Source organism: Sesamum indicum, linkage group LG8, assembly GCF_000512975.1.
Source record: "Sesamum indicum cultivar Zhongzhi No. 13 linkage group LG8, S_indicum_v1.0, whole genome shotgun sequence".
In the NCBI taxonomy this organism is placed as follows: Eukaryota; Viridiplantae; Streptophyta; class Magnoliopsida; order Lamiales; family Pedaliaceae; genus Sesamum; species Sesamum indicum.
The window spans coordinates 13,627,897-13,758,491 of NC_026152.1; the positions used below are offsets into that span (position 1 = coordinate 13,627,897).

Here is a 130,595-nt window from a genome sequence, read left to right on the forward strand (position 1 = left end):
ATAATTATTTACCACTGCTTCAATCCATAGTCAATAAAATTTTAGTCCGTAGTATTTTTCTTTTGTACTAGTGAACCTAATTAAGAAATTAAACTGTATAATTATTACAATTAACAATTATTATGCACTGATTGTCAACTGAAATTCTGAGTTAATTGACAAGTAAAAATGGAAGCAAGGGACGAAAGAGACAATTAAGTTGAAATTTAGGAACCCTAAACAGCACACCAATAATACATAATAAAAAAAATTTGTCAACTAAGGAACAAGAAACCGAAGCACGTCAATCCAACAGACTTAGGAATCGACAAGTACGATAATTACTTCACATATAAAATAATGACCCCAGGTTTGACTCTCAAGCTGCTTGAAACCCTATAAAAACCCCCCACCACCTTCTGCACTAGTACACAACTCGTGCAAACAAACATGGCAGAAACACACCCCGGAAGTCAAGCAGAAATGGCGGAACAAGGCCACCAGCCAACGACCGCCGCCGCCGCTGAGGGTGCTGAAAAAGAAAGCAATATCAAGGAAAGAAAAGTGTCGTGGGCAAGGCTCCGCCGCGTCGACTCCCTCAACATGGAGGCCGGAAATCTCTCTTTCAAGCCCACCCACCACACCTCCCGTCAGGTCTTTTCTTCATTCATTTTATTTTGGTTAATATGCTATATGGCTAAATTCTAACTCAAACTAGGCTTGCCCCGATCTCAACCTGGTTCGGGTAAATATTTTTCATAATTGATTTGATTCGGATAAGGATTTTCCACACACCATACTCCTAACACTAATTCCGAACTTAAACGAGAAAAAAATGTAAAATTTTATATAATTATACATAAACTCCTATAATTTAAAAAATTGCATGTCCATCCAAGAAATGCACTTGCTATAATTAATATTTATTAAATTTGCCGATATTTAATAATAACTTTAATTAGCTTATTGCAGGTTAAAGTTTTTAATTTAACTAAATTATAATTCTTTGAATTTAAAAGTATCAAAATAAATTAGGAGTTTAAAATTTATATTTTTAAATTTATGGGTCCAAATGTAACGTGAAATAGAAAAGATGCAGGCAAGTTGGGGCAGGACGATGAGTCTGGCGTTTCAAAGCATAGGAGTGATATACGGAGACATTGGGACATCGCCGCTGTATGTATACGCCAGCACTTTCACTGACGGGATACAGAACAAGAATGACATATTGGGAGTGCTATCTCTCATCATCTACACTCTAATATTGGTTCCTATGATCAAATACGTCTTCCTTGTCTTGTGGGCTAATGACAATGGTGATGGTACGTACTCTATGATCAATATATATTCTTCTTCTAAATTCATTATTTTATTGTTAATTTTGGGTATATATATAGTGATCCCTTATCTAAACCAATAGTTATTATTATATGCATCAATTTCAAATATAAAAGGTAATACATGTATTATTGTTTAAAAAATTACAAATATGAGAAATAATTATGCAGTCATTGATGATTTTTTTAAAAATATATATATATATATTTAAAAAAATGTTATGGTGGGTAAAGCAAATAACCCATTGAAAAATATTAGTTCATAAAAATATTTGATAAAATTCTAAAAAGTATATAAAAATATAATTCATAATTTAAAATGGTATTTTGGACAGTTCAACATAAAAATTGGATGAAAATTTAAAGACGGGCCCGTTGTTAAATGGACATCAAATTCAGAGGTATTTATAATTTTTCAAATAATGAGGAGATATTTTTAAATACGTCAAATCTCAAGATTGATAGTTGCAATTTACCCATCAATAAATTTTGAAAACATATTCAATATTTTTACATTTTTAACTTTCATTGTTTTAAACCAATTGACTGAAAATAGTTGCTTGCGATTTGATGATGCAATAATTTGTCAGGGTAACTTAGTTCCGATTCATTTAATCTGATACAATTACAAATATTTTTATTTGAAAAATTAGTGATATTCTATATATGTGACATAATTATGGACTATAAAATGGAAATGTTATTTTTAGCCTTGTTGATATTTCAAAAGAAAATAATAGAAATTGATAAAATATATGAAAATGAATGTAAAAAGTCTAATTTTGGAGGGATATTATTATAGGGATTGGGGAATTTTGTAAGTTTGTAGAAAGGCATTTGAAGGAATGAAAGTATTACACAATTATTCTTCCCAACAGTTTCCTTCTCAAAGTGGTCACATTTGTTTCACGTGCCTATTTTCTGTCACTTTTAACACTCAAACCAATGGCGGGACCAGAAATTTTAGAAGAACATAAAAGTTGGGGAATAAAATCGAGGATACGAAATTTCAGAGATTAAAAATGAATTAGTGGTTAAGAGAGTGTTCTATTTGAAATATTTTATAAGATCCTCCGTCTTATGGCATCAATAAGTTTTTAAATTTTTTTGAGTAGACAAAGTATCTTATTAGATTGAGCTTATGAGATGTTATAAATTTTTAGTATAGCAAACTCCTGATATTTTAATCAAAACCAAAATACCCATCAAACTATTAGGTAGTATAGATTTTAAGATTTAAAATAAAATGTTTAAGATGTTACGGACTCTTTGGAAAAAAAAAATAAGATCGAAAAGTTTTAGAGTTTATAAGGTCACAAATATTTTATATTGCCGAAACTTTTATCAATAAAAATCGAGATAGAACCAAATGATACGAAGAAGATTTCTGAATTGGTCAGGAGGAACGTTTGCGCTATACTCGTTGATCTGTCGGTACGCAAATGTGAGCCTGATACCAAATGATCAGCCTGAGGACAGACAACTGTCGAATTATAGACTGGACACACCATCAAACCAGTTGCGACGGGCTCAGAAGATCAAAGAGAAACTGGAGAAGAGTATAACTGCTAAGATAATTCTCTTCCTTGCAACAATCCTTGGAACTTCAATGGTCATTGGTGATGGTGTTTTAACTCCATGCATCTCAGGTCAGTTGATTTGTACCACCACTCTTCATTATTCTACACGCATACGTCGAAAGAAATATGACTTTTTTGTTATGATTAATTATCACGGTGGAAAAGACAATACTAATCCTAGACTTGTATTGATTTGCAGTTCTTTCTGCTGTGGGAGGAATCAAGCCTCTGGGCCAGGGTATCATTTAACTTCTTCTTTTTGTATCTTTTTTTAGTTACAAAGAGTTTGGGTGGTTTCCGCTCTGGTTGCATAGGTAGCTTACAAATTACCCACCGATGCAGCTCTTGCAACAGCAAAAGAAATCGAACCTATAACTATGTGACTAGAAGTGGCCTTTCTTTTGTCATTTCTATCTGTGGAGATATTATATAGGTGTTCTTATTGGTTTTGCAGATGCTGTTGTCTACATCTCTATTGCAATATTGATCATTCTTTTCTGCGTGCAACGGTTTGGCACTGATAAAGTCGGCTACTCGTTTGCTCCAGCCATCTGCTTATGGTTTCTATTCATAAGTGGGATTGGCCTATATAACTTATTCAAACATGATGTGACCGTCTTACGTGCCTTCAACCCGAAATACATAGTTGATTACTTTAGAAGAAATGGCAAGAAAGGATGGGTATCGCTAGGTGGGATCGTTCTCTGCATCACAGGTGACTGTTCCAGTTACTATACAGTTGCAATTCCAGAAATTTACTTAACTAATTTGTGATTATTACTCTTCTTGCTAACTTATGCTGGTGTTGCTTGATCAGGGACTGAAGCCATGTTTGCTGATTTAGGCCATTTCAATGTACCGGCTGTCCAAGTAAGTTTAGTCGTAGTGACTTGATTCAGCAACAAGTCTACACTGCTTTAGAGCAAGTATAATTCACCTACTAGCTACTGGCAAATCTGCAGCAAAATTTTACGACAAACAGTCTCAAGAATTCACTTCAAACTGACTGCATAAGAACATGCCACAAAAGCTTTTCTTTAGTTAATTATGCACAGTCAATTACGTGTTAGTCAAAAGTGAATGAACTCTTACCATATTCAAATCCAGGACTAGTTTGAAAGCACAGGCAAGTGTGTGACGGCTGCCTATCTTTTATGAATTCAAACGAAGAAACAAACAAGACGTTAGAACTCAAGAAGCCTCATTCTGCAAGGAAAACAGAATGCTTTTACTTTACTGATAAGTGTTTTGTCATATATATGTTGACAGATTAGTTTCTCCGGGATCGTGTTTCCTTCTCTACTTGTGGCATACATTGGACAAGCTGCGTATCTTTCCAAGTTCCCAGATCATGTAGCCGACACATTCTATGACTCCATACCAGGCAAGTATCTGAACTGGTCCTGGAAAATTACTATTTCATGACAAGTAGTGCTGTTCTAAAAATAGTCTAAATACTTGCCTTTTCGGGTGTGTAGGTCCACTTTATTGGCCGACATTCGTTGTGGCTAATGCTGCTGCAATTATTGCCAGTCAAGCCATGATATCGGGAGCGTTCGCTATCATTTCTCAGTCCCTTAGTCTTGGCTGTTTCCCAAGAGTGAAGGTTGTTCACACTTCTGCCAAGTATGAGGGCCAAGTTTATATCCCTGAGATCAACTACCTCCTTATGGTTGCTTGTGTGATAGTAACTTTTGGATTCAAAACGACGGAAAAGATAGGCCATGCTTATGGTATGATCAAAGTATTTACGTATTTCGGTTCCATTATGTCAAGTGAAACTGATCACCACTACCTTGTATTGCAGGTATCGCTGTTGTTGCTGTTATGTTGATAACCACATGTCTGGTCACCCTAATTATGCTAGTCATATGGAAGACTAGAATTTGGTGGATTTCCTTGTTCTTTGTGGTCTTTATGTCGGTTGAGCTCATATATTTCTCGTCGGTTCTCTACAAGTTCACTCAAGGTGGTTACCTTCCACTAGCTTTCTCATTTGCACTTATGATAATGATGGGCATCTGGCATTACGCACACCAACAACGGTACATATTTGAGCTTAAAAACAAGGTTTCCACTGCTTATGTATCGGATTTGGTCAAGAACCGGGATGTAAACAGACTACCTGGAATCGGGCTTCTGTATTCCGAACTTGTTCAAGGCATCCCACCAATCTTTCCTCACTTCATTTCCAACATTCCCTCAATACATTCAGTAGTAGTCTTTGTCTCCATAAAGTCCATCCCTATCAGCAAAGTCGCTCTGGAGGAGCGGTTTCTGTTCCGTCAGGTTGAGCCAAGGGACTACAGAATATTTCGCTGTGTCGTCAGATACGGATACAAGGATCTAATAGAGGAACCAAAGGAATTCGAACGCCAGCTTGTGGAGAACTTGAAGGAGTTCATCAGGCACGAGCAGTTCATACTGGACGATGGCCCTGTCGAACAAATGCCTGATCGGACCACGAACATTCCCCATTCTGGTTCACTAGTTGATGGGAAGGCCAGAAGATCGAGCTCTTCTGCAGTTCACATCGAGGAATCGTTGGAGCAGCCAGTCCCACCACGCGTTTCGTCGAGCTCGATACAGTCGTTTAACGCATCTAAATCGGCAAATTCTTCTAATAGGATTGCAGCCGCATCATCGGTCCATGATGTGGGGGAGGAGGTGCAGAGAGCGCGGGAGCAAGGAGTGTTTTATCTGATGGGAGAAGCTGAAGTGGTGGCACGGCAAGAGTCATCATTGCTCAAGAAGTTTGTGATCAACTATGCCTATCCTTTCCTAAGGAGGAACTTCAGACAAGGGGAGACAACATTGGCAATACCTCATACCAGGCTTCTTAAGGTTGGAATGATATATGAGATATGAGTTGCTTCACACAAACGAATTTATATATGCACCCCGCCCACACCCACACCCACACACACACACAATCACATGCTTGTTTCAGTGTGTAATAATTTTCTGTATAATCCATGATGTGCTAAACTCTTTTGTTCAATGTATTGATTTTTCAATGTGACCAAGATCTGGAGTGTACAATCTACTTCTTTTTTCAAAAAAAAATAAAATGATGTGATTACGAGGAATGAATTGAAAATTTGTGATCGAAACACACTTCATACATAACAAGCGCGGGAAATTCCCTTTTCTTTCGATCGGCCAAAATCCCTTTTTCTTACGATGTTACCAAGTGTACTTATTTTATACCACTTGGGACGATTAATGTGGGGGATATGTTGTAAAAAATATTAGAAAAGGCAGAGAGAATGGCAGAGGCACACGAAAAATTATTACAGAAACAGAAACAGAAACAGAATATTGGTTTATAAAGACTCTGCATTCCAACTAGAGAAAGAAAACAAGAAGCAAAGGCAGGAGGGAAAAAGTGTCATGAGCGAGAGACTACGGTGCATCAACATGGAGACCGGAAATGTCCCTCTCAAGCCAACTGCCCATCATGTCCCTCGCCAGGACTCTTAATTCTTCATATTCAAATTTTCGTATATCGTCCTATAGTTATATATATATATATATATATATATGGATAAGCATCTTTGGTCCTGCACAGATCTACTTTTGTAATTTGATCTCATAATTTTTGAAATTGTCAAATTAAGGACAATTTTGAAAAATCTAGCTACAAAATTGCATGTGTTGTACACGTGACATGTTAATTTGGGAAGTTGCAGCAAAATTATGATTTTTTGGCCAATCTTTTTAATTGTAGGATCAAATTACCAAAATTAATTCCAATAGGACTAAAATTGCAAAATTTTTCAAAAAATTTTAACGTCCACGTAGGGCTATAAAATTTTAACAAAAAAATAAAAAAGGAAAAAACTTTTGGTTCTTTAGTTTTGTCCTCGATTCATTTTGGTCTACTTACCAATATTAATTTTTTACCATTAATTTAACCTAAGTTTTATTTTAATCCAACTTAATATATATATACCAATGAGTAGTAATTTATGATTAATTGCATTTAATATTGTAACATCCTACAATGCAGTCTTTTGGTATTGCCCAATAATCTTGATCATACACTGCCTACCAATATTATCACAAACTATGTATAGTGCAGACTGCAGCAGGTGCATGATTGAATTACAGCAGATGGTTGTAAGTTTGTCGTGGGATCAGATTTAAATGAGCGATAGACGAGTTGGATTGACTTAGCCTCAAAAATTGGACTCGGTGATCATCCTTCCCTGACAAAAACGCAAATTAACAAACAGGAACGTATGCATAACCCAAGTTACAATAGAATAAAACACAAACGGACAACCCAAGAAATCCAATAATGATAAGATACTGCAGACTGTCTGGATAATGGTGAGCGCGAAGAGGAAAACTGCTGCAATGACAGAGAGAGAGGCCCATGGATTAGTGAAGTAGGTGTGCTTGAGATTAGCTCTCCACTGATGCCATGTCTTCTGGCAATAATCACTGACAAGCTGATGAACCTCGTTGAGTCCGCTTTCAGGATCCAGGGCGATGTCCCTGGACAGGGAGTTGAATAAGTTGGCTACCATTTTGTCGCTGCCCAGTGCGTTCTGTATGATGCGGCATGAATGCAGCAGGCTCACGTCCCGGGCACTGTCGATTATGTTGTCCATAAAGAAGATGTAGGAGGTGATGTCGTTCCCTGCCCCGACATGGAACCGTTCGAATGCAATCAGGTTAAGGTATAACGATTCGAGTAAATCATCTACTATTATGAGAGGAAGCTTGAGCACTCCACCATGGAACGAGATGTCTCTTAGGCTTCTTGTTTTGCTCTTCTCAAAACGGATGCCGGCTTCTGTGAGCTCCGTGGCTGAGCGGATGATCTCATCTCCACCACGGTTGATGTGGTACCGTTTCTTCTTTTTTTCGGGCTGTGGTTCTATCCCAAGCAAGCTCCTCCGATATACATCTAGCATGTGCAAGCACTTGTCGAACTGCTCTGTATACCGTACTGGTTGATTAAAAAACTCAAGAATCCGGTTTGTCAACTTGCCTTCCTGTTTTAATTAGACCTCATGATGAGCATGCTTCCTTGGTAACACGATTCATTATTTACCTGTAAGTGCAGCATGTCTAGCTGATATCGTATTAAAAAAAATTATAATATTAGTACTGTAATTTTGGGATGGCAAGTTTAGTTCTATGATACCATGTACTCGAAAAGATGTCATGACAAGTGTATCACACTTGCTCTGTGATTGAATTGGTCCAGTAGAATTAGGCTTGGCAAGAATTTTCGGTGATGATATATACTATCTAGAAATTTTATGGACTATCTCTCTGTTGAATGAATACATAAACGAATCAAAAGGGAGACATCTTTACCTTGAAGAAATCGTCGTTTTGAATGGAAACAAGTAGTTCAAGAACTCTCAAAGGAAGCTGATTCTCGAGCATCAACATGTCACGCCTTGGATAAGGCACAATGTAGAGCCTGCCGTGGTTGCTGAAGATGGGATCATTGGCAGCCTAATCTTGAGGCTTATGATCAGTTTGAGTGGTGGTGCGCAATATTTCCAAGACGAAACATCCATCGACGATCATAACCGTCAGGAACTTGTCGTCGTCTTGCCACTTGGGGTCCAAATTGTCGTAGGCGTCTCTGAGATCCTGCACTACCGGAGTCAAGGCGTGGATAAAGCTACACAAAGGTTTATCCAATCTCTTGAGGAAGTGAGAGAGAGCTCGACTCTTGTGCTCCTCCATTGCACTCAAATGCGGGGTGCCATTATGATATGGTCCCAACGACACCATCTGCGGCAGGTAAACTGTCTTCTTCAAATCAGCAACGCAGGGCGGGATTCTGTAGATGCATCTTTTACTCCAGCGCGCAGACTCTGCTGAAGTATCGACGACTGTGTTGCTCGTCTCAATGTTTATGTCAACAAAATGTGCTTTTTCATCCATGTTCTTGGCTCACTGATTAATCAATCTAGACTCGCAAAGTTTGTTTCTATGTAGGGGTACAATATACAAATGATACGTTTGTGATTCGACAGGATTGGTGCGTATTTATACGTGTATAAAAGTCGTGTGATGCTCATCATCATCATCGTCATCATCTCCTGTGTGCCTTGCCCACTATTGAAGCATGAATGCGCCTTGCTCTGTCTGGTGGTCCAAAAGTGTTGCATTTCTGACAGGGTTTTGGGAGCAAACAATAAAGTTGACATAACCCCGGGTTCCCTGTTTCTGATTTTGGTGATACACGTTTTGCTTTTGTACACCCTACATAACTCTTTTTTGGGCATCAAATTAAGGTTTCCAAGAAAAATAAAAATGTAAAGGTTTCCAAATGCTCCTCATCTTTTTCAAATTCTCGTTTTGAGGAAAAAAGAAATTAATTCGATTGAACTTGATTTGGGTAAAAAATTGCTATTAAAAAGTAACATATGTCAATTAATTTGATTGATTTTTGCTAACGTGGCAAGTTTGTATGAATGGCATGGCAACTTATGATTTGTTGTCTATTTTTTTTTCTTTTTTTTTTACACCAATCAACATCATAATTTGACTGATAAGGTGTATTTCCTCAATGTGCATGCTATTTTCTTATCAAATTTATTCTAAAATTGTAAATTAAAAAAAATAAATAATCAATTTACAATTCTAACAAATTACATATATGACTAATATACGAATAATTACATAACAAGAAATACAATTAAGCATGACTTACACTACAAGATCAATCCTTATCCAATGCAAAGGCAAAAAGTTGGGGTTGTACGTACTTTTTCTGCATTCTTGTTTCTTTTGCATTATTTAAGTAAAGCACCAAGTGTAGAGAATATGTACGCTTCTTAACCTAGGACTATGCTTGAATGAGCATCTCCGATTATAATGAACATGAGGGTTGGAAATTAGATGTATGGCTTCTTTTCTCTAACACGATAGACATTTTGCTCTGAAAATTTTGTGATACGTGTTTATAATTATATTCTCAAAATAATGCTTAAATGCATAAAATCTCTTTGTTTTTTAATAAATTTGTTACAAACCTTTCTTAATCTTAAAAATAGGCAAACAAAATTCCTCTATATTTTCTTAAACGTAGCTCAATCACCCATCTCCGTAAAATTTAACTAACGGCTTGAACTGTTTATAAAATGATCATTGTACCCTTACTTAATATATATTATTTTTTATTTTAATGGCCGATGGATCTTTTCTTATTAAATAATGATCGTCAGATTTAATCAATTAATATCAACCGTTAGATTTTTTAAAAAAAATGAAATATCTGGATTTAACAAATTATTTAACTTATATTATATATAAATAATTCACCGCTTTCACTTACATTAGTCCGAGGAAAAAGAATTATTATTATTATATACAAAAAAAAAAAAAGCATGAGTTTACATAGGAGAAGCAGCTAGCAAACAGAGCATGCTAATAATAGCGTAATTCAATTAGGAACATGTATAAGTTTAATAAAAGATAAATCTATCTTAGGCATAAACTTTTCATAAGTTATGAGCATTTCAAGATCTAGCAATGTTTGTTCGTCCGTATACTCCATTGCATAAACTCCCAAGTTCTTTACACGTGTGATCATCAAAACTTTTGGACTGGCTTTAAGATGTCTACTCTTCTGCGTACAAGGTCTTTAACTTAGAACTTTCTAATATCTATCTTATGATTATAAGCCACATTGATCTTTTAGTCGAAACGCTCCAATATCTAATGTCCCATTAATCTTGAACCTAGATTTAATTGATCTCCATCAATTTATTCTAAACCAGAGTAATGAACTTAACATTTGGTCATAATCATTTAAATGAATCTTATTCATCAAGCCTAAGCCCAAGCCTAAATCTTATTGAGCATTTAAAACATAATTAATATTTTCAATTTTACAATCGAGATGAAGCCTTGACTTTGAATTTCTAATAAACGGGGCTTAAAGTTTTACAAGTTACAACCAAGGACATAATCATTCTATAGCTATCATGTTCATGTTTGTGATTCACGTTTTGCTTTACATCACTCACATCGCAGCAATCATTCCTTATCTGCTGGAAAGACAGAAACAAAGTCCTTATACGTACTGCATTTCTCTTGTTTCTTTTGCATTCTTTAAGTAAAGTACCTCGTCTACATAATTATTGTACGTCTTGAAGAAATATATTTTTTCATTTATGTACATTGATTGTCAAAGTTAATATACTACTCATGTATCCATTCAGTCCTTTCCTCTACCAATATCTTTGAAAGGGAAAGAATTCAAAATTAGGGTTGTAAAAAATGGGCATTATGTACTTTTGCCCTAAATCATCAGCCCCACTGCTCCGACGCTCAAATCGTACTCCGGAGACTTTGAGCAGGAGCATCGCCTTTAGCCGCTCTACAAAGCACTGAATCACGATTTAATCGTAGAGGTGGTGGAGGTGCAGCGATGGGTGACGCTTCCACACACCATTGCTCAAGGGAGGGGTTTTAGCGGATTGGATTCGGGGGAATCTCAATTTGAGCATAAGGGTTTTGTAACTATGGGTGGGTGTGGAGGGGGGTGCTCGCTGAGCGATCAGAAATATGTTGTGGCGTCATTACCAATTACCAACTTGGGAAACGAAGGTTTGAAATGAAGTCAAAGTCTCTTGTAGATAATAGGAGTGTTTGCAAAAATTTCTGCTCACGGAGTGATTTTTGTGAAAAAATTTAATTTACGTCTCACAACTTATATTATTTGTAATTTTGTGGCACATTCTTTTAAAGCTCCCCATATTTAGCCCCATGAGTGTCAAAAAAAATTACAATTTATGTCCTGCACATACTTTTCATTAGATTTTTGATGAAATGATGCACGTGCTCCGTTAATTTAACCAATGTTTGACTGTAATAGTGTAAAAATTTTCAATTTACGTCCCACAGCTTACACTGCAACCGGACCAAAATCGCAAAAGATGTAAGTTGTGGGCATAAATTGCAATTTTTTCATACAATTGCAATCAAATGTTGGTTAAGTTAATAGAGTACGTGCATCTTCCATCAAGAATTTACAGAAAATATGAGCGGGACGTAAATTCATTTTTTTTTTTTTTTTACACTTATGGGACTAAATGTGGCGAGAAGTAAAACAATAGGACCAAAATCGCAAATGATGTAAATTGTGAGATGTAAATTGCAATTTTTCCTGATTTTCGTAGAGAGTTAGAAGCTAATTAAAACTGTGTAATGTTTGTAAAATAAAAAATAAAAATCACATAAAAGCTAAATCAAATAGTGTTTGGAGAAAAATAACTTCTAAAATAAGTTTAATTGATAAAAGACCGTTTGAAATTCCCTCATGTGCCAATTAGGATATCTCATATTAAATTTATTTTATAAATACTTATCATTTATATTATTAAAATACCGAATAATAATAGAACAACTGGATGTTTAATTCAATAATATTCTCACTATGTACTAAAATTGTTCATTCATTCATAATAAATAAACTTGTATAATTGTAAAAAAAAAAATATATGTTTTAATTAATATTAAAATTTTAACTTATATTTTTCTATGGCATAGAAATAATATCCAATATTACAGAAAATAAAATATAAAAACTTTAAAACATTAAATATGTGTATAAATTTTGTGAGCAATAAATTATTCAAAGTATTTAAAAATTATAACATCAACTTCAGACTACCAATTCTAAAATAAATTAAAAATATAAAATCAAATTAAAATTATTATAATAAGAGTAATATAGTCCGAACGGAAATGCAATTCACTTACACGAAAATCAACCTAGAAAGCTCTTTTTGGACCTTCCGCTCAAAAGGTCTGCTATGGCCCTTAACTATTATTGAATTCACTCAAATTATTCTTAATAAAATAGAAAAATAATTTAGAAAAAATAAATAAATATATATATGTATCTTTTTAATAGACGCTTTAAGTCACTTTCATTTTTTTAAAAATTATGTTTTATTTAGACTTAATATAATATTTAATAGTTTATCTTTATCCAAGATATTCCGATTCTTTTGATAAATGAATTATTCAAATAATTTAAATTGATTTTTATATCTAATAATATTTTTTTATTATTATATAATATTAAATTTCAGGTCATTTATCAATTAATCATTCTTGTATTATAAACTTTGAAGAATTAACAATTTTTTTATTTATTAAATATAAATCTCCCGTACCTTGATACACAATAACATTTAATAATTGCACACTATAGGAAATATAACATTTAATCATAACTATTGTGGTTAAAAACAAGGGTAAATTACAGTGACGTTCTTGAGGCTTGACATAATACGAATATCCCCCCGTTTGAATTATTATGAATAGCATCCTAATTTTAACTACAGTCTAACAATTAGCCAAATTCGTTAGGTTTCCATCCATTTTTATGTTGAACTGACTAAAATACCCTTTGAAATAAAAATTATAATTTTATTTATTTTTTAAATTTTTTATATACTAAGTGGATAATTTTTTTTATAATTTTTAAAAAAATTTCGTCCATCCCGTTCGATTTGTTTTACAAGTTTTTCATTTAAAAAGAATAGAAAGAAACACAATAAGGAAGAAATTGACAATTTTATACTCCATCCAAGGATTCATAATTTCATCAAATATTAAAAAAATATTTATAATTTTTCAAATAATGAGAGAGTATTAGTAATTATGTCAAACCTTAAATAAAGTTGTAATTTACTCTAAAAATAAATAGTTATTACAAAAAGTTATGGGTCGCAACACAATTGTCATGGTGAGCAAACTAAATTTTTGCATTGATTCTTAATTAATGATAATCATTTACCATTACCCCGACTTTCAATTTATACCTGTTAAAATATATGTAGCAGTAAATTTTCTTCTAGAAATATGAGATACATAACAGGATGCTTCTCGAATAATTTAATGATTTGTAATAAAATAAATATACTTGGAGCAGTCATATGAAATAGTTGAGCATTAGAAGAACCCATGAGTGATGGGTGCATGGAATGCTGGTTGATTATGCAAACAAAGACAAATCACAACAGATAGAAGATACATATAAAATCTGGGAAGGGAGAGAAGCGCTGACAGCCGAACATGACAATAATATAAAGGAATTGAATCAGAAGTAGCCCTGGAAATTGAGATCTGATGTTGGAAACTTTCACATGTTGTGGGCTGTTTTGGCTCTCCCAGAAGTATGATCAAGTAACTGGTAATACCTAGATATAGATAGGCTTATACATTCAAGATCACATCATATGTCTCTGTCTCTCTTGCACTCGGCTGGAATGGTTGGGAACCTGACTCGATCAGTGCAGTAGTTGTAAATGGTGTACTTTTTGCGTACCCAACGGAGACGACGCCATTGGAAGGAATCGAGGTCCTGGAATTCCTTCTGATCCCACCACCGTTTGCCCTGAGTGTCGCAGTACTTGGCCTGGACGGAGGCCTCGCAACCGTCAATGTGGAAGCCCCTGTATGAAGCCACAAATGGAGCCTTGGACCAGTCGGTCTTCTCGAGCCCGCCCCTTGTTGCCCAGTCGTCTGCATTCCATAAGCTCGAGTATATCTTCATGGGCTGGTTAAATGGGAACTTCACTCCCAAATCCTTGTTGTTCTTGAAGACACGGATCGGCACATCGTCCACGAAGAATCTGTGTGTCCCCACATCAATCAAGAATCATCATATCATGTCTTTACATATACTTTCGGCAAAAAGTAAAGCAAGACATTAGTAGATTTTGCAACCATGCATGCCTCTTTCAAATGCATCACTTTCTCTAACCAAAAGTAATTCAAGTCGCTAAACGAGTGACCCCATCTAGAAACGAACATCATTTAATATTTAATATCTCTAAAACAGAAAATCGTTTAGGTGGGTATCAAATAATGCTAATGTCAATAAAAGAATTCAAAACGACCAGACGGGACCAGTACTATAGTTGTTTTGTGTATGTTTCAGTTCTGTTGGGAGTGTTTTCAAAAGTGTTTCCTGTTATCCATCCTCCTCCATCAGCGGCATAGGAGCAAGGATTAAGATGTTAATAATGCTTCTTGAAAGTCAAAAGCCGCACATGATCCCGACTACTTAATTATACCCCACCAGATAAATACATTAAGTGGATACAGATGGAAACCATCCATCGAGAGTCCTTAAGTTAATTTTAATTGGAGCCATTAATGAACACAACGAATCCGGTCGGCCCCCTTAATTTCACGTGCCCGACACCTCAAGTCAAAAAGATATCGACAGAAAGGTATAAACTAATCTATTATCAACAGAATTAGCCACAGAGGCGCAGATAAACAAGGACTCAACTATGAAAAATAAACACTTGTATGCTATCAGGGAACCGAAACAAACAACATTAAAGCAAACTCCACATAGATTTTGGTGTGCACAATACTAGTCATGCTCGGCCGCTGAATTACAGTTCTCATCTAAAGTATTAAGTTCCCTAGCAGCAGCTCAAGGAGACATTATTGCTGTTAAGTACTTGCCCACATTATCCATATGAATGTTAAGTAGTATGTGAAACCAATAATTACATCAATTGGTAAGTACATTAATATGCAAATGAAGGGCTTTAAACAAAAAAGAGATGTAGAGAAGAAAGCAAAGCAAACTTACACAATCTGGTAGAGGTTCCATAAGACAGAGTAAGTGTGGTATGCTTTTGTGGGATCAAACCAAAGATAAATCCTCTGCTCTTTGTCTCCTTTTCCCCCAGTGTAAACATTGGTCTGCAAGATGTATGGCTGCCCAGTTCTGTTCCCCAAGAACTCAAAGTCTATCTCATCATGCTCTGAGTTTTGAGAAGATAGCTGAGAGAAAAAAAGAATTCAACACAAATAACTCAAAAAATGCCCATCAAAGCTACAATGTGATCAATCTTTCTTAGCTAATTAATGAACAAATTAAGGAGCAGAAAAGGAGATCAGAAATGGCCCTTTTCCCAAGAACAGGGAATAATTATAATACTCCTTGTTATCTGCTTTCCACCCAATGGATGACAAGTAACAGTTCAAGATTATGAACAAAAGCAGCCCAAAAACTATGGTCAAAAAAGTAGTCTTTACTTACATAGAAAGCAGTAACAGTGCCAGCAGAATCTCCAGCAACCATCTTAATATGCATACTGAAGTGCCCAAACAGGTAAGAACCCTTTGACTGGAATCCAGTACCTGAAAACCAAAGAATCAAGAGTTAGACTCACTAAGTTCAAACCCTTTCTAGCAATAGCATTTGCAAGATTAGGCTGAATAAAGTCCATGAATGAGTAGATTTTACCAGTGTAGTTGTCAAGAACGAGCTGGATCTCTGAGCCACCATTGTAGTACTTGATGTGATCAAAAGCCCATGTGGGCACATAGTTCCTCCCAAAGGGCACATCCACTGGTTTCTTTGGAGCAGCCCCCAGAGCCCCAGAGAGCAGCATCAAGAAACCAAGTGACAGAGTCCATAGCTGACGAGAACCCATCTCTCTGCGAAGGCAAATGTGCCGAACTTAGAGCAAGAAATGAGGAGAAAAAGAGGAGAAAGGCCTCTTCAAGATTTTCAGTGCATTCCTGAGAGGGAATGAGGAGATGAGGAGAAGCGAGGAGTTTAAGGTCCTTTATATAGCCCTATGGTGCCTAATAATTAATAGTGTTACAGACATTTAAAAATAAGGCCTTCAGCAACAAAAGCTATGCCGCCCCCACACCACCCCCACCCCACACACCCCAAGGCCAATAGAAAATAAAGAACAGAAATGTAAAATATGATGAGTACCTACAACTCTACATTGCTTAAGGTTGATTAAGATATTGATATGCATGTGAAAAGGTTGAAACTTGGAGTGGAGTTTTATACCTAAATTTGGTATGTATTTTGTTCAAACTTTTACCTTTGTTTTTCATGTCAAATATAAGATATTGATATTTGCAATGCTTCAATTTTGATAATGTTAATATATGGGATTCGCACTACAATCACCAATTATTCGTTGAATTTTATTATGTCATGACGACGAATCTCTTAACTTTTAACGTCGCAAATTTTTTTGATTTGCACTAGAGATGATTTTAAAATTTTTTGAGTGATTTTCTTTGAACTTGTAGGGTTTTTTAACAGGTGGTCCATCGACTCTACTTGTGGTATGCTCAACTCCATATCATGTGTCGGGTTTTCTTTGGCATGAAGAATCAAGGGATTCAAAGTAGACATTTTGTACCATAAAATATACAATTAAATCCAAGAAATTCATTTTTAACATTTTCTTGTTTCATTATTTTCAAAAAAATGAAATTTGCGTTATAACAGTTTACAAGTACAAAAACACCATCCCCTCATGGAATGCCTGTAAAAAAAGTTTTCATAAGATTCTTGAAATCAGAACGGACAATCTTAAGTGCTCCAATTATATTTTATGATAAAATTATCAAAACACTCAATCGATTTTTTAAATTCGAATATATTATATTATGTCAAAAAAAAGAATGGCGATTTCCCCATAATGGAGACAGGCATTCTTCCAAATTTTATCCAGAAGTGTCCATTGTATGAGACATAGGCATTGCCACAGAGGGGATGAACATAACTTAGACAAGGCTGAGTGATGCTGAACAGAATATGACCTATTTTTGTTGTGCAAGAAAGACAGAGGCTGGGCCTCCAATCCATGTTTCTTCGGCTTTTCATTGATGATTTTTGTTCTTTTCCCACTCTTTTTTACCAAGGAAAAAAATCCTATTCTTGCAATTCTTCTCTAAATCTAGTGTGGACCAATCACTTGTCTGGATTTATTGTTTGCTATCATAATTGGACAGCTGAATTCCATTACTCTTGAGTAAAATTGTACGCGGATGGTGGGTTGTATCTGACCACAATTAATACGCACTACGCGTACTCTAATCCAATTCCTTTGTATTGGTGAGTGAATTTCTTTATTTATCTTTAGGGTAAATTTCTGAGATACCTATCATAGTTGGTAAAACATGAATTACTTAAAAGGGGAAAATGCAATTTATCCATATATTTTGAAAAATAAAAAAAAGTATCCTCCTATCTAACTTTAGATAGAGGGATAATTTGCTTCAGTTTTCAAAACACAAGGGGTTAATTTGCTAAGAAAAATTAGAGATTTTTTTATTCATTTCACATATCACAGGGGGTAAAATTACATTTAATCCTTATTTAAAATATAATTAAATTGTACTCATTTCTTCTTGAAATGTAATTTTTTATTAATTAATTAGTCGTTGTAACATATTGTTACTGCATATATATAATAAATAATTTTTTATATTTTAAAATATATTATAAATAAAAATAAAATATATAAATTGATGCATCACATTTTCAAACAAAGAAAGAAAAAAAATAACACCCAACTTAAGATTATTATCAACGCAACAAAAATTTGATGTGGTGGTGTCATAACCACCGTTTATAAAAGAAAAGTATCGTTTTTTATATTAAAATATTATTAATATTTCTTTATTCATACTGATTCAAAGTTAATTTATATTATGTTTTTTTATGCAATTCATTATAATAAAAATTTCAGTATTACGTACATATCGAGTGTATTCTAATCACTAGATAACAAATTTGTATGATATAAATGCCCTTTCCTTTTCTAAAATTGAAGGATTTAACAGAAAATTTGCTCCCTCAAATTAAATAAATGGGATACTTTTATGCAGAATGCTATATACATTCCTCAACCTTATTATATCTTTAAAAAGTCATATTTGGTTTGTTAATGGTAAACTTACAACCTTTTTTGTAATGCAATGGGAATAAGTTGTCGATAAAACACTTATTTTAAATAATTACAAATACACTTTTATGTTTATCGTAAAATCAAAAGTTATTGTCGACACCCAGTATGCATTATTGTTTGTTATATTGCTAAAAACGAATTAAAATCTCCAACTCACGACAGTGAAAATCCATCCAATTGTATTTTTTCTTTTTTTAAAGTAAAAACGATAAACTATTATTAGGTAAAAGGAATTGAAAACCATCATACTTATCGAATACCAAAATCTAACAAAAATCATTACAATAATCATCTTCTGATCAATAATATTAAATAAATTAAATTTAACTAACACTTATCATTAAACAACATCTGTTATACAGTAAAAACAATATCCAACACGAAAAATATGATTCGAATTCATAATTTTTAAAATTAAATAGCCTCAAATCTACCAACTCAACTAATCCTGGCCCATCCAACTGTATTAAAAAATGTGGAAAGAGGGACATGGAATGGAAGGATGATGGGGGCGGTCGACAGCACCCAATTCCATGCTTGATTTGTCCGGTTGGAGTGAAGTGTCAGAGAGCAGTCACAATCACAATCACAATCGCCCCGCCCGCGCCCGAATCTAAGCTCGTCTGCTGTCCTGAAAAGTTCAAAGGCAGCTGCCTATTTCATTCGTAAACACACTGCACTGCACCGCACCATTGACGGGTGGGTTGGGTTGCCTTCCCCATAACCCTAGCATTCATTCTCACGCGCTTTTCTATTAATAATTTAATTTATTACTTACTATATACTATTCAATTTTATTTAAATGTATATAACCATTTTATATATTTTAAAGTAACTTTAATCACTTAAATATTTTTGTATGTTTTAAAATGATAAATTAAAATAATTTTTTTAAAGTTTGATATAATTAAAAATAATCTTTCATTATTTAAATAATTATTAATACTTCTTTTATTTTAAAAACATAAATGTGTCTTCCTTTTTAGAAATAATTACACCAGTTTTTCTTGAAGTTTGGTGTGCTATGTAGACCTCATATGATTTGAATAAATACTTCTGGTGTCCTTGATATTTATTTTCATCCAGTAAACATATTCATTCGTCAGTTAAAATTCACTAAATTTATTGCTATTAGCAAAAAATCATATTTACCTCCGATGAATTAATTACCGACTTATTGTAGGTCAAATAAATATTTTACGATCAAACTACCTTTATGCATTTCAACACGTTAATATATATGATAAATATATCTTCATCTTAATAAGAATAGTCGGGTCACAAAATAATTGTTTGAAGTCTGAACATTAGGTGCGAACAAACTTATTGTTATCCAAACTAAAAGAATTTAACTGTTATAAAATATTCATTTTACTAAAGTTTGTCGATATATTATCTAGATTATCGTAACCCTACTGATAAACTAAGTCCAATTATTATTGGTCCGATCGTTATGAGTCAACTGTTGTCATTCTGTAATACACGCATAAAATAATGAATTATATATTTTCAGTAATGTTTAAACTTGTAATATTTTAACTGGAGAATTGAGGAGTTGAGCACCAAGTATATTAGGGGTAATATACACTACACAAGTTGTCACATGTTTTTATTATCTTCGAAGCAATATAGACATGGTAATTTACATTAAAACAGCATTGAGATTAGGCTCAAATGCACAAACATTCAATATTTATTACAAAATTATTAGTATATCTCTTGAAATTGTAGTTAAATTACAAGTACACCTCATATTTAATGACAAAAATTTATTAACACTCCATCATCGAGCGTACTTGTAATTTTATAAAGAATATAAAATAACTGTGTATTTAGATTTAATTTTAAGAAGTGTCAACACAATTTACCTTATGGGGAAAAAATAAAAGGGTTTCAATTATATTTTACTATCCGAATCATGTTTATTTTTTTTATCATTTAAATTTTTATTTTTTTGTCAACTTACCATATCAATTTTGTGAAATTTGTACTTTACAATGTATGAAGATTTTCTAATCAAATTTTTATCTGAAAAATATCGCATACAATACACATGTGATATTTAAAGAAAATATAGTGATGTTTCACTAGCATGTGCACTACATGTGGCATTTTTTAAAAAAAAGTTGATTAAAAAATGATCATATATGAAAAAATATAAATTTCTTAAAAATAAGATGTTAAATTAACACAAATAATAATAATAAAACTTTTAAAAAATATAATTCAAATGATAAAATATAATTTAGGATTAATACACTCCCCTTCACTGAGGTTTGGTGTAATTATACGTAGGCCCCTATGATTTGAAAAATTACATCTAACACTTCTGAAGTTTGTTTCCATCTAATAAATAAGTTCATTAATTAGTCAATTCACGCGTTAATGCATGTGAGGAGATATATTTTCACCGTTATAAGAGTTTTCTAGTGCGAAAAAATTATTTGATATGTAACAAGTCAGTAATAAATCAATCGATGATAAATATCAATTTTGATTCAATTCTTTTTTATTAATATCAGTAAATTCAGTGATTTTGGCAAATAAAAAACTTATTTATTAGATAAAAATAAATTTTAAGAGTGTTAGATATAATTTTTTAAATTATAAAAAAATTATATTTAATTATACCCAACTTCAAAAAAAAGAAAAGTATAATTATCCCTATAATTTATCCAAAATGAAAACAAACAAACAAAAGCGTGTGGATTTTACAAGGCTTTTCGTTTACGAAGTTGGGGTTTGGGAGTGAAGACTGAAGAACGAGGTGAGGACAGAAAGTTATTAAAAATCGTGAAAGTGGGGCCACAGTTATCACATAACATGTGATGTTGCCTCTGCCTCTCTCTCTCTGCCGCACATGATCTTCTCTCTCTCTCTCTTGATATCTGCAAAGGTGGCGATTGCTGATATTATTCCTTAATAATAATAATAATAATTGGGATTTAATTGATAGAGTTCGCCAAATAACTACTCATATTCATGCTATTTACACCCACTTATTAATTCTTTCCTACATCAATCAATTATCACTATTTCTTCCTACCATTTATTTATTTCACCTATTTAATTCCTGGTCAGCTCTGTTGCTTGTCGGATTCATTTTTTTTTAATTTTATTTAGGAATAATTATACAATCTCCTTCAAAAATTTACGTAATTATATGTAGATTTTATGTAATTTGAAAAATTACTTTTAGTATTTTAAAATTTACTTTTATTTAATAAATAAATTTTTCCATCAATCAAAATTTATTGATTTTGCTGATATTAATAAATAAATAAAAGTTTATATTTAACTTATAATTAACTTATTGTTGGTCAATTTTTTTCCAGATGAATTATCTTTGTACATCTTCACTCATTAATTGAGTCAGAAAAAAAAATTATTTAACCAATAATAAGTTAGTAAGAAATCAATCGAGCGTAAATATGATTTTTTATTTAGTCTTTTTGTTAATATAAACGAATCCGATGAATTTTGACTAATTGATGACTTATTTATTAAACAAAAATAAATATCATGGATACTGAATGTAATTTATTAAATTGCAAAGAGTCCGCATGTAATTATAACAAATCTCAATGGACGGTCTAATTGTCCCTTTTATCTAATACTTCATATAAAAATTATATTATTTATTTTTATTGGCATAGGAAATTGAATTATTTCATATATTATAAATAATTATAGTTTCAATACAACCAAGCATAATAGATGTAAAAATTTAAGCTTTGGCAACGATTAATCAAAATTTGTCATGATTTTAGTTATAATCAGACGATTTGCTGTATTTTTAGCTACAAACTAATATTTTTGCAATGGGAAAAAAGAATCATGGTGTAAGATAATGAAAAATAAAAAATAAAAAAATAAATTATAATTAAAATTATTATGAATGTAGAGAAGTAAGACGAGAAAAAAATACGGAGCAGTGGGCAGTTAAGAGAAAAAAAAATATAATCATGAAGTTATTAAAAAAATATTAAAATTACTAATTTGACAAATTCTTTTTAAAGGGAACAAATGAAATAAATGTTAAATTTAAATATTCAAAAATTATACGACAAAATATTTTATTTTATAATAGTATAGATATGTAATTTATTTAAAATATTTAATTTTTATTTAATACATATATTTATAAACAATAGGATGGGTTCCGAATTTGAGAGAAGTATTTGTAGCAATATCGTGTGACTCAAGTAGTTTTTGAGTTGGCTAACATGAAACCTGAATAGAATAAAAGAATTATTACATGTGGATTACTTCATAACTAAAATTGTCCATAAACTATAATATACTATTGCTTCCATACCAAAAAGCATGTCCAAAATTTTTAAATTGGAATTATATAAACCTCTCCTTACTTTAAAATTTGAACAAATTTCACCAGAGATAACTACAATTTTCTCTATTATAAAGTGAGAGCATCGTTTCGGTATCTTATTGTTTTTAGTCTGTCAATTTATATATTTTTTAATATCTAATTTAATTTATTTATTAACTTTTCACACTTCAACCCTTCTAAACGCCCAAAGTGTCATACTTTGCTCGACTTTCACTAACTTCAATTTTTTATAACTTAAAATATATTTTTAAAACTTAAAACTTTTATTTAATTATACACACGTATTTGAGTCTGCCACATGCACTAATTCGTAGAATTATGCTTTTCTCTTTTTTTCTAGACTTCCAAATTCTATTTTTTTCTCCATTTTCTCAATATTTCCTATCTTCTTCTACTTCTCCTTCTTTTTTTATTAAATATCTTTTATTTATCCAATTAAAAATAATAATTATGCACACACTATTTTATTACATCTACAAGCGACGGTTTAAGTTTATCCAAACTCCCATGAAAACTGTCATCGAACACAACAAGACTCCACTTTGGCAACGTGGGGGTGCAGAAGTTCCAACAGTTTACCAATGTGCCAATGTCTTAGGATGTTATTTATATTATATCATATATTTATTTTAATAAAGCTGTTGCGATCGCAGTATAACTTCTAATTATTAATAATTAATATATGAGATAATTATCAATATTAAATATATATAATTAACTAATAATTATTATTACAACAAATCAATAATTACAGTCAAAATATAATAATTATACTCACCCGTTAGGGAGCTTAGAATCATCAACTGAGTTAAGCGTTATTGGCTAAGTTTTAAATTAATGTTAAATATCCACCTATATAAACATATTATTACGAATATTCTTTTTTTTCTTTTTTCACAATTATGCAAACCAGTCTCTGGCACAAATAAGCCAACGTCATTAAAAAAAATATATAATGTTTCGTTTTAGTTGATTATAATGGGAAAAAAAAATCATAATACATACAAAATCAATCATGATTCTGCAACTAAATTGATTTTAGTTTTTGCAAGTGACCAAAGCATTAGCCATTGCTAAAACTCTGGCAAATATTTTTGCTAAAATCATGGCAAACACCCTCCCAGCCTTTTAAAAAAATTGCAATTATGCCTCTTGAAATTTCAATCGTAATTATAAATACATCTTATTCGGTGATAAAAGTTTACATAAATACCCTGTAAGGTACATTATACTGGCAACCTCCAGAGAGTATACCTATAATTTTACAACGAACATAAAATATTTGTGTATTTGAACCTATTTTAAGAAAATATCAATGTAATTTATCATAAAAGAATTGCAACATAAAGATTTCAAAATTTTAATCCTTTATTTTACGATGTTTTTCAAAATAATTCCACAATTAGCTAATTTAAATATATCTAAACCTCTAATTTAAGCAATTTTCAAATTAATCTTAAAATTGATATATTTAGTCATTTATTTTATAAAATTTATTGGACTAAATGTCGTGAAATTTTTTTAATATTGGAATTATTTTAAAATTTTATAAAATGAAAGATTATATTTGTTGAGTTTTTCAAATGTTTAGAATTATTTTATAAAAATTATAAAGTAGAAGATTAAAAATATTAAATCTCCTATTTTATAGGGGTAAAAGTATAATATTCAAATTTGGTGCAATGTGAAGGATGAATTAAATCCATCTGTCTATGAGCGCGAGCCAGCAGAGCATGGGGATGCACACACGCACACGCACACACAGACAGACACAGACACAGACACATGCATGCGGGGATTTGACGGATTTTGACGTGCAAGGGAAATAGGGAGTGGATGATTCATGTGCTTTGCTCTTCTCTCTCTCTCTTATTACTTTCTACATAATCATCACTTGAATTATTTGTAGTCCACTGAGCTGTCTTTCATAAATGTTGCTTTGCTAGTTCGTACAAATCCCCCCTCCCCCTCCCCCTCCATCTTCCACCACCTCATTATCAATCATTCTTTGCCTTCACTTGCTCTGTTCCAATCAAATCCAATTGAATTTTTCATATTATGATGAAATTCAATTATTCATATTATGATAATATTAATAACTCTTGTCATAATATTAAATGATTGTATATTACCCAGTTTTGAGCTAATTTTTTTACAGAACATATATCAAGAAACTGATTATTCCATATATTATAAATCACTATAATTTAAAAATTATGATAAATTCATATTATTTATTATAGTCAAACAGGCAAAAATTTAAATCTTGAATATGATCAATTAAATATTATATCATGGTTTTACTTATGACTAAATCACCCATTATAGTTTTAGCTGTAGCTAATGTTTTGTCTTTTCTTTAAAAAACAACGATTAATGGTCGTTGTATAGCTGTTATCAATTAGTATTGCTTTGATTTCTTACATTTAACCATGATCATTGACCATAAGGAAAAATAATATTTTTTTTTCTAGTGGTAACTACCCAGACTTTTTGTTTTTTTTTTCATGATAAATTATATATATTGATCTTTCATAAGGTTTGATATAATTACAAATATCCATTTATTATTTAAAAAATTATCGATACCACCCTTAAACTATCGCTCGTGCAATTATGGACCCATTCTATTAGCTTCCATTAGAGTTACATTAAAATTTTATATTGAATTGCCCTCATTACCTTTTTAAATCATGAATTACAATTTTATTTTTTTTAAAATATTTTATAAACTAAAATGGCATTTTTAAAATATACATGCTTAAACACAAATGAACAAATTAATGGGACATTGCCCAACATCATATCTTTTAATAATTCTTTTTAGATTTGTTTTTCTAAGGATGATTATAATATCAGCAATAATTTCTAAAATAAAAATTATTAGAATTATATTAAATTTTAAAGATACCCAATATAATAATTTGTCATTTTCTCAATTATAACCGTCAAATAGGGCATAATCATAAGAGGTCACAGCTGATATATATATATATAGTTCATATTGAACTGTAGTTACCATGAAATGATCAGTTCATCACTATTGTCCCCTTCTACACACTTCAAGAAAATAGAACATTAGCGCAAAAAATTAAATAAAAATTTATATTAAAATTACGACTAAATCTCAATTTACCCTCTTATGAAATAAAAGATACTCTTCAAAATACCTTTCTATAAATAATTATCTTCGTATGTTTTTTAAAATAATTTTAAAATCTCCATTACGTAAAAATGTATCACTCGAATTTAGTACTTCTTTTATTTTTTAATTGTATAACAATACGAATTATATTCTTTTTTTAAAATCTTTAGAATCTCATCGCACATAGATGAAAGGTTCAAATTCATTTCAATATATTCTGATTTATAATATAAAATATTATAATTTGAAAATGTATATAAATTTATACATTTTTATAAAATATAAACAAAAATAAATGTTATACCTATTTCAAGAATAAATATAAAATATATAAGTAAAAATAAGAATCCCCTTCCCCCACCATTGGCCGCCGCCACCACCTTGCCCTCGCCCTTCCCCCTCCCCTCCATCATGAACTGCCGCGTTGTCAGCGTCAGGATATTGAGACATGTTTTGTTCTTAGGCAAGTATTTGCATATGGTTTTTCTTAACATATCATAGGTTAATTCCATCTGACCTTCGTGTCAAAATATTAATAAATCAAAAAGTCTCTCCAAATAATGAAAAGAAGGATAAATGACATAAATTTTTTGTCTGGACTCACTTTAGTTCATCATCTTCATTTGCTGGTTTTATCATCCTAAAGTTAATTTGTATATGTTGTTTCCCAATATTGGTAAATAATGGAATGGGAGTTTTGATTTCACCCTTTGTGGATGGAACCGTAATTTGGGGATCTACTCCACATTCCAAAATCAGAAAAATGAGAATTTTGCATGTGATAGCTGCAGAGTTTAACACCTAATTTAAAGCTTGTACCTTCCTTTTCATGATTTTACTCTAAATTGCCTGTCTTCAGAGAGGGGAAAGCGGAAAGTCTACACATTGGATTATACTCATCATTTCTTGCTTCTGCATCTAACAACTCAACAAATTTTGGTAAGAATCCATTTTTGCTTGCCTCTTGGATATGGAGTCTTTCACATAAAATATTGGGATAATTACAATGCTCATCCACGAGGCTTTGGTATAATTGTACGTAAATTTTTTTTAGTTTGAAAAATTACATTTAGTACCATTGATGTTTGTTTTCGTCTAACAAATAAATTTATTTATTAATCAAAATTCATTGAATTTGCTAGTATTGATAAAAAAAAAATTGAATAAAATTTCATATCTGTCACCAATTGACTAATTAATAACTTATTGCGAGTCAAATAAATCTTTTCTAGCTAAATTATTCGTATAAAAGTGAAGATATATTTCCTCACATGCATTAGCGTGTGAAGATGCATAAGAGTAGTTTGATAAAAAAAAAAAAAAAACCTATTTGACTCATAATAAATCAGTAATAAATAAATTTTATTCATTTTCATTCAATTTTTTTGCTAATATCAACAAATTTAGTAAATTTTGACGAAAGATGAGAGCTATTATTAGATAAAATGAATGTCAGGATACTAGATACAATTCTTAAATCATAGAAAATTTACGTATAATTATACAAAATTTCAAAAGAGAACAATGTAATTATTTCTAAGATATTCTATGGATACTTTCTTTGTTTTCGTATTTGAAAAGGGCAGTTTTCAATGAGATCACGTTGGTTTAAGCCTTTTTTCATGTGGGATTTGACCATAAATTTCAGAAAATTATTTTATACCAATTTTTATATAAAAAATTATTGGAAATTGAGAATGAAAACAAAGTAATGGATTTGGGCCCAGGATAAATGAACCAAAATTCAGATTGTTATTGGATTGTAATCCCCCCAACCCCAATTGGGCGGAAACCCAGCACCTCACTTACTTAAATTCTTTATGGCAAATGTGGCAGGATTGTTGGGGAGCGACTCCCAAAACACAAGGACCTTTTATTTATAGAGGGGCCATGTTGCAGTTCTTTCAACTCCACATGAAACATCACAAATAAGCACAATCTGCCCACCATTCACCAATAAAAGCAGTGTGTGTACAAACACAACCCAGCACCTTACAAACACCCCTTAGGATGTCGGGCTCCCTTCCTCCAAAGACTAATAATGTCCCCAATCCCCAAATCTAAGTACTAAACTTGAATTAAACAAATTAGTCCTTATACCTTTTCAATTTCCACTACTCACTTAAAGACTATTCGCTGAAAACTTCTGCCAAGCAACTAAGCCCAGACAATGAACAATCCCTTCAGATATGCTACTCATTCCAGAAGCAATGAACATTGGGATCTAAGTGTACGATTGATAAAAGAAAAGGGATAAAACAGAAGAAGAATGTCCCACAGCTACATCGCCCGTTTCTTCGAACAATACACTTTTGAGTCTAATCTCCTATTGCCTCATTGTCCAGTACAGATTCATCGTGTATATGAAAATGTCATGGAAAGAGAGGCAGAAAATCATGACAATATAGAGAATGGTGATGAAAAAATTGACCATAACTCACAAGAAATTAGGAATTTCAGTTAATTTTTAGTTTTTCTTCCGCCCCTTGTTTCTTTTCCCACTTGACAGCTTTTGGGTTGGTTGCTTGGCATCAACGGGTTCATTTATGAGGCCATTTGAAGAATCATCAGAAAATGCGATATCAGTGGAATACTTTTTGATCCTCAGAGAGATAAGAATACTGGATGAGATCCCAAGAAGGGGAAAGACATATGACCAAACCTGAGATCTCTGGGAGCCAGATGCTGAAGCTACAGCAGCACTGGCAAGGCTGCCAATTGAAGTGTTTTGCAAGATCATTGGTAGGCAGCCAATTACTGTTGGAAGTAAGAAGTCCACAAGAAACCCAACATTTGTAGCAGCCAATGCATAATTTATGACGTAGGACGGTACAGGTGAGAAGCGAGCAAGCAGAACGAATTTCCAACCATCTCGCTCGACCCCCCTTGATAGCAGGTGAAAGTACTTATTTTTCTTCACCCATTGAGCAGCAGAGCCAGAACTTCTGAAGACAAGCCTGTCATAAAAACAGAAATGTAGTGAGATTGGTGGGAATTCTCGTCGCGCACATGCACCCACATAAGTAAGATAGATTTACAGAAGGGGCGACTTCAAGTAATGAGAAAAGGCATCAATTGGAGTAAAATATATTTTCAGCAGCCTCTGCTACTTAACTTTACGTTCTTATGTTCTTTCAATCTACTGAGGTAGAAGGTGTCACAGAAGAATCCACATGGGGAACCAGATAAAGTAAGGAAAACACAAAATAGAAAGCATGAGAAGACAGGCAAAGAGAAAAAAGATAATCTATTCCAAACAGCTGAAAAAGTAGAAAGCTAAGCACCAAAGTAATAATCTCACTTGGAAAAATACAACAGTGAAGGAAGAGAAAGATAGAACAAAGAGAACAGCAGTATCACTTGAAATTCATAAAACAAAAACCAGTAATCAGAAAGGAAATGACATGCTCCGCAAATAGTTAACAGTTAAGATGCTAAAGACCATAAAATATCCGAACTATCAATTTAACTGTAGACTAATTCCACAGAAATTATTATGAAGATAATAACAGAACATGCAATTCTAGGAGACAGAACAGTATGAAATTCATCTAAAGGAACTTGTTAAAGGGAAAATTGTAAATTTTGTCATGCTCTGTCCCACTAAAAGAGCGAGAAAATCAAACTTGGAGAGTTCAGGAAAAGTACATCTGATAAACAAGTGAAATCATAGCTTGATGTAAAGCCATTTATCAACTTCAAGTGAAATCTTGCGGATATATTAATTTCTTCCGTGTAAGCAGGAGACCATGGCTTACTAGGTTACCAAGAACGTAGGCTGATACTAACAAACTCTAGTTCCTGTTACTCAGTTCCGTAGGACTTGAATTCATAACTTCCTTGATTGATAAGGCCGAGCTTCTAGAAACTACAAATTTTACATTATTTCCCTTTCAAAAGTTGACCAAAGTGCTGAAGAAGTATCTTGGCACCAGGGCTCCTTGGTCAAGTAAGGGCACAACCAAATCCAAGCAGAGCATGTTCTCATTAATAAACTTCAACAGAAAGAGAATGCTAGTGGAAGTAAACAGTGAAGGAATGTAGAGAAGATAGTAACATATCAAGTTAAGAAATTCATTACTTTTTTCAAGGGTATAGCACATATGTTCCAAGTCATCAAATTCAATGAACACAGAAAAAGAAAGAGGCATTCTTCAAAGACTGGGATCAGCATGCACCAAACGAGTAGCAGTTATACAGTTGGTCGTGCTATCACTGGACAGCAAGGAACACAAATTGATGTGATACATTCTAACAGAGAGTATTTAGAGAAATTTTCTGTTCAATTATGTGATATTTTGGTTACCTCCCAATAACCATAAACTCTTCTGTAACTGTTTGTATACATCTTAAACCTCAGGTTCAAGTAAAAGTTGTATGTTATCATTTCCTAACAAGTTTGTGAATGATCCTTGCAAATTGAACATCATTAGAAAAGAAGTCCTAGCCTACAAATAAGATCAAATGACGCTTATCCTTATGATCAAATGTAAATCATCGGCTTCTCTCAAACATAGCAAGTGGATATTCTGTGTACTGCTCTGTTGCAAGATTAGACAGATAACATAACATCAATGATAATAGAACGGTAGTAGAATAGCAACATAACTTGCGGGATTTCCATAATCGAACAACTCTCAAACTCACGAGTCAAGTTTAAATCCAAGAACTGCCACAAATGGTGCAGAAAAGACTAGCCGGTGGGATTGGATACTTGAAATATACTGGTGAATTTGTTCACAGCTAATACGCAAAAGGAAACTACTTTTCTTTCCTCAGATTTTTATTAAATGTTCTGAAAGGGCTGAAGGGCCGATTAACCACAAGAACACCAACTAGCCAAACTTAGCTGTTTTGGTCAATTTGAAGATCATTTACAATTTTTCAGCACCTAAAAGTTCCAGGAAAGGAAAAGCAAATCCATAACTTATAGCAATCGGAACAGAGATTTTAAATTTTGTCAAGTACTAAAAGACTGATGAAAATAAATAAAGCCCACAAAAATAAATTCGAATTATATTGGTGAAAAGAGATAGGGGAGTTGCCTGCCGATCCAGAAGGAGAGGGAGGCTCCGAGGACCTTGGCCGAGAAGACACACAAGAGGGCCGGCAAGAATCCAAAGAGCAGAGAAGCGCCGGCCTCAAAGAAAACGGCGTACGGCAAGCACAGCGCAAGAGTGACTGTGTGGACTGCGACGTAGGCGGGAATCGCCCAAAACCCCAAACGATCGGACATCCCTCTCAGCCACTGCATCACGTCGGAGTTCTTCCCATTATCCCATCCAAGTTGCTTCCCCAGTTGGTTCCTCATAATCACCGCTCCGGCCAATGCAACCACCGCCACCGCTGCCGCCCACCGGCTGCCCGCCATTCCCATTGTCCTGCTTCCCTCTTCTAGTCTTGTTCCGATCAGTGCGCGATTGTGCGTGTTGGAGTGCAGTGCCGTGTATCCCTGGCGGAGCCAATGAGGATTTTTCATTCGTTTTCAATGGGGAAATTGTGCTACAGACCCTCTAATTATGAAATATTTCTATATAGCCCCTAAAGTTATCACGAAACAACTCCCTTCCGTTATTTGCCCGTTAAAAGTTCCGTTAGTAAATAATAATTAAAAGAGATATACACAGATTTCTCATGTGAAAATCAAAATAGAAAAAAAAAATAGTTACATGTTAAAGGACTAATTACACTTAAACTCCCTCTAAAATTATAACTTTTCTACAAAAAATAGATATTAAAGTTGCACCCTTTACGAGAATTTTCTGTTTACAACTATAATTATTTTGTTAAAATTTGAACAAAAAATGCTGGCATCCTATATAAATTTTCAATTTTAATTTCCATTCAATGCTCTGTATAATTTATTGATAAAATTATCTTTTTATACTTGTAAGAAGGTAAATGTAATATATATTGATGCGTGCCTTGATCCAATTGCACACAAGAATGGAAGGATCTTTCAAAAAATTCTAAGATTAATGGTGACTAACCTGCAAAATAAAGATTAACACTTTGATGCTTAAGTCAGTAAGAGTTTACTAAAAAAATAAACGGAAAACTTGAACTAAAGTGAGAATAATGACTAAAAGTAATATTGAAGTGATGAAAATCGTGTGCAGTGTAAAAAATATGCTGAAAATAGTCTAAAACCAAGAGAGGGAGAGTGTGACTGTGATAACTTGTGTTACCAAAATGACTGTACAATGCTTCAATTTATAGAAGTTCGTAGAGCAGGATCTGGAAGGAAGTTGGGGTGAATCCAATACCGTTGGATAGTTGAACATGTTAGCTACACAACATAAAAAGAATTTTAGGATTTGGAGTTATATAGACAAAGATATGACTATTTGATCGAGTCTTGCCGACTTTGTCTGAGTATACCGAGTATTAGTTACTTACTGACTAAAGAGTTAATTTCAGCTTAGTCTCTTGGTGTTAATCAAGATTTTGTACAATAACGTGATTTAAGGTGTCAACAACCTGTATGATATATCATCCCTGCTATATGATGACTCGACGTGCTATATTGGACTCATTTGTTGGGTATGCTAGGTTAGCAGGGCCAATGCGAGTTCTAGCTTTGCTACCTTGCTCGTGGGTCAGTAGGTTTTAACTTATTGGACTGCCTCGATGAGGGGTCACTACCTTATCTTTGGGCTTTGAGGAAAAATATTGAAAATATAGTGGGCGATGAATGAAAAAATTAGTCATATTATCAATGATTATACAGATTGCTGAATAAGGTGGAAAATTAAAATTTTATATATATATATACATTTTGTTTGGTTGAGGTTAACTTTTTTGTCCAAAATCATAACGAGATGTGGTATAGTTATAAATGAAGAATTTGCAGAAGAAGTGTAAGTATAGTTTCAAAAACTTTTGACAAAAGTATAATTTTATATTTTTATAGCATAATTGCGTATGATTAACCCTAAATTAAATAAACTAATTTAACATAAGAGTTTGGAGCACAAATTTCTAATATAATTCTCTGATTTTTATATCAAACAACAAGACATCCATTGTAACAAACTGGAATTTAAAAGTTTATAAATTCAACCAAACATCCATTGAACAAACTCTTAAGAATTTGAAGAGAATGAAATCTTTGGAGTTTCTAACATATTGAAATAGGATTTCACTTGAATTTTCGACGTTGAAATGCATAAAATTCTAAATCATGATTTGAATTTTTTAATTGGTGGAAATTGGAAAGTTTTATAATGCTTTATTTTTTGTTTGTACTATATAATTTTCCATATCATATATAGACTTTAATAAATATTGATCCCACATTTTATAATTGTAAACAAAATTGAATTGGTCGAACGATTTATTATTTTAGCTCGGTTGAGTTACTATTGAGTTGAAAAATTACAACCACTTCTTTTAAGATTTTGCATAATTATAAATATCTCTTTGTTATTTGAAAAATTATAAATATTCTCTAATTTTAAAGTCCATCTAACTACAAACACATTCCATTAGTATACGTAAGATTTCCATTCAATTTTGATGGTAAACTTGACCAAAAGAACCTCTTTTTTTATAAATTATAATTTTATATATATTTTATAATTTTCAAATATTTTTATAAACTAATATTTCCTATAAAATATTTATTTTATTCACCCTCAATTTTTTTTATATATTTTTTCAAATACTTTTTTTAAATAAATCAACAAGAGCAAAATGGTAATATCCACTTCATCGTTTAGGAGTTACATAATTATTTTTCATTTGAAGGAGATACTTGCAATATTTCAAAGTATTCATAATTATGTAACCTCAAGAAATCTAGTTGTAATTTACCCCATATCTTATTGATTTTGTTAATAACCGAATCGATTTTGAACCTATGTTTAAAATTTTATCAAATAATAAAAGTTTAAATTCAATTTATTAAAGTAAAAAATTAAATTGAAATGAATTTTTATTGAATAATTTTAAATTAAATTTTGAATAATTTAGGGTAAATTACAACCGCCTTCTATAAGGATTGATATAATTATAAATAACTCATCATTGTTTGTAAATTACAAATTCTTCTAATTTTAATTCCTCTCGAACAATCAACTAATTCTATTAGCCTCCATCAGGTCTCGATCCAATTTGAATTATTACCAAAATGCCTTTTGAAATATGAATTATAATTTTATTATATATTTTAAAAAAATTAAAATATTTTTACGAACTATTACGTCTTATGAATTACTTATTTTAACCACTCATAATTTTTTTAAATATTTTTAAAAATTAATTCTAATTTAATAGGGCACTTATAATCTTATAAATAATTGGATATTCGTAATTATATTAAATTTTGAAATGGACAAATGTAATATATCCAATAATTTAATGAATATTTCAGTTGTAAACTTCTAGTAGCTGCACGTTTCTTGGCTGTTTAATTTTTCCGGAGTCGGCAAATAAACAAACTCGGCCTAACTTCTTGGCCCTACCCTACTGCCTTTACCTGTAGGCGCTGGACTTTAGCTTCTATCTCCACCTCACATACATTAAATGTGAAATTTGAAATTGAATTTGATTTGAAATTTTGAACTCGATTTTAATGTCTAGAGTCAATGTAGATATAAAAAACTTATACCAACTGCATATTAACATGTGTAATAAAATTTTTATTTTTTATTAATTTTATATTTTTATTTATAAAATTAGATAAAAAGTATTTACGATAAATTAAATAAGATATTGTGATAGATAAGGTTGACATTTTTAAGATAGTTCAAAACAAATTTTGCCGACCTGTGGTTTTGTTACTTGGGATATCCTCTTTTCAAGTTGTAGTTTCAATCCAAATCAACTTCATAAATCAAGCTTAACCAATTTTGTACTGACATGAAGCAACAAACCTAACCAGTCTAATATTATTGTTAGCTTCTCGGTGAGATAATAATTAATTCAGGTTGAAGTTCAGCGCATTCATGGCCTATTCAGCCCGGCAGTCATGTTTGCCACATTCTACACTTCAGATGACATGTCACTGACAAGTGCATGCCAACAGGGATAAACATGAAAATTGTAGCCCGTTGGATAAAGATGCTAGGTTAGAACTTTTCCTATTTTTAGCTATTTCTTTGTTGATGTGGGAGATTCTGAATCTGTTGTTGTAGGCTATGGATGACGCGACATATAGCTGGACCAACCATATTACGAGAAAGTAGACATACCAAGAAATCTAGAGATATCTTAACCACCCTTAACAACCTCCCTATTTTTCTCATCCTGGTTCTATAAATAGGAGATTGGGTAAGTCAACAGAGTCGACTCATTTTTAACTCATTTTTAACTTATTTTCAACTAGCATTCCAACTTTACTTCAACCCCAACACACGAATTTCTATGTAATATTCACTCTCATTAGTTTATTTCACATGGGCTCGTCCGTTTTTAATCTTACTTAGTATTTTTTCTCTAGTTTTTTAAATTTTTTTACTGATTTAAGTATTAGAGTGTTTAGTTTCTGTTTTTTATATTAATCTTTTGATATTTTTAAAATACTCAGACAATTTTTTAAAATAAGATAATGCTATTCGAACATGGTGTAGAAATATTGAGTTTAAGACGTGAAAATGGCTAACTTAAACAACGAATGCGGCAATGATTCTTTTGAGGGTAACATCGGTCTCCGTACCAGAGTAGAGGTTGCTGGGCCACATAGGGGAACAAGTTCATAGACATTTTATTGCAATGTGTAAGAAAAACAGTTAAGTTTGTTGTTATGAGCATCAGTCTAAAAAAATTATCAAATGATCTAAATGTTTCATTTATTGACAATAGAAATAATTGAAACTGAGCAATCAGTATCAGTATCATTCATTTTAACATCAAACATCTACTTGGTTGTGACTATAATACAAATGGCGTGTATGCAAAAATTGCAAGAATTTTCCTTACAATGGATACAAATCTCGGTTCCAGTTCTTTGATTCCTTTGAACAATATGTTCCATTGACTTAACTTGACAACTTCAAAGGCCTTTGATCTCCTCCTTAATTGATTTGATTTTCATAATGCAATCTCAGTGTTTTTCAACATAATTTCATGCTATAAATTTAAAAATATTGACTACGATTTGAAGATTTTTTTTTTGGAATCAACACCTCAAAATCTTCCTCCGAAATTTACTCATTTCAAAATTAGCAATATAATCACAAATTAAACTTTAGTATATTATTATTTCAGCAACTTGTCTTTGTCTTGAACACCGTAGATCTATATTTTTTTAATTATTAATTTTATATCATATATATTTTTATATATATTCACTTATATTGTTTAAATATTAACCATGGATTAAAATAAATCAAAATTTGGGCCGTAGATTTACTAGTTCAATTTGAATTTTAGATTCAAGTCAGATCCAATGGTTATTAAATAAGGCTATAAATATAATTTTATAATTAAAAATAAAAAAAAATCGTGAATTACACAAACTCGTGTGAGAGGTGAAATTGCTCTATTTTTCTTTTCATATGGGGTAATTTATTTTTTTTTTTTCCACAAAAAGATAATTTGCCCATTTCGCATAATATAGGGAAGTAATTTGCATTTAACCCTTAAAAAATATAATCTAGAAAAGTTCGAACTAGGCGGGTAGCCATCAATTCTAACAAAATGAACAAACACAAAAGATAAACCACAAATGCATCAACCACATAAATACAACTTTCAAGATCGCACTGCACTAGAACACCAAAATACAGTAAAGCTCACATAGACTAAAAAAAAAAAAAAATAGCCTTGAGTACATAAGTAATATAATATTATCACATACGTTAAATATAATATTATTCCACGAGCACATCTTCAACATGTTCGCTGGTGAGTAGGACATGTTAGCCAATGCTCCGCCATATCAGACAAGCATTCGCGCGCGCGCACACATAATAAATCATAAATCAAAAATCTTTATGAGATTAAAAAAAAAAAAGGTGGAACACAAGAAAATAAAAGTAGGAGAAAAGATAAAAATATTATTGTGCTATTAAGTATAGAAAAAGCTATAAAAACAAATTGAGTTGCAAAACAATGGCATAGCACATAAAAAAGAAACCCACATGAGTGGACCAAAGCGATACTGTAACAACCAACTTCTAGACTATAAGTTATGAAGAATTTGTGTGGGCGGGAATGCAAATTGAAGTGAAGCAAAGAGAATCTTGGTAAGGAGGGCCCAGAAATGGGGCCTTCAACACAACCAAAAAAACAAAAACTACTATTAGTCAAAGTAAAGCCTCTCTTTTTGAACTTAGAACAATTCTTTAACTTATTATTATTACTAGAACTAGAACAACCTCATCCTTTCTTTATCATTGACCGTACGACTACACCCCCACACTCCTTTTCTCATTATTAATATTATTAATTAATACCAACCTCTCTCATTTCTTATACATTATCTACTACTTACAATTCTTCTTACATGTAATCTTTCTCCATATCTATGTTTTTTTCCTCTCTCTCTCTCATTCTATACATATTACCTGTTTCTTGAATTCAAGTTGATGAGATTGATGGGAATGAGCAGCAAGATTAATCAGATGATGACGGCCCCGTTTCCTCGCTGCTTCCACCGCATCTCCTGCGTGCATATCCCGCCGGAGGATGACACCAATGGCGCCCGCCGCCGCCCCAAAGCGGCCATAATCAAGCTTGTAAAGTCCGACGGCGGGGTCAAGATCTACGACCGACCCATCAAAGCTTGGGAGCTAATGGAGGAGTTCCCGAAGCACATGGTCTGCCGCTCCGACTGCTTCTACATCGGCCAGAAAACCCCCGCCCTCTCCCACCACGACCGCCTCCAGCCGGGCCACAACTACTTCCTCCTCCCGGCCAATTTCTTCCAGTCCGCCCTCTCATTCACCACCTTCATCCGGTGCCGATCCGCTTTCGCGGGGCGGCCGCCGTTCGAGGTGGAGAAAACCCCGTCGGGAAGCCTGAGAATCAAGGTCACCGATGAGATGATCGTCCAACACCAAGAAGAAGAAGAAGTAGAGGCGGCGGCGGCCCAGAAAATAATCAGAGTATGCAGCACCCCACAGCTTCGGAAAGAGTACGAGCAGCTGGTGGGGCGGCGCCACCACTGGAAACCGAAGCTCGACACCATCGCAGAAAAGAAGAGCAGCCACCAGAAGAAGAAAACCAGGAAGAAGAAATCAGCAGCAGCACTGTAACATACATGATTGGATGTTAATTGTAGGCAGATTTTTTAGGGTTCGGATTCGATCAATCCATACTTCAGTAATTATATACAAGTCAAAAAAATTTCTCATCAGCAATTTTAGTAAATTATATTCTGCAACAATCTTATGGATCCACGGATTTGTTCTTCGTACACCAGTTCAAACATCATGTTTAGATTGGTCGTCCACCTATTTTTAGGAAAAAACTAATTGATTTTTGATGAACTAGTCTTGGTGACACAGTATTTCTGTGTGCATATAATAAATAATTTTTTAATCTTTAAAATTTAAAATATGTAAACAAACACAACTTAAAACAATAAAATCAGGGTATTGTCAAAGACAACAAAAAAATTGATACAGTGATATCACAAATCATAATTTTTGAGTTCAAAATATTTTTTCTTTTTATATGAACATAGATACATAAGTGATTGAAAAAGTTAGAGGGATAGAAACAATTAAAAAGGAGAATTATTTTATTCAAATTATATCTAAAACAGTCCAATGAATCATACAATAAAAATAACATGTTTATTACATAATTTACTATTCTTATTAACAAAATCAATTTGATAATAAATATATTATGTTTATTTTATAATTAATTTAAATGTGTAGTATAGTTTTTGGAGGGAGAGTGGGAGGGGGAGAGGGACGTGTGGTGGTGGAAGTGAGCTGGGAAAGAAAAAGAACAAAATAGGAGTCAAATGGAGTCAGCTTCCCCATCCCCCATTCAAATCCACTAATTAAAGGATCAAGCCTCCGACCAATTTTTTTTCCCACGTGCGCTGTCATTCACAGACCTCTCTCTATCTCTGTCTGTCTCTTTGCCCCTGCCCACCAATTATATATTGGTTACAGTAGATTAGGTTTGATATGCTGTCCAATCTGGCTTAGTGAATTATTTGCTTATTTTTCAACTAGTTCAAGATTAATTGAGCTAGCACGATATGGGTTTGGATTTTCGACTTTTTAGAATCCGCCTAATGGAATGTGGATTCTAGTTTTGGTCAGGCTATGTGGTGAATTTGTTTTTTTACTTCCAAAAATCTCAAAAAAAAAAAAAAAATGAAATTGCATTGCCAACATCCGAAATGTCCCTGGAATTTTATATAACTTTAGATATGTCGACAGTAGTGTAATTAATGTCTTACATCATTCATTCTCCGGAAAACCTTTGTATTGTCCTATTTTCAATGCTCGTCTTATCCGATTTTTACAAAAGCCGCCCACGAAACATTTAACCCTCACTTAGAGAAGACGAAGGCCAAGAAAAGCCAAACTCTGTCCAGCAATGACTCGATCAGCTTTCAGTTTCCAACGCTGATCGATACGTTATTTTGTAGAATTTGGTTCTCTTTTTATGTACTAATTCGCTATTAATAAGAAGTACCGAAAATGGATTATCAACCTTTTTAAAGTCATAGAGGAATAAAAAAAGACAACTTATATCACAACGATTTACAAAATTAAAAATATACCATAGTGTTTGGATTTGTGTTTTGAGTGTTTTGGAGATAAAGAGAGAAAAAAAAAATAAATGTGTGTTGGAGATAAATAGTATGTTTGGATTTGTGATTTGAGATAATTTAAAATATTTTAAAATAAATGGTGTATGTTTGTATTGGGATTTGGGAGACAGAAATCACTATTTATTATCAAATCATATCTCTTATATATACTTTTATATATAAATATTGTATGTTTGATGTTGTATTTTTTCTAGACAAAAATTACTGTTTATTGTCAAATCATGTCCTTTTTATATTATATATATACATATATTATGTATGTATTATATATAGAAAGTTGAAAAATAAAATAAGACACACAAATAAGGTGCAGAAAAAAAAGCAAAAATTAAGTATATTTTATCTTGTCTCGAAAAATGCCTAAACATAAAACAAAAAATAGAGTATATCTTTTGTTGAAAAATTAAAAATGAAAATATAAACAAATAGGTTGTTTAACGTATTCCACCGGGCTCTTATGAAGGCCCAATGTAGTCCTGGCCCACTAAGCTCAACCACAAGAATCCAGCCCAAGAACAAAACAATGGGCTTATGTCACCTTCACTATTTGTAGCCCGGCCCACTAAAATTGATTGCTACCGTTTTTTGTCCACTATTGTTATATTCAATTTGTGCAAAATATAAAAAATAATAATTATACATTTTATTAAAATTATATATTTGTGACAAAACAAGAAAGGTTTCTCACGCTTTATTAATAGTATAGATACATCCAAAATTTGTATCATCACTTTTTTATTAGTGGAGAAACGGTTAGTTGATTTATGGGATTTTCAGAGTAGGGGTGCAAGTTGAGTCGGGCCTGTTCGAGAACTTCGCAAATTGGCTAGATTTGGAGCTCGGTTTAAGCTCTATTGTTTGTTTTCACTATTTTTTAAAAAATATTTATATATATGTATTTATAATTTATTTTTAAGTTCTTTTGAATATTTTCTATATGTTCAATATTACATCAAATTTATATTCAATATTCATTATATATTAGAATTATTAATTACTATCCGACCTTTTAATTTTCTATAATAATACAATATAGTATTTTTATTTATGTTATTTATTATCTATATAAAAATAAGCTTAATCAATGATTTAATAAATTTTGATAATTCTTTTATAAAATAATTACTTGATGTATTCGATATGAAATTTTTATTTTCATATTTTAATATCAAATTGTAATTTCTTCTACTTTTATAAATTAAGAATTTTCAACAATTAACTTATATTTTTTATGTTTATATGTGAGTATGTATTTATACCAAGATAGATAATATGTAATCTATTTTACTAATTATAAATTTATGTTAAAATTTGATAATTTTCATGAATTAATCTAAAGATAATAATAATTAATAATGATAGTTGGATAATTTTATGTATTTTTTATATATATATATCAAAAATTAGATCAACCACTGCTTGGTTTTAAAAGTTCTCGTTTTTATTTTTGTATAACTAAAAAATATAAAAATTTAAATTACCATCACAATATTTTAAAATATATTTTCATGACCATTCTCATATTACTTTTAGAAAATAACTTATGCATTTATTAAAATTCATATATTATATAATTCAATTAAAAAAATTATCTGGAAAAATATATTTTTTTCAGTTCGATAAATATATAATTATACAAAATTATGCAAAGATAATAGTAAAAGTATTTTTTTTTTTCTATACTGTCACTAATTATGTTATTCCTAAACTAACATTAGATATATAATATTTACTAATATTAGATATATAATAAAAATATTATGAAGTCATATATTCAATTAGGGAGTCTCATGACTTTGCTTTTATTTATTTATTCACATGTTGCACTTTATATTTTCTATTATCCAGAACTCTAGATGTTGAATCGATTGTACCTTATTGTAATAGTGAGATTTTGTTAAGAAAAAAAAAAAAAGGAAGAAGAAAGAAAGAAAAAGCGCTCAAGCACATGAGCTCCTTCGGAAGCTCAAGCTTCGCTCCTGAGCAACGAGCTACTCGAGTTCGATATAGGGAGCTCAGACTCGAGCTTGAGTCGAAAATATTATCTGATCTCGATTTATTTGCACACCTAATTTGAATAAGTTTATAAGTTTTAAAAAGTATTTTATAAGGAATTGAAAATTATTTGATAAAATTTTCAAAGAGCTTATAAAATTAAAAAAAAAAATAAATGCTTATGAATTATGATACGAGCTTCTTTAGAAAAGTAAGGAGTTCTTAATTTTATTTTATTTTTTTAAAAAATAACTAACTCCATTAGATCTAGTCATATGAATTAAAAATTGCTATTTATTTAATATTTTATAAGCTCTATAATTTTATATTATTTAAACACTTCACTACCTTATTTTTTTAGATAATATTAATATTTTATAAGCTCAAAAATACCTTATATCATACGATATAGGAGTTCATAAGATATTTAAATAATTTTAACCAAACATCCTTTTAAGTTTAATAATGGATGTTGATAGATTGGTTATTCATTTTTAAGCCAAAAATAAATGTCTGGCCAAATTAAGATAAAATCAGTAAGCCTCAACCCACAAACTCTAAAGAGCCAAGATCACTTCCAAACTAGTAAAAACCTGTTGACGAGACCGAGCTAGTATAGATCTAATTTTAATTTACTGGTGGTTCAACCAATTCAACTGACACATCAATAATGCTCTACAACTTAGATAACATTCAACCTAAAGACACGTCAATGGAAGATAAACACACCAGCTAGAACTTACTAGATAAAACTAATAAGTAACTACTTCCCCCAAAATAGGTTACTTCTTTATTGATGGGGTATGTCATGTTCCTACTCACGTATGACACAAATAATGTGGTGTACAACTCTATCAATCATATTTTGTGAAAATAGAATTTTCAAACAATCGAGATATATTTAAATCATACTTAACCTTCTTCCAATTTCTCTCACCCGACTCCTATAAATAGGAATTTAGGTAGATTGAGAAAGATAAGTTACTTTTATTCATCATTTTGACTCTTTACACAAACCTTCGCTTAGTATCAACTTGCTACACTCATGATTACTCTGTGAAGCTCATTATTTCCGCAAAATTTTATACATTCCTCACTTGCTTCATCACTAAGCCTCTTGATTCTTATATTTAATAAGGGGAAAGATGCAAGCACCCCCTTGTGATTTGCAAATGAACAAATTAACCCCTTATGAAAAAATAAATAGCGATTTACCTTCTTATATTTTTTAAAATACAACAATTTACCCCCTTATTATATTTTTTTCATAATGGGGTAATGTGCTCATTTTCAATATCATAGAGGATAAATTGCTATTCACCCATTTAATAAGTATTCTTGCTTTATAGTTCACTACTGATTTCAATATTAAAATCATAACCCTTAATTTGCAAATTAATCTTAAAATACAATAAATTAAATAATATCATATGATATTTCTGCACCCGAATAATCGTTAGATATGACAAATTAATTTAAAAATTTAGCTAGCCACTTTATTGAGGAGTTGTTCTCCAAAACAGAATGAAGAGTAAATCCACCAAATAAATGAATACTAGGGATTATGCTAAGATGCCACATCCTATTTTGGGGCAAAGTAAGTTTTTAGAGGTGGAAAATATGAAGACTAAGTATTTTGAGGGTGTAAGTGAAATTATCTTAAAGTTATTTAAGACAAGAATCTTGCCCAGGAAAAACATTTCAAAATCAAGTCTCTCCACAGTCTTCAAGAGCACAAACAAAATCAGCCTCTCCACAATATTTGAAGAAATCAAAGAGAAAAAGGATTTTGGTGGGCTGCTTTCAAAATTCTGAGCTGATCCATCGCCATTTTCATAATCAGGGAGAAGAGATCGATGGACGGAAGAATGTATGAACCTCAACAGCAGCATTTGCTAGATTTACAAGACAACAGTGGTTTCGGGTCGGACCCAAAGTCATGGCTCTCCGGCGACGACCTCAGCCGCACACTCTCCTCACTCTCAGCAGCCGCCGCCACCGCCTCTGCTACCGGAAATGTTGACCGCGTCCTGTTCAATGACCTTGTCGAGATGGTCCCCCTTGTTCAATCCCTCATTGTAACCACGCTCATTTCAGTTGTGTGTTTTTTGTCCATTTCTGTTTCTTTTACTTCTTAAACATTGTTGATTAATTTTGCTTTTTCTTTTTTTTTTTCCTTTGGGTTTTTCAAATTTAATATCAGGATAGGAAGGCGAATTCTTCATTTACGAGACGGGGTTCTATGATCTATACCAAGACGCCTTCTAGAGAATCCCTTTACAAGAAGGTAATTTCTTTTCTTTTTTGCCTTTTCTCATTTTGCCTATTCTTTTTTCGTCTATAATAATTGTTTGTCTCTGTTAGCTTATACTACTATATATGTGCGAACCATTCTTTGGTAAATGTGCAAATTTGGGACATTGAATTGCACGGAAATAGATGATGACATTTCCTTCAAGTGCATGTGTTCATCTGGTTGTCGGAGGTTTTTTCTCTTATTGTCTCAGTTATGTATATGCTCTAATGACTGTGCCATTATTGGAGATATGTTTCAATCACAATAGTGACAATTTCAATTAATTGATTTTCCATATATTTTCTCTCAAGATTACACCTTAATGAAATCATAGATTGTTTAACTTGATTAGCTAAAGTATTTAGTTGATTAATCAGTTAACTAGCTATGGAGTCTATATTGTTAGCCATTAGATGTAAATTTGCTTTGTACTGTCAATTTGTTGAACTTCCTGTCCGATTCTTTATTGTTTAACCCTTATAAGTCACACGGATTTGACCACAAACATACCTCTTGGTTTTAATTGCTGAAAAGAGAGTGAAAAATGTTGGCTGTCATTTGTATGCCTCATGTTCTTTGCCTATGCATGGTTAGAATAAACTATAAATCGTTGGGAATGACTAGCACAACCTGTTACACCTAGTTATTTAATGCTGATGATGGAACAACTCTTTAATATAGTGTACTGTGCACATCAGTTGGAATCAATTCTTTGTTTCTTCATTGATCCTTGTGTATTCAGTCCCAAGTGTGAACTCTATATAGGCTACAAGACTTGCACTACTTGCTTGTAAGGGGGAGTTTAATGCTGCACTTCATTTGGAGAACTCCTCACACTTATTCGTGTTCACCACACGCTTGAGTATGTTGGAACCTTCGTTCAGTAGGTTTTCTGGGGAAAGTGTTGGTTACAAAGTGATAAAAGAATAGAAAGGTTTGAAGTTGCTTTTGAGAGTCATAACAAGTATAACATTGCACAAGCCTGGGTGGGGGCAATAAAATGATGGACGAGTTAAATTTTATTGTTCCAATCACAAGAATAGCAAAATGTTGCACCTGCACCTGGAAGAGCTAACTTGAATGATTTTTGTGGCAATAAGAATAAAAGCTCTCTTATGGAGAAGGTTCTCTAATTGATGTTCTGCACATGCCTTAAAGTTTCTGGTAGATTTGGTGAGCATAAAGTGCAGCTTAACCATGGGGTTCTGTTGATAAATTCAAAGTTAGATTGGTGGGCAAGGGTTATGTGTGAAGGTAGGTCTATTAGCTAGGACTTCTTAGAATTTTATCGCCTTTGGTAAGTTGTTGATTCACCATATGACTACAAAGAAGACATTCTAAATAGTGAATTGGTGAATCTATTAGTAAGAGATGTCTCGTACATCCTTGTATGACTTTAAATGTACTCCCTTGTAAGTGGCATGGGTAATTGATTTATCATGTTGGTACCAAATTTAAATACTCTTTACTGATATGTCAAAATATACAAATCTGAAATTAATTAAAGAAGAAATATTTTGCTCATCCATGCTTGGTTTGAGTATAGGTGAAGCAGGTCTCACCTTTTAATAAACTAAAGTTGATTACAATCCACTCCTCTCTGATTGTTGAACTACCAACTCTTCCCCTCCCTTTTATAGTTGCAAAATTCTTCTCTTCAAGTTTACCCATTTCCTAAACGTCCTGTTTCACAAGGGTTTTGCACAAAAGCAATGGTATCGAGCTATCAGCCAAAATAACGTTAATAAGGCTTGAGACTGAAAAAAGGGTATACATGCAAGAAATTTATACAAAAATGGGAAATATGATGAAAAACTTATCTGAGAAAATATATGAAAGAGTTTAGTTGTTCTTGGTTCAAAATTTAGCAATTGGTGGCTATTTTTTTGGCCCTTCAAAATACATGGTCCTTTAAAGGCATCTGGTTCTTGACCTTGACCTCGACATCCACGGCATTTGCGTCCTTAGGAAGAGGCATGACTTTAGCCCTGAAACAGCCATAGTTGAAGATTTAGTGTGATAGTTGCTGGATGAATCATGAGACCTAAATGTACCTGCAGTAACACGAAGCACACGCGACAAAGCATTGGATGGGCTGGGAACAGACTTACTGGGTAACATATGATCACAGACTGGTTAAAGACTATTATCACAATTACATAACGACTTGGCTACTGGTACTTCTTCCCATTGAGATTTCCTAGCTGGGGAGTAACAACTTCATGGGTGATACTATAAGATCTCATTAGTAGCTCCCTCTGGTGAAGCAAAGTGACCAGTAACAGAATGACTATCTTGCTTCAGAGAGAAAAGTTTGCCATATAATTCAAATACTGGAGAGATATTTTTCTCGTAAATGCATGTTGCTTAATGCATCCGGCATATCCTTGCCAGATCCTGAAAACATAACACTAACACTGCCATACTCCTCTATGCCATTCAGAAGCCAAGTCACGACCAAGTAATGCCTGTTGTCACTAGATATGTGTAGCATGTTGGAGTTCGGAGGGCTAAGCTGGATGTGCAATAGTTTGTTCTGGAAACAAGAAAAAGTTTGAACACTTGAGACCAGAGAAATAGTTTCGGCTGTTCAATTTGACAGTTGTACCAAAAGGCACCTTTCTGTTTGGTGATAGATGCCATGATAAAAGAGCTGTGGACAGACAGAGAGGACATAGACAGAGCAAATCAGACAACGTCCACAAGTGAGGTGTTACAGACCTGTGATGAACTCTGGTGGAGAACTTAATAGAAACACTTCAAGATATGAAGCTAACTCAGCTTCCAAACCCAATGGGAGAAAAGACATTGGTGGTTATAACCCAATGCAGATGACGATGGTTAGATTAAACCACTCGGTGACAGCAATGGACCGGGTGGTGGAAGAAAAGGCATGCAACAGTGGCAACAAATAAAGGGAGGGGAGGATAGGTTCGGGGGCAGTGAAGGTAGCCTAGAGGTTCCCCCCCCAACCCCAAAATCCTAAAAAGGAATTTAGAACCTTCTCGATACTATGTCATAATAGAGAAAGTTGAATGTATATTTTATTAAGAACTGTAATCCGAAATATATAGAGTTGAGATTAGTGGTTGGGCACCTTCATAGGTAGAGATACAATTGATCTACCTACAAAGTAAACAAACAATTGAGTTACCTAATATTAGCAAAAAAAAAGTGGAAAAGGTTACAAAATGGTCTAACAATCATAAGATATTATGAAATTATTCGTTGCAAAGGACAAAAGATGTAAAAATACAAGTAGAAATATGAGTCATTTTAAGTTTCACTGTTTATTAAGTCTAAATACACTTACCAAAACTATATAACTATGCATACTATGGTTGCAATGCATGATATATGACCAAATTCAGTAATTTCACATGCTAAGCATTGATAGATATTTTGAATTAATTCTTCTGAGATCAAGCAAAACATGATGATTCTAATCATATGTTCTATTAATATATTCATATTCATAGAATGTATAGGGTGTAACCATACATGTCCGTGAACTTATTTCCTTTAGTCCCTCTCTGCAACACATAAAATAATAATAAAAAAAGAACTCTTTTATTATGAAATGAATCTAACAAAATCCATTTTCCTTATTGTTTAGTTTTCATTTCAGCAACAGCTATGTGCATATCTTTTCATAGTTTTTAAATTTGTAATGTTAAATATAGTAACTTTTAGTAGTATCTTGGTACCTTTTGCTTATTTTATCGTTAATTATTTTAGTTGAACACAATAGCACCAGGATTAATCTTGTCAATATTTGTACTTACGTTGTAAATTCATCTTTCTTCCTGAAGAACTTTTAAGCAGTAATAGGATAATTGGTGAGAAAATGAGAGAAAATTTCTGATATAGATGTGGAATTAGTCAACTTGAATGTCTGTGACTCTTATTAGAGCTCTCTATATGTCCATGACCTATGGTTGAGCAACTCTGAACTTAAGTTTTACATGAGCCTGATTTCATTTATAGTACGAACTTCCAAAGACTTTTAACAAAGAAGATAGACTTTCACCTTTGGAAAGAGTTTGAGATCAGAAAGGATGCCTAGTCTATTTCAAGCTATACCACTTCAAACACATAAAATTCAATTATGGCTCATAGTTTATTCTTTTATATCATTAAATAGGGTTGTAATAGGCATCATAAGGAAAAGTAAAATTAGATGAAGATCACTCTCTTTCCCGACCTTCTAGTGCTTAATGACCGTATTTTGGATCCTTGCTAGATAAACACATCTTTATTTTCAACCACCAATATAACAGTTCGGGTTGCTATATGTTTGCTTCAGTATACCATGTGCATGCATGGAGAGGAATTGTTGAGTCCTGGTGGACCAAGTCAGGAGAGAAATAAATAAGACAACTTTATGTGCTTCAGTTCTTTATATACTCCATAACTCCCTAACTTATTGCACCTATTTGCCTTTTGGATATCTCTAGATGTCTGACTAATTACAGGTACAACCCCTTAGGTTAGAAAAATTAGATCCACCTGGCCTGACTCTACAGCTGTTAGAAAACCCTAACATTCTCCGAAAGGATGATTCTTTACTTCAGAAATATGAATTATATTTTTAACAAAGAATTAGTTTTTTACAAGTCTACATATGTATATTTTAGTTTTTGAAATATTAAAATTACAAATATATTTGTTTTTCCATATACGGCAAAAGTATAAACTAAGTTTTTATTAAATTTTTCATTTTCATTTTGACTCGCAGAGCATTATATAAATTTTATATTTGAGTCTAAATGTAATCTAAAGCTTAGTTGTATACATACATCTATATATATATATATCATAAAGTATGCATGATAAATTAAAAAAGCATGTGTTATAATTTAATCAGGTCAATGTTGCGTCCAAACACTAAATCTTGAGATACTTTTTGTGACATGTTTCTGATTTGAAAACCCGAGGTTTGGTGTACGTTTAACGTGGACTCATTGTCATCCCTATAGCAAACTACAACGGTGATTATTCGCTAAGTTCTAGAATTAACGTTATAAAATCTAAATAAATTTTGAAAAGAGTGGTGCCCACCATCTTTCAAAATCCAAAAAGTGCTTGATTCTAAGATATACAATTTGATTAGGCATTATAACTTTAAGCCCTTATAACATAATGAAACTCCAATTCAATGTTGGGGGAGATTGAATCCGTTGCTTATTTGGGCTCCCCCTTCATTTATGCCCTTCTCCCCATGGATACTTGATTCCTTTTTCTTCATCTTTCTTGACCTAATGCAAACTATTCTTTTATTGAACTCTAAAAACCTCTGAAGCTAATACTGTAAGAAAAGCCCAATTTAAAATAGCATTATTAGAATAGTTGGAAACATTATCCAAATCAGAAAATGTCTGAAACTATTGAGTGGTCTGTTATTTTACTCCATTGACTTATAAAAAATCAACCATATGTGATATCACTACAATATTTTATCAGTAAGCTCTACACACACTCCAAATTATAAATTGAAAACATCACATAAGAAGCTACACGTGTTTGACACCTGAGCGTACCTGAGATTTCCTAACAATTAAGTGTTAGACTTGACTGCTTAAAGTGATTTCACAATTGACCTGTTCGGATACATTGGAATTTTTAAGGGATACATATTATATAAACACTAAATTAAAGTCATTGCTTCCAGAGCTGGGATAAGCATGACTCTGGTAACTTTATTTATATATTCTAGCTGCTGGTATAGAAAGAGAACACAACAAAATTTCATGTGCAGCTTAAATATGAACATCAAATGCTTGTAATTTGTGAATTTGACGAGAGCAAATTCTGAGATTTAGTGTCAAACTTCTCAGTATAAATGATGTTACATATCTATACTGTCCTTCTGTGTTGACTTAAATTTTCAATATGATTTAGCCTGAATGATCAATTTTTCTATGGATTCATGGCTGGTGGTCTAACATATTTGCTTCAGGCAGCTGGACGGAGTGCCACTCTTCCAACAAAAAAGCATAGGGACCAGGGAGACAAGGACCAAAACAGGAATGCAGCCAATAACCAAGATGGTTGTGCTGAGAACTTCTCAGTTTTCTCCTCAGGGACATTGCTCTCTGAAAAGGATAGAGAAGAATTGGTGGCACTGCGGAACCAAGTAGAGGATCTAAAAAGGCAATTATCCGAAAAAGATGAACTTCTAAAATCAGCAGAACTTTCAAAAAATGAGATGGCTTCCCTTTTTGGGAAATTTGATGAACTTAAAAACGAGGCGGCAGAAAAGGACTCACTGATTAAGTCCACGCAACTGCAGCTCTCTGATGCAAAGGTATGAGATATACTCAGACCCAATATGCTCATATAATCTGATATGATTGTCCTCCACCCCCTCGTTTGGCCTTCAACAGCTGATGGATCACTTGCCTTCTCGGTTTATTTATTTTATTATTATCAAAAAATAAAAAAATAATAAAAATATAGTTAAAATAATATATATAACACAAATATATCAAGTGTCCACGCCTTGAGCAAATTTTTTTATTTTTTTTAAAATGACGAGCGTCCACGACCCAAACTGTACGTTAAAAAAAAAAAATTTCTTTTTGCTCTTCTTTCAAGGCTTACCACCAGCCTCCTTGACAAAGATTTTTCTTTTTTATTATTATATTATTATATATTACATTTCCATATATTATATATAATTATTATATATAATATTTAGGGAAAAGTATTGTTTTAGTCCGCTAAGTATGCCTAATTTTAATTTTAGTCCGATAACTATGTCCATTTTTTTTAGATCCAGTAACTTACGAAATTGCTTACTTTTAGTCATCTGGCAGATTTTCGGACAATTTTACCCTATGCAATTTTTGAAAGGCAGTTTTAGTCCATATGCACTCATAGGGGTAAAATTGTCCGAAAATCTGCTAGAGGACTAAAAGTAAGCAATTTCGTAAGTTACTGGACCTAAATAAAAATGGACATAGTTATCGGACTAAAATTAAAATTAGGCATACTTAGAGGACTAAAATAATACTTTTCCCTAATATTTATCTTGCTATATAAAATAATAATTCATTTAAATAAATACATCAATATAACAACGATAATTAAATTGCAATAACTCACATAAAGTGAGACAAAGTAAACAAAATTTTAACTATATTATAGTATTTGTATTAATTGCAATATTTGTAACCATTGATTGTAATTTGTTTAATTAATAAATTTTAACATTGATTATAATTAGAAAAATATATAAATTTATAGTTAAATAATTATAACATATAATATTAATAATATTTGAAGCAAATGTGTAATAATTTTTAAAAAAAATGACATGCTGTCCACAACCCAAACTGTACTTTCTCAAAAAAAAATTTATATTACAAATTTGTGGTGGCAAGCACAAATAATTCAAAATAGGACAGACTGAGTAGCTAGTAAAGCTGATTTGTTGTTTACCTGTTGGGTGTAAATTACTCACTAATTTCTATCATAAGTCCCTTTTCCAGAAACTGAACATTTGAGTGAGTGAAATTTGCTATCCTTTGTTGTTCTGTTCTTGGACCTATGTGTTGTTTGATTCTGTGGTGGGGGGAAGATAAAATATAAATATTTTTGTATGATCGTCATACTGGAGGACGATAGATGTGGTTAGGTTAGAATTCCTCAAATCGGATTATGTATGGCACACGATTTAAATTGTCCTCTCATCCTCTCTCTAAAAATATTTCATATCTAATATTGACGCTTTCAGTATTTTTACAGATCAAGCTCGCTGACAAACAAGCAGCTGTGGAAAAACTACAATGGGAGGCGATGACTTCCAATAAAAAGGTGGAGAGGCTCCAGGAAGATCTAGACAGGGTGCAAGGAGACATATCAGCATTCATGTTATTAATTGAAGGCTTGACAAGGAAGGACTTACCCATTTCTGCTGGAGATTATGATGATGTGCCTTATCCTCTTGATGAGAATGATGACTTCGTAAGTTATTTACCAGTTCACAGCAACTGATACATCTCTTGCTACATCTAACAATGCTAACATCTGTTTCGTATCATCTAAGCTAGAGTAAATTCCTTCAACTTTACATGCATGGATTCTGACTCTTTCTTATAACTAATGTTAATTATTCACGAGTCCTTCTCTATCTGCAGGGGTGAGTGGGTAGGGGTTTAGGTGTAAGTTCTCTAGTGAATTCTTTTACATGGAAATATTGTTCGGCACAAGTTAGAAGTTTGAAGTTAACTAATATTTGAGTTTAACTTGTACATTGTTCCCAGATGTAATTCTTGAGAATTTGTGGTCTGACTATACTTGATTTCCTAAAACTGGGCAGGACTATGAAATGGATATGCAGAAGCTGGAAGCAGCAAGAGAAGCTTATATAGCTGCTGTGTTGGCTGCAAAGGAAAAACAAGATGATCAATCGATTGCTGCTGCTGCGGGTGCAAGATTTCATCTGCAGTCCCTTGTGCTAAAACAGAACTAAGCACACTTTCCCAGCTATGTTACTGGAATATTTGTCGATAGCTTATGAATGTGGTCTGCATACATGATTGGGACGGCCTTGTGTTGATGAGGAGGAGTTGAGTGTGTTCATATTCACTTAAATTGAGTGCTTAATGATATACGTGTTCACTGTATTGCAGTACGTTAAGATGGGGTCATAATTTAACAACATGGAGGTTGATTGCACTTACATGTTATGGATTTGTTCCAATTGCCGTTCACCATTTCACCTGAATTCTTATTCTAATCTCTTTAAGATTATTTTTGGATCTTGGGATTATTAAAAAGGCTGTAAAACGTGATGTGTATTAATAAAATGATGGCCCAAACCAATATGATTGGGCCTTGCTCACTGGATGGCCGAATAAAACCGAGGGCCCAATCACTCTAGCCCACCGACCCGGTCCACTCTAAGGTTTGACCCGGCAGCTCCCTTTTAAATACTCTCCTCTCTCATTCAGCCCTAATTTTCGCCGTCTTCACTATCCCTTCCTCTCCTCTGAACCCTTCGGGTTCTTCACCCTTACTTCGTCTTCTGTAACTCCTATTCTCCAGATAATGGCCGTAAATGAGCCATTAAGTGCTAGCCTTCAGCAAACACCTTAGTGGTTTCCGACTCTAAAGCCTTTGTGGCACGATCCTCGGTGGATTACTGTGAACAGCCTTTGTGGTTGGCCTTTGTGGCCTCGGTTATATCCGTGCAACCGTGAGCAGGGTTGCGGCCTACGGCCTCTCTAGGCCCTGGGTCTTAGGCCTCTGAGCCGACCATTTCTTGTTCTGAAATTGTATTGTTTCGGTTTATTCTCTGTAAGCATTAATTCTTATTCGGTAGGTTTTCTTGTAATTCATTTAGAAAGCCTGTAATATTTAAGTGTTCTGTAATTATTTGTATTGTAACTGTGCCGGAGACCGATCCACTTCTAACAGTGGTATCAGAGCGGGGTTAAGTCTCTGGCCTGAGGCCACTCACGGTAACATCGCTCTAACTCTCTCTCTCTTTATTTTTCCGGTCCCAGTTTCCCGACCCCTTACTGCTAACCTCCCTTGGCCGGGCTCCTGAAGCCGTCGGGTATCTAGTGGAGGCGTAGTTAAGGCCCTAGCTCTATTAACTGTTTTTGTTTACTGTTGAATCTTCTGTGATTGGGAATTTGCTGCTGCTTAATATTTGCCTCTATTACTTGAACTGTGAATTTCTGTGATATTACTGTAACTTGCTAAAATGTCTGGTTATAACTTACAACCATTTGGCGGAAAAACTGACTTTTCTATATGGCAACAAAAAATGAAAGGCATCTTAATACAACAAAAGGTTTTTAAAGCTATTGAAGGAAAATATTCTGAAACTGTTTCTGATGAAAAACGGCTTGAAAATGATGAGTATGCTTACAGCTCTATTATCTTAAATCTGTCTGATTCTGTAATTAGGAAAGTAGGAAAACAGAATACTGCTAAAGAGCTATGGAATAGGTTAGAGGAACTATACACTGAAACTTCACTTCCTAGCAAACTGTTTCTCTTAGAAAAATTTTTCAGATATAAACTGGATGTTTCGAAAAATATTGAGGAAAATGTTGATGATTTTACTAAATTAATTCAAGACATAAAATTGACAGGGGATAAAAATATTGATGATTATACACCCATAGTTTTATTAAATGCTATTCCTGAGTCTTATAGTGATGTTAAAGCTGCAATAAAATACGGACGGGATAATGTGACTTTAGAAACTGTAATTAGTGGCTTAAAATCAAAAGAAATGGATTTAAAAACCAATACTCCTAGTAATAACAACAATGAAGTAAACTTGGTAAGGGGAAGACCTAAAAATAGGAATAATAACCATAACTCGAAATTCAGAAAATACAGTAAAAGTCGGAGTAGAAGTAGGGGAAGAAGTCCGTCTAGAAATAGGCATTATAACAACAATAATAATAAAAGAGATGAAGATAAAAATAAAAAGGACTTTAGGTGTTACAACTGTGGAGGAAGAGGTCATTTCATTAAAGACTGTAAAAAGCCTAAAAAGAACCAACAAAACGAATCTGCTAATGTTTCAGAAGAAACAACTGATAAAGTTTATATGGTGTCTGATGTAAATTTTGTTGAAAACTCCTTAAATAAATCTGAATGGCTTGTAGATTCTGGATGCACGTTTCATATGACACCTTATAAAGACATTTTGACAAATTTTAAAACTGAAAGACTAGGTTCTGTGTCAATGGCAAACCAAAAATTATGTGATGTGCTCGGTTTTGGTGATACCTGTCTTATTTTTGAAAATGGTTCGAAAATAACCCTTAAGAATGTTAGGTATGTCCCTGATCTTGCCCATAATTTGATGTCATGCTCTGCCCTAGAAGAAGAAGGGTTAGAGGGGAAATGGGGGAAAGGGATCATGAAAATTTCTAAGGGTTCCATGACTATTTTCAAAGCAATCAAAAAGAGAAATCTGTATTTATGCACCGTTAAGTATGATTCCTTTTCTGGAAATGTTTTCACAGAAAATAAATCTGAAATTTGGCATAAGAGGCTGGGTCATATCAGCTTTAGAGGGCTTGAGTTGTTACACAAAAATGGTTTTTTGCATGAAAAACCTTCTACTTTAAATTTTTGTGATGATTGCATATTAGGAAAACAACACAAAGTTAAGTTTCCTACTTCCTCATACCCGTCACCCACTTCTTCAAACTGCATTTTAGAGTATGTGCATGCAGATGTGTGGGGTCCTGCTAATATTAGTACTCATGGGGGCAATAAGTATTTTCTATCAATTATTGATAATTATTCTAGGAAAGTATTTGTTTTTCTAATGAAACAAAAATCTGATGTTTTTGAAAAATTTCAGAGTTGGAAAAATCTGGTTGAGAACCAAACAGGTCATAGGCTTAAAGCATTAAGAACTGATAATGGCTTGGAGTTTTGTAACAAACAGTTTTCTGATTTATGCGATAAGTATGGTATTAAAAGACACAAAACCACACCATATACTCCTCAACAAAATGGGGTAGCTGAGAGAATGAATAGGACTTTGTTAAATAAAGTAAGGTGTCTTTTAATCAGTTCTGGTTTATCTAAAACTTTTTGGGGAGAAGCTTTATTAACTGCAGCATATTTGATAAATAGGTCACCCTCGGTGCCTTTACTTGGAAATATTCCTGAAAAAGTTTGGACAAATTCTGATGTTGATTTTACTTCTCTGCGCATTTTTGGTTGTGCTGCTTTCTGTCATTATAATGGTGATAAACTAGATCCTAGGTCCCAAAAATGTGTATTTATTGGTTATCCACCCGGAGTAAAAGGATATAGGCTATGGCTTAAGAATCAACCTGGCTTTAAGGTGATAGTAAGTAGAGATGTGATCTTTAATGAATCAGAAATGCCATGCTTAAACACTTCCTCTAAAAATTCTGAAGATTTTAATATTGAAAATACCTTTAATAAGGTGGAACCTGGTAATGAGGATAACCAACAAGGGGAAGAAATAGTAAATAGAGAAGAAAATCAAGAAAATCAGGAAGAACACAATGATGAAGAAATTGAAAATGAAAATCCAAATACCTATCAGCTAGTTAGAGATCGAGTACCTAGGGAACGTAGGATTCCCTCTAGGCTTAAAGATTATCATTTAGCTCTAAATGTTGAAAACTTAGAACCAAGTACTTATGAAGAGGCTTTAGAAAGTACAAACTCTAAAGAATGGATAACTGCTATGAATGAAGAAATAAAAGCCTTAAAAGAGAATAACACTTGGGTTCTAGTTTCAAAACCGAAAAATGCTTCTATAGTCGACTGTAAATGGGTTTTCAAAATAAAAGAAGAAAACAATGTCAAAAGGTTTAAAGCAAGACTTGTAGCAAAAGGTTTTATTCAAAAAGAAGGCATTGATTTTACTGAAATTTTCTCTCCTGTGGTTAAGTTTACTACTGTTCGAATCTTGCTTGCCTTGGTTGCTCACTTTGACTGGGAATTAAAACAGATGGATGTAAAGACTGCATTCTTGCATGGAAATCTAGATGAACAAATTTACATGTCTCAACCTCACGGTTTTGTTGATAAGAAAAATCCAAAACATGTATGCTTGCTCAAAAGATCCTTATATGGTCTGAAACAATCCCCTAGGCAGTGGAATAAAAGTTTGAATCAGTTCATGCATTCTTTGGATTTCAAAAACAGTGCTTATGATCCATGTTTATATTTCAAGCATGAAAACAATGTGCCACTATTTCTTGTCTTATATGTGGATGACATGTTAATAGCTAGTCCTAGTCTTGATATGATTAAAAACTTACAGCATCATTTATGCAAGAACTTTGAAATGAAAGACTTAGGAAATGCAAAGAAAATACTTGGTATGAACATAGAAAGAAGCAGAACCAAGTCAACTATTTTCTTAAATCAAACCTCTTACATTCAAAGCATTCTTGAAAAATTTTCAATGGAAAACTCCAAACTATCCTCTGTACCACTTGCAGCACACTTTCAGTTAAGCAAAGATCTATGTCCTAAAACAGAATCTGAAAAAGATAAAATGAAAAATGTGCCCTACTCAAATGCTATAGGTTCTGTCATGTATCTAATGGTAAGTACTAGGCCAGACATAGCATATGCAGTTAGCTGTTTAAGTAGGTATATGTCCAATCCAGGTACTTCCCACTGGGAAGCAGTGAAATATCTGTTTAGATACTTGAATGGTACTAAGAATGTTGGAATAACCTTTTCTAAAAATTCTGATGGTGTGGAACTTAAAGGATTTGTGGACTCTAACTATGCTAATGACAAAGATAGTAGAAAATCAACTACCTCCTATATCTTTACACTGTGTAATGCCTGCATAAGTTGGAAATCACAACTTCAAAGTATTGTAGCTCTTTCTACTACAGAAGCTGAGTATATAGCAACAACTGAAGCAATAAAAGAAGCATTATGGTTAAAAGGCTTAATTTCTGAAATTGGATTTCTGAAGAATAAACTTGTTGTTTACTCTGATAGTCAATCTAGTATTCAGCTATGTAAAAACCCAGTCTTCCACTACAGAACCAAACACATAGATGTTAGATATCACTTTATTAGGGATGTTATTAACAATGGCATAATCAATCTTGAGAAAGTAAAGTGAGAAGAGAATCCTGCAGATATGGGAACTAAATGTTTAGCAATAGAAAATTTTAAAAATTGTCTTGATATGCTACATCTATAAACTGTTGTTCCTTAACCTTTCTTCTTGCAGGAAAAGGAAGCTATGGCAATGATGACAGCTTTTTGACCCACCATCTTGGTTTGGACCAAGGTGGAAAATATTAATAAAATGATGGCCCAAACCAATATGATTGGGCCTTGCTCACTGGATGGCCGAATAAAACCGAGGGCCCAATCACTCTAGCCCACCGACCCGGTCCACTCTAAGGTTTGACCCGGCAGCTCCCTTTTAAATACTCTCCTCTCTCATTCAGCCCTAATTTTCGCCGTCTTCACTATCCCTTCCTCTCCTCTGAACCCTTCGGGTTCTTCACCCTTACTTCGTCTTCTGTAACTCCTATTCTCCAGATAATGGCCGTAAATGAGCCATTAAGTGCTAGCCTTCATATATGGCTCGGACTTGCTGGTTTGAGGTTAACGAACAGATTCTCTTCTCCCCCTTTCTTCCTCCTTAAACCCTAAAGCCTTTGTGGCAAACACCTTAGTGGTTTCCGATTCTAAAGCCTTTGTGGCACGATCCTCGGTGGATTACTGTGAACAGCCTTTGTGGTTGGCCTTTGTGGCCTCGGTTATATCCGTGCAACCGTGAGCAGGGTTGCGGCCTACGGCCTCTCTAGGCCCTGGGTCTTAGGCCTCTGAGCCGACTAATTTCTTGTTCTGAAATTGTATTGCTTCAGTTTACTTTCTGTAAGCATTATTTCTTATTCGGTAGGTTTTCTTGTAATTCATTTAGAAAGCCTGTAATATTTAAGTGTTCTGTAATTATTTGTATTGTAACTGTGCCGGAGACCGATCCACTTCTAACAATGTGTTTAAAGAAAATTAAGCTTATAGTCAGTATTTGAAGCGAAAAGATTGCTTTCTTTTAAACGTTTAAGATTCAATTTGCATTGAGGATAAATCATATTCATTTCATCTCGTCTCGTGAAATATTTTGATCCGATATGTGATTGTTCGTGAAATATTTTTTGATTGGATATGCGATTGTCTATGAGAAATTTTCAAATTATATTTTGAACACATTTCGCTATTTTAAAGAATATACAATGTGGGATGTAATTATTACATTTTCTGTCTTGCATAATACTTTTTACAAACATGGTAATTATTATTATTATACATTTATATCGTATTCAATCGTTTGCTACAAAAAAAATCAGTTCAATCAAATTCGTTTCATCTTATTCTTTTTCCTATAAGATGAGATGAAACACGGTGACCACAAATAATCACTCTTATTTATTTGGTTGATAGGGTTACAATTGAGAGGGTTGAATTATCCTTCAACCGATTTGGAATTCAACCCGATTCCACTAATAATACAATTTTTTTAGAATTAAGATTAATTTTGAGGGTTGTGATAACCTCTTCAAAAACTAAAATAAATACTATTAGTAGAAATTCTCAGTCTCCAACTAATAAATGCCTAACCATTACCAAATTGAATATTGGCGCCAATGTTGAATTTTAAAATTCAAATTCAATTATTTTATTATTATTTTTACATAAATACCATTTATTTTTCTTTTTATTATTTCCAACAATAACAAGGAGAAATTATTTTAATAATGCAAAAAAAAAAAATTACAAGAATAGGGTGATTTTGGAAGTGTTGAAAAAGTAGGCAGCGAATCGCGGTGCTGCAATTTTTATATATAAAAATAAATTTACTAGCACCATGATTTTGAATTGCGGTGTTGGTTAAGATATTGAAAAAAAAATTGTTGGTCAAAACAGCCAGAAAATGTAGGCTGTTTTGCTGCAGTGGCAGCGGTGCTATAGCAATGCCCTGATTTGACAAGGGGAATGCTCACCCTTATTTAAGGCTGAGCTCTCAATTTGAAGTGTGTTCAACAAAGTGAAAAAATTTGAAGTGTGTTTAGCAAAGTGTATTGAAATTTGAAGTGTGTTCAAAGTGAAAAAATTTCAAGCATTGAATTTTTTTTTTTTTGAGTGAAATTATGATAAATTTTATTCCCATTGATATAAGTGTGTTGTACGGACAGCCAAATCATCGATATGAAGATGTGTCTGGAGCTTCGAATACAACTTTATATGTATGACGCGGTGATATATCTTTTTTTCGTGTCCTTCAACGTCACGTTCGTGTTCTGCAGGTGCTACAAAATGTGGGATTTTTGAAAATTTTACAATGTGGTCATATTGAGATTGACACACCCCTTATTACTGCATTAGTTGAGAGATGGCGTCTCGAGACGCATACTTTTTATTTCTCGGTTGGTAAGGCAACTATAAGACTGCAAGACATCACTATCATCTGGTCACTCTCAGTGGAAGGTAATCTTATTACCAGAATAAATACAAGATGTACTACTTAGCGTGGTAAAATTATTGCCATCAATGGTTGAGATTTCTGTAAAATGAAAATTCTTTTAGATGGTTTAGGATAAAACTAACAGTTTTATATGAGTGATTGCTTCAAAACACGTGTGACGATGATAGCGCGTTCGAGCCTATATTACAGGAGGTGGTGTATATGTGTCATGTGCATTATTGGTGGATATTATGACCTGAAGCTACGGGTAATACTATGTCGCTATTGTATCCACAATATATGGAGGACATTCATGAAAGTACCTCAAATTGGGGTTCAACAGTGTTGGCGCATCTGCATCGGGAGCTGTGTACTACATCACAACGAGAGAAAACTAATATGGACGATGCCATGCAATTATTACAAATATGGACATGGTCCAACATCATAACACTTGCACTGATTCCCTCTAAATAGATCGCGGTGCCAAGCAGATTTTTTTTAATAGCTTAACTAGCACCTCGATTTTGCTGGTAATATTTTTTTATAAAAAATGGCAGCACCGCTGTTTCGTATCGCGGTGTTGTCTACTTTTTCAACACCTCCAAAACCACCCCATTCTTGTAAATTTTTTTTTTACATTATTAAAATAATTTTTTTCAATAACAAATAGATAATTTAATATAAAATAAGAGAAACATCTAGCTCGAAATAGACTATCATTCTGCATTTACCAATATTTTAAATTTGAACTGCACGAATCAATCCAATTTACCAACTTCTCAATCCCACCCTATATTTTAAAATTGAATTTGTTTTGGTAGGTGAGGAGAAAATCGCCTCCTAACACTGTGAAAAAATGGATTATTACGTATCAATATAAATGACTGTAATTTAAAACTTATGAAAAAATAATATTATCTGCCACGGTAAAACATACCATATGAAAACTTAAATTTTGGGAACGATCAATCAACATTTGATATGATTTTAGTTATGATCAAAATATTTAGCATAATTTTTACTGATAGTTAATGTTTTGGTCTCGTCTGTAAAATATATTATACAATTGTGATTAATTAATATTTTACATGATTTTTTACTTGTAATTATGATAATTAATCATGATAAAAGAAAAAAGTTATATTTCTTTTGATTTGTTCATAAGAAGTAAGACTCAAAGCCTTTCTGCCTGACCAAATTCCAAGTATAATAAATAATATATATGAGTCATAGAATTCAAAATATATGCGTGTATGACTTCTCCATCATTATTCGCATAATCTTCTGTCATCAAAACTAAAGTATTTTTTGATTCATTAGATTTTCTATTTGGTATTCTACATAAATTTAACATTTAAAGATAAAATTGTACTCGCGCATGTTTATTTTACTAGTTTATAGAAAAGAAGAAAGAAGAAAGAAACAGAACTACAGAAACACCATCGCTATAAAACAAAAAGAATCAATAACACTATTTGATGTGTTTAGAATCTGCAGCAGTGTAGGCACACACTTGGGGCCTCTTGGCTCTGCGTTTTGGGCATATGAACTGGGCTGCCTGTCCATTCAATCCCCAACCTGCATGCAGATTTAACATGTTATCTTCCATTAGCTAAAGATCAAACAATAACAATGCTATCCTGGTGAATTACATCGACACTTTTTGGGTTTAGATTTTAATATACAACAAAATTACAGGTACCTCTTGAGGGGGTGTTGGTGTAATAATTTTTCAGAGGTTGTTTGTGTAAATTTTTTATTCTGAATAGGGGGTAAAATTATAATTGCAACTACAATTTTAAGGGTCGTACTTGCAATTTTGCAAATAGCAGGGGATGTTTGTATAAGTTTTTGTCCGTGTAGGGGTGTAATTGTAACTACAATCTCAAGGATTGTACCCGTAATTTTGCAAATGATATCAAGTGTTTGTGTATTTGAATTTAATCTTAGAGTGTTAATGTAAGGGTATATAAGACTTACACTGGGAAGGCAAAAGAGCTTGTGCTGGTATCTGATAGAGTAGAATCACAAGACTCAAAGGAGTCCATTTTACTTGCACTTTGCTGCTGCTCAATAGGGTTGTTGATCTCTTTGATTCCATCAACAGATTCAGGACCCCAAGCACTCTCCATTTCCTTGCTTCTTTCTTCCTCATCATCCTGCCACACCACTCCACTGTTAGTCTCTTCATCATATTTTAACTCCCTTTTTTGTTTATTTTTGTAAAATTATCTATGGGTAAATTACACAAACACCCCTTGAGATTAGACCTAAATACACTAACACATTCTGTCTTGTGCAAATTACCTTTACATCCCTTGTGATTGTAGTTATAATTACAAGTACATCCCTTATTTAAAGGCAAAAGTTTATACAAGCACCTCCTAAAATAGTTCAACTAACACCCTTTAAAGTGGTGTATCTGTAATTTTACAAAAGTCATTGAGTGTAATGTACTTTATCTGCACGGGCCGGCATTTTGCAGAGGTTTCTATCCATACTTATGTGATTCCTGTTGAAGCATACTCTGGAGTAGGTGAAGGGAGAATGATTTTAAAGCAGACTCCCCGTTCATTAGATAAAAAAGATCACCAAGATTTTGTGACCTGCCTTTGTGTGGCATCAATTTAATTTACCCAAATATACTATTGTACCCTTGCTACTTCACAAGTAACCATTGAAAATAATCATATAGCCTCTACGCGGTGTGGTGAAAACTACTACTTTACCTTTGTTAATTTTGTTTTAGAAAAAACATTTGAGAAAATATAAAATTATTTGAGGACCAGTAAAGTAAATAATCAATAGAGTATATTAGTCCATAAAAATATTTCAGAAATTTCTAAAAAATATATGAAATTATAATCATACTCTAAAGGGTCTTTTGATCAATTCATAAAAAAATCTAGATATAAACCAAACGTATGCTAACAGAATGGTCTCATTGTTAGACTTACACTAAATTAAGGGAGTATTTGTAAGAAGGTATTTATAAATACGCTAAATTTTCGGGAGGGTATTGTAATTTAGCCCCTTTTTTTATGTGTGTGCGTAAAGGAAACTTTTTGCCTATTTCAGATGCAGCCTATTGCATGTAACCTACCAATTGTTTTACCATGCTAACTTGTGACAACCATGTTTGGTAACTACGTGCATTAGGCGTCTCTCATATGTCCTTCTCAGTGTAAACTTAAAGCAAACTAACAAGAGAAGGGATTAAGTTTCTTCTTTTTCATGTGGGACTTAACCTTAATCTCCAAGCTGGGAATTTCATCCTGACTTATCTGAGTATCTCCATCGTCGCGACCGATCATTCCTCCTTTTCTTGAATCCCGAGAAAGCCCAACACGTTCACTGTAATTTAGCTGCTTCTCCAAGAGGAAATTCAACCACAATATGTGATCAACAGAGAGATTTTCAATCAAGAAAATTTGGTAATGATATGCATAAAACAAGGAGCATTCTCACTGATCACCTTCCTATTAATAGGCCTTAAATCTGCTGCAGCAGCAGTAGTACTGGTGGTGTTTTCATGTTCATCACTCTCATCATATGCTTCTGAGGACTTTCCTTCACCTATCATATGGATTGCACCGTCCTCTCTAAAGCAGAAAACTATGTAATCTTCCTCAGCAAAACGCGGCTCGTCTAGCCTCCCGCCTCTGCTGTTGGTCAACGATGAACTTTGGACTGATGATTCTCCTCTGTCTTCGCTGCAGGTTCTGTCGACAATTGATGTTTTTCTGCTCGTCCTGTGGCCTCGAACAGCACGTTTAGAGTTAAAATCGGCGCTTTCATTCAAGGTTTGAGACGGTTTGCAGCGGATGTCGGATTCTTCATCTGAAATGGAACAGAAGAGGGGTTGAATCAGAGGATATGTAGATAATCCACTCATATAGACATAATTAAGTAAAAACAGACAAGAAATGAATGCTCATTCTGAGAGCATGCAATAGAGGGTTCTGATGAGTTGACTATACCTAAAGGTAACCGGCAAGCGTAGAAACATGATGCAAAGTCTCTTACTCTGCATCGGAAAAGCCTTGGAACTGTGCAAGGTGAGCTCATTCTCAGTGTGTGTTGTGTGTGTGAAAAATGAAGTGTAGTGGAGGAGAGTGGTGGAGAGAGAGAGAGGGAGAATTGGAAATTTTAAAATTTTGAAAGATAGGAGAGATTGTGGCATTAACAAGGGGAGTTACAACGTTGGTGTTTATGTTATATTAGAGCAGTTATGGTGTTTCTGGGCATACATGGAATGGGAATAAAATGTGGAGATTTACAAGGGAAACTATCATTATGGACGTTCCTCCCACTTGCTAAATATGCTCAAATTCAAATCCATTCCCCTTCTGCAACAAAATATACAATTTTCCTGGATAACAACTTCAACTCAATCAGCCTTCAAATACATAGAAGAAAGGAACTTCGCCAAAGAAATTTCAACTCTTTATGGATGGAAAGATGGAAGCAGCGTTAGGATGGCAACGGTACCTCAATCGCGTTCTTTAATACTTGACGGGCACCAACTTTTCTCAGAATGCTCATCCACTTCAGCCCACAACATCAGCAATGCTGTAAAAACGGATACTTACTCGTCACACATAGAAGGCATCCGAGTGTAATATTATGATCATGATGTGCTCGACCTACAAAATCAAGAATAGGATTGGAAAAGGAAAACCAAACTGCTGAATATTGGCCACTGAAGCATCGTTTGAGCTCAATTCATTAACTATAACGGGCCAGGCTCGACCACCTTCTTTTAGTTAGATAAGATTTGAAATTCAATTCAAACTTTTGCTGAGCGTGACTCATTTAATACTTAGATCAGTCTCAAGTACAATTTAAAACTCAGAAAGTTTAATTCATTTATGCCTGCCCTGAAAAGAATACAAATAAAAATTTGCTCTAATTTACTCGTGCAACCCACCAATTCGGAGCATATATATCTCTAGAGGACCAGATAAGGATGGGTATCTCAGAGTATATCATGAACAAGAACATAATTGCCTGCAACAGTTACAAGTGAGGGGATTTATATAAATCTCTGCTTGAATTGGCAGATGTGAGAGATTGACATTTCAGCTCATGCCTCCCGTGGCTTCGTAATATTGACTACTATTAATATGCTGAAGGTCCTTGGAATTTCCTGTGCTGTTTTCTTTAACTGCCCTTCTGTAATCTTGTCCGTATGTAAATTTGATCAATTGTCACACTACTTAGCTTGATTTCCAGAGAATAACTGCATACTCATTACCAACCTTACCAATCTTGGGGCTACCACAGTATTATCAATACATAAATCAACCAGGTTCATCACTTACGTGTGACCAGATAACAAAAACCACGGAAGCCAATTACAAAGATAAAAGAATGAATATAGAAGTACTAGGACATGATGTTTCTTGAATCTGAAGAGTCGTTCATGATAATAGGAGCAACATCCTTCAATTGTGGCTTAATGAGGCAGAAATGAGATCCCGCGATGCTAAAGTGAGGTTTTATCCAATGTTCAAAACAATAAGGCAACTGGGCAAAAGCAATTTGCAGTCAGCAATTTTTAGCAGAAGTCACCGGGCTTGCCGATTTGTATGCCCTGCTCTGCTAGGAATCCAATAATTGCATTTTTCTGCCAACTTTTGAAACTCCTGCATTCACCAAACCGACTTTGGCTTAAAAAGATAACCAGCTCTTGGAGAGCAAATAATAGTGAAAACAGCATTATATACAACACAGATGAAAATATCAAGTTGGCATTTTATGTGGCTTTTAGCAAGGAGGCTTGAATGTACTAGAAATGCTACATTATTTGAAAAGTAGCATTTGTTTTTGAGGCAGCAAGAGGTATATATTGGTGACAATAAATAAAACCCCATCCATCCACAATGGTCAAATTGATAAATTGCGCTGACCCCTTTCCATAGTACATAAACAGGTTAAATGCAACAGAACCCCATAATACTAACAGACAAAAAGCCCCTGTGGAAAAAGAAGAAAGAGCAACGCAACCCCTTGAACTTTTGAGAAAAGTCAATGCGAGGTTGCGAGGTTCTTTTCTAAGAGTTCAAGGGCTGCGTTGTTCAAGAATCACCAAAATAATGACAACCTGACTTTTGCAAGGGGGTAGTTGACTTATTCAGATAACATACCCTTATTGCAGTTTTGTAAGAGCTATGTTCAACTTCAGGATATTTATTAGTCACTTAAATTTATTCTTTTTCATCATTTAAGAAATTTTACAAACATAAAATTGTAAGTAAACAATGTATAACATCACACATAGACACAAATTGATATGAATTGATCCATCATTTGAACTAACTATCTTGACTCGACTTAGGAGATGTATGGATTAAGTTCAAAAACATTGATTAGTGGGTTAGGTAACAAATCTCCAATATTATGGCTCCACTCATGTCCATTATTCTCAACACCGTCACAATGGGTTTAGTCAGTATGAAGCAAGAAATCAACACTCAATAAACCACCTACAAGCCATCGCTTAAATGTATTTTGCATCACTTGTGAGACATCGATTTCTATGCTTGTCCAAAGAAGAGATTTACTATGGGATTATCTCTTTACACGTTGGCCCATGAGCATACCTTATAATTCAGCTTCTAGAAGCTATAACAATTTGTGTGTATCAAGTAATTTGTTCGGTTTTACTTTTGCCCAATATTGTTCATGTTCTTAGCCAAATTAGTAATGAACGATTTGTTCTTAAGTTCCGTTTGTAAATATCATTTATTGGAGAAGCATGACTAACTTGTGGTCCAGATGAGCCAGAACTTCTCCCCCTGGAAAAGCTTCTTTTGTTGTCTCAAATGAAACTTTGATTGCTTCTTTCCAGGTCCCCCCCACACCTTGCATGCCTTTGTGGGATTTTGATTGACCTGGATCCACCATTGGCAATGAATATCCTGAAAGAAGGTGGCCTACCCAAACACCATCTTTTCTGAAATAAAAAATAAGTTTTTAATCAATCCTGGAATTGATTGACTTAAAAGTCCATTTTGCCACACACATAGGGAGATAGAGAGATGGAAACCGAGAATCTCAAGGTACGTACTAACACAAGTCCATTGTTTACTGAATTTTCTTTCATATTTTTTAATGAAAAGACAATACTTCAAACTTTCAACAACTGTAGTTTCTTTTTTCACTGTAGTCATATTAAAGTACCTGCGCAAGCAGGTTCCCCTAAAAAATTCACATCAAATCACCTAAAGAACGTAGGACATTAACAACTTACAGGACGATATCCATATGCCTTGGTACATAATGTCCACCACCAATTCCAAGGAGAACTTTGTTTTGTCCAGCGTTCCTGTAGCATTAAAAGTGTATTGAGGAATAGAAAGAGGCATAAAAGAAGATAATAAACAGTTCATGTAGGCAGATCCTCTCAATTAAACTTTGATAAAGCTTCAAAACTATAACTATCCCGAGTTTAGTGATTGACAGATGCAGAAGGCTTGAGGGCCCAAACAATGTTTATACTCAAAAATGGGTTCAGTATACCTAACAGGGTTTGTTCAAGGAGCCACATATTACATTAGATCAAGCTTTTGCCTTTAGAAATTAGAATTTAATTTCATATCATGGCAATGTTTTGGCAAGGATTACCTGCTCCAGTCTCCTACTGCAGTTCCTTCTCCAAGCCCTAGTCCTTCCCATACAAGCTTTAATGACACAGCAAATACACAATGGGTCAACAAATCCCTCTAAACAAAAATGATCACGATCTCATTCAATAACCATTTTATTTCGCTCTTACACCAAATATTATAACATCCGACTTCTACAGTGTTTTTTATCCACTCATGTTCCAGTTAAAAGGGTACCCAACTAAAGCAATGGCTTGTGCAGCATCCTGCCTCTTCCAGTATTCTTCTGTACTACCTGCAATGATACAAGTAATGGTAATTGATAAGGTATAAAGGCTAGAGAAGAATACAATAATAACAAATGTAAAGTAAAACTTCTGTTTGCTATCACCCTAAAATGAGATATAACTGAAGTAAACAACTATATGAAGAGGTGATTATAAATATTAGTAGCTGTTCAGGGCTTGGAAATAAGACTAATACCAATCTCTACAAACATAGTAGGTGAGTGAATTTCCGGGCCATGATGAGTTGCTTCCAATGTGATCTACAACAAGATGAGCAAGAGGGAAACTTCATAGGTATATGTTGTATAATGACATCAACTTTACATGAGATCACTGGATACGATGCCATTAGACCAGAAGACATGAGTCAAATAAGAGAACTATGGTAATGTAAATGATCTCGAGGCCTTCTTTTTCCATTGCTTTATTTGTTTAGGTTCTTTTTCCAAAACCTTTTCACGCTAAGAGATCCATAAATGTCTATTATTGAGAATGCAGATGCATAACAGGGTGTAATTTGGGTTTACTATATTACTATAACTATACGGCTTTTAAAATGAGTTACTATCTGATGTCTGTAACCGCATTATCTTTGATTTGATATGGTAGGATATTTGATGAATGGGAGTCTTTTGCTGTTCGGGTAAGCCTCACTATTTGTCATTCGGAATAGTGAAATGAGGGGTTATTCTAACAACTAACATAAAGGTGTGAGATATGATGCAATTCTGGGCCATTATGAAAGAAACTTTAAAGTTCATTGCATAACTTGGAAGATGCGATGAAGATTGAATAGGAGACATCTGACTCAGCTTTGAGACGGGTAGTGATGCTAGGTCTACTTCATTCCTTTTCCGCAGACATTATACATTTCATTGATAACTTTGATGATGTTAAGTGAATTGCAGGCCTTGAACCATTACGAGCTGGATTGAAAATTAAGGTATACCAAACAAGACAAGACAAATGTCATCTTCCACATTCATGAGCTAGAATAAATAAAGATCACCAAATATGCAAAGATTTACCCTAAGAACAGCTCCCAGTTGTAAAGGACAATTTATATGTTTACTAAATATCTAGATCTCACATGATTCTGAAAACAGAATACCCATACCTTACGTTTCATCTCAAATGTTTGACTAGAGGAAAATGGAAGACTCCCAGAAGTACCAAAAGAGATGAAAAGAAAAGCCCTAAGATAACTATCACCAAAGAATGCAGTTTACATATTGTATGACCATGGAAATATAAGAGGAGTTCAGCAAATCCAGAATTTTAATAATTCCTTAGCTCATGATAAAAATATTTACCACATCCAACATATAAGAAGAGTCATTTTTCGTCCGTTATAGGTTTACGAATGGCCATATAGTTTCAAACGTGATCAATGCGGCATTTGTTTACGTAAAATTATGGTATGAAAGATCTCATTAGAGTTGCTAATTTACGGAGATGATTTACCATATAAATAGTTGTAACAAACATATAGAAACTAAAAAATTAATTCCACGATTAACATGCATAAAAAGTTCCATCACCTCAAATTCAGGAATCAGATTATGTGATTCAGCAATAGATTTCAACAGCCTGAGCCACGGTCCTATACGTGGATTAGGCGGTGCAGCCCATCCAGGCTTCCCACCAGCTGGTGGTACATCCCCTACTTGTAGATGGGGTACTCCTAAATGTAAGAAGCATCAGGACTTAATACTCGTCACACGTTGCCAAGAAATTGAGGATCAAGCCAACAAGTTGGCCCTCACAAATAGAAAATGCAAGCGTACCAATAGGATGGATTGTAAGCGCAGGACGATTGGAGACCGCTGTGTGCCTACTAAGGAAAATAACCTCATTAACGACCTCACCAGTGGCCTCCTCCCATCTCCTGTCCAAGTGATCCTCTCGTACAATACTTCTATCATGCTTCAACAGCCTCACTTCCTTGTTCACAAAACTTGAGATACCCTAAACTCAAACCACAAATTTTTTTTCAAAGATTTTAGTAAAGAAAATCATAAAAAACCTTCATCATCTACACTTCACCCAGTGAGGCAAGTAGAATCGCACTCGCCTCAACATCAAACTATCAATAGTTTATATGTAAATTACTTGGAGTAAGAAAAATTTACATTTTTCAAATTTAAAGGCACTCTCCCATTTGAATCAAAATATCTTTATTACACCCAAGATTACAAGTTTTAGCTCCATCCCTACATGTACTAAGCTAAACAACAACACGAAGGTCTAATTTCTCAGCATCCCATCTTCACAATTCTTGTTTATTTACCATCAGCACAACAGAAACCACCTTCTGAATCCATTTAAAACTGCAGTTGACAGAAAAATTAATCTAAAATCTGGCTAACCCTCAATCATCAGAGGTTCATCTTGATCAAACAAAATAACCAATCTTGAAAAAGTAGGCACATATAGTTTCTTTCACTGGTCATGAATAAAAGAACCCATCTCTTCATACATCATGGAATGATCAAATTATGAACAAGATAACAAGCATGACAACAGAAACCTGGAGTGAAGGGCCAGGCTGCCAGCCGGGCATTGACAAGAGGGCGGAGGCCGGGCCGACGGATGCTGGGTCGACGGTGGTGGCCACAACCAACGTCACCATCTCTCTAATACTGGTTGTGTAAGTGTTTTTCCCGCTGGAGTTTGCAATATACCCACTGTTGAATCTTGTAGCTGCTGCTCTTCTACAATGGCCGAAATCTATGAGCCTCACTCTCGCTAGAAGACCAACAAGAGTCATTTTCACAAACGAAAACGATAATAAGTGCAGCAAAAATATTTTATTTATTTTCCTAGGTATAAGTCCATTTATAATATTATCAAAAAAATTCTTTTAAATTTATAATATTGATATAAGTTAAATTTCATCCAACTCCCATAAAATTCAATAATTATAAGTACTTTATCATGATTTAAGAAATTATTTGATACCTTTAATATGTGATATAATTATGTAGTTTTTGAACAAAAATATGAAAATATCACTTTTTTGAAAGTTTAAAATTTTATAAAAAATAAAATAAAAATCGACGTTGAATGGATTTTATTATAAAAAAATGTAAAAGTCTGATTCTGAATGAGTGTTATAAAATATACTAATTTTGAAAAATATGTAGAATTATAATTTAGGTTGAAAAGAGGTCTTGGGCAATTTAGTGTTAAATTTGTACGAAATTCTAACAAAAACTAACAAAGTGGTCAATTATTGAACGAATATTATCACTAGAAAAGCATTAATAATTTCTCCAACAATAAAAAACTGTCTATAATTTTATTTAATTTTAAAAAAGCTTAACTTCTATTCCACCCGATCATAAGTTTTTATTGTTTGCAAACGAATCTAAGAATGATGACAACCTAGTCTGAAAAGAATGAAAACCTAGTCTACTAAGCTAATCTACAAAGGATTTGATTCGAAAACGATCGTTCTACCGAACATAAGCTTTGCTCGTATTGAGTTTCAAAGCTGCAAACCCCTTCTCACCATATGCTTTGGTTTTAAGAAAATGGTTAATCTCCAACGTTGCAAGAATATTGTTAGCGATACAAAAGTCTAAAACTATTAACTAAAGAAATTGATTAACATTTTTCCGACTTGTCACATTTGGGAATAAGAAGAATGAAATTATGAGGATTAAGAATATTAAAGACAATAATACGTTTGAGATTAGTACTGATAATATGTCAAAACTTATTAGAGGCAATACCATCAGGTCTGGGAGAAGGGTCATTTGGAAGATCGATTCGTTTACCTCTGCCGCTGTGAAAGGTTACATAAAGTTCACTTCATCTCTTACTTAGGTGTGCGTGTGTCCAAGTCCAAGTAAAAAGCTGGGCAGGTGTAGGTGTGGTGTTTTCGATGAAGAAGAGAGAGAAGGCGACTTGCCTTTGGAATTCAATGCATTTGTCTTTGTGTTGTTTATAAAATTCAATCAACAACCAATTATGCGTAATATCAAATCTTGTCCTACATAATAAATCCAACCAAACATGCCCCAAGAAAATAAAATACTAAGTGATGTTATTACAATATTACTATTTTAGTGAAAAAAATAAAGAAAAAGACTGAGACAATTTGGAATTAAAACTCCATTTGGTAAAGTACAAAAAATTTGAATTTGATTTTCTATTTTAAATTATATTATATTCTTTATTTTGATTTATATATATATGCAATGTGTATAATAAATAAAATAAATAATAAATACATGGTATGTATATATTAAATAAAAGAGTAAAATTTATTTGATACTCGACTTTTATAATTATTGTCAATTTGATACGCGAGTAATTACAAATAACTCAATTAGTATCCAAATTTCACTATTAATGTTATTTTTGTGTCCAAATGTTCAAATGTAAAATGAGTATTATATAAAAAGATAATATCAAAATAAATAAAAAAAATAGTTAGATGTTAAAGTGATATTAAAAGTGAAATTGAAATATTTAAATACTAATACAATATTATTAAAAGTGAAATTCAAATATTAATTGAATTATTTAAATAGTAATACGACGTTTTTACTCTTAAATACTATAGAAAATGGGGGAGGATTTGGATAGGAAATTCAATTCTACATAGGAATATTGGAAGAGGAGCCCCTCTCTCTCTCTCTCTCTCTCTTTCTCTCTCTCACAACATATTATACTGTACCATACTACAATAATTCACGCACATAGACAACGGAAGCTGCAGTGGTAGGTGGTGGAGGCGGCGATGGGTTGGGCAATAGCACTGCACGGTGGCGCTGGTGACATCCCACGGTCGATGCCTCCGGAGCGCCGAGAGCCCCGAGAAGCCGCCCTCCGCCACTGTCTCCAGATCGGTGTTGATGCTATTAAAGCTGGTCGATCACCATTGGACGTCGTCGAACTCGTTGTACGTACTTGTAAAATCAACTTGTTTGTTCTTCCTTTTTATGTTTTTGTACTTATACCTGCAATCCGCGTGGTGTGGTCTCCTCGTTTTGGTTTCCTGGAATGATTTGGTGGAAATTTACTTTTCTTCTGTTCTTACTGCGTGTACTGCACATGTCTGTACTTTTGTATGCTGATTGATGATCAGGCGTGTTTCTACTGTTAACTGAGCTTGTGAGAATTTTTCTAGATTGAAGCAGTGCAACACGGTTGAGGTTATATGTGTTCCGCATCTATGTGAATGGAGATAGTAACTTAGAGAAAAGAAGTCAAACTATTGGATTATGCGTGGAGTTTCACGTTTGGATGTTGCCTGTCTTGAGACAATGCTCCAACTTTTTTGCACTGTGAAAACAAGAGAAACTCTATGTCTGTTGATCTAGGGTTGGAGACAGCCCTATTTTATGTTTTTGTATAAAAAATAATAGAAATCGAGGCTTTCTTTCTAATCTTAGTTGAATTTTGCAGGTCCGTGAACTGGAAGATAATCCAAATTTTAATGCTGGCAAAGGCTCTGTGTTGACGAGCAATGGCACTGTAGAGATGGAAGCTTGTATCATGGATGGAAATACAAAGAACTGTGGTGCTGTTTCTGGTGTTACTACAGTTAAAAATGCCATTTCTCTAGCAAGGCTAGTTATGGAGAAAACTCCTCACATCTATCTCGGATTTGCTGGAGCAGAGGCATTTGCAAGGGAACAAGTTAGATATGATTTTCTCAGTTTCTCTTTCAGTATTCCTTTTCCATTCAGTCTCTTTTTTCTGTGATAAAGTTTCAGAAGATACTTCGATTAGATTCTATTTCAACGTTGTGCCGTCATATATCTACCTTTTACGTGCTATTTGCATCTACTTTGGAGTTACTTTCAGCATATTATGTTCTGTGGTCGAAATGTTGCTGCGTGCAAGCTCATGGGCTTATTGGAGTACAGGGCTGACCTAAAAGTCTGTTCAAGGAAGTGAAATAGTGTATAGGAGGCTCACATGCTGATCATGTGTTCATGCTAGTGCAAATTAGTGACACATTCAGACAAATTCCACTTTCTCTTTCTGTTTCTCTAGGGATGTTATGCAGATATTTGCCCTTCACCTGTACTAAAGTCCGCAGAGGTAGTTTACTATCAAAATTTTCCATATTTGGAATACTTTCTATTCCGAAAACCATCATAACAATAGCTGAAAATGAGCTTTCTTGTTTAAAATTATAGCTTTTGTGTTCAACACTCATGAAATTACTCACCCTAATTCCATTATTCCAGTTAATTTAATTTAGTGTTGAACTTATCACTTTGTGTTCAACACTCATGAAATTAGTTACCCTAATTCACTCATAATCAATTTACTTAATTTATTCGTTGACGTTGATTCTCTTTGTTTTTGCTCTGTAATGATGCTCCTCTGTTTTATGCTTTTGCTACATGAAGTGCTCTCGAAGTGTTAGTTCTTGAAATGCATGCATGAGGCCTTCTCTGCTGAATGTTTACTAGCTTGACTATGTAATGCATGCAGTTTAAGTGTAGGTTTTCTACCTAAGGTATTTATTAATGTAATTGTGCTGCATATAGTAGATTCCATGATTTTCTCTTGATTGTAATGACAATGGTGGTTTCTGCCTTCTCTCCGTTTTGCTTATTGGTCCTTGTTTTGGTGAAGGGCATTGAAACTGTTGATTCAAGCTATTTTATAACTCCCGAAAACATTGAGAGACTAAAACAAGCAAAAGAAGCTAACCGTGTTCAGGTATGTTCTTTCCTTGGCATCTTTCTTTTTACCCTTTGCCAATCTACGTGAAACCCATTGCCCCCTGCTCCAGCTCAGGAAATTGAGTTTGAAGTGTTATTGTGTTTAAACTGTAAAAGCTTTTTGCCATTCATTTCCAATTGACAACCTCTTACTATTTTGATCTCTTGAATTTCTAGAGTGATTGAATTCGTAGTCCCCACATGGTAAGTCGTAACCCATTTTATATCTAATTTTGTGTTCCTGATTGTAACTTCTTGACACAACACTTAGATATGTTTGATAAACTTGTTTGCATTTTCTTTCCACAAAACAGAGTGTTCCGTAATTTATGGGAGAAATACAAACGCAAACTGCGTTGCCAAATTTCTGAGTACTCGCGAAAGCGCTAGCTGCAGAATATAAAAAATGTCTTCACTCACAGGAAAGTTAGATACCACCATATTTCTTTCCACTCTCATCATAGCAGAGAAGATATTTAGTTTGCATGTTAGGACAAGAAGACATGTGCATGTTTAACAGGCAAACCCGTGGTTTGTGCTTGCATCAAAATCATTTCTGGGAAGTATAATATAAATATGAGGTCCCTTTTAATTTCTGAAACTTTCCAAAATTCTGTTTTCTAAATTTATAAAAGTACCTGAAGTATAAAACAGTTGAACAAACTTTGACACAACACAATCCATCAGCATCTAGTCAACACTGAACCATCTGAAAGCACTAAAACTAGCAAGAATGCCTTTTATTGTTTTTCAGCTTTTCTTCTTTGCACCAGCAGGTCATGGGATTCAGCAAAGATCAGAATTTTCATAGGAATGAAGCATGACATTTTGTAGTATTTAAGAACAAATACTTCCTGACATTTGACATCTGCTCTTGAATCTTCCTATGAATCTTCCTAGCTGTTGAACAATGTAAGCAAACATTTAAGTAGGTGTGTGCAAACCGGTTAACCGAATCGATTTCCGGTTAACCGAAAGTTCGGTTCGGGGTTTTGTAAACTCGAAAACGGTTTGGTTTTAACCGAACCAAATTCGATTTTTCGATTTAAAAATCGAAAAAACCGTTTTTTTCCTTTTTTAAAAAAAAAAATATATTTTGATATTTTAAGCCGAAATTGTGATATTTTTTCAATTTTATCCAAAAATACAATACCAAAATACCAAAATTAAATTCTAAATTAAATACCAATATAATATTAATATATTATATATTAATATATATAATATTAATATGTGTAAAAATATATTTTATTATTTAAAAGTTCGGTGAAAATTTTTAAAAGAAAAACCGAAAACTAAATTTTCGGTTCGATCCGATTTTTCGGTTTTCTGCACACCCCTACATTTAAGGATATGCTCCCAAAGCCTGTGATATATATCTCAACAAGAGTTTGGTCATACAATCACTGAAATAGCAGCTAATGTATCTGTCATTTCTTTGTAGATCGACTTTACACAACCAATCCCAAATGTTGATGACGAAGCATCACTTCTTAAAGGTGATAGTCAAATTGGAACAGTTGGATGTGTTGCTGTTGACAGCAAAGGAAATTTAGCCACTGCTACATCCACTGGTGGATTAGTCAACAAGATGGCGGGAAGAATTGGTGATACGCCCATCATTGGAGCAGGCACATATGCCAATAGTGTATGTGCCGTCTCTGCTACTGGCAAAGGCGAAGCCATAATCCGTGCTACTGTTGGAAGAGAACTGGCTGCTCTTATGGAGTACAAAGGGCTTTCTCTCAGCGAAGCGGCAACCCACATTATAGATGAGTGTACACCAAAGCGCACCACTGGTTTGATCGCCGTGTCTGCCAAAGGAGAAGTTACGATGCCATTTAACACAGTTGGCATGTTCAGAGCATGCGCTACCGAAGATGGTTATACTGAGGTTGGAATTTGGCCCAACGAGCCATGTGATTGATTGTTATATCCCTGCAGAAATTTCGAATTGTTCTTTATTTAGCAAATTCTCCGGTATATCAGCTGTTTGACGTTACTGACACTTGAATGTTGGCTGATATTGAACATATTCTTCAGTTCTGATCGGTAGTTCCGGAATTCTGTGACTAATTTCTTGAATATAATAGGTCATGCTGATCTGAACCATAATAACCGTCCTTCTTATTTTCCTTGGGCATCACAGAGTACCAAGAACCGTGGCTATGAACTTGGTGTTACCCCCCGCTCTGAGGCTGTGATGAAAGAATGCAAAAAAGAAAAAAGGAAATTAGAGAAAATGTATAAGGAAAAAATTTTGGGTTTGGTTAGAAACATTAAAGGGTGAATTACCACCCCTTGAGATTAGGTCTAAATACAAAAGTATTTTTTATCTTTGGAAAATTGTAATTACATCTATTTCGAGAGTGTTAGTGCAATGTACTTTAGGTAATATTTATGTAAGTTCTATTTTGGGAATATTAGCGCAATGTACTTTAGGGAATATTTGTGTAATTTTACTAATTAGATGTACTTATGATTATAACTATAATATCAAAGAGTGCAATTGTGATTTTTCAAATACTTATCATCATTTTAGCTATTGGCCAAAGCATATACCATAGTTCTTACCAATTACTGAAACACTTTTAATGAGTTTAAGGTAGTCAACGTTTCCTTGCATGCTAAAATGACGACTAATAGTTATTGTATCATTGTGGCTAATGATTATTGATCTATTGCAATATTTTATTTTTAACTATAATAATTAACCATGGAAAAATACATTTTTTTGTAGTGGTGTCTACTAAAATTTATTAAGAGAATTATCTTTCATTTCTCTTGGAATATGGGGAAAACCATTTACTGTTCTATCAATCATAATTATATAATTTGCGTATACTAATAAATAATAGTACTATCACTTCAAATAAAAGTCAAAAAATTTAGAATAGATTTTCATAGTTGGAGGAGTCAAAATTATAGATATGTTGGGAGGGATAACGTGGTTGTTCACCTCTTTTATTTTTCAAACTCGTTCATAATTTTATACTTTGAATTGTCTTCTCATTAATATTTAGAGGAGAAATACGCTAAATTAATTTTATTATATAATCAATTCATGACTTATCGATATAGCCAAGCAAGAAAAATATTTTCTATACAAGCCTAAAATACTCTTGAGTTAAATTATGCAAAAAGTATAAAATTTTGTATAATTAAATTAGTAAGTCTTGTCATGTTGAGAAGAAAAATAAGAATTAATTGATAATATGTGAGGAACCCAAAAGGGGTAATGCTTTTGAAAAGTTTGGTCAAGTTTCTTTTACTTTGTGCAAGGGCCGGACATTAATTCGGTTTGTGTCGTCGATGGGTAGAGAAGGGGCGAGGGCGAGGGCGGTGGGCTGGGAAGTTAGCGGCCAAGGGCCCACGATTTCTTATAGGGAAGAAGATGATGTTTGGCAGTAGCGAATTTTTTTTTTAATTACTTATAATAATTGGATATAATATAAATAATCAGTTATGAGTTTATTTTAAATTTTACTTTATTATTTATACTAAGTATTTATTATAAGTTCAAAATTAGAGAATAACAAGTACATAAATTTTAAAAATAAAAATTTCTTTTGGTGTTAAAAATTTATAATAATTTGCGCAAGTTAGATATATATATTTGATATTATTATTATATATCAATATTTTTTAATAATCTGTTATTAGACATATATTATATTAATATTCATAATATTATATTTGATGATGATGAATATGGTTCTGGTGGGAAAAATTATATAGGTATAAGATGTACATATAAAAAGTTTAAATATTTTCAAATATTTTATATTTTGTGATGTGACCATGTGATATTGATGTTTTAGTCCTATTTACGGGGTAATTTTGTCAATTACACATTTATCCTCGTAACAACTGCAAAAATAAATACATCATAAAATTATCACAATAATCGATACAAAGTAAATAAGTTGTTAAATTATCATCTTACCAAATATTCTAATACCAATCATGAAATTATCTAACCCAGACTGGTCCAAAAAAAATGTAGATTAACCCAGTCACCCTTGTAAAGTATATACACTTGTTATATGATATGGACTAAATTCGGGCCAAGCAAATCTATACACTTGTTATATGATTTGGACTGAATTCGGGCCAAGCAAATCTAGGTTAGAATTTTTCTCAAATTATCTGCACTACAAACATATGTGCACATAATTAGTTATCCATGCAACAAGAATAGCCAAACATTTTGGTGATTCTTCCAAATGATACAAGAAAGCAAATAGAGAAAACACTAAACTTGGAGAATCAAATAACCATAGCTTATATATTACTGCAGAAATGAAAATATAGGCTTCAAAAACACCTACACCACCTCATCATTTTATTGTCTGTTTTATTGCACTACTTGACAGAAACAGAAATGAGAACACAACTCAATGAACTCAGCACCATACATCTGTTTGAAAAACAAACTTTCTTGCTAAGCATAAGCAGATTTACAAGACGCTACGTACTTTCAACGAGAGCAAACGAACACTAGAAACTGTATATACAAACAGAAACAACAGCAAAAACAATACAATCTAAGCGATAATACGACTTCTAAAATGCTGATAGTACAATATGCTAGAGGTAAAAACAATTTCATCTGCCAAAATGAAATCGCCTACAACTCTCATCTCATACATGGTTTCTTTCTAGTGTGTGAGAAAAAATTCCCCTTCCAAGATTTTGTAACTTGAAATAGGTGAAAGAAGACAAGAGATCCTCATCAATCCAAAATTTTTACTATTCTAGTGCTATACTAATGCAATCATATTCTTGAAAACTTGAAAAAAAAAAAAGAAAATGGAAAAGCAATCGGATTGTACCCGCAACTCAGGACTATCATATATTAACTTGTCGCACAGTCCTGAAGATATCGGTGTGTCCGATTCACATATTGCTCCCACAGAGGTCTATACCTGCCAATGCTCAACTTTAGCCACGGTTTCATGTTCCCATTAAAGTGAATCACTGCTGCAGTCTCGATCAAACGGTTATCGATATTCAGGTCGTAGCCCAATCCCAAGACATGCCATCTTCGATCAAGAGGCTCAGTCAATCCGTAAAAAGCTAGCAGTCCAGGAGGAAGTGTGCCAAGCTTCCACAGAGACTTATCAGTATTCTGTTCTTGCCAATAGTGATACCTTGTGGTCACATTTGCCTTTCTCCATGCGATCAAGTCAAAGACATTCATGCCAAATGCCCATCCACATGCCTGCGGATCAACTTTGGTACTGATAAGTGGGTTCGAGAAGTTGAGATATTTGTAGTACCGGTGGAAAGCTTCAAGACAAGTTTCAACTGCCCCGTTCACATTTCCATGCAAATCCAGTGAAAAGAGAGGTGTCAAATCCTTTTGGACGACAACATCATCATCAAGAAAAACAACCTTCTCCAACTGGGGATAAATCTCAGGGATGTAGAATCGAAGGTGATTTAACAATGAGATGTACTTTGGATTATGGAACTTCGGCTCGAAATTAGAATCATGTGAACCTTCAAAGTAGAATTTTCTTGAATCTGTATCTTGTAGTTGTTTCACTACAGGAGAATAAGATGCATTCAACCAAGAGAAGTCTTCAATATTTTTGACTTCTATTGTAGCACCTCTAAAATCATTACTAAGGAACCAAGCCTGCATGGCCCCATACTTCACTCCATTTGTCACGACATGGAATACAAGCTGCTTTGGGTGTTCGGCATTAGAGATGGTAGAATTAATAACAACTGAAACAGCCAGAACGTTGTCCGAAAATATACAGAAGTGGAAAAGATTATTGTCCACTAGTCGGGTAGAGTTTCTCCTATCTTTTGCAAGCTCTTGTATGGACTTGCTCTGGAGCCAATCGGCTGTGAGTTTAATGTCAATGCACTGGAGGTTCTTGGGTAGAGACTCAGCAACTAGTTGTCCAAATACTGTACTCTGAACAGTTGCTGCATTTGCACGGTCTTCCAGAGATTGAATAAAGTTTTTCAAGGTTATCATTGTGGTTGCAATATCATAATGTGCATCTTGCGCCTTAAAAATGAGTGCCGCTAAACTTTTAATGATTGGTTCAGCTTCATCTAGAGATATGGGCTCCTCTCTCATTGCAGCCTTGGAGAGCAAGAACTGACAACTCCTTATTTTAGAGCTAAGCTCCCATGCAAGATGGAGATTGTTGTGTTCTTTTGCAATAACAACATATGCTTTGGCAAGGGCCATTTGCTCTGCCAATTGTCTTGCATATGATCTAGCACTTAATATTTCATCAGTTATATTTCGACTCTCGTGGACAACATTTCTGGGATGTATCTCCTGGAAATAACAGGAATTTTACACTTGAGACCACATTTACATGAATAGCAAGTAAATTGCTGGAGAAAATATGTCACAGGAACATATCAAATTGCTTAATACAGCATCGTAAACAAGAAAGAAACTGAGAACATAAAAAGAAATCAAATAGTGTACCCTCTTTCTAGCTCAACAGAGAAGTTTGAAGCAATAAACACAATGATGCAGACGAAGTAGATCAAATGCTCTATCTTATTACATACAGTCAAAATGTGAAATTGATAGCGGAAAATTGTAAAGCAAGCTCAATCTCAGGTTTAGCAGTAAGGCTCCAACTGAGATAAAAAAAAGGAGAAGTTTCATATAGAATGCACAAAAGTCCTGAAATACAGTTAGGAAGAGAGACACGAATGGGCCTTGCCTATATTTCTTTTCAGCAGTTCTATTGGTTTTGGGCTTTCCATCATATATCGGTATTTTTAAAGAAAACTTGATTTGGTGTTTTAAGTTACCAAGGACTAAATGACACTAACTATAGTGTTGCACGTCAATAAAGTGTGAAAAATTTAAGAAACAAAAAGAGGGCGAAGAAGACACTGAGGACTCTGAACAAAGTGCTAATCTGTAACTCCTCAGATGCATCAAATACCGAAACTTCAGAAACTACAAAGATCCCTGTAAAACCTTTTTAGTATTCTCAGAATCCCAAATTTCTGTTATTCCACATTTGATATGGATGCCTTATGCTTTCTTGGGAAGGTAAATAATTATTACTACTCTCTTCTCCAATGAAGTAACTGGCAGATTCAAATAAGCAATGACCTAAAAATTTGGCCATTTGACTAAACCGTTAGGCCTAAATAAACGTGAAGATAACTAAAAGTATAAATGTATGCTATTTCCTACACTTCGGTGGGACTTGAGCCTAGTGCTTCAGCCCCTTTCACTTTTTCCACCGAGAATTAACAATTACATGATGGACCCTAAACATAGTCATTTCCCAAAGTATAGATAAATTGAAGAATGTATCATATTAAATTATCCCTTTAAAATATATCAGATGTTAAGAATCCAGATTTGGAAAGATGAAGAACTAAGATAACTCCCAAGTAGAACCAATTAACAGATTGTGGGGGCAATAAAATCTCCAAGGTATGCAGCTTGATTCATTTATCTCTTTGTGCATCTCACTCATCAGCACAACTGAGCTTAAACTAAACAGGAAAATATGGTACAACCAAAAACTTCTATTTGGTAAAGTTTGGTGAGGAGCTTAAATATATCAGGCTCGACATTATCACTTGAAATTCTTTTTAATGAAACATCATAAGTGGGTTACTCCACCAAAATGAGGGTCCTAATTCTGAACCCCGGACTCAGTTTTAAAGTTTACTTCTAGTCGTTTCCATTTTAGGGAAGGCCTCTTCTAACTATCCTAAAACTGCAGCACTAAGTTTCATGAAACTCATGTCATAGCTGAATTTCAACCTTCACCATCAATATCTAATGGATTGATTTGCCTTGTCATCTTAGTTTCTTTCCAGATAGCCAAAGAGTAAGTTAAGACAATCTACATAGACTTATATGGTCCATTCAATTCCAGGAACTTGGTTACACAAACCCCTATTGGTGCCATAACCTTTAAATTTCCCACTATTTTTCACAGCTCACACATCTCAGTAGAAAGTTTCCATGTTGCTGCTTGGTCTTCACACTTTTAGTATTAAAACATACTGCACTCAGTTGAATATCATTGACGTGCTGTTGGACCTCAATTGAACCATCTTAGGTCATGGGTAGGAAGGGCAGCAGGCTCCCTTCTTTTCTTTTTTGGTTTTGGGTGGGTGGGGGGGGCAACAGGAAAGGACCTCCAGAGTTCACCAAGAAATTTTCCAAATGAATCTTCAGCAGCTATCAGTCTTTTATCTCTTTCCATGTGCATATTAACACAACACCACAACCTCATTGTACACCTTTAAATAGGAAGGAACCTTCGTTGTCCCATCAAGTTTCCCATTTCTCTAATAGTACTTCCATCCAGCTAACCTGATCAAGTCCTCGAAAGAACTGGCACACGGAAGGATAGCTCGCAGATGCCCAATTATCTTCTACTGGTCACCAGATTGCATATAGAAATGTCTTGAGATATCTTGTTAGACACATATCAGGTAAAGAATGGACAATTAGAATTACAAGAATGTAACAAAGGAAGGACCAGACCACTGACGAGTGAGAGCCATAGGGACTAGCTACAAAATCTAGCTTTAAATCAGGTATTTCAAAGAGCAACTTTAAATCAAGCTTTATTAACAGTTGACTGGGTCCATAAATACCTAATATGGATCCTGGTTCACTACGGCTCCACAGATTTACTATTTTTCAGTCTCTTACTAGAGCACCCAATGTAATCATCATAATGCAGATTTGGCATCCATTACAGGTGTCTTTTATGTTTTGGTGTCTCCCTGAAGTATCTTTCTCTCTGAATTATGTTATGGAGATGGAAACACATACTACGCAATGTCCAACTTCCTCCATATTGTTAAATTCTATACATCCAGACAAATTCCTCATCACATCGAAGCCTTTACAGTTGATCATTTTAGAATGTCAAACTAACACAACTCTTCGTCAACAACAGTTATTCCAGAAATCAACTGACAATAAAAATGAAGCCAACCATGTGGCAGTACAAGTGGCACATTCTATGGAACTATGGCACAAATTAGGCTATTAACCAAGAGCAAAACCACTAAATAGCAATGGATGTCTAAAGGTGATAGCATAACTCTTGACATTCTTGTAAGATCCTAATATATTTACTTGAGATATTATCACACAACCAGAGTTATTATTCATAATATTAAGGGCTTAATCTTGAAATATTTTTTTTACTTGTACACATGCTTTATTCGGAACGGCCTTCAGGCTGTGAATCCATACACTGAACAGTTCTATACTGAGAAAAAACATTCCACGCTCAGATTCACTTTTAAAGAAACATATATATACACACAATGAGAATTTTCTTTCCAAGCAACAAAATTAGTCAGGGCATCTAATCTTCTATAGATCATTCGGGCAAAATAAAGGCGAAAGCATCAATTATTCTTGGATCAAGTTCACAAAATTTAAATCATATACGATTTGATTTTTATTATGGATTTCAGGAAGGAGTGAAAATTCTTATGTTATCAAATTGATAGAGTACTCATTCAACTCAAAGTGGCAATTCCACAAATCCAAGAACAAACAGAACCCAGACAGAAACAATAAATAAACATCAGTAATAGAAATAGTGGCTCTAGTGTTACCAAGACAGGCTGTTCCACGTGATCCTCATCATGATAGTTATGCTGAACAGCAAACAAAACCAAACCTGCAATCAAAGACAACAAAAGAAGTGCCCAGATCCAACACGACAGCCTCCTCCGAACCGGGCGCCGAAAGTCGGACGCCCGCCGCCGCATCTTTCACCGGCTTCTTCCACAATTTAGTGCCAAATCAAGAATAGAAGACAGCCCATCAATCAAAAAGGATCAAACCAACCGCTGGAAGGCAAAAGACGGAAATCTTTCACCTCCAAATCAAGAATTGTTGAAGACCCACTTAATAATTCTATCTCAAAATCAAGAACTTGAAGCAAAACTCATCATGCATGAGATTTGATGATCAGGATAGACCCTTTTCAAATTGTTGCCATGTGCAGTACGAAATGCAGATATGGGAATAAGAGGGGCAGTATGAATCAATTGCTGAGGTGATTGCCAGTAGGAAAAGGGGTATCAATCTCTGTGTATCCAGGGAGTATAGATTGGTCTTGAGTGTTAGAAAGCTCTGTCACTTACACAAAAATGTCACCTCTTCTAGTGAGTAGAGAAATGTTAGTGTGTGTATTTTCTTTGTGTTCATTCAGAAGGGAGCAATTTGGGCAAATCTAGTGAAGAGGGGAGGACCAAGACATGAAGAGCATGTGCCAGTTTCCTACTAGCCCAGGTAATATCTATTTTTACTAGTGGAATTTTTAGTGTAATGCAGCATAAAAATGTTAAGTAAATATCTTTTCCCTAAATAAAGAAAAAATCTGTAAATTGGAAATTTGAAGTGTTTTTCTTGAGTTAAGATTGGAAAAACATGTCAAAAAGATGATTTTCGAATGGGATAATCACATCTGCACCTCCTAACATATGATATATATACACAAATTATCTCTAATTTTTTAAAAAGTTATATATATATATATATATATATATTCATAAAAAAATATCATTATCATTTACAAACCATCTCCGCTTTATGAAGAAATACACCCTAAAAAGTATCAATATCATTATATAAATTGCCACTACTTTTCGATTGTCATGAATAATTTGTGTATACTCAAAAAGAATAATTTATGTAAATAAACCATGGACATGCAAATGCAATTATTCCATTTCAAATTGGAGAATGTATTTAGATGGAAATCTTGAAACGATTATTCTCATGACACGGCAAAATTGCATATTAGTACAATAAAATTTATTCTTTTTTTTTAGTCCCATATTTTATAGAAATATAATTCTAATGGCTACTCCCATACAGATTTTTCTGTATACAATGTCTTTTCCTTTGTTTTTTTTTCATCATAAAGCAGAGCTTTTAGGCTAGATGGCCATAAGCTTGTTATGTAGTTGAGAGTGAATTTTTGGCTTCCAAAACAACCCAAAGCCAACTATTTTATGAATTGATTCTAAGAGGGAATTCTTTGATAGTTAACTTGCGATTAAATTGTCATCATAAATTATGCTTGATGTGTACGTTTTCATGTCATTAGTATTAAATACATTACATGTTAGGAATACTATTACTTTAAGAATAAAATATCGTTTACCAAATAAAAAAAAATGTTGTTTTCTTAATGAGTTACGGTAATTTTGTAAAAAGTTGGAGAATCAATTTTGATTTTTTTGAATAAAAAAGTATAAAAAAAAAATATTGCGGTTATATACGTCTAACTTTTTCCATCTCAAAGATAATGAAATCCCTGGAGAATATAAACTTTCCCACTTTGACCCGATGGTTGTGTCGAGCCCTGACAATCCTATGCAGTCGACAAGGCTTGACCTAAGCCTTGGCCCTTGGGCTATTGGCTAATTTTTTTTTTTATATGTAGGTAATTAAAATTTGATAGAGCTTAAATTCAGCTAAGTCATCTGTCATCAAGTCACTTAAATAAGTATCTTGAACGTTCTTTAATCTTTAACGTGGATCATAGACAATGGCCCATGGTAAAAATAAGAGAGAGTGACAAAAAAAAGGGCTTATAAAACTGTTTTAAAAGATAATTTTGTGATTTATAATGTCATTAAAAAAAAAAAAGAACTTTGTTATTCATTTTCTTGACTTCAAGTCAAACACAGTCTTAAAAGAAAAAAAAAAAAAAAAAAAAAAAAAAAAAAGGTTTTAAAACAGAATCATGGCTTTCTTTAATTTTTGAAAAAAGCAATTTCTTCTATCTCCACATTTTTAAAATATTTGTTTTCCAACTAATTAGAACCACATAGTTTCACTTTCTACTTAGTCAAGAAAAAACGATTGCTTAATCTTGTGATTTTCTCAAAATTAAATTATAATTATTTTCAAAATTTTTATTGATTTTATCTTTATCAATTTATGTATTTGATTTTCGACCTGCTTGTTCTTTGTTACTTTTATAATTTTTTTTATTTGACGAATAAATTTTAGTTTTTTCATATTATTTTATTCAAGTATCTCAAAATAAATAAACAAACTTAGATATAAATATTGATTATGACTAACTTAACCCCTTGCTTGTGAATAACAAAATTCTTATGGAATTTTCCTCGGAAGATTAATGACAAAAAGTATTTTTGTTTATTCACTATTGAAAAAGGGTCTAAGTCAATTCTTTAAAATATGTTTCTCTTTCAACTTTCTGTTCTGCTTTAAATGATTTCTGGGAGTGAGTTTCTAAAAAAAAATTTATCTTGATGAACCAATCAGTCAATTACAAGCAACAAACAAAAATGAAAAAAATGAAAAGATAGTTATTAAGAGACTGTGGAATTTAGGGGATCTTTTATAATATTGAGTGTAGAAGCAACGCCAAATATGAAAAAAGTAAGTTTTAATGTGGAAGAAACAAGACCAGATGTGCAAACAAGAACACATATTTCTAATTTTTCCAAAACTACTATTACCCCAAAAAAAGAACTCGAGTTGAATTTAAATCAGATGAGAATAGATGGAGCGGCTTTAGAGCTGTGTGGCTTCAACTTGCCTCTCATTGTTAGAGTAATTGTTTTACGAATTAGTTATACTTGTGTCATGGTATGTATGTAACTTACAATAATAAATTATATTAAGGATTGATTATACTTTGTCATCCAAATTATGGTCGTTTTTACATTTTGGCATCTAAACCTTTTTTTGTATCAACTTACCATCTCAACTTTATGAAATCTTACTTTTCGCCATTTATAACTATTTTTCAACAAAATTTTTTATCGAAAAAGCATTACATGCAGTGCACATGTGATATTTAATAGTTATGTGATGTGATATTTTCACGTATGCACTGCATTTGATGTTTTTCCAGCAGAAAAATCAACAAAAAAGGGGTCTTATATGGCAAAGTGTAAATTTCACAAAGTTGAAATGGTAAGTTGATACAAGAAAAAATTTCGATGGCAAAGTGCAAAAAACAAGTATAGCACGAATGACAATGTATAATTTACCTTATATGAATTTAAATTTTTTGATGAATTTGTACTAACTATTAAATTTTGACAGGACTAAGCTAAATTTCTGACTTTGTGACTGCTTTGACATATCTGAATAACTCATTGAAGTTGTGCAACATGTTCACCTGTTAATTACTAGGAAAGGTTAGTTGTGTTAAAGTCTTTGATCATTCCAAGTTTCCTACAAATAGATAATGTCGTCAAGTTAATGATGCTAGTACCAAGATCACAGTGAAACTTTACTAAAATTAATCCTTTCAATTATGCAAGGAATAGTGAAACCCCCTATGTACTTAAACTTTTCTAGATAATTTTTTTTTTTGGGAAAAAAATTTATTCAAATAAGGTGGGGATGAAATTGCTTCAACTCTTCCTTTATCCTGGGGCTGTTCATCTTGTTTTTCCTCCATGGTGGGCTTTTGCTTAATTCCTCTGGTATTGGCTTCTCAAGTTGCTTTCTTTGACATTAAGGGTTAATTATATTTAAACTCCTCTAAAAATATAAAATAACACTTTTTTTAAGAAGTTTTGAAATTATATTTACATTATTTTGAAATTCACTATTTACACCTGTCCTATTCGTTAGAATTTGGACAAAAAATACTGATGTTAGCAAAAATATTTTATAAAATTTTAATTTTACCCCTCATTCAGCATTCCCATATAATAATTTTGTACTTATAAGAAAAAAAAAATATAATGATGTTAACCTCTCCCCCTCCCATTATACAATATTTATCTCTTTATAAGTACAAAAATATACATGTGAATGTTAAATGAGGGGCAAAATTAAAATTTATGTTGCTAATATCAATATTTTTCGTCCAAATCCTAACAAAAGGGAGTCAGGTGTATTCGTAGAGGGTGTAGATGTAATTTCAAAATTTATTTGGAAAAAAGTATAGTTTCACTTTTTATAGAGAGTTTAAGTGTAATTAACCCATGACAGTAATCTTGATTGTTCCTAGGCAAAGTTTCTCGAGCTTCATTAGTAGCCAAGTCGGCTAATTAGCAACTTGCACCTCCAAATTTGTAATTTACATTGATATCTCCTCAACAGAAAAAAGTTTACACAAACATTTATTGAGAAAATTACATCAATAGCCGTTTAAAGAGTGTATTTATAATTTTTCAGAAAATGTGGAATATTACTCATATAATTGGATTTAATTTCAAAAAGTATCAACGTAACTTATCCTAAAATAAATAAGCAGTCGAAAGAGCGACTACTATTTATTACAAAGTAAATGGTTCAGATAATATATATTACCAAAATCTGTTTCTTTTGGAATAATATTATGTAATAGATTTTGAAAACATGTAATCCATTGTTGGTTTCCATAATCCAATTAATTACTCATTTGTCTATAAAAGGGCCTCGCTCGCAACTATTAGCATTCAGCAATATTATTATTGTAGGTTGAAGATGGCAAATATTTGGAAATCATTATTGTTGATTGTCGTCCTTGTTTCTCTCACATCATGTAAGCCCTACTACCTTCTTATTCTCTTCTTTAGCTTTTTATTTTCATAAAAAAAATGATTAAATTATAAGGAGTTCTTTTGATATTTATTATAATTTGAAATACTTCTTATTGTATTGTTTGAAATACCCACTTGAAATGAATGGTCATCTAATACATAGTCCCTCATGACAGCCCATTATGAGGAAGTGTTTGTTAGACAACTGTTAATTTCAATGCGGCATTTGTAATTTTTAAACAATGAGTGAGTATTTGTAATTATGACAAATTAACTTCATGGGAGATTTTTGTAATTTATCCTGAAAAAAATTAATGAATAAGAAAGAAAGTAGGCAATTATTTAATTAATCATACGTGTTCTTAGTATTTGAATTATATATAAAATATTTATTTTAGCGGAATTATCTTCTGAGATGAAAATTTGAGTGCTTTAATAAAAAAATGTATTATAAAAGTCAAAAGTTCCTTAGATTATTTAAGCTTGAATCTATTTTTCAACTATATTATTACGATTAATTGATTCAAATCATATATATCTAAGTCTGCATATTGAAAATATTTTTAAAAAACTTTTAAAATCATAGAACATATTAATCAAAGCATAATCCGTTTGTTGCATAGAGCAGTGGATGTACATATAGACATACCATGATGCAGCTGCAGTCAAATAGTCATCACTGAAAGTAGTATTTCTTTGGGATCGTTGGGTATTTAATTTAAGTTGATGAATTATGTAAGTTCTTATTCTTACATTATTAATATGATATGCAGTTGAGAAAGGATTGGTTTCTGGTAAGGGCTTTTGCGTTGATTCTTGGCTGGCTCCATGTAATGTACAAGGAGTAAGAATATGTGTGGCGACATGCCAAAGCAAGTATCCTACACTCGTCAATTCTTATTGTCAAACTAGTGGTAACGTAGCTAAATGTGCCTGTGCATATCGTTGCTAATCAATGCACCTACTAGTGGTAAGGTAGCTGAATTTATGTGCGCATATCCTTGCTAATTAATGCACCTTTTTCTTAGACATGTAATAAATATTGTAAACTTCTATATATAAGAAATAAATAATCTTGTGTTGCAATGAATTACTATTCAGTTGGTGGGAATTAATTATGTTATATTACTTGTATATATCTCTTCTTTAGTCCAAACCACGTATGCTTAAATGGGGTATTAACCCTTATTTTATTTTTTTTTAAGTATGCAATTTATTACATAATTCAATATATTTGAATTTCTATACTGATATAATCTATAGTAATTTAAAAAATAAAAAGAAATGTACTTTCACTTACAATTTGCGGTTGTGACACCATTACACTAACTTTTTTGTCGTGTCGATTATACCCTTAATTAAGTTGGTTTTCTTTTCTTTCTTTATTTCTTTCTTTCTTTTTTTGAAATTAATATGTAGGTTTATGTATTTTATTATCTTTTACAATATATTTTAAAATATGAAGGATTATTTATTATATGCATGCAGGAGTAACGTGGAATGACGACTAATATATTAATAATTCAAATTAACAAATACTTTCAAACTAGACAAAAAAAAAAAAAGAAAAAACAAACAAACAATAACAATAAACAACTATTGAAGTATAGAGACGCGCATCTATATATGTGGAACTTGAACCCGCAACCAAAATATTTTAATCTTATCAATCAAACAAACCTCATCAACGGTATGAGCCCTTGTCAAGTTTATCAATTAACTAAAACAAATCAGTGGGATTTTGTAAATCATCCAAGTAAAAGTTAGGAGTACTGTCTCCTTTTCAGTGTAAATTCAAAACAAGTACAATGCGTTGTTACAATAATTATTTAAATTGAGATATGCGAAAATAGTCCTTACTACATGACCAAAATATGGGAGAGTTGCATTTTTTATATGAGACAATTGCACAATTGATATCATACTTTATTAAAATTTTTCGTGGAAGTGACAACTTCAAACTTAGAATTTTCTAACATGATATTTCAAGACTAGTCTTTAACATCATAACAACCTTATATTAGGTCCCTTGTACTTTGACTTATTTTCTGGTCATCTAAATTATCGTGAAGGGGATATTTGAATGCAAGTCCATCTACTTTGAAGGCCAGTGAGTGCAAGTTAAGGAATCATTGGCCTGACCTTTGATGTAGGATATCTCCTGTACTCTTTACACTTTCTAACTAATTAACCTCTTGGTTAAGGTATCACGACAACTAGCCGTGCGGTTTTCTATGTTGATTGTGTTTAATTAAGAAATGAAAGAAATTGATGCACAACCATTGATTAACAAGGTTATAGCTTACTATACATGTCTTGGACTCAACCAGGAGATAATTAATTATAAAACCTTACTTGCATGATACTCGTTATTTAAAGGTTCGCCACCTTCACTTGAAGAAAGAGTTTCATGACATATTGCTAGAGGGATGTGCACTCGTTGACAACCCAACGAAACCAAAGTCCTAAACCAATTCACCCACGAAAGTGGCAATCTGTTAGACAGAGAAAAGGAAACACTCGAAGAAATGGAATAACCAACAATAAATAAACGAGATAAAAAAAGGAAACATACACAAAGAATAAAACACGACTCACAGTAAAAAAAATCCAAGAACACAAAGAAACAAACCACAGGCAGAACAAGAAGCGAAGGAAATCAATCACCAAACAAAACACACAAAAGTCACAAGGCGCAAAAAACCCCAGCTCTGAAGCCCAGACCCCAGCACCGCCTTGAATTCGTGGAGTCGACAGCACAAGACCTCACCGAAGAAGCTCGCTCTGATGATGGAAGATGTTAGGTGAAGAAAGGACTCTCCATTAGAGAGAGCAAGCACAAACCTATTCACCTTCTTTTTAATTTCATGATTTTAGGACAAAATTAGCCGTAATTATGATGTCACTTTTTGGCCAACTTTGAAAATTCCAGCCAAATTTGTCTTAAAATTACGAAATTAAGAAAGGTAAAAGGACAAGTTTACAATCCTAACAAGTTACACGACTAAAAATCCCAAAAGCGAATAATTACATTACTACATATCTTTTAAAAATACATTTCTTAATATTGTAGTTGTACATTAACATATCCTCATGAACAGCAAAAACTTACACAAATTCTTTCTAAGAAAATTATATCGACACTCCCTCAAGAGGTGTAGTAGTAATTTTGCAAAGAGTAGGGGTGTACATATGATTGGACTTCATTTCAAAAAATGACGATGTAATTTACCCTAAAATAAATAGACGGACAAGATAAAAGATATAAAAAGAGAGGGGAAAAAAATTCAAGTGTGATTATTCTTTAGTACAAAGTAAATGGTAATATTTAATCGTGGTTAATGCAATAGTTTATAAAAATAAATCATCATTGTAAATAGTCATTTATCCTAACTACAGTACGATTATTGGTTATAATTTTTACAAGTATGGCAAAAATATTTGTATTGCTAAAAGTTGTAGTTAAAACATTTATCATGCCTCATAATAATAGCAAAATATTTTCCGTAGTGGATTATAAGCTAAGTTTTTTAATTGATTTTACCCAATCATGATTAATAATTATTTATCATAATTTTTAGTCTATAATCATTAAAGTGTAGATAATAGTAATTCTTTTTTCCTAGTAGGTTTAGATAATCTATGACCAAAATTTGTTTTGGAATAATATTATGTAATAGATTTTGAAAATATGTAACAAATAGTTGGTCTAAAAAATCCAATTAATTACTCATTTGTCTATAAAAGGGCCTCACTCGCAACTATTAACATTCAGCAATATTATTATTGTAGGTTGAAGATGTCAAATATTTTGGAATCATTATTGTTGATGGTCGTCCTTGTTTCTCTCACATCATGTAAGCCCTACTACCTTCTTATTCTCTTCTTTAGCTTTTTACTTTCATAAAGAAATTGATTAAATTATAAGGAATTTTTCTGAGATTTGTTATAATTTGAAATACTCTTTCTTTTATTATTTGAAAAGTTATAAATACCAACTTGATATTAATAGTTATCTAATAGATAGCACATTATGACAGCCCCATTGTAGGAAAATATTTGTTAGACAGTTGTTAATTTCAAGAGGGTATTTGCAATTTTCCAAACAATGAGAAGGTATTTGCAATTATAACAAATTAACCTCAAGGGAGAACTTTATAATTTATCATAAAAAAAATTAATGTATATGAAAGATAATAGGCAATTATTAATTAATAATACGTGTTCTTAATCTTTGAATTGTATATTGTAGCGGAATTATCTGCTGAGATGAATGTTTGAGTGCTTCGATTAAACACAAGTATTATAGAAGTCAAAAGTTCCTTAGATTATTTAAGCTTGAATCTATTTTTCAACTATATTATTGCCATTAATTGATATAAATTATTTATTCCTAATTAAGTCTGCATTTCGCTTTACGTGTATAAGGGTGACAAATGGATGAGTTGGTTTGGGTTCAAAAGAGTTTGGTACAATATAGATGGGTTTAAAATAGGTTTAAATTAATAGGATAAAAATATATTGGGTCGTAAATGGGTCGGGTTAGGTCGATAATACCCAGTTTTTTAGATTTAATATTTACAAGATTTAAAATTTTAGATAATAATAAGATGATAATATTTTTAATACAACTTATAACATAGTACAATTAAATTTGTATTATTCATTGGTTATGGAAATAATCAGGTTATATTAAAGATTTATTTGTTAAATACTGCATTTTTCGAAACAAATCATGAGATGAATAGTTGTACAATCAATTTCTCTATAATTATTTCTAAAATTGAGTTGTGGATTTTCAATCGCAATAATAATAGTACAGGTTAGTTCATTATAAATTATTATTAGACATTGATATTTGACATGTTCATTAAAATTTTTAATATAATTGCATATTGTTAATTTATTAAAAGGAAAATAAAATTTTAAATGGGTCAAATATGAATTACAAATTTGACTATTTTATAAAATCCTTCACTTTCCTTTAATTTGTTTCTCATTAATTTAAAAAATGATAATTTACTAAATATATTTTGAGAATATTGTTTCTCATAAAAACATATGAAAAGTTAAAAATACAAAAGCAGTCAGTAATATATAGTATTATTAAATCGATTCTAATAAATTTAAAATCCATCACTAATTAATTCATATATCACCAGTCTATATATGACCCATAATAAACTCATGATTATAATTTATGCTAATATCTTTTATCAATACTATTATATCGCTAAAATTACTTTTGATAAACTACTAAAAAAATTAAAACATGAAAAATCCATTTATGACCCATTAAAAGTCATATACGACTCATAATCTATTTAAATTTATTTAAATAAAATCATACTCATTAAAAAATGTTAAATCCAGTTGAGTTGGAGCCATAAGTTTTCATCCATATTGCCACCCGTTTTTGCGTATATATGTTATGAAGTTGGTAAGTGTGTATTCTTTTTCAAAATAAAAACGCACAAGACATACAGTGTTTGTATGTAATATCAACTTTATGCACTATTATTTATATTTACATCTTAATTGCAATTTTTGCTTTATATATATGGGGTGAGGCAATTATTTTTCTTTTATTATTATATCGATTCAATCAATATATCAATATGATTGAGAATAATGATAAATTATATTAATTCAATAACTCGCATAAAGTGCTATAAATACCAATACATCACGTGGGACTTAAACTTATCACTAGAACATGTCATAGGACCTCATTTTTAAGCAAACGACATCATGAGTGGGATGTGAATATGAGTTATTATTCTTACATTATTAATAATGAATTTGACATGCAGTGGAGAAAGGGTTGGTGTCCGGTAAGGACATATGTGTTGATTCTTGGCTGGCTCAATGTGATGAACAAGGAGTTGGAATATGTGTGATATCCTGCAAACAAATGTATCCAGATACCCTCGTCAATTCCTACTGTGAAATTAGTGGCAACTTAGCTAAATGTGCATGTGCGCATTATTGCTAATTAATGCACCTTCAATACAGATACGTCATAAGTATAATAAAAATTTTCATTATGTGATTTTTATTTTTATTTTTATAATATGTGATTCATTACATAATCAATATATTTAAATTCAAACACTGATTCGATATATTAATAATTCAAATCAAGTTTCAAACGAGACCAACAAACAACAAACTACTATCAAAATAGATATACGTTTATATTTTGTGGGATTCGAAGATTGTGATACATCAGTCTTACCAATTAAAAAAATTCCCATTGAGGGTGTGGACTCTTTTAAATTTATTAATTAATTAAAAAACAAACCAGTAGGCTTCTGTATATCATGCAAGTGAGAATTAATAATGCTATCTCCTTATACAATAATATAGTTTTATTACATGATAGTTTCTATTTGTTTTAATATAAATCCAACAGAGTAAACCAACATCATGTTTTTAGATAAAATTTAGGACCGTCATAATTAAATATGATTGTTCCAAGATCGATTTTTCACTTTTTACCCCACCCCCACCCCCAATATAAACATAATACTGGGCCAATTAATTTAATTATATTTAATCAAATTTTAAAAATTATCTATACTACACTAATTTCATTACCCAACGTGAACGAGCCCTGTTGTGTTCAATTATTTATCCAATATTGTAATTCACATCATATGCAATAATCTCGGGCCTATCAAAATAAAAGTCAACAAGGAAGAAGGCTGAGTGTCTGGCCCAATCTTATGGGTGGAACATTGTTTTTATTGAAGAGTAAGTGTGTTGTTTCTATTGTAATAGTAGGTGTTGATTGTATTTAGTTTATTTGATATTATTGATCAGAATATGGTTACTGTACATAAATGATTATAATTAATTTATATCAATCAATAATAGTTTATCGTTCTTACTTCAAAAAAGAATTATTAATTCTTACTCTGTTTAAGAAAAAAGTTTAAATTGTCTCTATTAATATAATTTATTTTGAAATAGTCAAAAAATATTTTTGTCCAATATTTTAGTTTTATTAAATTAGAAATCATCATGAATAAAAATTCCGAAACCACCTGAAGAAAAATATTTCTTAATTTGGATATTTCCTAAAACTAAATGAATATAACTAAATTGAAATTAATTTAAAATTGTCTAAAAGGGCGCAGTTTTGTCCAAAAATAAAGTAAAATTAATAGCTGAGATTTTTGGAATAAAAAGTATTAATAATGGCCCTTTTAGATATATATACAAATTTCCCCTAAAAAAAAAGATATATATACAAATTTATTTTAGTTAGGGGGTCTCGTAATTCTCCCTTAATTTAATTAAGCCTATTAATTAATTCTCGCAATTAAAAAATTAATTAACTAATAGCAATTTTCGTATTAATCACTCACCGAATCAATTGATTTGATTAATTAATTATTTCTCCAATTAAATATGGTCTAATTACATAGATCCTATTCATTATTTCATTCAGCAAAGAATGATTTCATCTCTTGGATCTATTGAGCTTAGTGAAGTAATTTTTAATCTAATTAATTAAGTATTTTGTTACTAATCCAACTCTTGGATTTAATCCAATTTAAATGAAATGAAGTATTAGTTGGTAGCTAGGCAAACAATACACCAGAAACTGATGAATTATTCCCAACATTACAAAGCCTTACGGCTTAGAGCAATTGCAAACAATCTAACTATTCGGACAAATAAAATTAATGTAAAATTTTAAATTTAAATTATAGTTAATTAATATTCACCATACTTTTATCTATGAAGATCAAAAATATTTTTCATAGATTTTAGCTAGAGCTATTCGCTTGCTATAACAATTTTTTATTTTTATCCATAGGGATTGATCATAATAAAAAGTTATATTTTTTAAGGAAAAATTGCAAAATAACCCTTTGTGTTATACAAAAATTGCTGAAAACTATCTGTATTAATTAAATAGCCAAAAAGACCTCCTATAAGAAGGAGGGATTAGCCTTAGGCCGATGAAAGACACTTCTAAGGTTAATACTAACGAATTGATATCTTCTTCTGCTTGGCAGGGCTATCATCACATGTGGGAAAGACTAATTTCCCGCAAAGAAGTGAACTCGCAAGACCATTATTGAAACATTCGAAAAATATAAGAGGGTCTGGATGTTAGAGGGTCCAAACCAGAAGATGTCAGAGAATGGTATGACTCTGGAGCTCTCGCTTCAGTTCATACTATGCCACCGAACTTTCCGAAAGTTTCAAAACTTTCGAAGTAGATTAGTGGGGTGGTCTTTGATTGTAGCAAAATAACCCCCACCTAAAGAGAGGCGATGTTATGGAGATAAAATTCGTATCAGTTGCTCTAGAAATTACAGGAAAAGGGTATCATCCAACATTTCAATTTATGAAGTTGCAAAGGCCATACATGGTGGCTTTCAATAAAATCAAAACTGTCTCAGGAAAAATTCTCCTGGTATCAGTCATTAGTGAAAACAATATGTGTACTAAAAAAGCTTGGAACTTATGGATCTATCTTACTGAGATGGACAAAATCAAGTATCAACTCAAAATTTTCTCCAATAAAGTGAATGGATCGTTCCTATTGAATTCCATGACGGGAAATAGCACTGAGTTCGCGGAGAGCTTATTTGAGAAGAAAATGATGTTGATCTGGGAAAAAAAGCTACCCGCGACTAAAGCTTCAAGAATGAAGACACGCAACATGCTGCATGTTGGACAATAGCATAACAATTTATGCCCTTACTATGAAAACTAAGAGAAGTCCTTGTTCGAGACAAAAATTCGGATCACACAAAATAAACTCGAACCAAATCAGGACAAGGAAAAAAGAAAGATTTTTACAAAAAGAAGTAAAAATTAAAGATATAAACAATTAAGGATAAAACTGTTGGCAGAAAATGACAAAGGCCAACAGTCAGCAAACCTGAAAAATTAGCTAACAATCACATGGTTGACAAGTCATTATGACCAACAGCTGGAAAGGACGCGATAATGACGAATACGGTAATGTCATCCGAAAGAGACAAGATGATGATGAACACAATGACATCATCCAAAATAAGTTTGTAGTCCGAATTTGAAGTCCGCAGATGCCTATAAATAAGGGTGCAATGGAGTAGATGGGAATCATAAAAAATTCTCCAACTCATCAAAGCATAATATTTTTTGATTTTTGAGTCTTTATATTTTTAAATTTCCTAGTTTATGGGGGTTTCCCCTACGAATCAAGCCCTCTATCCTATAAGAGGCTAAACAGTTGTCTCCTCTAATGGAGGAATAATATCTATGTAATAGTCAATCAAGCCCTCTATCTATGTACGGTTTCTGTTCAATTTATTTGTCCAAAATTCTATCAAACCCTAGTATTGAAATCCCTTCTACGCGCTAAGGTAGAAAACGAAATAGGGCTGTGTTGTTTGTTGCTAAAGGAGCCAAGTACCTATGAACCATTTACTGCAGTAGTATGGTTGGAGGAAGTCTGTAAAATCGAGAACTTGGAATACCCGAGAACAAGGCGGTCGAAAAAAAAGTACAAATTTATAAGGGTTTAATTTATTTCGAAAGCATGTCGGGCCTAACATGGAGTAATGGAATAGGGTTGATCTTTCGCTAGAAGGGCAAAATGGTCATAAAAAGGGCTGAAGGACCAAAATCGCGATAATTTGAAAATTATAGGATCAAAATTACCAATCTCTTATAAATATAGGACCAAAATTGCAATTTAACCCCGACATATATATACATATGATATATAGTACTTATATATATTTGTATGTTTTATACATAATTGTACACATACATTTATATATGTATATATATAAATATAACATATATTTTTAAAAACATAAAATTTGGACATTTTAATTTTATTTATTGAAGTTAAGGGCTATTAGAAATTAATTAAATTTTATGGTTCTGATGTAATTATAGAAGATCTAATGGTCATTATAATAATAATAATTTATGTATATTATATAAGAGTATAACGGAAATTTCAAAAAAATTCCCGTTAAGTAAAAACAAACAGCAAGAGGAGCATGTGCAACATTTTAAAAAATACATAACCATTTTTGCCTATCTTTAAAACACAGGGGGTTTTTAGCTGAATTTTTATAACACATGAGGGTTTTATGCAATTTTTCCTTTTTTTAATGACAATTAACATATGGTAATTAATGAGAAATTAAACTACCGACTCATTGAACACATAATTATAATCCGCATGGGTCGATAGGTATTTAAAAATTAAACACTAGATGCAGCAACTCATTTAATTCTATTAAACTTACCAAGTAAGGTCTTCAAACCTATAGCGTCAGACCTGAGCCTAAGTACATATGAAAGACTTTTCTCGGGTTGCTATTTGTAATTAATAATCTTGATATTTGTTATATGATGACACAACGAAAAATATACGTGTATATATATATATATATATACTACCTGTCATGATACGTCGTTTTTATGTATAAATAATATTTTATATTTTAAAATATATTATGAATAAAAAAATATATAAACCAACACATCATATTTTTTTTTTAAAAAAGCAAGAAAACAACAAAGAAAAAAAAAGAAAATCAATTTAGGGATATTATTGGCATAATAATAAAATTGGTGTTCGAGTGTCATAATCGCTATTTGTGAAAGAAAAAGGTCTTTTCTTTTTATACTAGTCGTTGTGGCACGTTGTCCCTACATGCATATAATAAATAAAATTTTATATTTTAAAAATTATTTTGAATAAGAAAAATTTTATATAAACCAACACATCATATTTCTAAAAAAAAAGAGAAAGAAAGAAAGCAACAAAGAGAAAAAAAAGAAAATCAAGTAAGGGGTATTATTGGCATTATAATAGAATTAGTGTTGTGGTGTCATAACCGTCGTTATGATATAAAAAGACCTTTTCTTTTTATAATAGTATGTATATATATATTAATAATATATAAAATATTAAGAGATAATTTTAAAATTATTATTACAAATATTTTTTAAAATGACAATAATTTTAATCATAGCATAATATATTAGACGATTATTCTCACATTTGTAGTGACAACTTAGTGATAGTACGAATAAAGTGATGATTATTATATGGGTAAATTACATGGACCCCCGCTGATTAAGCCAAGATACACAAACATTCATTAAAATTAGATCAAAATACACAAACACTTCTTATCTTTTGCAAAATTATAGCTAAACCACCTGAAATTATAGTTGTAATTATAACTGCACCCCATTTTCAAAGACAAAAATTACATAAATACCATTTGAGAAATATTACACTAGTACCCCTAGGAGGTGTAGCTGTAATTATACAAAATATAAGAGATATTACGTGTAATTTAGCCTAATTGTCATCACTAGTTATTTCTAGTAACAATATTTATTTAAATATTGACACTGTTCAATTTAGGAAAACCAATATATGTAGTGAAGTGAACAGTGACAAAACAGAAACTCTTATTACTTAGTACACATAATTAATGTTACCATATGTACTTATTTTTTCACCGAAGATATATATATATATATATATATGTGTGTTTGGTAGTGTGAGAGTGAAAACAAACGTACCCCCTACCATAAATTCAACAATGGAAGTGTATGAATGAAAATTATGATTCCTAAAATGATACCAACATGATGTATATGGTCCCCTTTGAGCATTCATGTACCAATGAAAAGGACCTTCATTTTTCATTTCAATGAATTCGAAGTGGAAAACAAGGACAGGAGATAGATCCATAAGACAACCATAGTAAAAACAAATACATTGTTTATGACAATAAATATGTCCGCAGCAAATGATACATAGACAAGTAGGTATTATGATTAGGGAATAGGTAGGGGATAAAGGCAATTGCAATACGAAAAGGAAATCTGTGGTTGTGTGAGGCCACCAGAAAGGGAAGGAATCCCAAGGTGGATACTACACTCCCTGCCACACACCCAACCACCCCTTTTTTAACTTAGGTTGACTGCACAAACCAAAATTTGATTTTTTTTTTCTTATATTATCAAAATTATTTTATTATGATTATTTATTTTTAATTAATTATAATTAAATATTATATTTTTTGTGAAGATAATCTTTCTATAGCACGAGTCATCTCATGAACTCAGGGGGAACCGGTGGGAAGAGAGTCTCGTGATGAAGTAGCAAAAGTAGTTCTGTTCAACGTATTAGACAAATTAGAAATTGAGGTGCTAAAAAGCGGCATCCTCATAAGATGCAGTAGGTACTGTTGGGAATTCTCAGATGAAAGGCATTGGTTGATCACAGAGAAGCAGAGGACAAAACAGAGAAGTGGTTGATCACAGAGAAGCAGAACAGAGAAGCAGAGCTCCTTTCCTTACGAAGTTGCGTATTTGTGGAAAACACGTTTTTCATTTCTCCTATTAGTTTTACGTTTATGTCAGCTGATTGGTTAGTTGGTTTTGAGTTTGTTATTTTTGTTGTTAGTCGTCTCTTTCATTTGCTTTTTCCTCTGTATTTAACAGAGAGTACTGTACAGCAATTCATATATGAAAATTGGCCAAAGTTCTGCTTATGCAACTGCAATCGTCTGACCATCCGGGAATGGTGATGGTATCAGCATTATTCACCGGGAACAATTACAGCGAAAATGAAGCTCGATTTCATCGAAGGGACTGCTATACGACCTCCAGTTAACAGTGATGAGTTCAAACGCTGGAATCGCATTGATTCCATGGTCACTACCTGGGTTCTAAACTGCATGACAAAGGAATTGGCGGAGTCTTTCATGTACGTGGGATCTTCACGTGAACTTTGGATTGAGCTAGAAGCGCGGTATGGAGAAAGTAATAGCCCTCTGATTTATCAATTGCAAAGGGATATTGGGCAAGTTACACAAGGAAATTTGTCCATTACTGAATATTATACAAAATTGAAAAGGTTGTGGGATGAGCTTTTTTGCCTATCACCTACACCTCGATGCATTTGTACAGGATGCACCTGTAACGTTAACAAAGCAGTGGACGACTTGAATGCCTCTAATCATTTGATGCAATTTCTGGTTGGGTTAAATCCAATTTATGAGCAAGCTCGCAGTCAGATTTTACTTCTGGAACCATTACCTACAGTGACTAAAGCATACTCTATGTTGCTCAGAATGGAGAAGCAGATGCAAGTTAACATAAGTAATGTGGACAATGGTGCTGCATTCCAAGCTAGGGGGCAGAATTATAGAAAGAAAAACTTTGCTGATAAGAAAACCATGGTGTGCGATCATTGCCAGAAGGCAGGGCATACAAGGGACTCATGTTTTAAACTGCTTGGAGTACCAGATTGGTACAGAGACATGACTGAACAGAGAAAGAAAGCTGGAGGAAGGGGGAAAGGTTTCATTGCTCAAATGACTGATGAGGCTAGTTTGACGATGGATGAAAGCAAGCACTCTAACCTGGCTGACTTAGTGCGTATGGAGATGAAGAAGTATATGAAGGAGGAAATACCACTTGATCCTTTAAAGATCAACTATGCACAACTCGACAATTTTGCAGGTAGTAGTGCAATTTCTGCCTCTGATCTTTCTAGTTCTTGGATAATAGATAGTGGTGCAACACATCACATATGTGCAGATTTCAAACTGTTCCATTCTTACACTAAACTCACTAATCCAATGATCATACACCTGCCTAATGGACACTCACAATCAGTTTCACACATTGGCTCATTGCATCTTTGTTCCGAAATCGAATTGACCCAAGTCCTTCATATTCCTTCATTCTCAGTAAATTTACTCTCTGTCAGACAACTATGTGCTTCGTTATCTATCCAATTTAGTTTTCTAACCTTTACTTGCACTCTGCAGGACCAGAAGACTAATAGAGTTCTCGCTACGGCACACTTGATTAGAAACCTTTACATTTTAGAATCAGTTTCTATACCTACAAAACCTGCGTCTCATACCTGTACTCCTTACTCTTGCATTGCTGATTTGAATCAATCTGACCTTTGGCATCAGAGACTTGGACATTTGTCCCATAATTCCATAAAACATATTGGTGATTTGTCACAGCTGAGTCATAATATAAAACCTTGTGATATATGTCCACTTGCAAAAATGTGTAAATTGCCTTTTGAATCCAGCAAAATACGAACAAAATCTGTGTTCTCTCTCATTCATCTTGACATTTGGGGGCCTTATAGGGAGCCTACTACGTCTGGGTGCCAATATTTTTTAACTATCGTTGATGATTTTAGTCGTTCGACTTGGACATTCCTCATGAAGTTCAAATCACAAACTCTGGAAATATTTCAAAACTTTTGCAAGTTAATTACTACTCAATTCAATAAGCAAGTGCAGTCCATTCGAACCGATAACGGGAGTGAATTTCTTAGTTCTTCTTTCCAGCATTTCCTTCGAAATTCTGGGATCGTTCATCAACGTAGTTGTGCTTATACTCCACAACAAAATGGAGTCGTGGAGCGTAAGCACAGGTCGTTGCTTGAAATAGCCCGTTCCATCATGTTTCAAGCCTCTTTTCCTCGTCATTTTTGGGGTGATGCTATCTTGGGAGCTACATACTTAATCAATAGGTACCCAACAGCAGTTTTAAACTGGAAAACTCCATATGAAGTGTTATATGACAAGCCTCCCACATATTCTCATCTCCGTACTATTGGCTGTTTGTGTTTCGCTAAACCCGAAGAACCTCATATTTCGAAATTTGATAAGAGGGCATCTAGATGTGTATTCTTGGGTTACCCTAGTGGGCAAAAGGCATATAGACTTTATGATCTTGACACTAAATCCACCTTTGTTTCCAGAAATGTTCAGTTTCGTGAAAATTGTTTCCCTTTTGCTACAATCCAGACATCCACTCCACCTATACCACTGGCAGTCATCCCCTTAACTGATGATGATCTTGAGGATAGTACTTCAATTCCTAAGACATCTTCTCCTCCCTCGTTTTCCATCCCTCCTGACCAGCATTCGTCTACTCCTTCCCCTGCACTTCGCAGGTCCATGCGAAGCCACAATAAGCCTGCGTGGCTTAACGATTTCATTTGTCATCTTCCTTCACTTGATCAATCTCCTATCATCACTTCTTATGATTCTGCATATATGGGATTTGTGTCTTCACTTTCTATCTTGCAGGAGCCTAGAACGTACAGGGCAGCAGCTCCCATTCCCCATTGGGCTGAGGCCATGCGACAGGAAATTGCAGCTTTGGAACAAAATCACACGTGGGAAGTAGTTCCATTGCCGCCTGATAAATCACCCATTGGATGCAAATGGGTTTATAAGACTAAACTTCGGGAAGATGGAACTGTTGAACGACATAAGGCGAGGCTTGTGGCAAAGGGATACACGCAGATAGAGGGTGTGGATTACACAGAGAGATTTTCACCTGTGGCCAAATCTGTAACGGTACGTTTGTTTCTAGCTTTGGCTACAGCTTTTCAATGGCCTCTTCACCAAGTTGATATCAACAACGCTTTCCTCCACGGGTATCTCGATGAAGAAATATTCATGACAGCTCCTGAAGGATACTCTGTTCCCCCTGGCCACGCTTGTTTACTCAAGCGTTCCTTGTATGGTTGGAAGCAAGCGTCGAGACAATGGAATACCGAATTTACACGAGGTCTTGAAAAATTTGGATTTCGACAGTCTGGGCATGATCACTGCCTTTTCTTTAAGGCGTTGCCTTCCGGATTTATTTGTCTTCTCGTTTACGTTGATGACGTTCTTCTTATGGCTCCATCACTTGACCTCATTTCTCAAGTCAAGGTGTATCTTGATGGCCTATTCAGTATCAAGGACTTAGGTTGTGCACGCTATTTTCTTGGGTTACAAATTGCACGCTCTGCAGCTGGCACATCTATTACACAGTCGAAATATATTCATGACATTATTCGTGACTGTGGTCTCCAATCGGCCAAGCCTGTGGCCACTCCCTTGCCCTCTGGAATTAAACTCCATTCTACTTCTGGTGCTCCTCTTGCTGATCCAGAACGTTACAGACGTTTAGTTGGGCGTTTGTTGTACTTATGTTTCACTCGACCGGATATATCACATAGCGTACAACAACTCAGTCAGTTCATTCAGACTCCTTGCCAGTCTCATTGGCGTGCTGTGCTGCACTTAGTTCGTTATTTAAGCAGCTGTCCAGATCTTGGACTATTTTTCCCTTCCTCAAATTCGCTTCAACTGCAGGCTTTTTGCGATGCTGATTGGGGTGCCTGTCTCGACTCACGTTGCTCTCTCACTGGCTTCGCCATCTTCCTTGGACCGGCCTTGATCTCTTGGAAAACGAAGAAGCAAAGCACCGTCTCACGCTCCTCTGCCGAGGCCGAATACCGTAGTATGGCAGCCACCTCTTGTGAGCTTCAATGGATAGCTTATTTGCTGAAAGATTTTGGTGTTTCTGTTACCGTTCCTATTCCATTTCACTGCGACAATCAAGCTGCCATTCACATCATGGCCAATCCGGTGTTTCATGAGCACACGAAACACCTCGACATTGACTGCCATGTCGTGCGAAATTGCTACAAGTCAGGTTTTATTCAGCCCGTTTTTGTTCGAAGCCGTGATCAAGTTGCTGACTTGTTTACTAAATCTCTTCCCAAGCTCTCATTTTCTGGTCTCTTAGGCAAGTTGGGCTTGTTTGCTGTCACCCCAAGTCCCACTTGTGGGGGGGGTGTTGGAATTCTCGGATGAAAGGCATTGGTTGATCACAGAGAAGCAGAGGACAAAACAGAGAAGTGGTTGATCACAGAGAAGCAGAACAGAGAAGCAGAGCTCCTTTCCTTACGAAGTTGCGTATTTGTGGAAAACACGTTTTTCATTTGTCCTATTAGTTTTACGTTTATGTCAGCTGATTGGTTAGTTGGTTTTGAGTTTGTTATTTTTGTTGTTAGTCGTCTCTTTCATCTGCTTTTTCCTCTGTATTTAACAGAGAGTACTGTACAGCAATTCATATATGAAAATTGGCCAAAGTTCTGCCTTTGCAATGGCAGTTAATTCAATTTCTCCATTGATTTCCTTTTTCTACAGGTACAACAGTAATTTCATTTTGTAGATAATATATATACATCCCGCACTTTGATTGTAGCAATTTGGCACCTCAAGCAGCTGAAACTCCATTTATCACCTTGTGCACCAGCTTCAGTTCGAGTTAAGTGAATTAGAGGAGGTCCTTCTTCGTTTCACAATAATTCAGTAAAGAAAAACATTCAACTTTAAATTTATGATATATGTACTGAAATATTGAGAGATAAGTAATAAACTTTTACGCACCCCTCGACTATCAAGAGATCAATTGTTCTATTATTTGGATTAGCCAAAAAAGAAAATCGGCAAAATCTAAATGAGTAATGCCAATATAGTCATGATGGGCAAAATTATATTTTTAGTCCCCATAGGATGTGAGGTCAACACTTTTAATTTTCTGCTTGATAAGATTTTAAAATGATCTCAAAATTGAGAAAACTCAGACATATTTGATTTTCTGTTTTACGAGATATTTAAAATTGTCCCAAAATTGAGAAAATTAGACATATTTAGTCATTTGTTTTTATAGGATTTATGGGGTTAAATATGTCTAGTTGATTCAATTTTTGGACAATTTTAAAAATTCCGTAAAGCATAGAACTAAAATTTTTGAGTGTTCTCAATTTTGAAATCATTTTAAAAATTTCTTAAAACAAAAGATCAAAGATATATCACTCCATATCCTATGGTATTAAAAATGTAAGTTCATCTGCCATGATCATAATCACCTTGTCTATTAATAGAATAATAGAATTTATCTCAATCTTATTTTCTTTATTTTTGAGCAATTCTTGATAAATCAATAAGATGCTTTAGCATATGATGGGTAAGTACCAATGAAGTTTCCTACCACAATGACAACATAAATTCTCCATATAGTTGCTATTTTTGTACTACTTTCCATATCATTTTTATTTTTCTATTTTTTTCACTTATGGTAGAAAGATGTTATTAGAATTATCATCACTATATCCACATTCACAGCCTCGACCATAACCATGGCTATGGCTAGGAGTATGGCCTTGTCCATGATTATAGAGGTTAAATATTGTCTTTTCGTTTCAAAGAATGGAGCAGAACCAGTCGAAGGTGACTCAATGATTTTTCATTAAAAGTTCATTATTTTGTTTAGCCAAAATGGGTCAAAATAAATGAGTATATTCGTCTTTAATGCTCACTAACATCACAATGTCAGATAATTGAGAGTCGTTTTCATAACCATTGTACAATGGTTAGTCCACCACATGTACGGTGTCAAAAAGTCAGTCTAACATACCATGATATAAATACCATATGCCCCGCTATAATAAGAAATAGGAAATGTCTCACTAGAAGATGTCAGAATGGAAATAGGACCCACCCATTAACGACACAATGAAAAATAATTAGGCCCAACAACATAAAAAAAATTGGTCCCAATTCATCTATTAATAATCACCCAAATACATAATAGTCCCAGAAAAAATTGGAGTTGGTTAATTACAATATACTGGAGAATCATCACAGTCACGTTGTTGTGTCAAGCCATATGCACTTCAATAGTAATAATTGTCTACAAGATCCTTTCTAAACAAATCATATGTAGCCTTTATCCCGTTTTTGAACTTATAATTCTTGACTTACTACACAACCATCTAATCTTCTAATCGTCCATATATACATTATGATCTTTATCCCAACCTCAAACTCTAGTGTAATCCTACATTGCTAGGTAAGTTATTCTTTTCATAAATTCACTTTGTGATCAATTGTCTCAACATTGTTCCATAAACTCATGAACATAAATACACAATTTTAATAAAGGGTTAATAGCTGACCCCCCACCTCCACCAACCCAACCACCAAACTTTGAAGGGTTTTGCAGTTTGATGCCCGACTGTTTTATTATAATTGACCACCCAACTTTTATTTTTTTGCACATTGTCTATTTTTACACTTTTTGATAAATAAAAGAAGAATATTCCGTTCGCATGGACACACCCACTTGTAATTGTATTTAGGAGGGGACAAAATCATAACACATCTTATTTTTTTAAAAAGATAAAGTTCAAATTTTGACAATGATTAATCGACATTTGTCATGATTTTACTTATGGCCAAAATATTTATTATAATTTTTAACTATAGTTAATGTTTTAACCTAGCTTGCAGAGATAATTGCTAATCACTGTCGTGCATCAATGGATTTATATAGTATTCACCATGACTCGATTGGTTTTAAAAGATAAAAAGATTTCTAACTATCTTGTTATCCTATCACATTGACAAATTAAACGAAGTGAATTGAAAAAATTAAGAAAGGGTAGAGAATCTATTAATTAATTTACCTGTATCTAAGGTATCCATATGTTCTAATAAAAATCTTGTTTTCACTGTATCGCATTATGTATCATTTGATAACCCTAATCTTCTACTTTTGATTCAAATTGAATTTCAAATGAGAAAAATTCAAAGATATTTACTTCGTTCTCGTTTGTAGAGACAATGATTAATAATTGTTGTCTATCAATGGTTATTTAGTAATCAATATGATTTTTTGGTTATTTAGTGATCACTATAATTTTTAACTTTTATTCATAGTAATTAATCATAACAAAACGTTATATAATATTCAAAATAAAATTATTTAGTCAAAATTCATACTTTTGAAATTTTCAAGTGCTTTCAGTCTGATAAAGACCAATGATATTTTATTCGCAATTTGTGATACTTATTCTTCGATATATTTGTTATTTGTTATGTTTTAATTAGCTTAATATATGTACATATTATTCATATATATATAGTTCACTTAAATTTTACCGTACTTATGCGCACTAATTACATTGAAATTTCTTAATTATTTAACAACATCTTTGTGCAAATCAATCTTATGAAATACTATTTGAATTTCCTAATCTATTTTAGTTGAAAACATTGTTCATTCCAAAATTATACCTACACAGTTTAAATGAATTAGAACTACTAAACGATAACTTCATTCTCTAATACAAATTTCTTGTTTTAACTTATAACTAAGTAAAGTGTACCTCTAATTTTTTGTAATAGAAACTCAGGGTGCACAGTGGGTTGAGTCAATTTAGAACCGACACGAACCAACCCAAAAAAGCTTGATTTAGGACCGGCAAGAACCAGTCGGAAAAAGCCTGACCCACGACTGGCCCACTACTATTTATGGCCGATTTTGGGGCGATCCTGGATCTCTAAGTGGGGCCCTATTGGGTCCATTTATAAAACCAGGCCCAGCTCATGGGCCGACTCGATTGAGACCCCGTCTAGGCCCAGACCAGGCCAGCATCAAACCCGAATGTGCTTATTAAATTTGTTTTATGATATTTAAATTTTCTTATAAACAATTACTTAAATTTATAATTGTCTTTTGAAATAAATACATAAATAAATAATAAGTTAAATTACACAAAATTTTATATATAAACCAAGTGGTTCTAAGCCATTAGACTGGACTGGTGCTAGGTACTGATTCCTGGTATCAGCCCAGACCAGCTCAGTCCTAAGCGGATATGAGTCGAACCAACTCATTTTTTTATTGATTTAATTCGGTTTTGGGTTGGGTTAGTCCATCTCGGTTCACCATGTATTCTAAATAAACACAAATATTTATGAAATTAATTCACTATTTAACATAAAGTATAGATATAAATATTAATTAAAAAAATATTCGACGAGAGGCGGGAGGCAGACCAATAAAGAAAGCTTAACAATAATGAAAATTATTATCTAAATGAAATTTATTAGGATGATATACTCATTATATAATAAATGTATTGCAGTGTACACGTAATTGAGTCAAGTTTCACTAAACCCACTTTGGGTTAGAATTTGGCAACAGTAACAAGAGACAAAAGGAAAGAAAGATAAGGCAAGGAAGGAGGAGGAGTGCATGCAAAGAACAAGATTCCGGCCGTACAACATATGACAACCCAAACAGTTCCCATAAATTTGTGGCTTAAATCCTACAGACCAACCACTCTACTGACAACTTCCCTCTCCAACCAATCACAACTCGACAACCATTTTGACGAAACCGCCCTGGTTTTCCCAATACCACTCATCCCCAAATCTGAAACTACTTATCAACCTACGTACATTCCGACCCACCCACCCACACACACACAAACACAAAAACACGCACAACTGTGTGTGTCTGTGTACATATATATACACATTCAGAGAAAGACAGTCAAAGGAGACATAATACAAAGCTTTACCCCATATATACATATATGTGTGTGTGGAAAGAAAATATCTGAGTGGTGGGAAGACAGACAGCGCATGTATATAGAAACAGTAAAAACGAGACAGGTATATAATTGAAACTCATCATTTGATGATATATATATAGCTTTCTTGAAGATATATGTATATATGTAAGAGATTAAGGGTTTGTTTGTTGGGACAAAAAAAAAAGGAAATCAATTAGAAGAAATTAAATGGGGAGAGGAAGAGTTCAGCTGAAGAGAATCGAGAACAAGATCAATCGGCAGGTGACATTTTCGAAGAGGCGATCAGGGCTTCTCAAGAAAGCTCATGAGATCTCAGTGCTCTGCGATGCCGATGTGGGCTTGATTGTCTTCTCTACCAAAGGAAAGCTCTTTGAATATGCTACTGATTCTTGGTATTCTTTCTTACATACTTGTTCTTCATCATCATCATCATTACTTTTTTCTGTTTTTTCGGGAATTTCTGCAAGTTGGATTTTACAGTAATAATACTTCTTTTTCTTCCTACTGTTCTTACAATATGGTTTTTTTCTTTTCTTTAATTCTTGCAATATGGTTAGTTTAATTATCAGAAAATATTTCTTTTTCTCTCCCCTCTTAGCTACATGCAATATATGTATATATATATGTTTTTTTTTCATTTCTTGATTTAAGTTTTTATATTTCATTATTTCAAATATCTTGCTTGCTAGGTTAATATTTTATCATCTTCTGCATCTAATTGGCTGATCAGAAAATTAGATTTTACTTCAATTCTCTTCCTCAAAAACCATTTCATCAGTGTACGTACACACGTATTTTGTGTATGTATATTTCTGTGGAATATTATCTTTATCATCTCTGTGTTGTAATTTTTCAGGGTTTTTTGGGTTGTATGTATATATTCTTGTTTAGATCCCTAAAGACGGCCCTTCATTCTTCTACGTTCTTCAAAATTACTGTCTGTATCTCTCTCTTGTTATTTGAGACAGTACAGAAACTAATCTTAATTCTTACACACTACGAGATAGATACAGTACATATACATAGAATTTGACATCACTTTCAAGCTGGCTTTTTGCAGTTTCTGATTGTTTACCACTACTTTCAATAAATTTTCACTTTCATGCAAATCCCCCCTTTTTTTATTTTAATTTGCTTTATTTAATAATTTTGGAATTAACATAATATATGTTACATAAACTATTCAATTTTGAAAAATTATTTAGTTACGTGCATGAAATGTTGCATCAAGAAAGGATAATTACATCCTAGCTAGCTTCTACTATTTATCATGAAATTATATACGTAGGGTTTTCAGGTTGATTTATACACAGCCTAAGATATAATAATTGTACATATTTTAAACTTTTTTTATATCTTATTTTACATGAAAATATGATAGAATTAAAATTTAAGGATTTTAAGTATTTCCGTACACTTGTAATTAATATGTACCTTTGCTTCCTTTTTTTAATTGAAGGTACAAAGTCTACCAGCTTTAATTATATATGTGGTATATATCTATATCAGTGATGCTGATTAAGTATTATTTTATCAAATTAATTTATTATTTTGTTACATTTTATTAACTTTATTTTCTCATTTCAACTATTTTTTTTTATTTTTAAAATAATTATTCTTGGTGAATAATTTTTCTAAAAATTTTCTCCTTAATTATATTTTAAAATCACCTCCGATCGAACAGAGAGGCATTCCATCTTATACACTTAGAGGATGTTTGGCTAAACTTATGTAAAAGATCTTATGAGTTTGGAAATCTTATAAGATATTTTTAGAGTCTTTATGATGTTATTTGTTTTAAAAATAAGATTATGGAGCTACAATAAGATGTTAAATTTTATTTTTAAAATAATTTCATGAATTTTTTCGGATAAAATAAGATTATAGAGATGTTAGTAATGACCAAATTGTGATTAATTAAGAGGGTATTTGTATAAGTTTATTTGAAACATCTTATAAGCTTTTTCATCTTATATGATATTTTAAGAGCTTAAAAATATCGGATCTTATTCTAAAAATAAGCTCTCAAAATGTTGGGATAAATAAGAGGTAGAGTTTATATGATATTAGAGTGCTCGACATAATAATTTTTTCATACTGTAATAATGATTGCAAATTTCATCAAACTATTATAATTTAAAATCATATAAATAGATAATTTTGCTTTAGGAAAAAAAACATCAATTATGTAAAGTGTAAAAATGAAATAATAAAAAAATTATGAGTGTGTTTTTTGGTCGTTTGGATGTTAAGATTACAAAGCTTATAAAATAATTTAAAAATAGTTGGATTAAATAGGTTATAAAATCCAAATATTTTATTTTAATATCTTATAAGCTCTTCAAACGAAATGTGCCAAACGGTTTTTCAAGAACTTATCAGCTTTCAAACATCTTCAAGGAGCTTATAAGCTCGACCAAACATCCTCAAAGTTTAAGAAATTTGTTAATTAAGATCTTATACATAGGTTAACAATTTCTTTTCCTACTGTTAAACCGTTCGTAAGCCTTTAACATCTTAGTTTTAGAGTTTTATTTCTAAAACAATTACCAAACACTTTATATGCATCATTAATTCGTCATTTGATTGGGCTAAATTTTTTCATAATATTCCTATGTTTGCATGTGATGTCTGATGTATTACACTATAAAATCGAAACTATTTAATCTTTTAATCTATTTTTCATATATATCATAGTATAGCAAATTCCTCGTGGTTTAATTAGTTGCATTGTGAACCTTTTTCACTTTCCTACAAAAGTGTCGTTGTAAACTCCTTTGGAGCAAAAGTTAAGGCTTTCAGGAGAGCATTATAATGTCCTCTTGACTAATGTTAAAGCTTTTAATTCAGAATAGCTAGTTGCCGCCGTACAAATGTCTCGCCAGCATATAAAAAAAACGTGATGTAAGGCAAATAGGAAAAAAAAATAATCAAAAGAAACAAATGTGGTGTGAAGAGAGAAGAAAGAAAGAAATCTGTAAAACAAGAGATACATCGAGCGGATAGAGAGAGAAAAAAACAAATTAAAGGATAAATATGACTATCCAAAAATTAATGAATTAAAATAATTTTCTTTTATAATATAGTATAGATATTATATTATATATGGCAACATAATTAAATGTCCTAATTTTACCTCAATATTAGTGAAGCTTTAGAAAAAAAATATTACGGATAAAGTGCATAAAAGAAAATATTCTATATGTGCTTGGATTTATTTTTGTTTTGAGAAAATATTATCTAAAATGTAGAGAATATATCCTGTTAAACAAAATTTGAAGATAAAAGTCACTAGAAAAAAGTTACTATTAGCTACAATAGTAATGGCTTAATTGACTAAAAATTATAGTAAATGACTGCTATTAATTACGGTTAAATAAAATTGATACAAAAAAATAGTTTTTCTACTATAGAAAAATTATTTGCCACGACTAAGAGTCTTGGTCAGAATATTTGTCATGGCTTCTAGCCATGGCAAATGTTTTAGCCACCTTCGCAAAAATTACGGCCAACAACCATTGCGTAGTCGTGATCAATAATTATTTAATACGGCTACTTGTTAAATATTAAAATTCTTCCGGTGCATGTGAACATGATTTGATGGTGAATACATTTGGTTAACTTGTTTATATATAAATGTGAAATCGAGAACGTTGTTAGAAATAATTAATTTTCCTTTGACGATTGACGACATATTATTTCAATTTAATTTGTGATGATCCAATTTATTTATAGTGCTGATTTAGTTAAAATATATGATCCAATTAGTTGATGAATATATATTAAATATATTGATAATTTTATGAGTAGTAACCATATAGTTGGACGTCCGTTGTTTATTTGCAGCATGGAAAGGATCCTGGAACGATATGAAAGATATTCATATGCTGAAAGGCAGCTGAAAGAGCCAGAACTTGAATCACCAGTACACCAAATTTGAAATTTCATATTATAATCCCTTGTTTACCAATATATATAATTCTTCGTTATAATTAACTATATATTTTGACACAGGTAAGCTGGACTTTGGAACATGCAAAGCTTAAGGCTAGAATAGAGGTTTTGCAGAAAAATCAAAGGTCAGATCCAGGTTTTCACTTGTCTTTTTTTTTCCGACTTAAATGTATTTTTGGTCCTATAATTTACATTATTTGGCGTTTTCGTCCTCAAACCTTTTAGAAAGTTAAATGATGAAAATATTAAATAATCTAAGTTACAAAACAAAAATATTGCATTTTTCTCTTACGCGAACAAAGTCAATAAATCCTAGTCTTTGTTTTCTTGATATATATATATATATATATTTCAGGCATTATATGGGAGAAGAGCTGGATAACTTAAGCATGAAGGAGCTGCACAACTTGGAACATCAACTTGATGTTTCCCTCAAACATATTCGGACTCGCAAGGTATTAATTAGTTTAATTCTTATGCTATATATATATATATATATATATATATATTGTAGGGCAAGAATGCATTCTTAGTTATGTCACTTGGTACACATATATATATATAATTTATTGGAGCCATTTGTGCCTAAATGGGAGGCTTGGCATAGACCCTATCCATTTAATTATTAATTTTCCAAAAATAATTCCTGAACATTATGTCAATTGGTATACGTTAAAGTTTCATCTTTTATTTAGGTCTAAATTTATTTTTAATCTCGTCACTTAGGTCATTTGGGGTATGTGTCTTTTAATTTTTACGATTTCAATCTTTTTTTGTTTTTTTTTTTTAGGAAAGTAATTGTTTGTTATGTTAATGTACAAAATCTGTTTCTCAAAGGATATTGTGCAGGTGTTGTACATTATTTGCTATGAAAAGAATGGACTAAATTTATTAAAACATTTAATAATTCTCACATTATTTTTTAATCATTAGATCATTGTCTTTCTAATGATTAAATCTAATAAATTAATTTGTCATGTCTTTTAAAGAATGGACTATTCGGTAAAGATTAAAAAGATAATAAAGATATAAATTGGCAATTAATTATTCAAAAACTATTGGACTGTAATATTAAGAATAAAAATTCAATTTTTAAATAATACAGAAAATTAAAAATACAGCGAGCTTCTAATAGTTTTACATATTTTATATAGTTTTAAATTGGTCATACATGAAAAAATGAAGTTCCAAAGTAATATTAATATCGTGTTTATAAATGTAAAACTTTAAGGTTTATAGTTATAATAATCTTTTCAAAAGCAATAATATAAATCAAATATACCATCAACTCAATTTTACGATTTGAATTCAACATTAATTGTTTAATTAATCTATACAAAATGATTTCGAAATAGGGTACTAATTTTGTTTCACTCTTGATTATTTCTTTTGTTGTCGGTCCACGAAAGCAATTTTTTTCAATATTCTACTTTTGGACGAAAAATAGCAAAATGAAAATGTAAGTTGTTAACAATAAAACGAGTTTCAAATTTGGGTTTCTTATAAGATTAAAATGAATAGTATGTTATTGTTGATCATTAATCTTATATTAGATTTTAGGTTTAATTGTATTTATTGTCCCGTATATAAGGCGTAGTGGCAAAATAAGAACTATAGATATAGAAGTGGCAATTAATACCCTTTTTTTTTTTTTTTTGCAATTACAGAATTTCGGCCATCGAATTTTAAAAAGTGGTTAGAATTTGTTGAGGTGGACAAATTTAGGATTTTTTAAATTGAAAAGTTTGCTGACTCTGCATATTTTTAAAAGTACTCTGCCACCTAAGCATTGACTTGGCAACAAAAATTATATGTAAGTATGTACATAATTATAAACTAAAATTATTATATAATATAATTTTTTTTTAAAATTAATCCCCTACCCCGATCCCCCCGGTGCCCTTTGCGCCCCCAATAAAGAGGGGCGATGAGAGCGAGCACCACAGGGCAAAGTCATTATCGCTCAGTGCAAAACTAGGTGATTGTGATGACCCAGATCTATAGAAATTATAAAGTTTAATTATTTATAATGAAATTAAGATTAATCATATTAAAGAATTATGATAATGGATCTAATTAACTCAAGTAAATGATCTTAATATTATCTTCAAAAACTCCAAAACTAGCTATATAACCTCTTGGCATGCATGCACATAACTCTGTTCAAACTACTACATAAATTTTGAAAATCTCAATCTTTTTCTGTAAACAATTTCATAAAGACAATAAATACAACTTTAATTTCTATATACGAAGATTATTGAAGAATAACTACTAAAGAAAATTTACAAATATAGTTAACAAAGAATTATTTTGAAAAATAAGTATAAATGTCTAGCAAATATATATATATATGGAGAGACGGATAATTATACGTAAACCCTTTTGAAAATGTAAAATTACAATTTCCTTACATTACATGCATCTGAAAATAATTAGGTAAGCATAAGTGTATAATTAGTCGCTGACATTAGCTTCTTACATTACATGCATGCAGAACCAAATCATGAACGAATCAATTTCCGAGCTTCAGAAAAAGGTATGAATTCTTCACTTTTTTATGTTATTAGAGATCAAATATTTTACACTTGCTTGCAAATATATCATTTTTTTGAGAATGTAGAAATAGGTCTTTAACTCAGTCATTAAAAAAAATTCTAGAAAAATAAAAGCAACCATGTTCTTTGAAATTAAAGCCTAACACAACCTTAATATTTAGTCTTAATTGCATTTTTAGTTCTGTGATTATAGTCATTTGCCACTTTAGTTCTATAATTTGTCAGCTTGTAAAATGATTCTTCACTTTTTTTAATTTTGTGATTTTAGGACAAAATTGGCCAAAATTATAATGTCATTCCTCCTGCCGATTTTGTTCTAAAATCATAAATTAAAAAATGTGAACAACTATTTTCTAATTCTAACAGGTTACAATGCCAACGGAATATAATTACATAGCTAAAAAGGCAATTAAACCTAATATTTGATAATCCTGCCTTTAATAACTTGTGCTTTTAGAGTAGAAGGAAACAATTATCCAGACACTCCCATAAGGCAAAAAGAGGAAGATGGAATTGACGTTGGCACGAGAATACTTTGATTTCAATCGCCCCTGAACTTCGGTGGCCCTATATTACTTCTCGTATTTTTGGTTGCTCGCTATAAGAAAATGACTCAAAAGCAATAGAAAAAATTAACGTGGAGCTAATTAGCAAATAAGATTTTTTGTTGCTAATCTACGTTATTTAATACAATAAATTTATTTGTTACATTATTTACTAAAGTATTGTTTAAAATATATATTAAATAATATGGATTAGCAACGAAAGTACTACTTGCTAATTAATTAGTTCGTCGCTAATTTTTAGCATGAAATTTTTTCGTAGTTATTGAGTCATTTTTTGTAGCGAGTCATGAGAAGAAAATGAAATTTGAGTAACTGATTATGTGGTCCTTCAAATAACTTTTGCGGAGCATAATATTGAACGACAATATTATTTACTGATCGATGGCCGTAGGCTAAAAACTTGATCAATCTCCAACAAGCATATAGAAGTTATCATGTGAAATCCATTACTGCGACAAATTTACCACCCAATGTCATGATATGATCAGGACAAGGCATTGCAGGAGCAGAACAACTTGCTTGCAAAAAAGGTAACACCTCTAACTTAGACTTATGTATCTGATGCTATTTATGTTGTTGCTTTTATTTGTCTGCAATCATCGATCCGACGTGAGTAACGACAAATGGCAAGTTGCTTTTTACGCGTTAATCAGATCAAGTTTGGCATTGATTATACAGATCAAAGAGAGGGAAAAAGAATCAGCTCGAACCACTACATGGGAACAACAAAACCATGATCTCAACTCTTCCCATTTCGGTCTACCACAGCAGAACCAGGACTTGAACACTTCTTGTTTCGATGTAGCACAGCCTTTGAGCTCCGTGAATGTAAGGTACGTACAACCTAGGAAAATTTTCAGTATGGAAGGTGGTTTTTACCTTAAATTCTTTCGGAAATAATTTTCAGAAGCAAATTAAACACAATGCTCACTGGATTTATTTAAGTTAATAGCAGAATTCTAAGTTTTTAACTCTAAATCATTAACAGAAAGTCTGCATAATTTTATCATTCTTCATCAATATGTTCGTTTTCCTTTTCCTTTTGTTCTAAACTATGATCCATACAATTGTCGCAACATAAGAATTATCTTCTGCTGTGCAACATCAAATATGAATATTTCGAAACAACTGCTAATATCAGATAAATCATATGCAAGTTGCATATTGTTATTATTATTTGGCATATAGATCAGATCTTCATATTCCATTTACAACTTAATGCTAACTTTTATTAAGTGCTAACATATTTTTGGGACGACCAATGAAATATATGTTCATGCATGTTGGATTCTTCATGAAATATAAAGCTCTACACAAAAATATATAAGTTTACACATTTTTAGTAACTTATTAGCAGAAAACAACGTTATTGCAGCAGCGTACTTGAGTTTACATAGGATAAAAGTTACAGAATTAGACACCGATCTAACTTATACTACAACATGGTACGAGTCATATATGTTACTGTAAGAAAGTGACCCTCACAGTGCAATTTATACAAGAAAGTAATATAATTGAATTAGCCCTTCGATCCCGATTCTTTATCGTTTCTTGCTGAACTTCATTTGCATAATGCAGTGAAATATACCTTGGCCCAGGAGAGAACAACGGAGAGGTTGAAGCTACTCAACGCCAAAATCAGTCATCTAATTCAGTTATACCGCCATGGATGTTACATGGATAAAAATAGAGGGATTTGGCCATTGTCTTATTTGCTGCACGGAGTCCTAATTTTATCTGCTGCAATGTCGATAGTCGATAATCTGTATGCTGCATCTGAGGAAGATGTAACAAGAAGCTGAAACTATCTAAAGTGAAGGGAAGAAAAAAGAAAAAGAAAATAGAGCAAAAATCTGTAGTATAGTTGCCTAGTTATCTTTATGAATAAGAGGAAAGTGAAGGAATTCCGTGCTGTTAATCTAGCCTTATTACCATTAACTAAAGAGGGAATTCAAATCTGTGTATTGTAAGATTCTACTAGTTTCTGTACGGACATATATACATATATATATTTATCTAGCCCAACAAAACTATTGTTAAATGTCATAAATATATAAGTACTTGCAACAAGTAGTCTGTATTCCCTCCCAAGGCTGTTCTTTCTGAAAGAGATTGATTGCAAATTCAATTAAAGATGTAAACTGGGATTTTTTTTCCTAATTGGACGCCAATTCAGAACGTGGCAACTTTCATGGCATTAGGATTAATGTTTTGGAGGGAAATAAACCCCCCACCCCCATGCATTCTTTGTCACACAATAAGATAAACAAAAAATGAGTGCTTATATGTACATGTTCAAAATTTCCTTCCAAACAGTCTAGACCTAATGCCATGCATGGAAGATGCCACGTCCAAAATTGGCGTTCAATTGGTCAAAAACCCTAGTTGTTCGAAAATACAAAATTGCTACGGCATATTCTCGATTGATTTATGCTGGAAAGACTAAAATTGGTACAAAATCGTAAGTTTTAGAACTATAATTGTCAATACTTACTTACAAAACGATAGCACCCCCTCCCCCCAAACCCCAACATATACGACTAAAATTGTAATTGTGCCTAATCAGTCAATTACATTCTTCTTCCCGCTTCTTCTATCCGCCATATATATATAGTCCCATCATCTTTTACAATTTTATTGTATTTTTAGTCCTATAATTATATATCTTTAGCATTTTAGTTCTGTAACTTATTAGGATTGTGAAATAATCTTCTTTTTTTAACTTCGTAATTAAGAACACAATTGGCATAAATTTTCATTGTTGGGCGGAAAGTGACATCATAGTTCTGGCCAATTTTGTCCTAAAATCGCAAAATGAGAAAAATTAAATGACCTTTTTACAACCCTGACAAATTGCAAGAGTAAAATGCCAAATGTCTATAGTTACGCACAGGACTAAAAATGCAATTAATACCATTTTTCACTGTCATACTCATCTCAGCTTCTCTATACTCTCTCAATTTCATCACCTAACTTCTTCATCTCGAACAAAATTCAAGTGATTTTCATGGGTGAAAATGGGAGGTCTGAGATGAAGTTATCAAGGGAGAGGAGGTCTTTCTCTATTTTCAAATGGGTGGAAACGACCTCTACCCTCTGTTATTGCTACAAACTAGAAACGCATTTCTGTCACAAACACAATTTTTTTCCTTGTGTTTTCTATTTTTGTTTATTGTTTTACTGCAGGCAGATATTAGTCATTTCATCTTTTCCATCTCCTTTTCTGATTAGAAACGATAGGGGTAGTTTGCATTTCTCAAAATTGTAAAATTAGTTTTGTATGTATAAGGTGTGGAAAAATTAGTCTTATAATTATTGGACTGGCAATTTTAATCTTATAAATTTTAATTTAGTTTAATCCTTTCGACAAAAAATTATCAGATTTTAGACAGAGAAATTGAGGGATGAAAACTGTCATCTCCCTCTCCAGCAAATGACCCCAGCGCCGGCCTTCTAATCAAAGCTTCGTCTTTGCCAACCCATCATTTTCATTTTCATTTCACTCCTCCTCAAACAATTTTCATTTCTATTCACTTCCCCTCAAATGGGTAGAGACAGAGAGAAAGGTGAAAGAGGGATCTTTTTCTTTTTCTTTTTTTTTTTTCCCTCCCCTTGTGTCAGCATCCGATGAGGATACTATGTATTTAATTCAAGCCCGGTTGGCAGCCGGAACCCTAAGGCCAAATTTGTCCGGCAAAAATCTGGCAATTTTTTGTCGAAAGGACTAAAATTACTGCTAAATTGAAACTTACAGGATTAAAATTGTCAATTCAATACTTATGAAGCTGATTTTGCCACCCCTCTGTACATACAATACTAAATTTGTAATTTTGCCTTTTGCATAATTATGCAAAAGTGAGGTATAATTTGTGAAATTTCATTATATATAGTTCAGAGTGTTGGAGGTGTCAATATAATTTTTCATAGTTATAAACTTAACAAGTGATATAAACTTCAGCATAGTTATATATATATATATATATATATCACATTTATCCCCTTATAAATACAAAAATATAAATAGAAATATTAAATGAGTAAGATTAAAAACTTATATAATTTTTTGGGCTAACACCATCAATTTTCGTACAAACCATAACAAAAGGAAATGAAGTGTAAACAGTGAATTTTTTAAGAGAATGTACGTATAATATTGGAACTTTTGGGAAAAAAGTATAATTTTGCATTTTTAGATAGAACCTAAGTGTAATTAACCATATAATTTAAAGCTTTTGTAATTTTATTATAAAAAATTATTTTAATACCCTTGTAATTTTATTATTTACTATACAAATAAATTACACAAATTTATTAAATTATATTAAATGGTCATTGTGGTAATTCATATGATTTCATTAGTGAAAATTATATGTTCTCAACTATTTACATATTTTCTGTCCCTAAGGCTACAGTTCAATGGATTTTGAACTCAATATCTTCACAATAAAATGTTGAGTTCCAAATCATTGAGAACATATGTGAATGGATGTGTACATGGATTAAAAAAAAAAAAAAACTATTTACATATTTCCTATTGATCTTCTTATCTCATTATTTCAAAATACTCTCAATTGTCACCCTACCATATCATTAGCAACTCAAAAAAATATGTTTGGCTTAAAGTTTGTGTCGCGATTCAATTAATTGGTTACAGAATATCAACTTGAGTAATGCAAACATAAGTGAAGAATTTAATATCCCAAAAACTCAAGGGTTCCTCCGTAAGGGTGAGTCAGGGCCTAAAATCAAGTCGAAAGGAGTAGTTGTTGGACAATTGATGGATATTCCTATACTACCTCTTGTTGGTTCCAAGGGACGGAGCAGCCTAGATTAGCCCAAATATAGTTATCGGTTCAAGAACCTGAGGTGTCCGTATATATAATTATCAACAACAATTAAAAGATAAATTTTTCTAAATTTTATGTAATGCTTCTAAAAACCATGCATATATTAAACAAATCTTATCAAACTTTAATGTTTTCCTTAAAGAAAGTTTATGTTTGTAGTTTTACATATACTAAATAATAAAATATCTTAACCGAGCAAGTATTTTTTTTATTATTATTATATTTCGTATGTATTCAACGCGAAGCAAAACAAAATTAATTTTGAAAGGTTAGTAAACATCATAAAGTCACGAAAATGTATTTCATTTAGAACTACGATTTTCATTTAGAACCCATGACCGTATAGTTATGGGATATCAAAATCCCCCAACATGTCAAATACTATTGTACTTTAATAGTAGGTGTAGTTTTACTTCAATAGTAATTGCTGATTAAATATAATTATCTAATATTGATGATCAATTTATGATTATAATAATTATCGATAGTTGTTAGATTTACATATTTAATATTTATATGGTTCAAAACAATACTTAATTGCTTTCACTTCAAAAAAAAAAAAATTCATTTCAGTTCAGGATTATTTTTTATGATCTATAACTGAGAAAAAATTTATTTTATTTTGAAATTAAATTGTTAGACGATTTAATTCTTCTACATACTTCCTTCATAAATTTTAAGAAATAATAAATATTATGATATTGTTCATTCTTTTATGATATTGTATGTATTATATGAAATATATAATATATTCATACATATGTATAGACTAATTAATGTATATACCTTCTTCATTAATTAAAAAATCAGTTTGGAGTTATTAATTCTGAAAGATATATATTTCGATTAATTTATAAATTTTATTCTAGAATCAATCGACTAAGTTTAATATCTTAACGTAATGCATTTTTAATTTAATATATATTAATAAAACTAAAATTAAAAATTGGCATAAAATTATTATACCTTATTTATCATTAAAATATTATAGTTGAATAAAAAAATTACTCTTGAACCTAATTTTTTTCATATAATAAATTACTATGCAATTTTTAGTGGACTGATTTTATTTTCAAAGTTGTCATGCATCTATTCAACCTAATTTTTCATAGAATAGAATATGTGGATTTTTAAATGATCTCATTCTGTTTATCCAAATTTGGTTTGTTATTAATTTAATCGAGCTCAAACAAATTTTAATCAAATCAAATATGAGTCGAAGTTAAATAATTTAATCATTTTTGTACTAATAAAATCAAGTTCAAGCCGCTCGAAAATTTATTAAACAAATTTTTTTGTTCAAATTTAATTTGTTAAATTTAACAAATTAATACAAACAATTTTTTATCAATCGAGTAAAGGGTGTTCTACCTTGTTTTGCACACTTAATGCTACCCTTTCTTGGGAAGGAATTGATGCGAGAAACGAGGGACTAGAAATGAACTCAAATTTGGACATTTATCATCCCTAGTATGCGCTTCCTTTCCTCACCTGGGATAAATGCATTTTTTATTTTCAAATATAGTCACTAATCTGATTTTGGTTCTCAAATAATTTCAAATTATAATTTTAGTTTTTAAACTTTAATATATTTGGCACTTTTGGTCCTTCTGTTAATTTTTCCATTCAACTTAACAGAAATGTCATTTATTTCCTCCCATTTTGTGGCGTTTTTCTAATTGTAATTCAATGCATCCATTTTTTCTATTTTTCTTCAAATTTCAAAAGAGAATAAATCAAAAATTGTAGTTTGAAGAAAAAATAGAAAAATTGATGCATTGAACTAAAACTTGAATAACATCACAAAACTGGAGGAATATAGCAATTTTTTTCACTTTAAATGAAATTTCCGTTAGATTTAACGAAAAAGTTAACGGAAGGACCAAAAATGCTAAAAAGATTAAACTTTGAAAACCAAAATTACAATCTTAAATGATTTGAAATCAAAATCACATTAATGACTATATTTAAGGACCAAAAATGCATTTATCCCTTCCCCGCCTAATTCCCACATCTTTCCAGAAGGAAGCCGAATTATAAGCCCATAATATTTAAAATAAGTGGTAATTGATTTATTATTAAAAATAAATTAGAAATATTATTTTAAATTTATAATTTTGCTTTAAACTGCTTATTAAGTATTTGGAAATATTTTTAGAGAAGAAGCTTACAAACTATAAAAATAAGATGTCAGGAGCTTATAAGCATTTTGAAAGAAAAAAAAAAACTGCTAATTTATTTCTAAGATCTTAACAAAAACCCTTCAAATTAATTACAATTTTTCTATTTGTAACATCTTAGAAGCTCCATAATCTTATTTTATCCAAACACTTCATAAATTTATTTTTTAAAATAAGCTCTAGAAACATGTTACAAAATATATGAACTTATAAGATCTTTAAGTAAACTTAACACCACGTCCTCTAAATTAATTTAAATCAAAAGTTATAAATAAATATAAAATTATTTTTTCAACTTAACTCTTTATTTTTAAACACTCCAAATTTACATTACTGCTCAACTTATAGAATTTTCTATAATTTAATATGATGATAAAAATAAAAGGTAATACAAACATCCCCTAGGCTACATTTAATATTAACGGTAGATAGAGGATTGTGATGTGCATGCAACTCCCATTTGTCAAAGAAATTTTCCAGATTTGGACAAAGAATTCTTAAATAAGCAACGACTATAAGCACGTCTATCCGACACCAACATTTTGACCAAATCAATTCACCATTATTTTAGACTTGCAGTGGCGGCATACCTAATTTCCGTGTGTTTAAATTTATGGGAAAACAATATTTTTCATCTTCTAATTTAATATCTTTTTGTTTTTTAACTCACCATTCATAATTATTTTTCAACCAATTTTTTTTTTCTTTTGTCAAAAAAAATCACATGCAATACTCGTGTGATATTTAAGAACTAGTGAGATTTTTTACACATACACAATATATGATATTTTTCCGACAAAAAAATCAACAAGAAAACTCTCATATACGGCAAAGTGCAAATTTCATATAATTAAGATGTAAATTGAGATAAAAAAAATTATAGTTTACCCTTCTTTTTTTCCTGTTATATTTTCTTTGAAATGAGGTTAATTTAATTAACATATCTAACCTCCTCAAAATCAATAAATAACTAGCAATTATAGCGCACTTCATATCGTGTGCAAATTAGGCCAAGATTTCACACAATATTTGTTCAAGTACGCAACATTAATCCGATATAATAAATATAATTTTGGTTTATACATGTTGCATCGTAATTTTCTTCCCATTCTGAATAAACAAAGATGGTAGGTAATTATCATACATTCAAGTATATATTCACAGACAGCACTGCGAAATTTAAAAGAGAAAAAGTATATTCTGAGGAAGGGAAAGAAGGAAAAGATGAGAGAGTAAAAAAAAGTTAATTATAATGGAGTCCCTAAAATTTGTCTTAATTACAGTACTCTCCTCATTTGAAAATTTAAAAATACCCCCTGAAACTAACAATCCTCTAACAAATACCTCCTATAATGAGCTGACAAGAGGAAGTATTTGATAGATGACCGTATTTGTAATTCTCTTCTCATTCAGTTAAATTAGTCCGTACACAAAATACAGTTCAAGATAGTTACTCTACCCTCCTAACCTTAAGATTATACACGCAGTTGTATACGACAAAAAACCTCGAACTGTTCATAGGAAAACGAGTTTGTCATATAAAGTTAATGCTCAAGCATAATAAGGTTTTGAAAATACTTATCCAAGGTGGGTGTACTTACAGCAATAATGATATGATAATGTAATGTTATCAACAAAATCTATGTCATAACGTAAAATAATCTTTCATTATTGGCTATATAAACATCGCAGCCAACCACCGAAAAATAAAAAGAGAATGGAATAAACATCTAAATAAGGTCATTTTCGTTATGAAGTAGCACAGCATTCATTTCAACAACAGGTCTAATAAGGGTCATTCTTACATCATGGTAGGCACGTTGAAGACCCCACCACAGAAAATAGAAGGAAAAGACAAACAGAAGCAGGAAAATGATCTCCATGAACTTTTTAAGATTGCTAGACCTATTAATTTAAGGGGCAACCGTGTCCTGGACTCTCTCTCTCTCTCTCTCTCTCTCTCTCTCTAGATTCCTTCCAACCATATATATCTACATGTATGTGGGACTTGAGCATATGCATAGGTGAGTAGAATACACAGACAACACATTTCGGAGAGGGTTTATAGCACACCTGAAATCAAAACAAGGATGCCGGGCTTGTGCATGAATCGTGCTGCAACGAGTGTTCGTGTGAGCATCCGTTCTCGAGTCCGAGTGCGTTCGCCTTCTCAGCAATACAAGAAAACTGCCAGTTTCATTAAAGCAGAAGAGAAGTCTGAGATCCCGAATGAAATCCAGGAATTCAGCTTCAATAATTACTTGCCCGAGTCTGAATCTGGGAACAGAGTCATGGTTGTAGTTGATTCCAGCCCGGAAGCTAAAGGGGCTCTGGAGTGGGCGTTGTCGCACACTGTTCAAAGCCAGGACACAATTATTCTTTTACATGTTGCCAAACAAGGTACTAGCACATATTTTCTCTTCTTTGTTCTCAACTAATGGACATCATTATATTGTTTCACAATAATTACAACACCTGTGACTTACCTCGGACAAAACAATACATGTTCCCAGATGGAAAAATGGATGGGGAAGTTGATCAAAGGGCATATGATCTTCTTCGCTCCACAAGAAATACTTGTCAACTAAAAAGACCTGAGGTGAGTATTGCACCAAATTGCAAGAGTAAAACAATGCTCCTGAGTCAAGATTTTGCACTACCCGGTCTATCACTCTGTTTATTTAGATGCAACAAGTGAAATGAGGTGTAATGCAAAATATGAATAATTTCATGCTAAAGAACAATAAGAAAATGCAGTTCATGCTATATGATGCTTCTTTTACCATGAACTAGGTGCGTGTAGAGATGGCAGTTCGAGAAGGAAAGCAAAAGGGCCCAACAATTGTTGAAGAAGCAAAGCGATTACAGGCCTCACTGCTGGTTCTGGGACACCGAAGGCAGTCGTTTTTAAGGCGCCTGCAGATGATCTGGGTAAGCAAAAGGACTCGGAGCAGGGTTGTCGATTACTGCATACAAAATGCTAATTGCATGACAATTGCAGTGAGAAGGAAAAGCAGGAAATATGGAGGATATTTGATCACCACAAAACGTCACAAGAACTTTTGGCTTCTAGCCTGACAATATGGTTATCTTGATAATTTGAGCTTTGATGTGCACAGGGCTTTTTATGGGAGCAAAATGCATATTGTTCTACGCATGTTACCTGAAAGGAAACCAATTGTATAAAACAAAAAAGGAGCACAATCCACAATCTACTGGTTTATAATTACAGCATTTTTGTGGCACAGAATTTCCAGATGAATATTTCATTCAATAAAAAATTAAAGTAATTTAATTTCTCATGCTCGTACCTTAATATCAATATTATTACACACATGCTGAGCCAAGAAACTGCAACAGCAAGTGAATTAATTTGAAGGCAGAGGGTTGGAAATGTTTAGTGATAAAAACCAGAAATTTAAGGTAAAAGAGATAAAGAAACTGTATTTCAAGCACGTTGTAGTTTGGCACCTCAATTAGTCAGGTTCAATGGTAAGAACAGGAAAGAGTAGTTAATAAAAAGCTTACCACATCAAAGCAGCAAAATAGTGCCACTTCTCATATCATAAAAGCTTTCTAGGCAATTCTGCATCCTCTTGCTGCAATGGAGAATCATAAACTGCCAAAAAAATTGTAATAAAAATGGAAGAATGCTTCTTCTGACATTAGCAAATCTCACATGTCACTGTTAACAATAACTTCATATCAGTACAATGACCAAAAATGAATATCTAGAAATTTGAATTCTTGTGACAACAAATCTGAAGTTAAATCCAAATGGTGTGTGAAATGAATATTTGCATTAAATGAACTGTACAGATGATACAAAACTTATTTTTTTCTTTATTACATGTTCTCATCTATGCTTTGGCATAGATGACCAAGTTGCCAAATATGAACTAGCCAGGAGACTTCTGTCCACTTAAATAAGAAATTGAATAAGTTTCATAAGCCTGCTGTAGCTGTGCACCCATCACGCCACCTTATTCTGGCTGCTGATTATAACGTCTGTATCTGCCAACAAATACCTGTTTTCTTAACTTGGGTGCTATGGATATGGAGATATTCAAATCTTCCATTTTTCCCTGAGCAGCTATCTTGGTTTGTCTATACTCTGTACACGTTCTTTCTTTACCTGTCCTTGCTGTTGTCCAACACTGCACATGACTTCTTTCTGTGTTTTTTAATAACCATTTACGCTTCACTTAATTAGTATCAACACTGTGAAACAACTATCATAACAGTCTTCACATTACTTATTTGAAGGCTTTCTGAGAGTTGAAGCTATAATGAGGTCTATATACAATTCTGTACAGTTGATCATATCCAGCAAGTACTCCAGCCCCAGCCACACCAAGTAGCATATTAGCTGTAACTCCTCTAAACAGCGCTGCAAAACCTTCAGTGCGAATAATTTGAAGGAATGCATCCATGGCACTGCGATACTTCAATGGTTGTCCAGAAGTTAGCATCATTCTCCGCCGTAGAGTGTCAAACGGATAGGCACAGACTCCAGAAACAGTGGTCACACTCCACCCCAAGAAAAAGCTAGCTAAAAAGTTGTCCTGCAAATTTGAATTATTGGTGAACCTCCTGTTAAACTAGCACAGAAAGACATTGCAAGCAAAACAGTTATAGAAACAAATAATGACCAAACAGATGGGTAAACTGTGAGTATATTAGCACATAGTACTGAGTCATCAATTAAGTAAGCTTCTTGGTTCCTTTTCTGATTTTCCTTGGTATACATATCAGGTCCTTATTAAAAATTCTTAAATTATCACAATTCAGAAAAGCATATAGTTCTAAGAAATTTTTAAAATAGGCTCAATTCATCAGGTTTCATACCACATACAAAGTTCCCGCATGGTCATATGTCCTCAGGAACCCAGCCTTATAGAATAAACTTAAATGCAAAAATACCTCACTAGGGATAAATTGAAGCACAACATGATATACTAAATGAAATCCACTCACCTGAATTGGTCCAACCAAAACAATAGGTTTCATGGTGTCATAGATACCAAAGTACATTCCTCGGTAAAGAGTAATTCCAAATATTGAGACCCCAAATCCTCGATAGAGACCGGCAATTCCATCAGTAGACAAGGTTTTACGGTAAACATCTATTAGCCCATTAAATTGCCGTTTCCCACTGATGGGGCACTCCCTAGCATCTGTGCCCAAACGAGTTCGTGCATAATCCAGGTGATAAAGAAATAATGAGGTGGTGGCTCCTGCAGCACTTCCAGAAGCAACATTTCCAGCAAACCACTTACAGTATCCATCTTTCTCCTTTGAACATCCAAAGAGGCTTTTGTAGTAACCCTTAAATGCGAAGTTGAAAGCCTGTGGAAAATAATATGACACCTCAGGAAGGAAAAACAAAGGGCTACAACATCATTAACATGATAAACTTTTGTTCTAAGTCCTCTAGATGTTGATAAATTAGAGACATCCTTTCCTAAAATAAAACACCTGTTCATCAGTGGGGTAGGGGGTGGGGGCAGCAACAAATGCTCAGGGCAATTTAGTTATAATTAATTTGATTCTTGAAGATAGCGTCTACATAAGATCTGGCAACATACTGGGATGTAAGGGTTAGAGTACGAAGATGAGCAGAAAAGAACAAATGTTGTATTGCAGATGCCGTGATAGCAAAACTACAGCAAACTATCAAGAGTCAAGTTTCCAAAAAATGATCTACTATCTGATCTCAGTGTATATCATCCTACCTTGTTCTCTACAATATAGGAAAATGAAACCATATGCTCAACAAGGTATATACTCGTTACAAGAAACTCAATGGAGTTACAAATGAAACAACTCCTAATGAGAAATGTAGTGAAATGAGATGGATAAACTAACAAAAGGTACATTCTCAAGGAAGGTTACAGTGATGAAGTATTAACGAACAAAAGATACTGCTGAAATTCTTCTCACAAATAAAATGAAGTATGATAAGTACATAGCTAGGGTGCTTTCAAGGAG

General features: G+C 32.8%; 14 protein-coding genes and 1 long non-coding RNA gene across 18 annotated transcripts in view; 7 read left to right on the plus strand and 8 right to left on the minus strand.

Moving 5' to 3' along the window:
• LOC105168499 (potassium transporter 5) lies at positions 399-5,993 on the plus strand. The gene is made up of 9 exons (XM_020695790.1): positions 399-633; positions 1,079-1,301; positions 2,717-2,965; positions 3,096-3,134; positions 3,351-3,611; positions 3,714-3,766; positions 4,166-4,280; positions 4,375-4,629; positions 4,704-5,993. The coding sequence occupies exons 1-9, from the start codon at positions 430-432 to the stop codon at positions 5,762-5,764; spliced, it is 2,460 nt and encodes an 819-aa protein (XP_020551449.1). The 5' UTR covers positions 399-429; the 3' UTR covers positions 5,765-5,993.
• Positions 7,002-7,866, minus strand: LOC105168693 (UPF0481 protein At3g47200-like). The gene has a single exon (XM_020696361.1). The coding sequence runs from the start codon at positions 7,819-7,821 to the stop codon at positions 7,078-7,080; it is 744 nt and encodes a 247-aa protein (XP_020552020.1). The 5' UTR covers positions 7,822-7,866; the 3' UTR covers positions 7,002-7,077.
• Positions 8,357-8,897, minus strand: LOC110012475 (UPF0481 protein At3g47200-like). Its single transcript, XM_020696362.1, has one exon. It carries the CDS (start codon positions 8,810-8,812, stop codon positions 8,375-8,377), a length of 438 nt encoding a protein of 145 aa, XP_020552021.1. The 5' UTR covers positions 8,813-8,897; the 3' UTR covers positions 8,357-8,374.
• On the minus strand, positions 13,824-16,350 carry LOC105168500 (probable xyloglucan endotransglucosylase/hydrolase protein 5). Its single transcript, XM_011088604.2, has 4 exons — positions 16,161-16,350; positions 15,954-16,054; positions 15,501-15,694; positions 13,824-14,523 (listed from the first exon to the last, which is right to left on the minus strand). Exons 1-4 carry the CDS (start codon positions 16,348-16,350, stop codon positions 14,124-14,126), a joined length of 885 nt encoding a protein of 294 aa, XP_011086906.1. The 3' UTR covers positions 13,824-14,123.
• LOC105168501 lies at positions 28,307-31,612 on the minus strand. The gene is made up of 2 exons (XM_011088605.2): positions 31,181-31,612; positions 28,307-29,092 (listed from the first exon to the last, which is right to left on the minus strand). The coding sequence occupies exons 1-2, from the start codon at positions 31,510-31,512 to the stop codon at positions 28,603-28,605; spliced, it is 822 nt and encodes a 273-aa protein (XP_011086907.2). The 5' UTR covers positions 31,513-31,612; the 3' UTR covers positions 28,307-28,602.
• Positions 37,261-38,466, plus strand: LOC105168502. The gene has a single exon (XM_011088606.2). It carries the CDS (start codon positions 37,667-37,669, stop codon positions 38,333-38,335), a length of 669 nt encoding a protein of 222 aa, XP_011086908.1. The 5' UTR covers positions 37,261-37,666; the 3' UTR covers positions 38,336-38,466.
• On the plus strand, positions 43,579-52,901 carry LOC105168503. Of its 2 annotated transcripts, none has more exons than XM_011088607.2 (5): positions 43,579-43,970; positions 44,078-44,161; positions 50,130-50,477; positions 51,920-52,138; positions 52,494-52,901. In XM_011088607.2, exons 1-5 carry the CDS (start codon positions 43,731-43,733, stop codon positions 52,644-52,646), a joined length of 1,044 nt encoding a protein of 347 aa, XP_011086909.1. In that variant the 5' UTR covers positions 43,579-43,730; the 3' UTR covers positions 52,647-52,901. The 2 variants fall into 2 exon arrangements, with proteins under 2 accessions (XP_011086909.1, XP_011086910.1); XM_011088608.2 differs by having other exon boundaries at positions 43,579-43,952.
• LOC105168505 (protein BREAKING OF ASYMMETRY IN THE STOMATAL LINEAGE) lies at positions 61,487-65,272 on the minus strand. The gene is made up of 6 exons (XM_011088609.2): positions 64,632-65,272; positions 64,121-64,512; positions 63,616-63,980; positions 63,389-63,505; positions 62,121-62,299; positions 61,487-61,718 (listed from the first exon to the last, which is right to left on the minus strand). Exons 2-6 carry the CDS (start codon positions 64,206-64,208, stop codon positions 61,625-61,627), a joined length of 843 nt encoding a protein of 280 aa, XP_011086911.1. The 5' UTR covers positions 64,209-64,512; positions 64,632-65,272; the 3' UTR covers positions 61,487-61,624.
• LOC105168506 (D-aminoacyl-tRNA deacylase) lies at positions 65,419-70,829 on the minus strand. 2 transcript variants are annotated; one of them, XM_011088610.2, is made up of 9 exons: positions 70,568-70,829; positions 69,825-70,005; positions 69,579-69,721; positions 68,234-68,297; positions 67,993-68,045; positions 67,770-67,825; positions 67,396-67,470; positions 66,910-67,098; positions 65,419-65,788 (listed from the first exon to the last, which is right to left on the minus strand). In XM_011088610.2, the coding sequence occupies exons 1-9, from the start codon at positions 70,805-70,807 to the stop codon at positions 65,701-65,703; spliced, it is 1,089 nt and encodes a 362-aa protein (XP_011086912.1). In that variant the 5' UTR covers positions 70,808-70,829; the 3' UTR covers positions 65,419-65,700. The 2 variants fall into 2 exon arrangements, with proteins under 2 accessions (XP_011086912.1, XP_011086913.1); XM_011088611.2 differs by lacking the exon at positions 66,910-67,098.
• LOC105168507 (isoaspartyl peptidase/L-asparaginase 1) lies at positions 72,625-76,941 on the plus strand. Its single transcript, XM_011088613.2, has 4 exons — positions 72,625-72,949; positions 73,456-73,689; positions 74,641-74,727; positions 76,174-76,941. The coding sequence occupies exons 1-4, from the start codon at positions 72,788-72,790 to the stop codon at positions 76,654-76,656; spliced, it is 966 nt and encodes a 321-aa protein (XP_011086915.1). The 5' UTR covers positions 72,625-72,787; the 3' UTR covers positions 76,657-76,941.
• On the minus strand, positions 79,070-85,033 carry LOC105168508 (probable galacturonosyltransferase 11). Its single transcript, XM_011088614.2, has 2 exons — positions 84,330-85,033; positions 79,070-81,036 (listed from the first exon to the last, which is right to left on the minus strand). Exons 1-2 carry the CDS (start codon positions 84,483-84,485, stop codon positions 79,588-79,590), a joined length of 1,605 nt encoding a protein of 534 aa, XP_011086916.1. The 5' UTR covers positions 84,486-85,033; the 3' UTR covers positions 79,070-79,587.
• On the plus strand, positions 89,168-90,333 carry LOC105168509. The gene is made up of 2 exons (XR_848342.1): positions 89,168-89,245; positions 90,017-90,333. It is a non-coding gene; the product is annotated as an uncharacterized LOC105168509 (long non-coding RNA).
• On the plus strand, positions 110,320-119,647 carry LOC105168510 (truncated transcription factor CAULIFLOWER A). Of its 2 annotated transcripts, XM_011088616.2 has the most exons (9): positions 110,320-110,578; positions 110,685-110,891; positions 114,346-114,424; positions 114,514-114,578; positions 114,809-114,908; positions 116,951-116,992; positions 118,066-118,107; positions 118,256-118,410; positions 119,156-119,647. In XM_011088616.2, the coding sequence occupies exons 2-9, from the start codon at positions 110,707-110,709 to the stop codon at positions 119,259-119,261; spliced, it is 774 nt and encodes a 257-aa protein (XP_011086918.1). In that variant the 5' UTR covers positions 110,320-110,578; positions 110,685-110,706; the 3' UTR covers positions 119,262-119,647. The 2 variants fall into 2 exon arrangements, with proteins under 2 accessions (XP_011086918.1, XP_011086917.1); XM_011088615.2 differs by having other exon boundaries at positions 110,320-110,891.
• On the plus strand, positions 126,507-127,784 carry LOC105168511. Its single transcript, XM_011088617.2, has 3 exons — positions 126,507-127,004; positions 127,118-127,203; positions 127,398-127,784. The coding sequence occupies exons 1-3, from the start codon at positions 126,695-126,697 to the stop codon at positions 127,680-127,682; spliced, it is 681 nt and encodes a 226-aa protein (XP_011086919.1). The 5' UTR covers positions 126,507-126,694; the 3' UTR covers positions 127,683-127,784.
• The window catches only part of LOC105168512 (ADP,ATP carrier protein ER-ANT1), a 4,373-nt gene continuing 1,845 nt past the window's right edge, over positions 128,068-130,595 (minus strand). The window contains exons 3-4 of the mRNA XM_011088618.2: positions 129,582-129,953; positions 128,068-129,169 (exon numbers count right to left, since the gene is read on the minus strand). Of these exons, the coding sequence (XP_011086920.1) occupies positions 128,861-129,169; positions 129,582-129,953 (681 nt within the window). The 3' untranslated portion in view covers positions 128,068-128,860. The remainder of the gene's footprint in view (positions 129,170-129,581; positions 129,954-130,595) is intronic.

What these genes read in the sequence shown, in the direction of transcription:
- LOC105168501 (XM_011088605.2), bottom strand. Translation starts at nt 31,512, where the DNA reads ATGGGAATGGCGGGCAGCCGGTGGGCGGCAGCGGTGGCGGTGGTTGCA. An exon ending in CTCTCCTTCTGGATCGGCAG is followed by an intron (nt 29,093 to 31,180) that starts GCAACTCCCCTA and finishes TTTTTATGACAG; the next exon opens with GCTTGTCTTCAGAAGTTCTG.
- LOC105168499 (XM_020695790.1), top strand. Translation starts at nt 430, where the DNA reads ATGGCAGAAACACACCCCGGAAGTCAAGCAGAAATGGCGGAACAAGGC. An exon ending in CCCACCACACCTCCCGTCAG is followed by an intron (nt 634 to 1,078) that starts GTCTTTTCTTCA and finishes GAAAAGATGCAG; the next exon opens with GCAAGTTGGGGCAGGACGAT. An exon ending in AATCAAGCCTCTGGGCCAGG is followed by an intron (nt 3,135 to 3,350) that starts GTATCATTTAAC and finishes TTGGTTTTGCAG; the next exon opens with ATGCTGTTGTCTACATCTCT.
- LOC105168505 (XM_011088609.2), bottom strand. Translation starts at nt 64,208, where the DNA reads ATGAGCTCACCTTGCACAGTTCCAAGGCTTTTCCGATGCAGAGTAAGA. An exon ending in TAAGGCCTATTAATAGGAAG is followed by an intron (nt 63,506 to 63,615) that starts GTGATCAGTGAG and finishes TTGGAGAAGCAG; the next exon opens with CTAAATTACAGTGAACGTGT. An exon ending in AGCTCTTTTGCCTTCCCAGT is followed by an intron (nt 61,719 to 62,120) that starts GTAAGTCTTATA and finishes ATCTGCATGCAG; the next exon opens with GTTGGGGATTGAATGGACAG.
- LOC105168693 (XM_020696361.1), bottom strand. Translation starts at nt 7,821, where the DNA reads ATGCTAGATGTATATCGGAGGAGCTTGCTTGGGATAGAACCACAGCCC.
- LOC105168500 (XM_011088604.2), bottom strand. Translation starts at nt 16,350, where the DNA reads ATGGGTTCTCGTCAGCTATGGACTCTGTCACTTGGTTTCTTGATGCTG. An exon ending in GCACTGTTACTGCTTTCTAT is followed by an intron (nt 15,695 to 15,953) that starts GTAAGTAAAGAC and finishes TTTTTCTCTCAG; the next exon opens with CTATCTTCTCAAAACTCAGA. An exon ending in TGGAACCTCTACCAGATTGT is followed by an intron (nt 14,524 to 15,500) that starts GTAAGTTTGCTT and finishes GGGGACACACAG; the next exon opens with ATTCTTCGTGGACGATGTGC.
- LOC105168510 (XM_011088615.2), top strand. Translation starts at nt 110,707, where the DNA reads ATGGGGAGAGGAAGAGTTCAGCTGAAGAGAATCGAGAACAAGATCAAT. An exon ending in GTTTTGCAGAAAAATCAAAG is followed by an intron (nt 114,579 to 114,808) that starts GTCAGATCCAGG and finishes TATATATTTCAG; the next exon opens with GCATTATATGGGAGAAGAGC. An exon ending in AACATATTCGGACTCGCAAG is followed by an intron (nt 114,909 to 116,950) that starts GTATTAATTAGT and finishes ACATGCATGCAG; the next exon opens with AACCAAATCATGAACGAATC.
- LOC105168502 (XM_011088606.2), top strand. Translation starts at nt 37,667, where the DNA reads ATGAGATTGATGGGAATGAGCAGCAAGATTAATCAGATGATGACGGCC.
- LOC105168506 (XM_011088610.2), bottom strand. Translation starts at nt 70,807, where the DNA reads ATGACTCTTGTTGGTCTTCTAGCGAGAGTGAGGCTCATAGATTTCGGC. An exon ending in GCTTACAATCCATCCTATTG is followed by an intron (nt 69,722 to 69,824) that starts GTACGCTTGCAT and finishes TCTTACATTTAG; the next exon opens with GAGTACCCCATCTACAAGTA. An exon ending in GCAGTAGGAGACTGGAGCAG is followed by an intron (nt 67,471 to 67,769) that starts GTAATCCTTGCC and finishes TTAATGCTACAG; the next exon opens with GAACGCTGGACAAAACAAAG.
- LOC105168511 (XM_011088617.2), top strand. Translation starts at nt 126,695, where the DNA reads ATGCCGGGCTTGTGCATGAATCGTGCTGCAACGAGTGTTCGTGTGAGC. An exon ending in TTTACATGTTGCCAAACAAG is followed by an intron (nt 127,005 to 127,117) that starts GTACTAGCACAT and finishes ACATGTTCCCAG; the next exon opens with ATGGAAAAATGGATGGGGAA. An exon ending in GTCAACTAAAAAGACCTGAG is followed by an intron (nt 127,204 to 127,397) that starts GTGAGTATTGCA and finishes ACCATGAACTAG; the next exon opens with GTGCGTGTAGAGATGGCAGT.
- LOC105168503 (XM_011088607.2), top strand. Translation starts at nt 43,731, where the DNA reads ATGGACGGAAGAATGTATGAACCTCAACAGCAGCATTTGCTAGATTTA. An exon ending in GAGAATCCCTTTACAAGAAG is followed by an intron (nt 44,162 to 50,129) that starts GTAATTTCTTTT and finishes TATTTGCTTCAG; the next exon opens with GCAGCTGGACGGAGTGCCAC. An exon ending in TTGATGAGAATGATGACTTC is followed by an intron (nt 52,139 to 52,493) that starts GTAAGTTATTTA and finishes AAAACTGGGCAG; the next exon opens with GACTATGAAATGGATATGCA.
- LOC105168507 (XM_011088613.2), top strand. Translation starts at nt 72,788, where the DNA reads ATGGGTTGGGCAATAGCACTGCACGGTGGCGCTGGTGACATCCCACGG. An exon ending in AGGCATTTGCAAGGGAACAA is followed by an intron (nt 73,690 to 74,640) that starts GTTAGATATGAT and finishes GTTTTGGTGAAG; the next exon opens with GGCATTGAAACTGTTGATTC. An exon ending in AAGAAGCTAACCGTGTTCAG is followed by an intron (nt 74,728 to 76,173) that starts GTATGTTCTTTC and finishes ATTTCTTTGTAG; the next exon opens with ATCGACTTTACACAACCAAT.
- LOC105168508 (XM_011088614.2), bottom strand. Translation starts at nt 84,485, where the DNA reads ATGCGGCGGCGGGCGTCCGACTTTCGGCGCCCGGTTCGGAGGAGGCTG. An exon ending in ACGTGGAACAGCCTGTCTTG is followed by an intron (nt 81,037 to 84,329) that starts GTAACACTAGAG and finishes TGTTATTTCCAG; the next exon opens with GAGATACATCCCAGAAATGT.
- LOC110012475 (XM_020696362.1), bottom strand. Translation starts at nt 8,812, where the DNA reads ATGGATGAAAAAGCACATTTTGTTGACATAAACATTGAGACGAGCAAC.